General features: G+C 42.5%; 1 pseudogene; it reads right to left on the bottom strand.

Moving 5' to 3' along the window:
• Positions 1 to 2,015: 2,015 nt before the first annotated feature.
• On the bottom strand, positions 2,016 to 78,876 carry LOC132650921 (grainyhead-like protein 2 homolog; annotated as a pseudogene).
• Positions 78,877 to 123,706: the final 44,830 nt, after the last annotated feature.

Genomic DNA, 123,706 nt, shown 5'->3' with positions numbered 1-123,706 from the left:
TGGGAGCCTGTCAGATCACTACAGATCTGTCTCCCTGGAATCCTGAGCCACCCTAAGGTCTGCCATTCATGTTTGGAGCTAACCCCAAGTGCTGTAGCATGGGAAGCGCATAGAGCATATATTTCCAACACTGAGTTTGTCTGCCTTAGATCAGAGCCCTGCTAGTACCCTAGAGGGTCCCCAAGCTGCTGGTTCAGCAAGTGATGTGGGGTGGAGCAGAGGACTAAGCAGAGCCGAGCCCAGGATACAAACCTTTGGCAACACCGAGGGATTCGGAGCCCAGTGGGCTCTCAGAAAGGTGCCCCTGCTATTCTTTGGATCCTCTTGGTCATAGCACCTACTCTCCAGCCCATTCCTCTGCAGCTTTGGGTAGCTAGGCTAGAGTCAGCCTCGGCTGCCCGGGCTCTCAGGGGAAGGTGGGGCAAGAAGGCAGGAGCTGGAGAACAGAGCCTCCAGGTAAGACATCAAAGTGCTTCATAGACAAATTTGGACCTTTCCATGGAAGCTGCCCCATTATCCAGGCTTTGGGGTGGGATGTGCCTGACTATGCCAACTAGTGCTCAGCCCACAGTGTAACAAAAAAATCCCCAAGCTACCAACCTGTCCTCTCAATGAGAACTGAGGCCCACCATGGGGCATGCTGTTCAGGAAAGCCGTTTTCTCTTGCCCTCCCAAGGGCCAGGAGAGGAGGAAACAGCCTTAGCTCTCCAGTGTGCCTCTCAAAGCCAGTCTCAGAAGTGCCAGAAATCCCACGCTTTCCACAGCCAGGGTGGACAGCCTCACCTCTTCCCATCTTCAGAAGCCAGAGGAAGCAATGTCTGCTGGTCACAGCCCAGCCGAGCTGCTGGCTCGCTTCGAAAAGCTGCAGCTGGGTTTGCAAAGGGGCCACTTGAGATGAAGGACATGCTTGTAAACTATGAGGCACTACTGTGTCCATCCCCATGTAAGCTAAGCAGTTCTTCAGCAGGCCCCAGGGATAGGACCCCAGTGCAAACCCTTGCGGAAACTTTGCATAAGCTTCAAGGTGTCTCACTCCAGTGCTAAAGAAGGCGCTGACAGCATGATCTTTCCTGAACAGCTCAAAGGACACTCTTAGACAACAGATCACCATGAGACAAAATGTGATGGCCTCAAGGGAGAGTCATGTCTGAGGGGAGAGGGCTCCATTTGGGGAAACAAGTCCTCAGCATGGCTCAGTGGAGAGTCCATCTTGGCATTCACCAGTCACATGATACCTTAAAGGCCTCTTTCCTAGCCTCCTCTCAGATAGAGCAGAATGCTCTGAGTCTCCAGGTATGTCCCCTCCAGGGCAACGGCAGTAAACATGCCCACACACCACAGGTAAAATATATTATTGCAATATTATGTACAAATTATGTACATGGCTGTCAGTCATACTTTGTGCTCCTTATTACTGACATGGTAGCGGAATGTCTTCCTGAACAAGGCCCAGTGGCTATTTGCTGAGATTCCCTGGAGGTATTTAAGCAAAATGACCTTCCTCAGAGCAACCTGAAGGTTCCAGGCCAGAAAATGGGTGTCCTCTTTACCCCACCCATGATGACTGTGCCAAGAAGCAGCTCATCTTGTCTATCCACTCAAGAAATGTGGAGAGGTAAGAAAAAAGGCATCCCAGTTCCCCAGGCTCTTCGAGATGAATGGACTAGCTGTGTTTCCCTTGAAGGGGGAACTCTGGAGGTCTCAGGTGGAGCTATCAGTAACTTGTAGAGTCCTGGAGGGCCTGGACTCCAGGCTCTTGGGGAAAAAATGGACAATAAATAAGGGCCTGACAGGCTTAAAGAACTTAGCCGAGGGATACAGGCTTCAGCTCCAAGCAAGTAGAAGAGTTGACTGTTGGTCTGTTGGTGGGCCTTGGGCCCTGCCCCCTTCCAAGCAGTCTTGTAACAGTCACTTGAGATGGGTGAGATGGGTCTCCAGGTTGTAGGGAAGCGAGCCCACCTCTCCCAGGAAGGAGTGCACCGGAAGCTCCTGTCAAGGGGACTTGGGCCCAGCGCTCAGATCTCCATAAGTGTGATCTTGAAGCCTTCCACCATGCTCTCCATGTTGAGGATGAAGGTGTCCTCATCTGAATAGTGTTCAATGATGTTGTCATCCATGTTCACCAGGATGCTGCCGAAATTGGGTGAGATGGGGTGGGGTAAGAAACAAAGCCAGTGAACAGAGGGCTTTATGCAAGAGCAGCTTTCAAGCTACTGACTAATCACATTCTTAGGCCCCTCTGTATTTTCATTACAAACCTCAACTGCCCTTGGCTGAACACACATGTACAGTAAAAGTTACATATGACTCTACAGCAACTATAAAGGCAAGTTTTATCAGCAGCGTTTTGCAAGTAAGAAACAACTCAGGAGGGGAGGGGCAAGATGGCGGCGCTGGGAGGACTCTCATTCTGAGCAGCAGCACAGCAGGATCAGCACAGTGAACAGCAATCAGAACTCTCGGCCATAAAACACAGTCATTGTGTTTCCCAGGTGAGAGGATACCCCACGGTGGGGGATTCAATCAGCTTTTAACTCACCCGGCTAAACCGCGGAAGAGATCCCGGTTCCGCCAGACGCTTGGCTGCCGGCCGCCAGCCCCAGCCCCAGCCCAGAGCCACAAGCCAGTGTCTCTGGTCACGGTCCCAGACTGAACCTTGGGCACCACACTATCAGAGACTGGAATTTTCAGTCGAGAGATAACCCCAGGGTACAGGAAACGATTGGGGCCGGCCTTAGGTCACCCAGACATCCCCTGGAAAAGACTCGGGCGGGTTCCACGGGCACCCCAGGAGCCAGCCCGGAGCCAGAGCCGGGGACCCAGGTTCCGGCACAGAGCCCTGCCTGCCTGCGTGCCTGATTCGCCGCCAGAGATAGAAACGGCGGGTCTGATCTCAGAGCACTCAGCTCACCCCCAACCTGAAAAGGTCCCCGGAAAATTACCCAGCTTAGGGAGCCACTCAGACTCCCAAAAGCCACAAAGGCAGACACAGGCAGTTTCTGCGCACCAGACAGCTGGCAGAGACTGAGCCGCCATCACACAGCTGTGCTCCAGGCACAGGCAAATTTCTGTGGCCAGCCAGCTGGCGGACACTGAGCAGTGTGCACCAGGGCAAAAAAAGACACTAGGAGTCGGTGTCTCCAGAGAATCCACGGGGAAGGAAGGAAACTGTACTGATCTAAATCACCCAATCCTTCCCTAGAAAAAGTCTAGCAGTCTAGTGGGGCCGAGGCGCCAGCACTCAGCTGTGCTCCAGACACAAGCACAAACAGTTGAGGCGCGCCTGATGTCCAACTGGGTCACAGCAGCTGATCATTAAATTTGCAACAAGAAACCCAGAAACAGGGCAGCTGCCCCCAGGACTTCCCTGGGTAAGAGGAGAACCCTCTTGACTAACAAAGACCACAGTTACCACTCAGGTCTATATCCCTGAGGTGAGCAACTCCTGAAAAAACACCAGCCATCCAGGGACTATACCCAAAAAGCTGAGAAGACATCCTTCAGGAAAATCCAGCTTTCTGCAAAGGGGATTCTCTCCACCACAGGATCCCCAGGAACCACCAGAAAATAACCCCAAACTCCTAAGATAACACAATGGGTAGAGGCCAGCGTAAAAGCTCAAGCAACAAAAGACAGAGCAATATGGCATCTCCAGAACCCAGTTACCCAGGGGCAAGTAGCCCTGGACACCCCACCATAACTGAAATCCAAGAAGATGACCTAACAAGTATGCTCATGAAGATGATAACAGAGGAAACAAATAAGATTCGTAAAGACATAGAGGAAGATAAACTCAAACAGAATATTGCCATCCGTAAAGAAATAGAGGAAGCTGCAGCCAAACAGTTTATGGCCTTTAGAAAGGAAATGCTTAAAACACTGAATGAAATGAAAGAAACAGAGTTGAAGGAACTAAAAGAAAAACAGGAAAGTACAATCAGACAGGTGAAGGAAGTAAACAAAACAACTCAAGACCTGAAGATAGAATTGGAAAAATTAAAGAAAACACAAATGGAAGAAATAATGGAAAGGAAGAATCTAGGGAAGAAAACAGGAACTACAGAGGTAAGCATAACCAACAGACTGCAAGAGATGGAAGAAAGAATCTCAGGTGTAGAAGATACAATGGAAGAAATCGATGTATCTGTCAAAGAAAATGTTAAATCTGAAAAATTCCTGACACAGACCGTCCAAGAAATGCAAGACAATATGAAAAGACAAAACCTAAGAATAATAGGTATAGAGGAAAAAGAAGACTCCCTTCTCCAAGGCCCAGAAAATATTTTCAACAAAATCATTGAAGAAAATTTCCCCAAGCTAAAGGAGAGGCCAATTAGAATACATGAGGCCTACAGAACACCCAGCAAATTTGACCAGAAAAGAAAATCCTCCCGCCACATAATAATCAAAACAGTAAGTATACAGAACAAAGAAAAAATACTAAAAGCTGCAAGGGAAAAAGGCCAAGTAACATATAATGGCAAACCCATTAGAATCACACCTGACTTTTCAACAGAGACTATGAAAGCCAGAAGGGCCTGGACAGATATCATGCAGACCCTAAGAGAACACAGATGTCAGCCCAGGCTACTATACCCAGCAAAACTCTCAGTCCTCATAGATGGAGAAAACAAGATATTCAATGACAAAAACAAATTTCAACAATACCTACAAACAAATCCAGCATTACAGAAGACACTGGAAGGGAAAATACAACCCAAGAAAGCTAGCTACATTCAAGAAAACACAGGAAATAAATAACCTCACTTCAGCAAAACAAAAAGCAACCAAGCACACAACCTGATGAGCACAGCCAACATCAAAATCAAGAGATCTAACAACCACTGGTCATTAATCTCTCTCAACATCAATGGACTCAACTCTCCAATAAAAAGACACAGATTAACAGAATGGATACGTAAACAAAACCCAGCAATCTGTTGCATACAAGAAACACACCTAAGACACAAAGATAGACATTACCTGAGGGTAAAGGGTTGGAAGACGACTTTCCAAGCAAACGGACCCAAGAAGCAAGCAGGAGTAGCCATTCTAATATCTGATAAAATAGACTTTCAACCAAAATTAATCAAAAGAGATGGGGAAGGACACTTCATACTCATCAAGGGAAAATTCCACCAGGAAGACATCACAATCCTGAACATCTATGCCCCAAATACAAGGGCACCCACATTTGTGAAAGAAACATTGATAAAATTTAAAGCACATATAGATCCCCACACATTAATAGTGGGAGACTTCAACACGCCACTCTCAACAAAGGACAGGTCAACCAAACAGAAATTAAACAAAGAAACAATGTCTCTGACAGAGGTCATGAATCAAATGGACCTAACAGACATTTACAGAACTTTACACCCAAACACAAAAGAATTTACCTTCTTCTCAGCACCTCATGGAACCTTCTCCAAAATAGACCACATAGTGGGTCACAAAGCGAGCCTCAACAGATACAAGAAGATTGAAATAATCCCATGTATCTTGTCTGATCACCATGGAATAAAGCTGGACCTCAACAATAACAGAAATAACAAAAAGCCTACACACACATGGAAACTGAACAACTTGTTACTAAATGACAGCTGGGTCAGGGAAGAAATAAAGAAAGAAATTAAAGTCTTTCTAGAAATCAATGAAAATGAAGACACAACATACCCGAACTTGTGGGACACAATGAAAGCAGTGCTAAGAGGAAAGTTCATAGCACTAAGTGCCTTCAAGAAGAAATTCGAGACAGCTCATTCAAGCACCCTAATGGCTCAATTAAAAACCCTAGAAAAAGAAGAAGCAGACACACCAAGAAGGAGTAGACGGCTGGAAATAATCAAACTCAGGGCTGAAATCAATCAATTGGAAACAAATAAAACAATTCAAAGAATCAATGAAACCAAGAGCTGGTTCTTTGAGAAAATCAACAAGATAGACAAACCCTTAGCCAGGCTAACTAAAAGGCAGAGAGACACCACCCAAATCAACAAAATCAGAAATGAAAAGGGGGATATAACTACAGACACTGAGGAAATCCAAACAATCATTAGGACTTACTTCAAAAGTCTATATGCCACAAAATTTGAAAATCTAAATGAAATGGACAATTTTCTTGATCGATTTGACTTACCAAAGCTGAACCAGGACCAGGTAAATCAACTAAATAGACCTATATCCCCCAAAGAAATAGAAGCGGTCATCAAAAGTCTCCCATCCAAAAAAAGCCCAGGACCAGATGGCTTCAGCGCAGAATTCTACCAGACCTTCAAAGAAGAGCTAACACCAATTCTCTTCAAACTATTCCACAAAATAGAAACAGAAGGAATATTACCAAATTCATTCTATGAAGCCACAGTCACCTTGGTACCTAAACCTCACAAAGACTCAACAAAGAAAGAGAATTTCCGGCCAATCTCCCTTATGAACATTGATGCAAAAATACTTAATAAAATACTTGCAAACCGAATCCAAGAACACATCAAAGATATTATCCACTATGACCAAGTAGGCTTCATCCCAGGTATGCAGGGGTGGTTCAATATACGGAAATCCATCAATGTGATCCACCATATTAACAAACTGAAAGAAAAAAACCACATGATAATCTCCCTAGATGCTGAAAAAGCCTTTGACAAAATCCAACATCCATTCATGTTCAAAGTATTGGAGAGATCAGGGATACAAGGCACATATCTAAACATAGTAAAGGCGATATACAGCAAGCCTATAGCCAACATCAAACTGAACGGAGAGAAACTTAAAGCAATCCCACTGAAATCAGGGACAAGACAAGGCTGCCCACTCTCTCCATATCTCTTCAACATAGTGTTGGAAGTCCTTGCTAGAGCAATAAGACAGTTGAAGGAGATCAAGGGGATACAAATTGGAAAGGAAGAAGTCAAATTATCACTATTTGCAGATGATATGATAGTATACGTGAGTGACCCCAAAAACTCTACCAGGGAACTCCTACAGCTGATAAACACCTTCAGCAAAGTGGCAGGATACAAAATTAACTCAAAAAAATCAGTAGCCCTCCTGTATACAAAAGACAAAAGGGCTGAGAAAGAAATTAAGGAAACAACACCCTTCACAATAGCCACAAATGACATAAGGTACCTCGGAGTAACCCTAACCAAGGAAGTCAAAGACTTGTATGAAAAAAATTTCAAATCTCTGAAGAAAGAATTAGAAGAAGATATGAGAAGATGGAAAGATCTCCCATGCTCATGGCTTGGTAGGATTAACATAGTAAAAATGGCCATCTTACCAAAAGCAATCTACAGATTCAATGCAATGCCCATCAAATTACCAACACAATTCTTTACAGACCTGGAAAGGAAAATTCTCAATTTCATATGGAATAACAAGAAACCCAGAATTGCTAAAACAATCCTCTACAATAAAAGATCTTCTGGAGGTATCTCCATCCCTGATATTAAGTTGTACTATAGAGCAACAGTTTTAAAAACTGCATGGTACTGGCATAGAAACAGAATGGTGGATCAATGGAACCGAACAGAGGACCCAGAAATAAACCCACACACTTATGGACACCTGATCTTTGACAAAGACGCCAAAACCATACAATGGAAAAAAGATAGCATCTTCAACAAATGGTGCTGGTCTAACTGGATGTCTACATGTAGAAAAATGAAAATAGATCCATACTTGTCACCCTGCACAAAACTGAAATCCAAGTGGATCAAAGACCTCAACATAAAACCAGACACATTAAATCGGCTTGAAAAAAAAGTGGGAAATACCCTAGAACTCATTGGTACAGGGGGAAACTTCCTGAACAGAACACCAACAGCACAGGCTCTAAGAGCAACAACCAATAAATGGGACCTCATGAAACTGAAAAGCTTCTGTAAAGCAAAGGACACCGTCATCAAAACAAAGCGACCACCTACAGATTGGGAAAGAATCTTCACCAACCCTTTATCTGACAGAGGACTCATATCCAGTATATATAAAGAACTAAAGAAGCTGAAAAGCAGCAAGCCAAGTAATCCACTTAAAAAATGGGGAACAGAGCTAAACAGAGAATTCTCTGTAGAGGAATACCGAATGGCCGAGAAGCACTTAAAGAAATGCTCAACCTCATTAGCCATTAGGGAAATGCAAATCAAAACAACCCTGAGATTTCACCTTACACCCATGAGAATGGCCAAGATCAAAAACTCAAGTGACAACACATGCTGGAGAGGTTGTGGAGAAAGGGGAACCCTTCTCCACTGCTGGTGGGAATGTAAACTTGTACAACCACTCTGGAAATCAATCTGGCGCTTTCTCAGACAACTAGGAATAGCGCTTCCTCAAGATCCAGCCATACCACTACTGGGCATATATCCAAAAGAGGCTCAAGTACACAAAAAGGACATTTGCTCAACCATGTTTGTAGCAGCTTTATTTGTAATAGCCAGAAGCTGGAAACAACCCAGATGCCCCTCAATTGAAGAATGGATGCAGAAATTGTGGTACATCTACACAATGGAATATTACTCAGCAATGAAAAATAAGGAAATCATGAAATTTGCAGGTAAATGGTGGGATCTGGAAAGGATCATCCTGAGTGAGTTGTCTCAGAAGCAAAAAGACACACATGGTATATACTCACTCATATAGACATACAACATAGGACAAACCCACTAAAACCTGTGCATCTAAAGAAACTAAGCAAGAGAGAGGACCCTAACTAAAACGTCCAATCCCCATCCAGAAAGGCAAAGAGGATGGACATCAGAAGAAGAAGAAAACAGGAAACAACCTAGGAACCTACCACAGAGGGCCTCTGAAAGCCTCTGCCCTTCAGACTATCAAAGCAGATGCTGAGCCTGATGGGCAACTGTTGGGCAGAGTGAACGGAATTTTAGGTAAGAACTGGGAAATAGTAAGAGCTGGAGAGGACAGGGTCTCCACAAGGAGAGCAACAGAACAAGAAAATTTGAACATAGGGAACTTCCCAGAGACTCATACTCCAACCAAGGACTATTCATGGAGATAACCTAGAACCCCTGCACAGATGTAGCCCAGGGCAGTTCAGAATCCAATTGGGTTACATAGTAATGTGAAGAGGGACTGCCTCTGACATACTCTGATTGGCCTGCTCTTTGATCACCTCCCTCTGGGGGGGGGGGAGCAGCCTTACCAGGCCACAGTAGAGGACAATACAGCCACTTTTGATGTGAACTGACAGACTAAGATCAGAAAGGAGAGGAGAACCTCCCCTATTAGTGGACTTGGGGAGTGGCATGCAAGCAGAGGGAGGAGGGAGGGTGGGATTGGGATGGGAGGAGGGAGGGGCTTATGGGGGGATGCAGAATGAATAAAGTGTAATTGATGAAAAATTTAAGAAAAAAGGGAAAAAAAATAATTTAAGAACCTTAAATGACTTTCAAAATTGGAGGAAAACATGGAGTTAGTCAATTGGCATGGAGCATGTCTCGCCCCTGGGGGCAATGGTCTCCTGAACCTACTCAGACCTCGGACACCACCACTGCTAGTTCTAGAACTGATGCAGGATGTTCCAACGAGGGGTTAAGGCTTCTCATAATATTTCCTATAAGCCCACACCTGTTTGTCTATATCCCCCATTTTTATTCATTATTAGCCAGATAGAGCCAAGTAATTGTGGTAATGATACTTGCTTTTTTGCCCAATGCTGGAATGCTAGTAAAGTTAGGTATGCCCTGGTTACTCGCATGCCTCACTGGGTGCCTATGCCCATTGATGCCCCTCACGCTATGACTCTCTTCAGACAGAAAAGGGATCTTGGAACTACAGCCACCATTGTTACTACCATCTCATTGACGGCTGTTGGAGCTACCACCAGGGCATTAGCCATGAGTCATACTGGGCAGAAGGCTCAGACCCTGAATAATCATTTAGCCAATGTAGCTCATTCCTTAGTTGTACATAAAGGAATTAATGCTCAACTAAAAGGAAGCTAGATGGTGTTCAATCAGATTTGACCTCTTGCAGGAGCAAATTGATACCCTATGTCAAATCGCTCAACCTGGCTGTCAATGAAAGTATGCGGGACTTTGTGTCACTAGCATACAACATGAGAATTTCTCCTGCGCTGCAAATCTGTCTAAACAATTGTTGAGCTATATTTTAGGTAATTGGACTGGAGAATTCGATACTACGATGGAGCAGCTGAGAGTGGCCATTGTCACAGTAAATTCTACCGGAGTGGACGCAGGACTAGCCACAGGATTATCACCATGGATTGCTGCAGCCATGAATCATCTGAAGGAATGGGCGGGCATGGGAGTGTTAACAGGCCTTCTGGTGTTGGTCTCCTTGGTTTGCCTGTGGTATATATGCAAGATTAGAGTCTCACAACAGTGTGATGCAGCCATGATCATTCAGGCCTTTACAGCCATTGAAGCAGGACATTCTCCCCAAGCATGGTTGGATACCATAAAAAGCTAAAATGATACGCTCAGGATGCGAGGCTAAGCACTGCACTCAGGGTCAGCCGCTTTGGACCCAGAGAAGAGCATGTCTGATTGCATGCGGGTTGATGCCCCAGGTCCCGCCTCTGAGAAAAAGGTATCGGACGGGTCTGATGCTCTTTGGGTGGATGACACCTAAATGAACATCTGTACAAAGTCCCAATTTATTTCTAATATCAGAGATCAGACCTCTACTCTTGCCTGATGCGTCTAAAACAAAAAGGGGGAACTGTAGAGAGCTGCGGAATGCTGTGCCTTAAAGATGGAGCTGGTTTCTGCCTTCCACCTTCCCGATGGTGAGTGCTCTCTGTCACGAACAACTCCACATTTGGCTAAGGCTGAGGATCTGGCTTGCTTCTATGTATGTGGACCTATCTGCATTGCCCCCGTGGCACGCCTGGGTTGGCTACCCAGAGGCTATTTAAGCTGTGGGCTGGCTTTCCCCGGGGTCCGAGGATTGTTCAATGTTCCTGAATAAACTGCATTGAAAAAAAAAAAAAAAAAAAAAAAAAAAAAAAAAAAAAGAAACAACTCAGTAAGGTCAATGGCTCTCCAGCCAATGAACGCCTGAGCTGGGTCTAAAGCTGGCTTTGCCTCACCCCAAGCTACTTCACCTCTTCCTGGCTGCCTACTCCATGGCGGTTTGGTTTCAAGAAAACTAACTTCCAGAGTCTATATCTGTGATTTTTTTTAATATAAATTTTGTTTTTGTCTTATATTTGAGTGTTTTGCCTGAATGCATCTCTGTGTATGGTATGTGTGCATGGTACCCTCAGAGTTCTGAAGACCAATTTAATCCCCTGGACTAGAATTGCAGGTAGTTGTGAGATGCCATGTAGGTGCTGAGAATGAAACCAGGGTCCTGTGGAAGAGCCACACACGCTCTTAACCAGTAAAGTGTCCTTCCAGCACCTCTATCTGTGACTGAGAAGTGCCTGAGCCTGTCTCACTCTTGTTATCCAAAGAGATTTCCATTTGAGAAAGAATGACTCCCTGAATCACTTTATAGTGGTGTCATCAGGGATGCTGCCATACCTTCAGTTTGTTCTTTTACAGAATTAAAAGGCACCCACGCTTAGTGGGCTGATGTTGGGATAAAAGCCTTATGCATAGGCCTTCACAGGCCCAGTGCTGAAAGGCAGTGCTATCAGCAGTGTGTTTGTCCACACTGAAGCTCTCTAGCCAGCAAGACTTGAGGCTTCACTCAAAGTGGTATCCCCAGCCTACTGCACTGATCTTGGAAAGAACTGCAGCACACATTCACTGAGTGTCTAACAGGAGTTCAAGTTTGATGCTCAGTCAGCCAAAGACTCCAAAATCAGAAAGCCTGAGAACCCAGGTCACATTTTCTTTATGAAAAGGGTCCAGAAGAGTTTTATGGTACCTACTCCCAAAGAGGAAGCCTTAGAAAGGTCTTAAGAGGGGCAGAGGAGAGGGAAGCACTTGCTCCTTGAGGCCATTGAAGCGGCCCACCTCCCTGCAGGCATTGACTATGCTTTCTGTTTACTGAAAGTGAGACCTGGGGCAAATACTTAAGCAGGCCCTGGGCTTCATTCCTCCTCAGTGAGCCTGTGAGGAGGAAATGGATCAGGGAACCCAGAGGCTCCTCACCACCCAACCAGGAAGGACTAACTGTTCACTGTTCCTTACCATGTGGGCGAGCAGCCTGACGCCCATTTGAGATTTCATTAATGATTACCTTGAAATAATTTCCTTTAGCCTCAGCTAATTTTTGTCCGTACTGTGTCACTCAGAAGCCAATGTGAAGAGCTACATGTAGTTCTGCAACGTCATTTTCCCTGATGTCCCACCACCTCTAGACCACTCCCGCCCATGTGAGGCTGTCAGTAGATGAAAGCACCTCGGGTGACATGTTAGAAATGCACTGTGGGTCTCCCTGCCTGAACTGCTAGCATCGTGGGCCACGGATGTGACAACAGGTAAAGCTATATTAAAAATGTACCTTGCAGACAAGGCAGCTAGCTGAGTTCGCTTTTTTCTTACCCCTTTTTGCTCTTCTTATAAAGCTTTGTGATTTTCTCCACTGGCAGCCCTTACTTCTCAGACAGCTGAAACATGAATAACAGGAAAGTGGTCAGCAGAGAGCAGGGACACACTGGGAAGCACAACATTCCAGCTCAGACCTCACATCTGAGCACAGCACAGTCCCCTAAAGAGACACGTCAGGAAATCTCATGATGAACACTTTCCCTGCACTAACTGCTGAGACCATTCAGCCCAAGCCACTGGCTTTATAGATTAGCAAAATGAGGCGTAGAGAAGTGAATGGAGCCCCAATCCACGTTAGCAGCCAGAGTCACAGCTCACTAACTATGGCCCTGACTAGTTTCACCAAGTCATTATTTCCTCTGCCCTTAGAAGGAAGAGAAATGCAGCTCATGCTTCGCAGTGTGTCAGAGCCCATGTCTAGTGCCATCCCAATTTTGATTCTCCCTTTGGATAGATCTTAAATCAGTCAGCAAAACAATCTTGATAAAAGTGGCATTTCCGATCCCTTGGAAAAAAAAAACATCTACTCACAATGTTGGATTAAATAGGTAGCCATGCATCAAAACACATTTCAACTGAGCCACTTGCAGTGGCTCACCCCTGTGAGCCCAGCCCTGAGGTCAGCATGAGCGATGGAATGCTCTCTAGACCAACCTCAAGAGGTAGTGAGAGAAAAAGTTCAGGTGGATAAAAGATTTATATATGAAAGATGAGACCACTGAGACCATGAAAGCACAGGAAAAGATAAACATGAGTTCATTCTTCAGATAGCCATCATCCTAAGTACAGTTTTTCTGGGAGACATGACACCTGCAAAACAGGCCTGAATAGTAATAACTGTGGAATTCTGAAATATCAGTAGCTCAAACATACCACAAAGAAAAATAATATGCTGGGAAGCATTTTAAAATACAAACAATATATACAGAGCAAACTGCTTTGTTAAAAAGAACTCGATGGGGAACAGGGCAGAGAAGAAAGAAAAAAAAAACAGAAAAATTATATACAAGAAGAATATAATCAGGCAATAAGCATATGAAAACTGCACTGAACTTTTATTTAAAAATTTCAAATGAAAATAATGATAGGATAGTACTTTTAATTTAACTATCAAAAATGCAAATGAGCCAGGTGCCATGGCACACCCCTATAATCCCAGCACTCTGGAAGGCAGAGGCAGGTGGATCTGTGAGTTGGAGGCCAGCCTGGTCTACAAAGTGAGTCCAGGACAGAAATCCTGTCTTGGAAAACCAAACGGGGGGGGGGGGGGGAAGGAGGGGAATGAGAGATCCAGCAGGTTTAAACATTTTCTGCTTTTGGTTTACAGCTCTGATGGATCTGATGCCCTCTTTTGGCCTCCATATGTACCTGCATACACGGCAGACAAATGACACATTAAAAATAAATCTAAAAAATCTAAAACGAAACAAAACTGAAGTCATAATCTAATGTTGGTCAGAGCATGAGGAAACAGCAGTGTTCAGATTCTATATAAGGAATAGTGACCCCTCAGCCTCCTGGAAAAGAAGTTTGACAGAAGCATAGTTTTTAAAAGTGAATATGAGCCATTGACATCATGTCTAGTAATCGGACATACAGAAATACTCTCATGCTCAAACATGTTTGGAACATACCTGTTCATAACAGAGGAAAGTCATAACAAATATGCATTAAATATCTTGACATTTTCTTCACTTACACTTTAAAAATTGCTAGCATATTAGAGGGGAAAATAAGTGAAAATTTGTCAATATAATATAATCTTGTCTGAATTTTTCACGTTTACATATATTTAAATGTATATAAAATATTTAAATGACATAGCAATCTATTAATGATAGCTACATTGATAAATGGTCAGATTCAAGCTCCCTTTTACTTTGTATAATTCCACAGTGCTTATTTTTATGATTGTGTCATTTTTGTAAGTACAAAGTGGCAAGATGTATTCGAGAAAGATCTACTCCAAATATGTGCCATGCCCTCGCTAGTGGCTCACAGGTAAGGTTGGGACCCAGACTTAGGAAGTGCAGCACAGGCTAGAAAAGGGCTGCAGAACCCTAGGGGAGAGCTGAGATCCTGAGAAAAGTTTGTTCCAGAGAACCCTAGGTTCCTGCCTTTCCATCCCTACCACAGGGCAGAAAGACCTCTTCACCATATGTACACTCAGAAGCAAGACAGAGAGGCAGGGTGATAAAGACAGACTAGATAAGTATCCTCTTGCCTGCGTGGGGCACATCACTGGTGGTCCTGATGAGGTTTCCCCACAGCCACAATAAGGCCCAATGAACAAAAGTTAACAAAACAAAACAACACACTTGTTGGCCAGTGGGATGGCTCAGTGGGTAAAGGCCCTCACCACCAAGGCTGGCCAGGTGAGTTCAACTCCAGAAACACAAGGTGGAAGGCAAGAACCTTGACACTTGCAAGTTGTTTACTGACTTCCACATGAACATTCAAATAAATAGAAAAGGCAACATTTCTCACAAGAGCCTGGAGGCAGCAAAGAAAACAGGCCTTGTGTTAGAAGGGCCTGTTTGCAGAAAATGTAAACAAACAAATAGGCAGATAAAATGAAAAGCAGATGAGTAGCAGCTGGAGAGGCAAAAGCTAAGGGAAATGAATGGACACAGGAAGTCTCAAAAACACACACGCATGGTGGAAGACTTAATTCAGAATTGGAGAAATTTAGCAGATAAATTACAATGACACGGTTGATCTAGTTTATAAAATAGTAAATGCATATACACATACACATACTGAATTTCCCAAAGATACTCTGTCTTATAATGTGTAACAAAGACAATTGAACCATAATTCAATAAAATGAGAAATAAAAAGTTGAGAAGTTAATAAAAAATGTTAAGCCTCTCAGGAATACTTTACATTGCCTCTACTCTCTTCTCTCTTCCTCCCATTGAGGCCCCTACACTATTTGGCAAGCCCCTTGGTGTCCTATTTGCATATGCAAATAAAAGGAAGCCACTTCCATTTTAGACAGGTTGATAAGAGTGCTTTCCTAGTATACACAAGGCTAGGTTTGAGCCCCAAGACCACATAAACTGGGTGTGAAGGGTATCTGTACAATCTCAGCACTGCAGGTGGAGCATATGTTCAAGGTCAACCTCCCCTGCATAGCAAGTTTTGAAGGCAGCCTGGGACACATAAGACCCAGAAAGAGATGGAAGAAGGGAGAGGGAGGAGGGAGAGAGAGAGGAACCCAGTATGGTGAACTAGCTCTGTCTTTTGAGCTCTGAACTGAATTCAGTTCTTGCTGAAATGGCAAGGCTCTCAAGAGTGACCTCACTTCCTTACTCATTCCCTGGGGATCTAGAACCACTCAGTGAACAGAACTAGTTCTCAGAAACTCCTTGAGAGCAGCCTGCTTCCACATTATTTCCTGATTACTTCCTCAGCATAGCTGGCCAGAGCCACAGCAAGACGATGCACAGAACTCGGATAGGACAACATACATACACCCATACTTAAATTAGCCTCAAACCAGAACCTTTCTATGCCTTTCCCACACAGCAACTAGCTTGTTTTTTGGTGGTGGGGATCACGGATATTTTGTGGTGCATTAGTATTCGGCCTGCAGGGTGGAAAGCTGGCTCAGCGGCCAAGAGCACTTGTTCTTCTTGCAAAGGACTCAGGTTCTATTTCCACAAGGATGTTCACTACTTCCTCATCAGTAGGGACAGATGTGCACAGACATACACACAAAATAATGAATCTTTAAAAATTTCCATATGCATTTCACAGTATGGGCTGCACTCACCCACCCCACTGGGTGCTACTCATCTTATCCCTACATCATATCTGATGCACTATCCTACATCACAGACACTTTCTACCATCTTGGTGACTGCCTTTCATAATGCCATTGCTTTTCTTTGTAATTCTGTTTTATTTTAGATACTTAAAAGCACTCTCAAAGAGTCAATGGATTTGAAATTGCAAAAGGCATTCATGGCACAAAAAAGTAGGAAGCCTTGGATAGCATTCCTTTCTGTGCATAGTGCTTGCTGCATGTGTACATGTGCTGGGGGGAGGGAGAGGGGGAGGGGGAGGATGGAGTCCCCAGTATTTTCACCTAATTATTCTCACTCAGTTGCCTTCTAAGATTTGGCTTTGGTTAGTGTCACTTGCAATTTCTTTTTAATTTTCAAGTGAAAAAGTTTGCTTACTCAACAGCAGTAGTCTCATGTCTGTTCATTTGCCCTTTTCTAAAAGAAAAAGGAATCCATTCCTGGCTCCTCTTTTCAGTAATTAGGCTCTCCACTCTCCAAAGCATGTACTCGGCAAAGGGCTGATCAATCAACTGTCTATCCTGCCTCTTTCCCGGATGCTTATTATCGATTCTTGCTTTCCCTTTACTCTTTGTGTGACTGGCATTGTTTATTCTTCTTTTATGTAAACATATGGACATCTGCCTACCTAGACTTGAGTTGATGGAGAGCTTAGGGTGGTGCCACCATTTGGGGTAGAGCTAGGTAAAAGAGGCACCTATGTCTTCCAGCCTCATTTTCCCTATCTGTAAAATGGTGATGATGCTATTTCCATGCCATGTTCATAGGAGTATGACAATAATTAAAAGGAGCCTGTAGCACTCAGCATGGTGGGACATACTCTGCGAATAGCAAACATTTGCAACAAACATTGTGCCCAAGGCCTGAGGATATGCAACTGACAGCAAGAGACAAACCCCTCGGGACTGCATATTCTACTGGAGAAAAGAAGGAAGGAACACCCAACCAATATTAGGTATGCCAGGGGGTCTGGCTTCTTTCCTCTTGCAGTAGCAAAACATTCTGACCATCAGCAACTTGAGGACAAAGTTTATTTCCTCTTATACCTCAAATACCAGTCTGTTACTGAGAAGCTAAAAAACTCAAGCAGGAAGTAAAGCAGAAAGGCAGAAAGGAAAGCTGCTTACTGGTTTTCTGACTGGCTCTTGCTCAGCCGTCTAGAGACAGTGCTGACTCAGCAGGCTGGGTCTTCCCATATCATTCATCAGTCAAGACAATTTTTCACAGAAATGGCCAAAAGCCAGTCTGTCTCAGGCAATTCTTCAACTGAGGGTCCCTTGTCCTAGGTGACTCTAGGTCATGTCAAGTTGACAATAAAAACTGATCAAGACACCAGGTTGAAATAAAATAAAGCAGGTGGAGGCACACAGAGAAGAGGTGTTATTTATGTGAGTGGTCTGACAGGCCCCACGAGCTGGGGGTGAGCAGCCCCAACATCGTGATATGAAAGAAGAGCATCCTGTCAGAGGGGACAGCATGTGCAAGAGCCCTGAGGTCTGAGTGGCTTCACTGACCTCCAGAACAAGCTCCCAGGTTCCATGGTCAAAGTTCACTCTTCGTAAGGTTACTGTGTGGTGGTTTCAGGAACGGCCCCCCTAGACTAGTGTGTGTGAATGCTTGGCCCACAGGAAGTAGCACAGTTAGGAGGTATGATCTTTTGCTTGCTGCTGTGTATGCTTGTGGTAAGAGCCAGGCAAGCTCTGAAACAGTCTCAAGAAATAGCAAGCCCACACACATCAGTGGTTAAGTGGTTAAAGTGCCTGCCACACAGCATGGGGACCTGAGTCTGGATGTCCAAACTGCACGTTTAGCCAGATGCTGCAGTGCATACCTGTGATGGCCGAGCTCCCATGGACTTGCAGCAGGTGCTACAGCAGAGACTGAGCCTGGTTTGTAGATCACTACCAGCCCACTTGTGGACCCTGAAAAGGCTCTTCTTGACCACCTTTCCCACTTGTAACACTCCAGAAGCAAGCAGGTAGTTTGTGTTAAACGTTAAGGAAACTTTTTGTTCCAGAGTTGAAAGGAAGATGAAGCCAGAATTGCCTGAAGACTATGACTAAAGCCATGGAGGGAACCTGAATCTCAATCAGGGGGAAGCTGAAGTGACCTCAGTGTTGTCCTCTGACCTCCACACATGACACAGCCCATGCTCACTGATGAAAATACATGTGCACACACATACACACAAACACCAGTTTTTTTAAAGTGAGCATACCACCTTCTAGCTAACCGAGCTACTGCACCCATCATGTGGCCTGGCTCACAGGCTGTAGGACATCCATGTGGGCTACAGAAAGTCACCACCTCGGAACTGTTCATGAATCTGTCTGATATGGTACCTTCTGATTCAAATACCAGTTCACACCTGAAGGAAGGGTGGGAACACAGTTGTATTTTTTTTAGGTGACAGAGTCACATTTCATCACTGTCAATAATTATTTTCTTTTTTTAAAAAGTAAAAGACTACTTTAAAAACAAAACCAGAAAAAACGAGGGCACGTATGACATGAAAGAAGAAAAGAGACTGAAGGAGGTTGCCAGAGGTTGGGGACAAGAGGTGGGAAGACTGAGGGAGGAGAGTGTACTAAAACTCACTTCGTTCAAAAATGTTTTAATCTAATGTCTTGTATGCTAATGACAAAACTGCAATAAAATAAGTAAGAGGGAACATATATCCAAGTAACAGAGTCATGGCTGAAGACAGGAATACTGACCACTCCACTGTACTCTTGACACGTTTACATATGTGGATTCATTTCACACAAGCACATATCACCCATATTTATGCCACTAACAATACGGACATCTATACAGTCTGCCCTCGATAACTGCAGGCAGCACCCACAGGGTTAAGTGACTAAAGATCAAAAGTATTTTATAAAAGTTGTGCTTGTGCTGAATATGTATAGACATTTTTTGCCATTACTTCTTAAACAATGCTATTTACATAGCTTTTACATTCATCAGGTAGTGTAACTAGGGATGGTTTAAAGCAGATGGAGGATTGCCGAAGTTGCATAGGAATATGCTATTTTATATAAAACACATGGACTTGAGTACTCATGAAGTTTAGTATTATGGAAAGTTGTGAAACAAATTCTAGATATGGAGAGATGATGTATAAATTTATGTATTAATTTTATGCATACATATTACAATATATAGGAATACACATACATTACACATGCATATTATATACCCATGTACATATTTATTATAACATACAAACATGTACTGGTAAATGTGAGTATAATAAAATATCCTGGTTCTCGGCGGATCCACATTCCGGTCAGTGTTTTCCTACCTCACACAGAGACACAAATCAACTCAGGATAGAATTACATTAGCTGGAGAAATGGCTCAGTGGTTAAGAGCACTGCCTGTTCTTCCAGAGGACCTGAGTTCAATTCCCAACACCCACATGGCAGTTTACAACTGACTGTAATCCAGCTCCAAGTGACTTGACACACTTACACAGACATATATGCAGGCAAAACACCAATTCACATAAAACAAATAAATCATTTTTAAAAAGAGAACTACATCAGTAAGCTCTAGTGTTCTTCAAAAGACACCATCTCCATCACACGCTGATGGTCCCCTTCGACAGAGCCTGTGGTCTTGACACCCCTAAGGTCAATGAACTTGGTTTGTAGATCACTACCAGCCCACTTGTGGACCCTGAAAAGGCTCTTCTTGACCACCTTTCCCACTTGTAACACTCCAGAAGCAAGCAGGTAGTTTGTGTTAAACGTTAAGGAAACTTTTTGTTCCAGAGTTGAAAGGAAGATGAAGCCAGAATTGCCTGAAGACTATGACTAAAGCCATGGAGGGAACCTGAAGTTCCCAAGGCTTGCAGCTCTCTCTATCCATTCCCCTGCCTCACCCCCATTTACCATCTACCAAAACAACACAGGAGTTGAAGGGAGGCTGAAAAGTTAGAAAAGTTGCTGTTGAGTAGGTGAAGTGACCTTTTGTTCCACAGTGGTCCAGTATGAACACATCTTCAGGGTACTTATGAAAGTAGACAGAGGTTACAGAAGGAAAAAAAGACATCAAGGACCAAAGCAGGATCCCAGAATAGCACAGCAGTTCAAACCTGTTCTAGATCTGTGGCATCCATCCCTCAGGCTGTTCTAGGAGTTGGTTAAATATGGATTCCTACAAGGCCTCGTGGTATATGCTTACAGTCCCATAATCCCTGTGCTCAGAAAGGTGAGGCAAGAATCCAGGTCAGCCTGAATCTTCAGCAACATTGCCTCTTCAGCAGGAAGGACTAAGAATGTGCATTGAAATAACCTCTAGATACTCCTATAAACACTTATTTTATCTGCTCTTAAAAACCAGACTAAGGTATGGAAGTGGACAATGATGTTCAGAGAAATCTGACTATTTTACATTATTTTGTAGACCATTTATCCATCCTTCAGCAATTTCAAGGTCATTAAAAAAAATCTTGGTTCATCCCTTCTAGGCCTTTTGCAGTATCTGTTCTTTCTAATCAGTTTAAAATTCAGAGCCCATGATGGTGGTGACACAGCCTTTAGTCCTGGCACTACCGGGGCAGAAGCAGGTGGATCTCTGAATTATATAGGCCAGCCTTGCTTATACAGTCAGTGAATTGCAGGTCAGCTGGGGCTACACAGTAAGACCCTGTCTCAAAACAAAACAAACAACAACAAAAATCATAGTTCATTAGAAGTTCCATAGTCTTTCTTGCATTTGCTTCTGGATTTGTTTCTGCTCTGAGTAGAATAGAAATCAATAGTCCCCACAAGTCACGACAAACAAAAAGCTGCCAAGCCTCCTCCTGCGCTTTCTGGAGAGTGACAGTGCTGCTCTGCTCAGAATGACCAGGGTCATGAAATGCCAGAGTGGGAGCAGTATGAAACCCACCGTGGCCACATTCTTCTAATTTTTTTCTGATTACTACTCAGAACTGTAGATAGACACTCACAATACATTCACAATATCACACAGCTGTTCTCTCAAGTTCCAAAACTTTCTCATCACTTCCACAGGAAATGCACTAGTGTAGATCTTCCTTCTGCTCCCCAACCCATGGCAAACTTGCCTGCTTTCTCTCTCCCAGAAGTCATTGATTCTGGACATTACTGATAAATTGAATCGTGTAATAGAGGACATTTTGTGTCTTCCTGCCAGTTTTACTCTGTATATACTCCTAAAGAATTGGAAACAGATGTCCAAACAGAAAGTAGCCCGTGAACATTCACAGCAGGGCATTCTCAGGAGCACCCCAAGAAGGAAAAGCACATGGACCTGTTAGCTGAATGAATGAAAAAAAAATGAAGTATGTTGTGTTCATACAGTGAATGATTACTCTGCCAGTAAAGAGAAGGAAGCGCTGGTTTGTAGCATGTTCTAGCATGGACACACACCAGGGAAAAGTACAAATGAAAGTGATCTCAGGCCACTGCGTTGTGTGGTCTACACATAGGAACTTCCTCACGTACTGCAGTGTTCAGCCATAAGCCCAAATATCCCATCCGATGCATTTCTCAGACCAGCAGCCCCCAGGAGAGGTGAGAGGCAGCGCTGGTCCCCATCACTGTCACAGCCTATTCCCTACTGCACAGCTGTCTCTGAAACTGCTCATACTGAGGCACAGTCAAAGCTGGGTGAACAGCGTGTGAAAAAAACACAGCTTTCCCTAGGTCGTGCTGCTAACCCTGGCCTAGGGCAGTGGAGAGAAGGGGAGAATCATCTCAAACCACTGCAGTTCTGCAGCAGATCTTTCCCCATAACCAACATGTCCTCTCTCCACTTTGGAATACGCTAGCCAAGCCAACAAGGCACCATGGAGCCACCTAAGTTCTGCCCAGGTGGCAGGGCAGGGACTCTGGAGGCTGAGGGGGCTGTGGCTTACCGCTTCCATCAGGCCCTTCACTGTGGGCGATCTCAGCATCAGGGCGTCGAACACGTCATCACTCTCCTTCCGCACGTACAAAAGCACTGCAAGAGAAGGGGACAGCCAGCGTGACTCCTGTCACATGGGAGTCTCAAGCTGACACCACCTGCTCTGCCAACAGGCCAATGACTACTGGGATGTACCAGCTCTGACACCTAGATCCACACTTTAGTTTCTCAAGAAAGGCACACAGTCTCCTCATGACTACTGTTCCCTGTGCTCATTCAGTGAATACCACTGAAGGCTCCTGGGTGCCATAGGCTGTATATACCAAGAGCTGAGGTTGAGGCAGAGAGCTAATAGACCCCATTCTCTGCCTTTAGGGAGTTTATGGTCCATTAGGAGAGACAGGCAGGTACCAGATGACCTAGACACCATTGTGAGAGTCATAAAGAAAGAGCCAAAAAGAGGATGCTTTCCAGACAGCTCCTACCATGGTGAGGTGAGGGAGAAGGCTAAGATACTCAAGTATCTCTGAGTTGTGAAGAGCATAGAAGCACCAAATCTAGAAAGGAATGACACCAGGAGAAGAGCAGGTCAGGCAGACATTCTCCTGCAAGGCTTGGAAGGGTACCAGGGTAGCACCTAGGACAGTCCAGGAAGAACTTAGGATGCAGAGAATCACAGATTTGGGTGCAAGTCCAGCTCAGCCCCTGCTGTGACCCTAATGACTTAATCTTTCCCTGTCTGGATAATCTGTGAAGTAGGACACTAGCATCCAGCACATAGGTGCCTGCTGCCAGTTCTGGGAAATAAGGTCCTTGTGGTAGGCTTCATCTAGGCCCAGCACACAGAGAGGCTCAGTCTTCAACCTACAGAAGCAACCAGGAAGTAGGTGTGGTCCCTGTGCCCTCCCGCGAGGGCATAGCTTTTCCTTTCACTTCTCTGTAAGAGCTCTGAACTGGGGAGTGTGCAGGCTAAGATGGGCAGGCACTGCCGATCTCAGCAATGTAAATGGACCTCGGGAGGCTAAGATGCACCTGTGGGGTCCCACAAACATGGTCACCCTTGCTTCTGCTTCCCCTGACCACTGAGTCCTCCTCCTGTGCCCACCACTCCAGCAATCATGCTGAAAGGTCAGCTCCCAGAAAACAAAAACAAACCAACCAACCAAACAAACAAACAAAAAACTGGCCACTGTCATTCAGGTGCAGTCCAGCATCCCAGAGGGCTACTCTTTTTATCCTCTGGCAGCAGCGTAACTTCTCACCCAAGGGAAGAAAAAGCTGAAACCCCTCATCTGTCCACACTAGGGAAAACTGCCCCAGGCAAAAACAATAACAGCAAAACACTGGTGAGCCTACATCTCAACTATCATCTTAAATCCACCTAGCTACCATCACCATCAGCAGAAAAACAAAGGCAGGACTGGGAAATGAAATCAGCCAAATCCAAACTCCATGTCTCCCCTCCCCCTCCATCCCAAAGGCTTTCTTAAAGCTGTGCATATAAAGGCCACATTGACAGGGGTTCTGCCCAAACTCCCTTCTGTGGCCTGTGAATGTTCAGGTAGATTGTGGTGACTGTGGTAACGGGAGGAGAGGCAGAGGAAGGAGAGAGGCAGACTTGGGCACTGGTGCCTTCTTTATCAAACATCAAAACAGAAGTGCCGAGTAAATATGCAGACTGACTGCATTTCCTACAAGTTTACAACTTTAGTCCCTTGAAGCAATCCTGCATCACTTCCATGTCAGTTAAGCTGCCTAGAACCCAAAGGCTATCAGAAAAGGAGGCAATGTGAACAGTGTGAGAAAAATACTTAGAATGCGGACCCTGGCTACATCCAGATAAGGAAGAGTAAACCCAAGAGGAAGACATACTGGCAGCTATTACTTGATGGAAATTCTGTAACTTCTTGAAGCTCTCAACAACAGAAAGAGAGGGAAAGAGCAACTTCCATCAGGATGACCCTAGAGAGCTTACATTCTATTAAAATTAGCACTACTAATAAATAGCCTCAGCTTAAACCATTGCTTTTCCTGTTGCTCAGGGGTGGCTGGTAAGAGCTCAGGTGCTTCATTTTGTTCTGTTTTGTTGAGCAGGTGGGGCAGTCTCAGCCTTCCCCTGTCAGGCTTGCTGACAGCTAGCCTAGAGGCCATACTGGGCTCCAGACCGTTAGAGGGCTTGCCCACAGAGCCAGTTTTCATTAGATTTATTCTGGGGTGTACCAATGGCAACAATCCTGCCAACCACAACAGGAACCAGCACTGAACATCCCAGACATCACACAGCCAAAGGCAGGCAGCCTCTTGTGGAGCCCCAAAATGACTCTGACCCAGTTACCCTGACAAGTGGCTGCAAAGGAAAAACAACCTGTAATGATGGCTTTGCTGTTAACTGTCACCATTCTTCTTGAGCGACTTCTGACAAGTAGGAGCTGCCACTAACCCTCAATACCCGAGCCAAGCACCTGCTCAGAGCAAGGGGCCCAGTGATGTCTCCATCCTTCTCCAAAGAGAAGCTCTTGGAGGTAGCGGGGAGGTGGTTCTTACCGCTGGTAGGTTACAGCGCCCTCTGTGTCTGAATTCAAAGTTTCAGAAGCCATACCTTAACTTTTACTTATAGGCCAATACAATTTGTAGTGGCAATTTTGGTGGCAGTTTCACAAGCTTTGAAAAATAGTTTATTGGACCAGCTACCAGGCTGTAAATATAATTCCACACACCAGTGTGACTCCTGGTTTCCCTATGACTCTGCCCTATTCCTAAGTAAAGTCAGGGAGGAAAAGACACCAAGGAATGGAGGTGAAAACAAGTGATGGTGAACTGGGAGCCACCATCTCATATGGGCGTGCCCAACCTGTTGTTGTTAATTGTTTCATCTATTGAATATCTCTGAATCACTGGTTCATGAGACGCACTCACAGAGCCAATGTCCTCTGAACTATGTATTTCCCTGCTGGAGGAGTTGGGAGCCACATAACCGTTCCTCCAAGGCCTGTAATGGAAAAGCCTGTAACCTCCCATATGAGGGAAACCCCACCAGGATTGGGAATGGTTCAGTCTCAGGGAGTGAGTTCTTGACAAGACACTCCCTAACCTTCACACCAGTGGCACACAGGAAGGAGAGATACCTCGCTTTACGTTTTCTTCTTTAATCTGCTTAGACGGTATCGGACCAAACTCCTCTTCCATGGGCCTGAACATCCGTTTAACAAGGACGCTGCTGCTGGAGAAGACAGGCAGAAATGGTTAAATACATCAGAGGGTACTGACCTGTCCTCCCCTGCAGGCTCTACACCACCATCCACACTGAGGGAGAAAGATGGAGCCACAAAAGGGAGGTTGCTGAGCCTGCCTCTCCTTTTCTGTTCAGAAGGTCAGGGCCACGGAAAAGCTGATGGCACCCAAGTTGCAGCAGCCTCTCACATCCACGGTGAGCTCCCGACAGGAGACAACACAGGCCACTTCAACAGACCTCTCTTGAAGACTGTCCTGGCTTCCTACAGTTCTCCCTTTCCTGGTTGCCACAGTGAAGGTTCAACCCACTCCACTGAGACCAGAACATTCTCTCTGGAGTCAGTTCTGCATTTGCTTTCAAAGTTCTTATGCTTTTCAGACAGACTAAGGGAATTAGAAGAGAAATCAGAAAAGTGGAGATTTTCAATTCTTTAGTCTCAGGCATAGATGCAGACTTGTAGAAAATGATCATTTCTCTGGAGACTAGCCCATGAGGCAGTGTCTAGCAATCACTTAGCAGAATGGTTAGGACAGGACTTCAGCAGTCAGACCACCTCGATGGATTTTAAATCCCTGCTTTGTAGTTTATTACTGTACAAATTTGGCATGTTGCTCAACTTCCCTGCTCCTCAGTCTCCTAAAAGGAGGCTGTTGACTTAGAAATGATAATATTTGAGGAACTAGAAGTATTAATTACACCAAATTGATCAGTATACACTATTTACACTGTCAAGTGATCGTACCACACCAGATAAATAAGTACAAATATTATGTGCAAATAAAAATTAATTACTTTAATACAATTTAAAAGGAGGCTGGGGAGGCGGTTCAGCAATAAAGGCTGTACACTGCTCTTGCAGAGGACCAGAGTTAGGTTCCTAGCACCATGGCAGGGGCCTAAGCTTTCTGTCCTCCAGCTCCGAGGGATCCAATGCATCTGACCTCCACTAACACCTGCACATGCGTGTACATACCCACATGCAATGCACACATGGTTTAAAAAATAATAAAAATGCTAAATTTACAGGAGGCTCTCTACAGGAGGCTCCCGGGAGAATTCCATGAGTGTCGGGGACTGAGGGGAAGCACCACCAAAGTGCTAGATGAAGACAATGAAGATGCCGATGATCACAGGCTGAGGGCAAGAACAGAGGAGACTAGATTTTCCACCCAGAGCAAACAGCTCACTACCTCCTGGTCTCACATAGGAGATGGACACAGTAATTAACCCCAGTCCTGCGGGTAACACAAAACTGTGACTCCTGCCTGAGTGAGCTTCCTGCCACCAGAGAGCCATTCAACACTTCTCAAGTCGGGTTGGTAGGGACCCAGCTTATAAAAGCACATGCACACTACCTGGGACAGTCTGAAAACATTCCTATCCATGTTGGAAGCGTATATCACTAAAACCAACGGTACTTAATTTACCTCCAAAGGGAGCATCAGCCAACTGAGTTTCTTAACACACATCTCCACCTTGCTCACTTACGTCCCGAGCACTCTGAGGCAGCTGGATAAGAACAATCTTAGCCCTTGTGTCCACAATGACAGAATGCTCAAATGTGTTATCAGCCTTCCACACTGTGATCCAGCTAATAGGAAAAAAGGCTATTCGCATGTGCCACCTTCAAGGGAACCATCTCATGAAAGAGCTACCCAAGAAGCATCTGAGATGCTTTTGAGGATAGCCTATCAAGAGCCATCTTATTTTATTTCCTCTATGTCAAACAGTAGAAACAGCTAAGGAAAAAACTATGACTCAGGTCTCACCTGAAGGCAGTAAAGAACTTTTAGGACACTGCTGCCTCTGCCTTGCCCTTGCTGCTTTGTCATAAAAGCAGGCATGATACTGTCTCCTCTTGGAACTGACCAAGAACTTAGAACTGTAATAGTAGTGACCATGAACTAGTGACCATGAACTTAGAACTAGAAGATTAAAAAAAAAATCCATACACATAGCAGCCAGGCACCATTAGGTTAATAACTGGTAAATTGCCTGAAATGTTATCAGATACCTTCTCGTGCTGTGTCAAGCTGCTTCACAAAGCAAAATTCATTTATATTTTTCCAGTTCAGTTGACTTTTGAGAACAACTTAATCCAAGCCACAGCAGGCTTTGTCATTAAAATAGTATCTCAGATAAACCACATTTCTCTTGGGAGGCCAAACACTTTCAAATCTATAAACCAAGTAGGAGTCAGTAAGTTTTCTATGTTATGAATCCAGTAGTTTCATTTATTTTTCAAAGCAAAACCAAACAAGGCAGCTATGACTTGCCCGCATTCTAATGAGAAGAATGCAGGCCGAAGGCCTTCTTGTGCCCAGCTCAGTGACACTATATAATCATTTGCAAAGGATCAGAGAGCAACAGAGCAGAGCTTTCCCTGACATCATCTCCATCACGAGGCCATCAGTTAGAAAAACCCAGGGCCAGCAGCACACTCAGCCATAGGCTTGTGGGGTTAATCACAAGGAAAACAAGACCCTTGGAAGCAACAAACAATATTAAGATTCATCCAAAAAATCCTGAGAAATGTTAGGTCTGATGCAAGAGCTACAAAGCTACCAGGACTTGTGGTGAAACTTCTGGAGAGCACAAGGCACAGACACGCTCTGCGGGGTATTCTCCAGCCTCTTTAACTACCGCAAACAGTGAAGCTAACTCAAAATCACAAGCTTGGCCTGATCCATCGTCCTGATGGCTGCTGTGACAATGCCACTGAAGTCAGTACCTCCTCAGGGCTAGATGAGCACACACGGTGTCCTCAGAGCTCAGAGATCTGTCTGCCCTGCCAGGAGAGCTCATGAGATGAAACAAGGTTAGGCCTTGGTAAAGACCAGAAAGCTTACACAATAGGATATGCCCAGCCCCCACCCCTGTGCCTTCCCCTCAGCCATGGGTCTAGAATTGAGGAAACAGGGCAATGGAGGCACATTGGTGAGTGCTGGGAATTATGGGTAAGCACTGGCTCAACCTGTGCTTCTATCATGTACCAGCTAGACAACTTTGAAGAAGTTTCCAAATTTCTCAAGGCCTTTTTCCTCACTGTTAATGGCAGATAATAGGAAATCTGGGAGATAACAGGAAATCTCCCAGATTTCCTATTATGAAAAGAATACACATAAAAGCATTCAGAACCTAGCCAAGGTATCCAGGGAGTGCTATTACTTTAACATATAGCAATAGCCAAGGACCCAGCATGCATTAACACAGAGGCACTAACCTGTCCACATTGCTCAATCAGAGATGTATGGAAGTACAGGACATGGCTGTCCTTGGAATGGATGACTACGCAACAACACAGGCAATTCTTATGGAGAGACCAGTGGAGTTACAGGTAGGTCACTGGCCACTTAGCTTGCAAAAGACAGGCTGATGGGTCTGCACAATCACTTCACACTCTCCTAAAGTTCCCCTTTATAACACTCCCTGTGAACTTTATCTCAGGAATACCACTAAGCAAAATGCCAAATGCTGGGGATGTAAGAGAGAGAGCCTTCTACAGCACCCTCAGTATAGACCTGAGGACATGGAGGTTAGGGACAGGAAGGCTGGATGAGGCTTCATGTGGATAAACAACAGTCCAGAGGGTGGACTTGGCTTCCTGAGCTCAAGCCAACATTCTTTTCATGACGCCATGCTGTCTCTTTATAAAATATGTGATTTAAAGATTAGAATTCATAGATCTAATCACTTGTTTGTTCCAACCAACTGAAATCTGATTATTTCTGTCCCAGGATAAAAAGAACAAACTACCCATTTCTGTTTTTGAAATGGGAGTTTTTATTTTCTAGACAGACTGGGCTAGCCAAAACGTTTGATCCTCCTGCCTCAGATCCCTGATTTCTGGGACTAAAGGCATGAGCCACTATGCTTGTCTTTCTAATCAATACTTAAAGGATTTACAACTGATTTTAGAGATTTGGTCCTGGACAAGTTCCAGTCCTAAGCAGCCTGAGGGTTATTTAATTTAATTCCTTTGAGAGTGTCTTCCTCTGAGACAGAAGGTGGCAAAGTTTGTCTGAAAAGGGCCCAGCAGCAAAGGTTTTTCAGATTCTTACTGTAACACTCAATTCTGCTGCTGTATCACCAAAGAAACCATAGAGAACACATGAAGGAACTAATACAGCTGTGTTCCAGAAAAACATTCCTTGCAGAGGCTCAGGTGTACTTCATATCACCGATCATGTAATGCCAGTCTTCACTGGAGGTTTTTAAACTATTGAAACTATCGTAGTCTGTAGACCATTCAAAATGGGTGATTGAGGCTGTGTGGCGTACACACCTTTAATCCCAGCACTCAGGAGGAAGATCTCTGTGAGCTCAAGGCCAGCCTGGCCTACATGCTGTGTTCCAGGCAGCTAGGGCTACAGACTGAGACCCTGCCCACCCCCACCACCACCAAAAGAAGATCTGGCCCTTGGTCTGTCACTTGAAAACTTCTGCTTCAGGAATAAAGCCAGCAATATCAGCTATACTTCCTTCACCAATTATGAAGTGTCTTACATAGGAATGGAAAAGTTTGACTATGGTTTGTAGGAAATTTATCTTGGGATGTTAGGTATACACAACTAATGCAAACAATAAGCATAAAATACGTATTAAGGAATGAATGTGGTTTTAGCCTGCTTTAAGAGAAAAATATAGCATTGAGCTTATAAGAGAGTTCCCAACATAATCTGCAATTCAGGAGGTTCTAAACACATGTATTCAGAAAACAAAAGCAAATAAAAACAAAACAAAACCAACTTAGTGGTCAGGCTGGAGAACTATGAGGTTAAAAGCACTGGCTGCTCTTCCAGAGGACCTGGGTTTAATTCCCAGCATCCATAGCACAGTTCATAATCACCTGTAACTCCAGTTCCAGGGATTCAATGCCATTTTCTGGCCTTCATGGGCAATAGGCATGTAACTGGTACACAAACCCACACAGAGGCAAAATGCTCTTTTTTTTTGCTGTTGTTGTATAAATTTAGTAGTCTCCCATGAGAGAAATTAAGATATTAAAAGATAAAATTATATTGTAACTAAGAACAGTTTCAGGAAAGAACAGAAGTTTGAATGTTGAGGGTGGAAAAGGCTTATCCAGAGAGCAGAGCAGGAGTGAATGGACAGAAGTTGAACACTGTTATCAGAGAGAACGTGCTATGATAATCTCAACTGTTAACCAATATGAAATGAGAGACCCTAAGAAGATTTGTAAAACACACTCTTGGGTATGTTTGTCAGGATGTTTCCAAAAAGAATTAATTAACCAGAGAAGATCATACTAAACATAGGCAGTGTCATTCAAGAGACTGGAAGCCTAAATGACATTCTCTAACTGGCAGAGGCCACAGAGGAACAGCTCTGGCGTCTGCCCCTGCCTCTGCCCTATGTTGTTCCAAAAGAATAAGCCAAAGTACAGTTTTCCTCCTTTAAACTCTAAAAGCTGAAACCACCCAGCTCTTAGAAATAATATAATGAGCTTCCTCATATGCAGAGAACATTCGTCACTGGCAATATTCAAATAGAAGGCAGCTAGCTCAACACCTACCCTGTGAGAATGTGCTACCAACGTTACTGTGTCCTAGAAGAGTCATCTCGTGACCTTAAAACAGCTCTTTCATACCTGCAAGCTTCTGAGTATATAAAATGAGTTAAGGAAAGAAACTACACTGAAGATTTAGCTGCCCCTAAACATTTATAGGTGGGCATATATTCTCTGCAAAGATGGGGCCAGAGAGACACATCTGGAAGATACAGAAGACAACTTCCTACCCCAAACCCACAGGGCAGTGAACAGGTTCTCAACCTACTCAGGCCCCATTCAACACCTTGAGTAAGGCTTCAGGAGCTGTTTGTGTCTCGGGCAGTTTTGAAAGCAGGAAAGGCTTTTACACTCTCAACCAGATCTTGTGCTGAGATGAAACGATGGGAAGCAAGAGCTATCAGAAAGATTTCAACAAACAGTGCACTAGAAGGGATGGGCCACATTTGCAAAATTACCATTTAGTCAAAGGCAGATCACAGGGAGAAAGGGAAGGTACAGAAGATGGGCTTGCAGGAAAAGGTGACCACCTGTTGCCCCTCTCTCCATTCTAGGTCACAGCACACGGGAAGGTCCCATCTCCTGCCCAGGGCGGCCCAGGCTGGGAAGGTGCATTGCCACCCCACAAACAAACATTATGTGCTTAGAATGAAGGACTGCTCTTACCCTTCTCGTTCGTCATCTGTGTTGTAATACACCTGTGGGGAAAACAAGAGGCTCATGTCAGACAGCATAAAACAGAAATCTGAATGAGTTGTCTGACTGTACAAACTATCTGTGAAGAGGAAAAAAGATACATTTGATTAGCAATGGTGTGTGTGTTAGATTTTATAAAGTAAATTCAGAAATGTGACTATTTCTAGCTTAAGCTGGTCTGATCTGATCAGGTTACTCTGGCTCTCTGCCAAATGCTGCTCCTGACAATAAGAAAATCTGTTGGTAAGATCTAAACACATTCTTTAGAAAGGCTGTGCTGGCTCCCGCGTGTTTGTTCATCAAAGCGGGCTTACCCTGGTTTCCCATCACCACAGAAATGTAAGGGTAAACTGTCAGCAAAGAAACTGGTGGACAAATATTTAACTGGGATGCCTATTTCACATATCAAATAGGGCCAGCATCCCTCAGGACTTGTGGCTCCTCTCAGCATACCTCACCCCAACCCCTCCTCTACACTCCTCTCTTGGCTGGACTTCCTGTTCCAACAGCATGTAACTCAGCCATTTTGGCTTTCTTTGCCTCTTGAACCTGGTGGCAGCTCTTGGCTTCTCTCTTACTTCTCTCTCCTCACCCGTTTAGTCAGCTGGCCGTGTTCAGCCTGGACTCCTCCCTCTGCCTGCTTTGTCCTTTACATATACAATAAAAATCTCCACACTTTAAGGGTAGCCACATCCTCCTCTTTTTATTTCAGTTTTTCATTCATTAACTCTCTTCATGCTCTAAAGGTCACGTGGCAAAAGGAAGATCTCCAAGGACAAGTGTCATTAGGAACGAGCAGTGGCAAGCACAATCAGAATTAGAGAAACTGAAGCATCCTGCAGACAGTGCCAGACAGTGGTGGCACATGCAGGCAACCATCTCTCTCTCACACACACAGCCTTGCTGGCTGTCTTTTCTGGACAAGATACAATATTCATATTCTTTCCTCTTATATATTGGTTCCTATGTAATAAGACAAGATAGAAATGTTAAAATGAATTTTAGTAGAAATGTACTCCATGCAAAAAGTATGAATATATTTATTATCATATTATATCATGAACCGAGAAACAAATAAACACACACACTCATGCATATGCACACATGCAACCCCCCCCCACACACCATGATCCTCTGGTTGTACAGCTGCCTTGTCACTATATAAAACATTCTCCAGAAAAAGGAGAAGCTGCAAGATTGAGAAATCAGGCTGATGTCAAGTCCCAGCACTTAGAATGCGAGGGGACTTGAGTTTGTCATAATGCTCCTATTTCTCAAAACAATCCTTTCAGCTAAGGATTCTGGATTCAAAAGAAAACAAAACGAGGCAAAATTAAAGTCCCAATTAGTATGGCCAAAACAAACTCGGGCTGATGCTAAGAAACATCTTCTCTTTCTTCTCCAGTTTTCATTTCTCCCTTGGGAGAAGTAACCTTAAAGAGTAAAGGAAATAACATCAGCATCACCTGAGAACTCTGGAAACCTTCCCTTATAGAGGACCGGTCTTCAGTTAGCACAGGAAAAACCGTGAGCAAGGTCCAGTTCAGCTCCGTCAGCACTGGAGTGCTAGACCCAGCACACCAGTACCCTACTTTTAGTTTTTATTGAACAAAATCATAATTAATTCTCCTGTGGATGCATAGTTTTCATCATGAAATTTCAGTGTCTGCATAATCTTCCACAAAACTAAGCTGTCATAATGATTTAATTATTGAATATTTATTTGATTTCCAATCCTTCATTTCATTTGTAGATATAACCATAGGACTTGGCTATTGTGTTTTTGAAGGAAGATCTAACACTCTTTTTCCTTCAGATGACTAATGATTTATCCACTCAATGAGAACTACTAATTTGCTAAGGAAAAAATTGTTGACAAGATCTTAATTTCTCTCCTCTGGGCAAATGTATGTATGAAATGTATGAAACAGTTTTACCTCTCACCACTAGGTGGCGATATGTGCACTGACGGAGTCTGCTTCACAGACACCACAACTTGAACAGGCAGATGAGGAGCTTTCTCCTGTCCTGTTGTCAACAATGTTCTAATAACAGCTCACACCTTTCTTTGCCTTAGCATGCCAGTCTTTCCTCCCAAGACAATGTTTTCTGTAAAAACCTACTTTTTGTGTTGCCATTCCCCTGCTGCTTGAGTTTATTTTTGTGGCCTGTTCTGCGTACACACCAGCACACCCTGAGGAGGGCAGTAGGAGGCTGTGAGCAAAAGTAGTACCTGTCCAGTCCTCTGCAGGTTGGCAAAGTGAACATCTGGTATGAAGAGCACGGGCTGCGAGTGCAGGTCAGGCATGGTTTTGAAGTACGTGATGTCACTTTTCTTCTGTAAAGGTATGGCAGCCAGCTTCCCGTCAGAGGCTGCACGAAACCACAACAACCACAGAACAGGGCTATGCACACATGAACACTGTCAGCCAAGTCCATGATCCTCCCCCAAAGCTTTCCCAGCAGCCTAGATTATGCTTCAAATGCCCTTCCCCAGGCCCAAATAAACAAAAAGAGCATGGGATTCTGGGAAGTACAATGAGGGTGGAAGGCTCCTCCACTTCCAGCTGTCCTGTGTGTACCGCGGAGGACTTCTGTTTGCTTTCCATATCAACGCTGCCCCTGTCTGCACTGTAGGGGCAAAGCAGGCCACACCTGGAGCCTTCGTACCTTCCCCTGTAGCCAGCTTCTTCTGTCTCTTCAAAGGACCCTGCTGGCTACCATCAGCATTGGGGAGGGGTTGACTTACAGTTGTTGCACTGGGTTTGGGAGGCCTGGCCCTTCCCTTTCTTCCTATTCTGCTTTCTCTCTTCATCTCGGATTTTTCTTTCTGCTCCCTGATGGGGAAAACAGAGACCAAGCAAGGTATGTTTTCAGAGCATAAAAGAATATTCTCATTTTCTTTCTCTCTCTCACACACAGCGTGAAGATGGGAAGAGGAAGCCAGGAAGCCTCCTGCCTCAGCGAAATGAGAACACTCACAGATCTTCATGCTACATTCTGACCTGTAAGGCCAGCTCATCGGATTGCTGCCTCTTCCTGTCTCATGCCTACTCCATGAACTTGGCTTTTGAATCCATGGGGAAAGAACAGGCTGAGTTCTCTGGCCCAGTGTCACCTGCTGGGTAGCTCAGTGCTATTAATAGAACAGCCTAAGCACTGGCCCATGGCGTCCGCTCCTAGGCACAGACAGCTTTCAGGCAAGTGCCACTTCCCAGGGCAAGTTTTCCTCTGCCTATGGTTATGAATTTTTTCAAAAAATCATCACAGGAAGAAATAAAGGGGGCGTTTTTGTAGCCACACAAAGATGTGGGATCACTCTGCACATGAAATTATCGTATTTCCCTGTATGCTTGGAGATGGTGCTCACTCTACCACGTAGGAGAAACATGCATTCACTCACTTCTGTGCTCCTGTTCTTTGTAATTTGACTTCTTATTAGCCAAATTCAAGGCCTTCTCCTGCTCCACTACCTGATCAGCTGCCCCTGGTGTCAGCATCATTTGCTGTTCATATTTCTTTTGGGCCATTTCTTAACCTATTTTCCTCTCCTGATCCCAGAAAGGCATCCAGCACAGCTTCCTCCATTCTGGCTTCAGCAGAATTCAAGTAGACCATGAATTCACAATGCCCTACACAGGTGACATTCACAGGACACCAAGCCAAACCTGCTTCCTAGGTCCATGTTAACAGTCTGTTTAGGAAACAGTGACACACACCACATAAAGCACCCAGTAACCTGCACCCTTCAGACAAACCAAATACACTTTTGGTCACACTGACTCTTACTGGTCTTACTGACTCAGAGCAGAAAGCCAGACAAGACTAGGATACAGTGGGGACTTGGGTTCAGCAAGAGCACCATGGCTTTGGAGGGAGTTCTTGAAGGATGGGCCACTGCTGTTTTCCATAGATGAGACTCAGACAATCACAATGCACCTTTCATACCAAAAACTACCAAAGAACTAGCAGTTCTTATGCTATTTTACATTAAATTTTGAGGTGTCATTGATACTTACAGGTCATGGAAATCCACAGCAAGAGGGACAACATAGAGAAATATAGATACACCGGCTACAAAAAAACTCATCAAAATAACCCAGATTTTTGTAGAGCCTTTGTGTTTAAACAAAGAGAAATCAATTCTAAATGCCCCCAATAACACCTTGCTCAAACCAACTTCAAGTTTGGAGTGGGAAATGGCAACATTTTTTCTTAGATGCATACAGAGCACTTTGCCATGTGTTGGAAGCTATGTGTAATTCAGTATTCCATACAAATATGTATTATCTACCCCTATAAATTATAGTTCACTCAAGACACATCCCAAATTATACAAATTATTTTTTCATTGTCAAATTTTGTGTTCTTTTTAAGTATTAGTGTCATGTGAAAAACACTCATCATGCTGAATATTGCCCTGGTTAGTTTGTTGTGTTTTTGTTTTGTTTTATTTGTTTGTTGATCAACTTGACACAAGCTAAGGTCATAGGAGAGAATCTCAACTGAGAAAATGCCTGTGGAGCATTTTCTTGATGGATGAGAAAAGGCCCAGCCTGCTGGCAGTGGTGTTGGCCGTGGCACAGGCTCCTGGATCTAAGAAAGCAAGCTGAGCAAGCCGGGGAGAGGGGGTGTGCAGGAGCAGGGCAAGTCAGTAAGCAGCTCTCCTCCATAACCACTGCCTCAGTTCCTGCCTCCAGGTTCCTGCTGTGAGCTCCTTCCCTGCCTTCACTCTGTGATGTGCCCTGGAAGAATAAGACGAAACAAGCCCACTCTCCCACCTGCTGCTTTTGGTCATGGGCTTTATCCCAGTGCTAGACGGCTAACTCAGACAGATAGTGCAATGACCTGAATGAGAACATTCTCCAGAGCCTGGTATGCAAACCCTTGGTCCCCAGTTGGTGGTGATGCCTGGGAAGGTGGCAGGCTCATTGGAGAAAGTGCATCACTGGGGGTGGGCTTAAGAGAGTTTAAAACCTCACTCCACTTTCTCTCTCTGCACTATGCCTGCATCTCATCTTCCTGCTCCTACTTTCATGCTCACTTTCACACTGCTATGCCTCACCTGCCATGATAAACTCAACCCTCTGGACCCATATGGCATTTTATCTTAGCACGAGAAAAGTAACCAATAAAAATGGGTACAGCCCAAGAAATTTTACTTTTAAAGAATGGTTTTATTTGTGCTATTTCTGAGAATAGCCAAGAAAGAATTGTTTAAGAATTATCTATATCATCCTCCTCTTCAGGAAAACAGCAAACAGCGGATGGTGCAGAATACCTCTGGTCCAGGCTTGGAAGGCCACAACAGCTTCTGCAGAGGACTTGGCAGTAGCCTTGGGGACTGAGGTTATAATAGATGCTGTGAGGCTTCTGGAGGTAAAGCCAAAGACAAGGAGTGGATCCCTGTCACCAAGCTGGGCCACCTGGTCAAGGACTTGAAAATCGAGTTCCTGGAGACAATTTACCTCTTCTCCCCACCCATTAAGGAATCCTAGACCATCAGCTTTTTCCTGAGAGCATCCCCAAAAGATGAGATTCTGAAGATCGTGCCAGGGTAGATGCTGCAATGAGGACCCAGTTCAAGGCTTTAGTTGCTATTGGGGACTAGAATAGTTATGTTGGCCCTGGTATTAAGTGGTCCAAGGATATAGCCAATCAAAACCCGAGGGGCTATCATCTTGGCCAAGCTTTCCACTCTTTCTGTATGGAAAGGCTAGTTGGGGAACAAGATTGGCAAGCCCCACATTGTTCCATGCAGAGTGACAGGAAGCTGTGGTTCCACACTGCTGAGTCCCCCCCAACCGAGAGGCACTAGCATCATCTCTGCTCCTGTGTCCAGAAAGCTGCTAAGTATGGCCAGTATTAATGACCGCCAACATCAGACAGGGCTGCACTGCCACCCTGGGCAACTCCATCAAGGCCACCTTTCATGCCATCTCCAAGTCCTACAGCTTCTTGATCCTGGAACCTCTGGGAAAGACTGTGTTCATCAAATAACCTCATCAGGAATTCATGGACCACCTTGAGAAAACCCTCACCAGAGTTCAGAGGACCTAGGCTCCAGCTGTGGCTACCACATATGGGGTTTTATACAAGATCATAAAATGAATTAAGCGTATTTTTGGAAAAAAATTATATATGTGCAGTATAGTTTTCAGGAACTAGAAACACATTATACACTCTTGGGGAACTGTCATTCTCATTTCTAAATAAAGCTGTGATTTCAGTAAGACCCAAAAAAGCACTACACATTCAGTACAGACAGATCTGCCTCCACCAAGATCTTGCATCACTTTATTTCCTAGGAGTACTTGTCGCCAAAACTTCCAGAAAACATTACTTCTACACTTAGGGAAGAAGTCCATTTCATTTAAGAGGGCAAATTTGATGCAGCTGATGCAATTACAGTTAACCCATCCGCAAGGTCCTAAGACTCTTCTTCATGTGAGTTTCTTGACATTCCCCACTCCTTAACACTGCAATATACAGAAACCTATGTCATCACTCACTGCTTGAAAAAAATGCCAATCCATCATGCTTCATTAGGGCATTTAAAACAGGAACTATTAGGAATGTGACCTTTCTTATTGGCAAAGCGTACACGAGAGTGATCCATTCTGGGTTTTCAATGTTTAAAATCATAGCCATACAAGTAAATGGTTTTTCCAACCACCTTTTCCTAGCCTAAGGCCCCGCCATGTGACTTCAACAACAAAGCTTTGGGGCAGGTAGGGAACGTACACATTCCCCTTCTCATCCTTTCTCACTGAAAGGAAAAATAACTGAATGAAAATAGGTTTGTTTTTTTTTTTCAATTGGCAAACAACTGGTATAATGAGCCCATTTTATCCCTTAAAGCCTCTTTTCCTCTAGGACATAGGCTCACAGCCACAGTGCAATACTCTCCTCCCTACAAGTTTGGGGTTTTGTGTGTGTGTTTGTTTAGTTTTGGGTTTTTTGAATGATCAGTAGTCACTCTCACATTCAGTGTATAAAGTTAGTTATTGATTCAAGGAGTCTGAACTGAGACAGATCTATGTCTGGACCCAGCTCCTCTGCTGCGTGAGTCCAGCCAAGTGCCTTTGACCCATGTGTATGTACTCACTGAGTGTTGCGTCAAATGGTCTCTGGGCTCTGGAGGCTACCTAACTGTCCCTCGGTTCTATAAGGGCTATACAGCTGTGCCTACAGTGCAATTCCAGTGGCTTTTATTATCTTCTCTTAACCATTTCCTCTCTGCTGTCACTTCTCTCGGCTCACAGGGATGCATTCATCCCTGTGCTATTTCATTGCTATAACAGGCAATTTAAAACAGACTGATGTAGCATTAAGAATGAAGGGTAGCATGGAATTAGCTACGGGCCTCTTTTCATTTCTCTTCTCCATCATCTAATCTGAAGTAGTCACCAGTGCATACCTATAAGCAGCCAGTGAGATTACACTGTCTTTGTTACCTCACTTGTTACCACACTTGTATGTGTGTTGTGTGCAAGTGTCCTTCAGTGTGTTCTGAGGCCAGAGAAGCATTTGGAATGTCCTCCTCTATTATGCCCTGACTTATTGCCTTGAGACAGGTCTCTTATTGAACCTAAAGTTTGCCATTTAAGCTACAGTGAGTGGCTGGACACCCACATGCCTCAGAAACAATCCCAATGTTACAGGAACATGCAATACACCCAGATTTTTATACTAGTGGTAAGGATTCAAATTTAGGGCCTTGTGCTTACATGAAAAGTACTCTTATCCACTGAGCCATTTCCCTGCAGTTTATTGAGCTTTTCAGTAGTCATCCTATGGCCACACTGATGGCTACATGTCTGCACTCTCCCCCATCACTCACCAATTTACAGATAACTGTGTGCCCTCCATCAGCATATCACCTGTGCTTTCACATTCCATGTCTAGAGTTTATTCTCTACTAGATTTACGGAGAAGCAATATTCACCAGAATTGGGATGTTATATTGTCGTTTAGGTTTTATTTGAAGTTTCTGTTTTTCTATATTCTTTACATTGGAGTTAATTGGGTCGAAAAAAAGTCCTTGGTTTACTTTATTCTATTCAGATAACTATTTTCTCCTGATATAGTATTACTGTTGAAATTTTTGATGATAAAAATATCCCTATTCACTTCTAATTATGTATTTTCCTTTAATTAAATGCCCAAAGAATAGTTTTCATCTTTTCAAAGTCTGATAGCTATGCTTTCTTTTTTTAACCCCCTGAGACAGAGTCTCACTGGCTGTCTTGGAACACACTACATAGACAAGGCTGGTCAAACTTACAGACACACACCTGCCTCTGCCTCCCTAGTGCTGGGTTAAAAGGTGTGTGCCACTCTGCCCATCTGATAGCTGTTGCTTCATATTGTTTTCCTGAGCCAGTTCCCCCAGCACGGTATAAACACTCTCCCATGGTTCTGATGTACCATTTTTGCATTTGTTGTATTCTGTTGCTTGGGAGTTTGTTGTTTTTTTTCTTGGTTTGTTCTTCTCAATGACCACCGTTCTACAAATATTCGGCCATCTCTAGCTCTTGTCTGTGGTATGTTCACTCCTCTCTTTCATAATTTCCTTCTATTCTGCGCTGTTTTCCCACCTGCACCTCCTTATGACCTGTCACTGGCCTAGCCGCTAGCTGCTTCTCGTACATTATGGAATACTTCTGCTTCTATTGCAAGTTCTTGCCTGACCTCAAGCATAGGTCTATTCTTCATATACATGGTTTTCAAGCTTCCTGTTAGCGAGATTCATTGGCTCACTTTGAGATATTGGGCTATTTTTCATCTGCTGGGTGGTAGTAGCTTCATGATGTTCATTCACTGTTCATAAGGAAGTTGGTCTGACCTTAATCTTGTTTTTAATGAAATGCGGTTTTTTTTTGGGGGGGGCTATTTTCTGAGTCACGTTGGGCAACATGAGAAGCTAGGACAGTTCTCCCCTGAGGCTTGTAACCTACAATCCCTCTTCTTAAATGTTCACACAGTAATACAAAGAAGCGCACTGTTATTGTTGCTTTAAGGTGTATTCATTTTATTTTGGGGAGTGTTTTGTTTGCATGTGTGTACATGCACCACATGAGTGCCTGGTGCCCACAGAGGCCAGAAGAGGGTACCAGATCCCTTGGAACTGGAGTTGCCAATGGCTGTAAAGCTGTCAGTTACTGGAAACTGAATCTGAGTCCTTTTCAAGAGCAGCAAGTGTTCTTTAGGACTGAGCCAGCCCCTAGTCTTTTGTTTTATAAGATGGCCTACTCTGTATATAAATACAGAGTATAGACTTTGAAAAGATGAAAACTATTCTTTGGGCATTTAATTAAAGGAAAATAAATAATTAGAAGTGAATAGGGATATTTTTATCATCAAAAATTTCAACAGTAATACTATATCAGGAGAAAATAAAGATATTTCTGTGTGCTTTCTATTGTTACAATAAAGACCACGGCAAAAGCAACCTGGAGAGCAAAGGGCTTACTTCTTCTTACAGGTGCAGGCCATCACTGAGGGAGAAAAACTCAAGGCAGGAACCTGGAGGCAGGAACAGAATCAGAGACCGTGAAGAAATGTCTCGTACTGGCTTGTTCTTCAAGATTTGCTCAGTTTGCTTTCTTATATACCCAGGATCTCCTGCCCAGGGCTAGCAAGCTAAGCCCTTAGTAAGCTAAGCCCTTCCACATCACCCATCAATCAAGAAAATGCTCCATAGACTTACACACATGCCAATCTGCTAGAGGAATTTTCTCGGTGGCCCTTCTCTTACGAGAAAACTCTCCAGCTGTGTGGCAAAAACTAACCAGGAGAGTGTCCCTTCCTATCTTAATTTTCTTTTGTGCTTTTCTTTCCTGGCCACCTGTTTGCCAATTCCAGCAGCTGATTTTACTCTTACCAGTTTTGCCCAGAACAGGGTTTTCCCCCTAGATCAGGGCTTTACATTGTAACTTCTCATGAAAAACAACATAGCAATATCAGTCCCTTTGCACACACCAGCCAGCTAGGGTCTTTAGAATTTTTTCCCCCAGCCCACCTCACACCCTGTCCTCAGAAGGCCCCTTGGTGCTTTCCAACGAGTGCCTTAGGCTCCGTTACTTGCCCTCACAGAGGCTGACCTCACACAGGCTGTCAAATGATCAGTACACGTGCTCACACCTGTGACCATCTCTTGTACCTGACCTTCAGGGTTGAAGCTTTCTTATTCTAACTATTCTGTTAAAGTTTATAGTAGCAATTATGGAGACGAAAGCACTGTGTGCTGTGTAAAAATGATGAACTTATTTTGTAGGCAAGGTTTCTAGTCCTGAAAGTTCTAGGTGAGGCCCCATGCAACTCAACAAATGGCCAAGATTGCAATGTGTGTTCTACAGTAGTGTCTACACCCAGCGGATATTCCAGATCTGTCATCTCAGCTGCACGCTCGGACCAAAGCACAGTATGCTACAAACTGAAGGTTCCCACACTTCACCCGCCATGTGCTGAAGCGAAGCCCTTAACGCTGGTGAGGTGATGAGGCTGATCCCTGATGTGACAGTGTCCCGTGAAAAGACACAGGAGAGCTCTTCTCTTTTTCTTCCATGTGAGCACAAGGAAATAACATGCCTACTGGCAGCCAGGAAGTCGCTCACAGGGACAGAACTCATAGCGCTGAGGTTTCCGTAGAGAGTACATTTCTATTGCTCACACCACCTAGCCTCAGGTATTTTGTTTTATCAGCCTGAGAGAACTAAGCCCCAGGGCAATGCCAGTCATTAAATTAATGGTAAAAATACTGAAAACAGCAAGAGCCAAGACAAAGGACAGTGGATGGATTGGTGACTCCCTAAATATCTAACAGGACTTGAGAATAAAAGACTGCCATGTCTCTGTGGTTGGCCGAGAACAGCGACAAGGGAGAAATGTCATTAAAAAGAACATCTAGCCATAACAGAACCTTTCTGACAAATTTGTCTTTACTCACCTTGTCACAGAAGACCTTGATCTGGTGGTACGCTCTGTGGACGGGTTTATTGCTGCGGTTATTGTAACTGTATGTGTCAATCTGAATCATCAAAGGAAGTCCTTTCACGCCCTTCTGGGAGGAGAAATCTGTACTCAAGCAATTCACTGTGATGAAAAGCTGAAGGAGGCAGCAAAAGAAGAAAATTCACAAACTGCCATGCAGAGGACCTTCAAAGAAGGAGGCAGGCAGGCATGTGAAGTGAAAATCCTACACAAACCTATAAGGACAACTGATAACTGTTCAATACTCTCCCATAGAATCCTGCCAGATGCACAAAACATTATATGGCTGTAAACTTCTTCTTTTTTTTTTTTTTTTTTTTTTTTTTTTTTCAATGCAGTTTATTCAGGAAGATTGAACAATCCTCGGACCCCGGGGAAAGCCAGCCCACAGCTTAAATAGCCTCTGGGTAGCCAACCCAGGCGTGCCACGGGGGCAATGCAGATAGGTCCACATACATGGAAGCAAGCCAGATCCTCAGCCTTAGCCAAATGTGGAGTTGTTCGTGACAGAGAGCACTCACCATCGGGAAGGTGGAAGGCGGAAACCAGCTCCATCTTTAAGGCATAGCATTCCGCAGCTCTCTACAGTTCCCCCTTTTTGTTTTAGACGCATCAGACAAGAGTAGAGGTCTGATCTCTGATATTAGAAATAAATTGGGACTTTGTACTGATGTTCATTTAGGTGTCATCCACCCAAAGAGCATCAGACCGTCCTATACCTTTTTCTCAGAGGCGGGACCTGGGGCATCAACCCGCATGCAATCAGACATGCTCTTCTCTGGGTCCAAAGCGGCTGACCCTGAGTGCAGTGCTTAGCCTCGCATCCTGAGCGTATCATTTTAGCTTTTTATGGTATCCAACCATGCTTGGGGAGAATGTCCTGCTTCAATGGCTGTAAAGGCCTGAATGATCATGGCTGCATCACACTGTTGTGAGACTCTAATCTTGCATATATACCACAGGCAAACCAAGGAGACCAACACCAGAAGGCCTGCTAACGCTCCCATGCCCGCCCATTCCTTCAGATGATTCATGGCTGCAGCAATCCATGTTGATAATCCTGTGGCTAGTCCTGCGTCCACTCCGGTAGAATTTACTGTGACAATGGCCACTCTCAGCTGCTCCATCATAGTATCGAATTCTCCAGTCCCAATTACCTAAAATATAGCTCGACAATTGTTTAGACAGATTTGCAGCGCAGGAAAAATTCTCATGTTGTATGCTAGTGACACAAAGTCCAGCATACTTTCATTGACAGCCAGGTTGAGCGATTTGCCATAGGGTATCAATTTGCTCCTGCAAGAGGTCAATCCTCTGATTGAACACCATCAAGCTTCCTTTTAGTTGAGCATTAATTCCTTTATGTACAACTAAGGCATGAGCTACATTGGCTAAATGATTATTCAGGGTCTGAGCAGTCTGCCCAGTATGACTCATGGCTAATGCCCTGGTGGTAGCTCCAACAGCCGTCAATGAGATGGTAGTAACAATGGTGGCTGTAGTTCCAAGATCCCTTTTCTGTCTGAAGAGAGTCATAGCGTGAGGGGCATCAATGGGCATAGGCACCCAGTGAGGCATGCGAGTAACCAGGGCATACCTAACTTTACTAGCATTCCAGCATTGGGCAAAAAAGCAAGTATCATTACCACAATTACTTGGCTCTATCTGGCTAATAATGAATAAAAATGGGGGATATAGACAAACAGGTGTGGGCTTATAGGAAATATTATGAGAAGCCCTAACCCCTCATTGGATCATCCTGCGTCAGTTCTAGAACTAGCAGTGGTGGTGTCCGAGGTCTGAGTAGGTTCAGGAGACCATTGCCCCCAGGGGCGAGACGTGCTCCATGCCAATTGACTAACTCCATGTTTTCCTCCAATTTTGAAAGTCATTTAAGGTTCTTAAATTACTTTTTTCCCTTTTTTCTTAAATTTTTCATCAATTACACTTTATTCATTCTGTATCCCCCCATAAGCCCCTCCCTCCTCTCCTCCCAATCCCACCCTCCCTCCTCCCTCTGCTTGCATGCCACTCCCCAAGTCCACTAATAGGGGAGGTTCTCCTCTCCTTTCTGATCTTAGTCTGTCAGTTCACATCAAAAGTGGCTGTATTGTCCTCTACTGTGGCCTGGTAAGGCTGCTCCCCCCCCCCCCAGAGGGAGGTGATCAAAGAGCAGGCCAATCAGATTATGTCAGAGGCAGTCCCTCTTCACATTACTATGTAACCCATTGGACTCTGGACTGCCCTGGGCTACATCTGTGCAGGGGTTCTAGGTTATCTCCATGAATAGTCCTTGGTTGGAGTATGAGTCTCTGGGAAGTTCCCTATGTTCAAATTTTCTTGTTCTTTTGCTCTCCTTGTGGAGACCCTGTCCTCTCCAGCTCTTACTATTTCCCAGTTCTTACCTTAAATTCCGTTCACTCTGCCCAACAGTTGCCCATCAGGCTCAGCATCTGCTTTGATAGTCTGAAGGGCAGAGGCTTTCAGAGGCCCTCTGTGGTAGGTTCCTAGGTTGTTTCCTGTTTTCTTCTTCTTCTGATGTCCATCCTCTTTGCCTTTCTGGATGGGGTTTGGACGTTTTAGTTAGGGTCCTCTCTCTTGCTTAGTTTCTTTAGATGCACAGGTTTTAGTGGGTTTGTCCTATGTTGTATGTCTATATGAGTGAGTATATACCATGTGTGTCTTTTTGCTTCTGAGACAACTCACTCAGGATGATCCTTTCCAGATCCCACCATTTATCTGCAAATTTCATGATTTCCTTATTTTTCATTGCTGAGTAATATTCCATTGTGTAGATGTACCACAATTTCTGCATCCATTCTTCAGTTGAGGGGCATCTGGGTTGTTTCCAGCTTCTGGCTATTACAAATAAAGCTGCTACAAACATGGTTGAGCAAATGTCCTTTTTGTGTACTTGAGCCTCTTTTGGATATATGCCCAATAGTGGTATGGCTGGATCTTGAGGAAGCGCTATTCCTAGTTGTCTGAGAAAGCGCCAGATTGATTTCCAGAGTGGTTGTACAAGTTTACATTCCCACCAGCAGTGGAGAAGGGTTCCCCTTTCTCCACAACCTCTCCAGCATGTGTTGTCACTTGAGTTTTTGATCTTGGCCATTCTCATGGGTGTAAGGTGAAATCTCAGGGTTGTTTTGATTTGCATTTCCCTAATGGCTAGTGAGGTTGAGCATTTCTTTAAGTGCTTCTCTGCCATTCGGTATTCCTCTACAGAGAATTCTCTGTTTAGCTCTGTTCCCCATTTTTTAAGTGGATTACTTGGTTTGCTGCTTTTCAGCTTCTTTAGTTCTTTATATATACTGGATATGAGTCCTCTGTCAGATAAAGGGTTGGTGAAGATTCTTTCCCAATCTGTAGGTGGTCGCTTTGTTTTGATGACGGTGTCCTTTGCTTTACAGAAGCTTTTCAGTTTCATGAGGTCCCATTTATTGGTTGTTGCTCTTAGAGCCTGTGCTGTTGGTGTTCTGTTCAGGAAGTTTCCCCCTGTACCAATGAGTTCTAGGGTATTTCCCACTTTTTTTTCAAGCCGATTTAATGTGTCTGGTTTTATGTTGAGGTCTTTGATCCACTTGGACTTCAGTTTTGTGCAGGGTGACAAGTATGGGTCTATTTTCATTTTTCTACATGTAGACATCCAGTTAGACCAGCACCATTTGTTGAAGATGCTATCTTTTTTCCATTGTATGGTTTTGGCGTCTTTGTCAAAGATCAGGTGTCCATAAGTGTGTGGGTTTATTTCTGGGTCCTCTGTTCGGTTCCATTGATCCACCATTCTGTTTCTATGCCAGTACCATGCAGTTTTTAAAACTGTTGCTCTATAGTACAACTTAAGATCAGGGATGGAGATACCTCCAGAAGATCTTTTATTGTAGAGGATTGTTTTAGCAATTCTGGGTTTCTTGTTATTCCATATGAAGTTGAGAATTTTCCTTTCCAGGTCTGTAAAGAATTGTGTTGGTAATTTGATGGGCATTGCATTGAATCTGTAGATTGCTTTTGGTAAGATGGCCATTTTTACTATGTTAATCCTACCAAGCCATGAGCATGGGAGATCTTTCCATCTTCTCATATCTTCTTCTAATTCTTTCTTCAGAGATTTGAAATTTTTTTCATACAAGTCTTTGACTTCCTTGGTTAGGGTTACTCCGAGGTACCTTATGTCATTTGTGGCTATTGTGAAGGGTGTTGTTTCCTTAATTTCTTTCTCAGCCCTTTTGTCTTTTGTATACAGGAGGGCTACTGATTTTTTTGAGTTAATTTTGTATCCTGCCACTTTCCTGAAGGTGTTTATCAGCTGTAGGAGTTCCCTGGTAGAGTTTTTGGGGTCACTCACGTATACTATCATATCATCTGCAAATAGTGATAATTTGACTTCTTCCTTTCCAATTTGTATCCCCTTGATCTCCTTCAACTGTCTTATTGCTCTAGCAAGGACTTCCAACACTATGTTGAAGAGATATGGAGAGAGTGGGCAGCCTTGTCTTGTCCCTGATTTCAGTGGGATTGCTTTAAGTTTCTCTCCATTCAGTTTGATGTTGGCTATAGGCTTGCTGTATATCGCCTTTACTATGTTTAGATATGTGCCTTGTATCCCTGATCTCTCCAATACTTTGAACATGAATGGATGTTGGATTTTGTCAAAGGCTTTTTCAGCATCTAGGGAGATTATCATGTGGTTTTTTTCTTTCAGTTTGTTAATATGGTGGATCACATTGATGGATTTCCGTATATTGAACCACCCCTGCATACCTGGGATGAAGCCTACTTGGTCATAGTGGATAATATCTTTGATGTGTTCTTGGATTCGGTTTGCAAGTATTTTATTAAGTATTTTTGCATCAATGTTCATAAGGGAGATTGGCCGGAAATTCTCTTTCTTTGTTGAGTCTTTGTGAGGTTTAGGTACCAAGGTGACTGTGGCTTCATAGAATGAATTTGGTAATATTCCTTCTGTTTCTATTTTGTGGAATAGTTTGAAGAGAATTGGTGTTAGCTCTTCTTTGAAGGTCTGGTAGAATTCTGCGCTGAAGCCATCTGGTCCTGGGCTTTTTTTGGATGGGAGACTTTTGATGACCGCTTCTATTTCTTTGGGGGATATAGGTCTATTTAGTTGATTTACCTGGTCCTGGTTCAGCTTTGGTAAGTCAAATCGATCAAGAAAATTGTCCATTTCATTTAGATTTTCAAATTTTGTGGCATATAGACTTTTGAAGTAAGTCCTAATGATTGTTTGGATTTCCTCAGTGTCTGTAGTTATATCCCCCTTTTCATTTCTGATTTTGTTGATTTGGGTGGTGTCTCTCTGCCTTTTAGTTAGCCTGGCTAAGGGTTTGTCGATCTTGTTGATTTTCTCAAAGAACCAGCTCTTGGTTTCATTGATTCTTTGAATTGTTTTATTTGTTTCCAATTGATTGATTTCAGCCCTGAGTTTGATTATTTCCAGCCGTCTACTCCTTCTTGGTGTGTCTGCTTCTTCTTTTTCTAGGGTTTTTAAGTGAGCCATTAGGGTGCTTGAATGAGCTGTCTCGAATTTCTTTTTGAAGGCACTTAGTGCTATGAACTTTCCTCTTAGCACTGCTTTCATTGTATCCCACAAGTTCGGGTATGTTGTGTCTTCATTTTCATTGATTTCTAGAAAGACTTTAATTTCTTTCTTTATTTCTTCCCTGACCCAGCTGTCATTTAGTAACAGGTTGTTCAGTTTCCATGTGTGTGTAGGCTTTTTGTTATTTCTGTTATTGTTGAGGTCCAGCTTTATTCCATGGTGATCAGACAAGATACATGGGATTATTTCAATCTTCTTGTATCTGTTGAGGCTTGCTTTGTGACCCACTATGTGGTCTATTTTGGAGAAGGTTCCATGAGGTGCTGAGAAGAAGGTAAATTCTTTTGTGTTTGGGTGTAAAGTTCTGTAAATGTCTGTTAGGTCCATTTGATTCATGACCTCTGTCAGAGACATTGTTTCTTTGTTTAATTTCTGTTTGGTTGACCTGTCCTTTGTTGAGAGTGGGCTGTTGAAGTCTCCCACTATTAATGTGTGTGGATCTATATGTGCTTTAAATTTTATCAATGTTTCTTTCACAAATGTGGGTGCCCTTGTATTTGGGGCATATATGTTCAGGATTGTGATGTCTTCCTGGTGGAATTTTCCCTTGATGAGTATGAAGTGTCCTTCCCCATCTCTTTTGATTAATTTTGGTTGAAAGTTTATTTTATCAGATATTAGAATGGCTACTCCTGCTTGCTTCTTGGGTCCGTTTGCTTGGAAAGTCGTCTTCCAACCCTTTACCCTCAGGTAATGTCTATCTTTGTGTCTTAGGTGTGTTTCTTGTATGCAACAGATTGCTGGGTTTTGTTTACGTATCCATTCTGTTAATCTGTGTCTTTTTATTGGAGAGTTGAGTCCATTGATGTTGAGAGAGATTAATGACCAGTGGCTGTTAGATCTCTTGGTTTTGATGTTGGCTGTGGTCATCAGGTTGTGTGCTTGGTTGCTTTTTGTTTTACTGAAGTGAGGTTATTTATTTCCTGTGTTTTCTTGAATGTAGCTAGCTTTCTTGGGTTGTATTTTCCCTTCCAGTGTCTTCTGTAATGCTGGATTTGTTTGTAGGTATTGTTGAAATTTGTTTTTGTCATTGAATATCTTGTTTTCTCCATCTATGAGGACTGAGAGTTTTGCTGGGTATAGTAGCCTGGGCTGACATCTGTGTTCTCTTAGGGTCTGCATGATATCTTTCCAGGCCCTTCTGGCTTTCATAGTCTCTGTTGAAAAGTCAGGTGTGATTCTAATGGGTTTGCCATTATATGTTACTTGGCCTTTTTCCCTTGCAGCTTTTAGTATTTTTTCTTTGTTCTGTATACTTACTGTTTTGATTATTATGTGGCGGGAGGATTTTCTTTTCTGGTCAAATTTGCTGGGTGTTCTGTAGGCCTCATGTATTCTAATTGGCCTCTCCTTTAGCTTGGGGAAATTTTCTTCAATGATTTTGTTGAAAATATTTTCTGGGCCTTGGAGAAGGGAGTCTTCTTTTTCCTCTATACCTATTATTCTTAGGTTTTGTCTTTTCATATTGTCTTGCATTTCTTGGACGGTCTGTGTCAGGAATTTTTCAGATTTAACATTTTCTTTGACAGATACATCGATTTCTTCCATTGTATCTTCTACACCTGAGATTCTTTCTTCCATCTCTTGTAGTCTGTTGGTTATGCTTACCTCTGTAGTTCCTGTTTTCTTCCCTAGATTCTTCCTTTCCATTATTTCTTCCATTTGTGTTTTCTTTAATTTTTCCAATTCTATCTTCAGGTCTTGAGTTGTTTTGTTTACTTCCTTCACCTGTCTGATTGTACTTTCCTGTTTTTCTTTTAGTTCCTTCAACTCTGTTTCTTTCATTTCATTCAGTGTTTTAAGCATTTCCTTTCTAAAGGCCATAAACTGTTTGGCTGCAGCTTCCTCTATTTCTTTACGGATGGCAATATTCTGTTTGAGTTTATCTTCCTCTATGTCTTTACGAATCTTATTTGTTTCCTCTGTTATCATCTTCATGAGCATAGTTGTTAGGTCATCTTCTTGGATTTCAGTTATGGTGGGGTGTCCAGGGCTACTTGCCCCTGGGTAACTGGGTTCTGGAGATGCCATATTGCTCTGTCTTTTGTTGCTTGAGCTTTTACGCTGGCCTCTACCCATTGTGTTATCTTAGGAGTTTGGGGTTATTTTCTGGTGGTTCCTGGGGATCCTGTGGTGGAGAGAATCCCCTTTGCAGAAAGCTGGATTTTCCTGAAGGATGTCTTCTCAGCTTTTTGGGTATAGTCCCTGGATGGCTGGTGTTTTTTCAGGAGTTGCTCACCTCAGGGATATAGACCTGAGTGGTAACTGTGGTCTTTGTTAGTCGAGAGGGTTCTCCTCTCACCCAGGGAAGTCCTGAGGGCAGCTGCCCTGTTTCTGGGTTTCTTGTTGCAAATTTAATGATCAGCTGCTGTGACCCAGTTGGACATCAGGCGCGCCTCAACTGTTTGTGCTTGTGTCTGGAGCACAGCTGAGTGCTGGCGCCTCGGCCCCACTAGACTACTAGACTTTTTCTAGGGAAGGATTGGGTGATTTAGATCAGTACAGTTTCCTTTCTTCCCCGTGGATTCTCTGGAGACAAGGACTCCTAGTGTCTTTTTTTGCCCTGTTGCACACTGCTCAGTGTCCGCCAGCTGGCTGGCCACAGAAATTTGCCTGTGCCTGGAGCACAGCTGTGTGATGGCAGCTCAGTCTCTGCCAGTTGTCTGGTGCGCAGAAACTGCCTGTGTCTGCCTTTGTGGCTTTTGGGAGTCTGAGTGGCTCCCTAAGCTGGGTAATTTTCCGGGGACCTCTTCAGGTTGGGGGTGAGCTGAGTGCTCTGAGATCAGACCCGCCGTTTCTATCTCCAGCGGCGAATCAGGCGCGCAGGCAGGCAGGGCTCTGTGCAGGAACCTGGGTCCCCGGCTCTGGCTCCGGGCTGGCTCCTGGGGTGCCCGTGGAACCCGCCCGAGTCTTTTCCAGGGGATGTCTGGGTGACCTAAGGCCGGTCCCAATCGTTTCCTGTACCCTGGGGTTATCTCTCGACTGAAAATTCCAGTCTCTGATAGTGTGGTGCCCAAGGTTCAGTCTGGGACCGTGACCAGAGACACTGGCTTGTGGCTCTGGGCTGGGGCTGGGGCTGGCGGCCGGCAGCCAAGCGTCTGGCGGAACCGGGATCTCTTCCGCCGTTTAGCCGGGTGAGTTAAAAGCTGATTGAATCCCCCACCGTGGGGTATCCTCTCACCTGGGAAACACAATGACTGTGTTTTATGGCCGAGAGTTCTGATTGCTGTTCACTGTGCTGATCCTGCTGTGCTGCTGCTCAGAATGAGAGTCCTCCTGGCGCCGCCATCTTGCCCCTCCTCCCGGCTGTAAACTTCTAAACAATTTGCTTTGATATTTGAACTTGAAATAGACAATTTAAATGACTGTCTAGAAAGAACATCACTATAAATGAGTTAACTATGTTATTTTCTTGGTATATTAAAATCGCCACTTCTGGGGCTACAGAAATGTGTCAGCAGTTAAGAGCACTTGTTACTCTTGCAGAGGACTAGGGTTTGATTTCCAGGACCCACACGGTGGTGCACAACTGTTGTAACTCCAGTTCCAGGGGATCTGACACCGTCTTCTGGCTTCTCTATGCTCCTGGATGCACGTGGCACACATACATACACTCAGGCACACCCACATACTAAATTAGTCAATTAATCTAAGAAGTTGACACTTCTAGTTATAACTTTCCCTAACCTCTGACCTGCAGGATAAAAAATAATAATAATGAGATAACTATTCTTTTTTAATAGAATAGCATTGAAACCCAGTTATGTTTTGTAAAACTTCATTCCTTGACTGTGGAGCGTGAGGTCTGTCTGGAATAATTTCTTATTATTTAATATGACCTGGCACCTAATACAATGCCTAGAAAAGAACTCACTAAGCATTAGATAACTGAACTTACAGGAATCCCACTAGATTGCAAGGCAAAAGCCCCGACTTCAGCCTCTGGTAGCATTAACCAGCTAAGGGGCCTCATACATGTCACTCAATACTTGCCATGTTCAATGGTCCCGTTAAAGTGCCTGCAAGCCCTCTCCCTGAAAAAGAAAATCTAAATGCTAACCTACTCCACGTTAGTGAAGAAGAGGAGCTGGCAAAGGCAAGAAACGAAACAGGAGGGATTAAATAACAGCATAAACCTCCTCCTGTTAACAGGAAGTGGTGGCACACACCTGTAATCCAGCAGTCAGGGAGCTGAGTCAGGAGGATCATGAGGACCAGTGCATCCTCGGAATTATAGCAAGATTCTGAACAAACTAAATCCTCATCTTATAACATGTGGCATCAGGAAATGCAATAGAAAAACTTTTAAAACCTTCAAGCTAAAAAACAAACAAACAAACAAAAAATATACAATAGAAATGACATGATGCCAACAGGACAGAAACTCTAATCAGTTTTTGAGAGTTCTATTTGATTAACAGAATAAAAAACAAGTTTCACTGTAAAGGATTGGTAAAGACAGAGGATGAGTGTAAATGAGCTAAAAATGACCCTGTTCTACATAATGGTGGGTCACAGCCAAAAGATGGCATTTTCATAGTTTGCATCTACAATTCCCCCAGAGATGAGTGCTGTTAGAGGCTATGAAAGCTTTAGGAAGTGGCCTGGCTGGGAACTCTGTCTCTGGGTCCTATGTTATATAGCCAGCCCCTGGCTCTTGGCATGCTCTCTGCCTTCTGGTCCACCTTGATCTGAACAGCCTCTGCCACACACTCCTACCATGATGCCTCCCACCCACAATGCACTGGGACCTTCTGAAACTCTGGGAAAAGAAAGAAAAACAAAACACCTTTCTTCCACTAAGCTGTTTCTAACAGGTGCTCTGGTCATTGTGACACAAACTAATATAGACACTATGTAATAGCGATTTTTATTGGAATGAGCAAAGAACACTGACAAGAACTAGGAGGAAGGGTAGCAGGGACAGGGGTGGACCGGGACATATATTATTATGTGTAACACAGTTTCAAAAGTGTTATCCCATCAAAAGTGGGCTTTTGATGGATGTCAAAACCTTTGTGCCTCTGTGAAAGTGCCTAGAGTTGCCCTGAAGGAAAATGAAGGCCACAGAGTTCTTCCTAGGTACAGGGCTGATCTGTTTGATACCCTGTAGACTTTTAGTAATTTACACCACCAGGCATCTAATTGTCAGTGCTTCACCTCTTCACACATCCTTTTACCTGTGAGCTCCTCCTTATGCCCATCAGGGGTGTCTAAGGACATTTGACAAGTTTCAATGATGTGCTAATTACAACAACTTTGCCAGCTGTGCCACTAGCTCCCACCTTTCTAGCCAAAACCCGAAAACAAATACTAAAGGTACTCTGTCTCACTGTACGTCTAGAGATCTAATGTGTGGGTACTCTGAGAGACATTGGATTTGTGTTAAAGAAATGTTTTCCCATCTGTTTGTCTTTGAGACAGGGTCCCCTTGGCAGCTCAAGGTCACCTGAAACTTGAAGCTCCCTCTTTAGCCCAGGCTAGTATTAAACTTGTGGTGATCCTCCTGATGAAGGCTCTCTAGAGCTGGAATTACAGGCATGGTGTACAATAAACTTTAGCGGCTTTGTACACAGACACAGGCATAGGTGCGTGCGCACAGGAAGGGAAAGAATAACTGTATAATACATAGTTTAATTTCCCTACTTTGCTCTTTATATACCCTGTAATATCATGTTATATATTATAAAAATAAAGAAAAGATACTTTTAAATATATACATTCATTTCACTCATTCATTCTTTTCATTCATTTATTCAGTCTATAAGTATCCATGGAAGCACACAGTGAAGCACACAATGCATTAAATGGTGTAGGATCTTAGAAAGAGACAGAAGCTAACAATTCGAGGAGAATGCAACCAGTGCTCAGCAATGACCATCATACAGTGGTCGAGTACAAGAGAGGTGTGAGCAGAGGTCCCGCAGAACAAAGTCCTCAGCCTGGAGGAAACTAGTGAAACATAAGCCACAGATACTCTAGATTTGAGCAGGGGCCTCACAGAATCTAAAGAAGCCTGGGGGCAGGGGGGTGAGATCCACTGAAGATGCAAATGCCTGAGTAATGAAGACTATGGCAGGCAGGATGCATCTTCCAAACTTCCAGGGTAGAAATATTCTGTCCATAACAGTCACAGTAACAGAAAATGCTACCTTGGAGAGTCCCTAAATGACAGAGAAATTTTATTTAACATTCACTTAAGCAGCAAATGTTTTCAAATATCTTAAGTTTCCTGAGGCTGCAGCAACACAAATATGCAAGCTCTGTGCCCTGCAACCACAGAAGGCAGGGGTGAGATGGGGTGAGAGATACGTGCTGGTGTCTTAAAGATTACAGTAGCAACGTGACCACTGATGTGATGGTCAGGAAGGAGGCATCCTTTTCTAGGCACACTTGACTTGTTCTATTGCTGCCAATGGGATGATCTAGGCCAGAATGCAGTTTTGTATCAGCAAACAAAATGCTCACTCTGCTGAATTAGTGGTTGTCCCTAATTCTGGCCCTGCATTTCACAAAGATCTCCCTGATGTAATCCACCATCACTCCAGACTCCATCTATAGGTCTGCCTAGTAGAAGAGAAGACAATGTTCCGGTGGATATTTCCTACATGACTGGCTTGCTAATTTGCATGTCATTCACTGAGGGTCAATGATAGCTAGGAAGAAAAGCTAATTATGGTCTGTCATCTCCAAGTCTGACCTAAGAGAGCTAGAGCAACAGATCATGACTATTTACAAGGACCACTTAAGTAGCCTAGTCATCTAGAGCCAATGAGATAACGGATGCTCACTGGCAATAAATAGACTCAGTCATCCTTGGAGAAGGCATAAAAGTCAATCACCCTTTACACAAGGTCCTTAAGAGCCAATAGAGTTCAACAGGGAGATATTTAGATTTAATGCTCTTAAAAGAGAAAGGTCTCCACAGAAGGCCCAGAGTGGCTCAGACTCAAGGCAGCCTGATCCCATAAAAGGTAAACCTCAGGAGCCTGCCTTCTGTGCTGGCATCTCTCGGGTCAGCCCAGCATGCAGGGTGCTGTGCTGGGCTCAGCAGCGCTTCCTTCTCCTGGCCACCTCCTGGAAAGCAGTTTCAGGGTCTGATGGCATCAATCACAGCCTGGCTGTGCCACACTCAAAATCCAAATGGTTGAACTTTAACGGAAGTGGGGGTGGGGCTGCACAGAAGGCTGTTAACTGAAACCTTGGCCGAGGAGCTGATAAGCATTTGCTTCTTTTGGCAAACCCAACCATGTCCCACAGCTCCACCAGCAGCAGGCAAACACAAGAGCAACTTTCCCCTAAGTTGACCTACAAAGAACCCAACGTAAATGTGTTGCAGAGCTGAAGACAAAGCATGATTTCACCCCCTGAATGTTCATCTAAATGTCAAGCACAGAAAGTTATTTCTAGCTTCAACAGGAGCTCAGGCTATGCAAAGAGCAGAAGGACCCGGTACACAGTTGACCTGTCCCTGAGTTACACACAATTGTGCGGCCTCTGCTTACATCCTTCCCAAACCTCAGGTGGATTCCTCTAATTCTAGAAGCACACTTTTCCTTCTTCAGGAAGACTAATTAAATCTTGTGCAGTCAGGCAAATAATAGACACCATTTCAATTTCCTCACATGTTCAGAGTGAAGCAGATAATTTTTTAGACACCTTCCCCAGAAAAAGCAGTCTAAAGCATGTGACTTTTTTAAAAATAAAATCACTTGTTACATGTGAGTGACAATTCCCCTTTTGTGGCTTCGAACATAAAAGTGACTTTGCTGAGGTCTCAACCCCAGCTGCACACCAGGCAAATAAGACAGTTTATTAAAATAAACACAGCAGGGAGCTTCAGAGCCAACCCATGATCTCATTATTTTTTTTTTTCAATGCAGTTTATTCAGGAACATTGAACAATCCTCGGACCCCGGGGAAAGCCAGCCCACAGCTTAAATAGCCTCTGGGTAGCCAACCCAGGCGTGCCATGGGGGCAATGCAGATAGGTCCACATACATGGAAGCAAGCCAGATCCTCGACCTTAGCCAAATGTGGAGTTGTTCGTGACAGAGAGCACTCACCATCGGGAAGGTGGAAGGCGGAAACCAGCTCCATCTTTAAGGCATAGCATTCCGCAGCTCTCTACAGTTCCCCCTTTTTGTTTTAGACGCATCAGGCAAGAGTAGAGGTCTGATCTCTGATATTAGAAATAAATTGGGACTTTGTACAGATGTTCATTTAGGTGTCATCCACCCAAAGAGCATCAGACCGTCCGATACCTTTTTCTCAGAGGCGGGACCTGGGGCATCAACCCGCATGCAATCAGACATGCTCTTCTCTGGGTCCGAAGCGGCTGACCCTGAGTACAGTGCTTAGCCTCGCATCCTGAGCGTATCATTTTAGCTTTTTATGGTATCCAACCATGCTTGGGGAGAATGTCCTGCTTCAATGGCTGTAAAGGCCTGAATGATCATGGCTGCATCACACTGTTGTGAGACTCTAATCTTGCATATATACCACAGGCAAACCAAGGAGACCAACACCAGAAGGCCTGCTAACACTCCCATGCCCGCCCATTCCTTCAGATGATTCATGGCTGCAGCAATCCATGTTGATAATCCTGTGGCTAGTCCTGCGTCCACTCCAGTAGAATTTACTGTGACAATGGCCACTCTCAGCTGCTCCATCGTAGTATCGAATTCTCCAGTCCAATTACCTAAAATATAGCTCGACAATTGTTTAGACAGATTTGCAGCGCAGGAAAAATTCTCATGTTGTATGCTAGTGACACAAAGTCCAGCATACTTTCATTGACAGCCAGGTTGAGCGATTTGCCATAGGGTATCAATTTGCTCCTGCAAGAGGTCAATCCTCTGATTGAACACCATCAAGCTTCCTTTTAGTTGAGCATTAATTCCTTTATGTACAACTAAGGCATGAGCTACATTGGCTAAATGAGTATTCAGGGTCTGAGCAGTCTGTCCAGTATGACTCATGGCTAATGCCCTGGTGGTAGCTCCAACAGCCGTCAATGAGATGGTAGTAACAATGGTGGCTGTAGTTCCAAGATCCCTTTTCTGTCTGAAGAGAGTCATAGCGTGAGGGGCATCAATGGGCATAGGCACCCCGTGAGGCATGTGAGTAACCAGGGCATACCTAACTTTCCTAGCATTCCAGCATTGGGCAAAAAAGCAAGTATGATTACCACAATTACTTGGCTCTATCTGGCTAATAATGAATAAAAATGGGGGATATAGACAAACAGGTGTGGGCTTATAGGAAATATTATGAGAAGCCTTAACCCCTCGTTGGAACATCCTGTGTCAGTTCTAGAACTAGCAGTGGTGGTGTCTGAGGTCTGAGTAGGTTCAGGAGACCATTGCCCCCAGGGGCGAGATGTACTCCATGCCAATTGACTAACTCCATGTTTTCCTCCAATTTTGAAAGTCATTTAAGGTTCTTAAATTATTTTTTCCCTTTTTTCTTAAATTTTTCATCAATTACACTTTATTCATTCTGCATCCCCCCATAAGCCCCTCCCTCCTCCCATTTCAATCCCACCCTCCCTCCTCCCTCTGCTTGCATGCCACTCCCCAAGTCCACTAATAGGGGAGGTTCTCCTCTCCTTTCTGATCTTAGTCTGTCAGTTCACATCAAAAGTGGCTGTATTGTCCTCTACTGTGGCCTGGTAAGGCTGCTCCCCCCCCAGAGGGAGGTGATCAAAGAGCAGGCCAATCAGATTATGTCAGAGGCAGTCCCTCTTCACATTACTATGTAACCCAATTGGACTCTGAACTGCCCTGGGCTACATCTGTGCAGGGGTTCTAGGTTATCTCCATGAATAGTCCTTGGTTGGAGTATGAGTCTCTGGGAAGTTCCCTGTGTTCAAATTTTCTTGTTCTGTTGCTCTCCTTGTGGAGACCCTGTCCTCTCCAGCTCTTACTATTTCCCAGTTCTTACCTAAAATTCCGTTCACTCTGCTCAACAGTTGCCCATCAGGCTCAGCATCTGCTTTGATAGTCCGAAGGGCAGAGGTTTTCAGAGGCCCTCTGTGGTAGGTTCCTAGGTTGTTTCCTGTTTTCTTCTTCTTCTGATGTCCATCCTCTTTGCCTTTCTGGATGGGGTTTGGACGTTTTAGTTAGGGTCCTCTCTCTTGCTTAGTTTCTTTAGATGCACAGGTTTTAGTGGGTTTGTCCTATGTTGTATGTCTATATGAGTGAGTATATACCATGTGTGTCTTTTTGCTTCTGAGACAACTCACTCAGGATGATCCTTTCCAGATCCCACCATTTACCTGCAAATTTCATAATTTCCTTATTTTTCATTGCTGAGTAATATTCCATTGTGTAGATGTACCACAATTTCTGCATCCATTCTTCAGTTGAGGGGCATCTGGGTTGTTTCCAGCTTCTGGCTATTACAAATAAAGCTGCTACAAACATGGTTGAGCAAGTGTCCTTTTTGTGTACTTGAGCCTCTTTTGGATATATGCCCAGTAGTGGTATGGCTGGATCTTGAGGAAGCGCTATTCCTAGTTGTCTGAGAAAGCGCCAGATTGATTTCCAGAGTGGTTGTACAAGTTTACATTCCCACCAGCAGTGGAGAAGGGTTCCCCTTTCTCCACAACCTCTCCAGCATGTGTTGTCACTTGAGTTTTTGATCTTGGCCATTCTCATGGGTGTAAGGTGAAATCTCAGGGTTGTTTTGATTTGCATTTCCCTAATGGCTAATGAGGTTGAGCATTTCTTTAAGTGCTTCTCTGCCATTCGGTATTCCTCTACAGAGAATTCTCTGTTTAGCTCTGTTCCCCATTTTTTAAGTGGATTACTTGGTTTGCTGCTTTTCAGCTTCTTTAGTTCTTTATATATACTGGATATGAGTCCTCTGTCAGATAAAGGGTTGGTGAAGATTCTTTCCCAATCTGTAGGTGGTCGCTTTGTTTTGATGACGGTGTCCTTTGCTTTACAGAAGCTTTTCAGTTTCATGAGGTCCCATTTATTGGTTGTTGCTCTTAGAGCCTGTGCTGTTGGTGTTCTGTTCAGGAAGTTTTCCCCTGTACCAATGAGTTCTAGGGTATTTCCCACTTTTTTTTCAAGCTGATTTAATGTGTCTGGTTTTATGTTGAGGTCTTTGATCCACTTGGACTTCAGTTTTGTGCAGGGTGACAAGTATGGATCTATTTTCATTTTTCTACATGTAGACATCCAGTTAGACCAGCACCATTTGTTGAAGATGCTATCTTTTTTCCATTGTATGGTTTTGGCGTCTTTGTCAAAGATCAGGTGTCCATAAGTGTGTGGGTTTATTTCTGGGTCCTCTGTTCGGTTCCATTGATCCCATGATCTCATTATTAATTTCCACTGTTTCTTGGGCTTTCCAATAGAAACAGTCAACCCTATCTTTAATTGATTTAATTTAGAAAGCAATTTAAGATTTAAAACTAAATCCTCACAACCATGATTCAGTGTCATGGATTTATTTGACTTCATACAAATTGAATTTTGTACTTGTACTATCTTTCTGGCTAAAGGCTATTTATATATTAATGTATTTCCTAATACTCAGGATCCTAAAGAACTCATCTAAAGAATCACACAGGTTTATTGCAATAACCACAGGTAGGGTGTGCACCCAGAAATAAGTTTAACACTAGAACCCATTCTCCCTTCATGAATATTATATAAATAAGTAAGTGTGTTGGTGCCAATTTCTCTCCTCTTTTTTCTTCTTCCTCCCTCTCCTCCCCCTCCTTCTTTCCCTTTCTCCCTCTCTCCTTCTCCCACCCCTCCTCCTTCTTCTCTCCCCTTCTCCTTCCTTAGGCAGGATCTCACTATGTGGCTCTAGCTGTCCTGGAACACACTAGATAGATAGTTCTCTGTCCTGAACTCAGAGATCCTCCTGCCTCTTCCTCTGCCTCTGCCTCTGCCTCCCAGGTGCTGGGATTAGTTCTTGGTTCTTATTAAAGACCTTTAGATAGTTTCCTTACATTTTGTCATTTTTCTTCCACATGAGTGCAGATGGAATGACAAATGAAACAGGCAAAAAAGTAAGAGTAAACTCTAGCCAAGCAAGAACATAATAAAATGTGAGCTATCGCTCACTTCACGCTGTGACTCACCCAGCAGTGACAAGCATCCTCCTGTGCTGGCAGTGTGCTCAGAGGTGAGGATAGCAAGGCAAGACCAGCCCCCACACCTGCTCTCAGGCCCCTTTGCTGTTTTGTTCAGGATTTCCTGAAGCCTCCGATTATACAGCACTTGTAGATATGATTACTGTATTTCTTTTTTTTGTTTGTTTTATCTTTCATTCTTACAATGTATTTTATTTTTTACACATGCTACAAGTGCGTCTGAATACACAGATGAACATTTGAGTTGCTCTCACATTCTACCCTGCCATGGTTTTTCTGTTTTTCCACCACCAGTGTGTTTTCTGTTGTTGTTTTCAGAGCACGTCAAATCTGGTCCATTTCAGGGCACTTTGGTCTGCTGTCTCTGCAGATCCACACTGGACGACTGGACGACTACCCCGCCCCCTTTGAGACTTCAGTTCAATACTAACTCTTCAGACACACAAGCCAGAGTTACTTTTCTCTCCTTCCCATCCAGAGGCATACTTGACTGCATTTCTCTTTTCTGTTTTCTTCATACACTGAAGAAGTATTTGAATTTAATGTGTTTAGTTACCTGTTCCATGAGGGCAAAAGCCCAAAAGGCCATTTCTCTGTCTCAGGTCAGCTTCATTCTGCCAGGCTTAGGTTCCTCATCAAGTATTTACTCAATGAGTTAAGAAACATAATTTTTTTCCAAATATGCATTTTTCCTTTATGCACAATCGTGCTTTCATAATAGTACCTAGAAGCTGAGACTGACAGAGTAGCTGAAGTTGTCAAGACCACACAGTGGGTCACTGCTGACCGGATATACCCTCTGAAGCTACCTGACAGCGCGTCTGCGTGCCCATTTACCTACCTAGTGACTGAGGTAGCAGTATAGCTACGATAAGACCAACAACATACTCAGCATGATTGTCTGTCTGTCCGTCCAGCAAACCACCTCCCTATCCACACATGCTCACACCCTTGGAAGGGCTACAGATGAGAAGCACAGAGGCTCTCTAACAGCAGGCCCTGCTCCCGGGACAAGAGCACTGCTCATGCCCAGTTCTAGTCAGTGTTGTGGAACAAGCATAATTAGTTGAACAATACAAACCATACTTGCTATGAGAACTTGCAAAGAAGTAAAGAGCTTAACTGGGAAGGCTCCCTGTAGGAATCAGGGGTGAGAACAAAGGCTGCAGGATGCGGAGATCCCTGGAATCAGCGCCGAAGCTGCCCTGGGGCCCGTGTGTCATGGGTCAAGTGGGACAAGTAGGTGTGGGCCACAGTACCCAGTAAGAGGCCCAGTGAGACCTGAGAAAAGCAGTGGGGCTCCGGAGTGGCAGGGTTCACACCCTTCCAGAGTAGGTGAAACATTAAAAATGTAAGACAAACCTGGGCCAGGCAGGCTGGTAGTGAAAGGGCACAGGGCTCCCCAGGGAGCCAGAGGCTTCGGCTACAGCCTCCAAAGCAAGTGGTAAGTGGTGTCACCTGCAGTGAGGGGGTTAGAAGATGCCAGCTTTCTCTACAGCTGAGAGCAGGGTGAAAGTCTTGAACAAAAACAGAGAGAGAGAGAACGAAAGAATGAAAAAAGAAAGAAAGAGAAGGGGAGAGGGAGGGAAGGAAGGAAGGAAGGAAGGAAGGAAGGAAGGAAGGAAGGAAGGAAGGAAGGAAGGAGCAGAAGGAAGCTCCTTCAGCCAGCCCTCCTTCTTGCAGACCCTGTCTTTTGAGAAGCTCTAATAATCCCCACTTTGGTGCTATGGTATTTAAATGAGGCCATACTTTTCAACCGGAAAGGAGCCATGCAAGCAAAAGTAAGGAGCTTCCCCAACCTCGCCACCCACCACACAGCCCACAGCCAACCTCCATGATGCTCATCTTTGTAACTGTTCTTCCTCAGAGCCAGAGCAGTCAAGCAGGCCACCCCTGTGCACTGCTCAGGTAGCTCTACTGCACCACAGGGGCCCCCAACCCTGCTCTTTCAGGGGGACACTACCCTATCCTGGCCAGATTTTTCCTCAGGGAGTTTGTAAAGCCAACCTCAGATGACTCCAGTTTATAAGCCTCAATGATTAAACAAACATTAAATCAAGGTAAATTTATTTTTAAAATATCAAATCGGCTGACTGGTGGTGCATGCCTTTAATCCCAGCACTGGGACGCAGAGGAAGGTGGGATTTTTAGTTCAAGGACATCCCAGTCTAAATAGTGAATTCCAAGACAGCCAGAACAACACAGAGAAACCCTGTCTCAAAAAATAAATCATTAAGTCTACTTCTCCACAGAACTTAGCAGGAGGGATGTCTAGGCCAGAGACTCCATTCATCTCCAATTTTCACTGTTCAGCTCTGCCACCCCATTGGATCTTACACAGCAGCATACTAGGATGAGGAGGGCCTTGGACACTGCCTAACAGTGACTGCTTCACACATTGACAAGCTCCCTGTTGTGGGAATTTAAGTGTAAATTCAGTCAAATTTTTGGTGGTTTTGCTTTCTTGTCCTCTCTTTCTCTCTATCACACCCTCTCTGGATAGGGCCTCATATATCCCTGGTATGTGTGTGGCTGGTGATCAAAACCTGGGCTTTGCACATACCAGGTGAGCAACCTAGCAACTTAGCCACATCCCCAGATCTAAAAACTTTGTAATGCTCCAATCCAATACAAAACTCAAAAGGCACCAAAAGCAAAACTGCAAACACTCTCCCGCCCTTGCTCCCCAGTCAAGTACCTCAGTGTACTATGCAAATGTGAGTTCTGTCCTATTCTCAAAGGGCAGAAGAGAACACATATTCCCAATTCTCACTTTTCCCACATAATGATGAAATCTGATAGCTGTGTCTCTTTAAAAATGCTTACATATAGCATGAGAAATCCCCCCCCAATTAGGCTGTTTCCAGCTTTTAGTTTATAACCAATGCCAGTGTGAATGTCTGTGTGGTTTTTGTATACAACTGTACACAGGAACATAAATTTGCTGCTTAAGTTGTTTTCTCCAGCTGAAAGTGGAGAAGAAAAAGCCATGCCTCAGTGGTTCCTGCCTGTGATACCAGTGCTGGGAGGTGGAGGCAAGAGTCTTGGAAGTTCACCTTAGTTCCAGGCCTGTCTTAGCTTCTCTGAGAGCAGGACCTGTGCCTGGCCAGGAATCCCATCTCTCAAAACTGGTATCTCATCTGCTGCCTCAAATACACCCTTGTCTCCCTGGCCATGAGAGTGGAGATGTCCCTTCACAGTCCTCCCAACATAGACCAGCACTATGGAAGGACTGTGCTCAGCCTAGACTTGCTTGGCTCTGTTGTGAATTTGCTGTGTTACTGAGGTAAGCTACTAACTTCAACTCACTCCTCAGATGAAAGCTGTCACCTGGTTAGAATCACGAATAATTGGATAATACGTATAAAGGCCTAGCAGGGTGCCTGATATATAGTAATTGCTGAATAAATATTAGTCATTGTGCACACAGGCACACACCATTATGTCATGAAATCCAAGTGTGTAATCCAATTCTCTGCACAACACAATAGTTTATAGCTGTGAAGTTCAGAGCTGTAAGTAGAATGCAGGGCAGAGACCATGGCTGCTCCACACTAACAAAAGATCAACTGATATCTTCGGTGAGATGCCATCCAAAGATTACTCCTTGTTCACAAGCATTAGCTCCAGTTTTCCTGTCAGCCCTTACCTTATAAAAGAGGAACAAAGGCAAGGCTTTGTTTAAGTTCAATACCACAGATTCCAGCAAATGTTTGTCTTTCCCTTTTAAAGCTCCCTCCGCCCACACCACGCCCCAGCAAACCCATAAAAACGCCATTTGCCCTGCTCGGCTGTGTGTAACTCAATCCTTCTGAGACCTCTCCCAGGAGCCTCTCCCAGTGCTCTCTTTACTTTTGAGACCATGGGATGCCCTATAATATTCTCTATCAGATAACCTGCTTAAAATCGGCCTAAGTTAAGCAAAATACTAACTTAGTCTAAGTGAATGGTAACTTCTGCACAAACGGCTTTATCTTTTAACTGCCATAGAAGCTCCCTAAGAAAAGGCATCAACTTCCTGTTGATGCTGTGGGGTAGGGAACCAGCAAAGTTATGAACCTTGCTCACCCGGAACTATGGCATCCTTTAGGCAGTCCATTCTCTCTCTCTGTGCATTCTGAAAACCAATGTTTGCACATCTTGTCCCCTCCTCTGGTGTCCAGGAGTTCAAGGAAGAGTTCAAGGGAGAGTCCATTTAGAAGCATGCCCTAGGAAGGTACACCATGACTACCAAATTTAGATTTTTGTAAATTACTTTTCAGATTTATGCATTTTATTCTATGAACAGAAGTGTTTTGCGTGTGTGTGCGTGGTGTGTGTATGTGGTGTGTGTGTGTATGTATGTATGTATGTATGTATACCATTTGCATGAGTTTAGAAGCATCAGACCCTTCAAAGCTGGAGTCACAGATGGTTGTGAGCCACCATGTGAGTGCTGGAAATAGAACTTGGGTCCTCTACAAGACTAGTGCTCTTAACCACTAAGTCATCTCCAGACTCAGAAGTTTAGCTTTCTAAGAGCCCTGTACTTGGCACAGAGCACCAATAAAGCAGGGTGTGATTGCACAAGCCTGTAATTCCAGCACTGGGCAATGGTGGCAGGATTATCAAGAGATCACAGCCAGCCTCTGCTACATGAAAGCTTGACTCAACAACAGCACCTGTTAGACATCTCAGATGAAAAAAGAAATACTGGAAAAGAGACAGCTAGATGAGGCTGGAAAAATGATTCAGCAATTAAGTGCATTCAGTGCTCTTCCAGAGGATCCAAACTTGGTTCCTAGCACCCATGTTTGTGAGAGACCAAAAGATAAGCAGCGATTGTTAACACTATGTAGAGTAGGCGCGGTATAGCAGTAAGTTCCCTGAGGGAAGAGCTACCTCGCTGCATTCTTTCCCACCTTCCCGGTTCCGGGTGGGTACGTGACTCGGCTCACAATCTGCCTTCCCGCCTTCCCTGTTCCGGGTACGTGACTCGACTCACAATCTGCCTTCCCGCCTTCCCTGTTCTGGGTACGTGACTTAACTACGGCTTTGTTCAAACCACCCAATCAGACCCCTGTAACTATGCTTCTCGCTTCTGTAACCGCGCCTCCTGCTCCCGAGCCCTATAAAAACCCGTCACCCCAACCTAGAGGCGCGCAAGTCCTCCGATAGGCTTGGTCACCCCGGGTACCCGTGTATCAAAATAAACCTCTTGCGGCTTGCATCCGAAGGCTGGTCTCGCTGTTCCTTGGGAAGCGGGGTCTCCCCGTCTAGATAGGCTCCTGGGAGTCTTTCATTTGGAGGTCCCACCGAGATCTGAGACCCCCGCCCAGGGACCACCGACCCAGCGTCAGGAGGTAAGACCTGCCGGCTTCTTGTTCTGTGAGTCTTGTGTCTCACAGAACGGTCTGTCTTTGTGTGAGTTCATTTCCAGGGGGTTCGAGTCCCCCTGTGGTCTGGACTTGGCCAGGTCATCTGTATCAGACGGAAACTAGAAGGAGCCGATGGGCTTGGACTTCTTTTCCGTGCCTCCTGGGAGACGTCTCAGGAGTGCCTGGTAGGGGAATCATTTGCTTCCCCGTCTGAAAGGTAACCCTTCTTGGGTTCCCTCCTGTCTGGAAACACGAGCCGAGTGGGACTCTTTGGGGCGACGCCCCTGAGAGAAGGCTACGTGCTTCATCTGGGAGACGGAGGAACCGGACCTCCGACAAGGTCTCCATCTGAATTTTTGTGTTCGCTTTGGCACCGATCTCGTACCGCGCGGTTTGTGTTGTCTTCTGTCTGCCTGATTTTTGTCATAAGTGTAGTGAGTGTTGTTTGTCTGTCTACCTTTTGTTTTCTGTTCTGAAAGGCCTCACGAAATTTGTTTAAAATGTGTGCCTATGCGCCTTATTAGATCCATAAGCGCATATTGTATAGGCTGCCACGTGGTCTAAAGTGTCTCAGTGTCTCGCCGCCATCTTGACTTCACCATGTGATTTTATAATGTAACCACCATCTTGGTATGGATAAAAAAAAAAAAGAAAAACCTTGGTCAAATAATTCTCATTTCCTTCTAGGTTAAAAGGATAGCTTATTTTAAATTGGTATTGGTTTTAAAAATTAAATTGCTTGCACTGGTAAATTCTGGTTTTAAAATCTGGTTTTAATTTTAAAGATTATGTTTATGCCTTGTGACTTCTACAAAAGGGGCACTTTGTTTTAATATTGCAAAAACGGGTTTTAAAAAATTGATTAAAGTTTATCAGACATTTGGGTATGACTATGACTGAGAAAATTGCAGTTTTTGAAATGTATCTTATGGAGAGCTGTTTGTTTGATAAGCTGCTTTGTTTATAAAAAAAAACATGTTTACACCCTGTTCTTTATCTTGAGACAAAGAAAAGGGGAAGTTTCACCAAGTTCCTTAAAGCTTGTTCTAAGTTCCTTAGAGTTTGGTTGTTACCTTTATGTTATCAGATGCAGGAAAGTTATTTTAAAAAAAAATTTGGCAGTTTCAGAACTCCTCTTTATAGTAATGTAACTTGCTTTTGCTTTGCCTATAAAAAGCAAATCGTACGTAGACTCTGGGCTTCGGCAGGATCATGTCAGAATGGAAAGGATTTTAGTGAGAGTTTTTATGTTGTCTAAAAAGCAAGAAAGAGAGCAAAAAAGTAAGCATGTCTGGTTAAGCCAGAAAAGAAAAGCTAGAAATCTAAATGTATATAGCATGTTGCAGAAGGTTAGTGGATGTGTTATAAAAAGCCAGAGAGTTAATATGATTTAAAGAAAAACTGTATTTTAAAATGTTATACTTCATTTAAAAGGCTGGTGATTCCTCATTACAAAATGTTTTTTTATGCTCTTTTAAGGAAAAAATTTTAGCTGATAGGTTTGGTATGGCTAAAATAATTACAGTTTAAAATTGTTCTGTTATGTAGTTGGTTCTAAAGCTTGTTCGATTACTGGGAACTTTTGGTTGTGGGGGATTATGGAAGCTCCGAAGTGTTTGCTGTATCATCAGCACCTAATGGCCATGTTTGGTATTGTCAGTCACAGCCTGTGCTAATGCTAGCACATGGCCAGCCGCCATGATGGTTCAGCAATGGAGAGCTCGTAAAGCTGTAGTTTGGCTGCCATGTTTGTTTAAGGATTCCAGCTCAGTTCGGTTACACGTGGCCAGCCGCCATGCTGGTCCGGAGATATGTTTAGTCATTAGTGCTAAATGCAAAGCTTTTTAATGTTCAATTTTAATGCAAGTGGTAGGAGCATCAAGATTAGCTAGCCTCTCTATAAACTGTATCCGAGTAAAAGGTTTGCTTTGATTTTAGTTCAGAAAGAACAGATTTAAAGTCATGCTAAATACTGCAGTTGAGCCTTACCTAGTCTCTTGTCTATTTGTCTTAAAATATATACTTCTAGGACATGCATCTCGAAAATATGCTAGAATTTGAGATCATAGCATTCTGTTTTATAGGACACAGTTTAGAGCAGATGATAAAAACAGAGTAACTCGGATATGCTGGCCCTCAAGCTTGTCAGAAATCTGAATTAGACATTTTAACATGTGTAAGCTTATTGTGACAGGAAGTCCCGCAATCCTGGCAGTAGGTCCCCCAAGGTCTCTGAGAAGATTTGGGCACAACGACAGATGAATGCTACTCTGGATTGTGGTATGCTAACCACTGGGCAATACTGCCTCAACTGGCCTACTGTTAGGGCCCAGCCAAAACTGTGGACACCTGGAGTCAATGTTTCACATTGCTAAGGGCGAGGTGAGGCCATTCTCTCGTTTCTTTCTCCACAGAAACAGTCTCTCATCTTATGTGCCTGGCAGAACTGCGTCTGTTCAGGATGCTGAAACACAGGAGCCAGGGACACTGCCTAGGTAATGGGCTAACTAGTCATCCCTGTCATTTTGATTGGCACGTGGATTGGTATTTATTTAGCTTATAATTTATCCTTCTCAGGTCTCTGAACACCTTGACGGCTATGCTAAGCTTACGGTAGCTTTGCAGCTAGAGAAAAGACAATTAGATCGACTGTTAGCTCATTGATCAACTCATTAGCTAGAACCACAGAGTACTAGATACCTTATTTAGAAAAAAAGACAGGTTTGCCTTGCTCACAGGACTCATGTCTTATGATAAATAAGTGGAGCTTATATAGAGTCTGAGAATATAGGAGTTTAGGTTGTAAAAATCTAGAGTGTTATTATTTAGTTTAAAAAAATGTTTCAGGGTTGATAAATTCAAAAGATTGGAGAGTCTAAGTAGTTTTTTTAAGATATAATTAAAGCAGATTAAAAATGGGAAATATTTTAAATTTCTCCCCCCTTTGCTACTGTTGTGCTTATGTTATAAAATTTTAAAAGTTCAGAGTGTTGACATTGATCAATAGAGTTCTGATAAGTTGATGGAGCAATAACTGCTTATTATTCAGTCACCAGGTTAAGATTTTAATTTCCTTTGTTGGCTTCTGAAGATAGACTAAAGGTGCTTCTTGTTATTTTAAAAACATCTGTTTAATGTGTGTATCTGACCCAAAAGTCATAGCTTTTAGTATGGTATTCTTAATATCTGCCATTTCTGGGGTAGATTTTGACACAGAAATATCCTAAACCTATTCCTTCTAGTTGCTTTGTTAAGGAAAGTCCAAGCATCCAGGGTTTAGCACTAAAAGCCAGTAATGTATTTCTGCCTAACTTTCCAGTGTAAACATAAAAGTAAAAGTGAAAACTAAAAGTATATGCTGAGTGTATAAGAATGGCCAAGCTTCATTCGTGACTAATTACAAACAGCTATGCCCACAAAAAAAAAATGTTACTGTGGACACACTTAGGTTGTGTATAAAGGTTATAAAACAAACAGCTAACTGATACTCATTCAGTGGGATGCAGTTTTACCTGTTACTCTCAAAATGTTTGATTTGCTGAGATGTTACTTTTCTGAGTATTTAAAATTATGTATATTTCCTTTTGTGTACTAAAATTTCATGTGAGTTTCAGGATGTGACCTGGATCTGGCATAGCTCAAAAGGATCGCAGATGAGATTTTCCCTGATCTTTCCCATTTAATAGACAAATTTTAACTTCTCTCTCCAGTCTGAATTTGTCTCAGCAGATCTTCACCTGTTTAACTCTGTCCGGGATCAGCTGTGGACTGCAAGCTGAGATCTGGACTTCCTGGAAACTGACATGATTGCTCCCTGCCTCTTCGGGTGGATCAATGAACCAGATGCTTGGGACTTCCCCATTGCCCAGCCTTTGACTGGCATTTCAGCCTTCCTAGCCCCTGATGCCTACGGTCCAACGGTCAGCTCGAAGAAGCTCCAGAAGACGGATCTACGCCCAAATTCCCCCTAGCAGGCTGAAATGCTAAGTCAAAAGGGGCTCCCTGGCATTAGCTATTGTCTTGGACATCTGCTTAGCTGAAATGGACACTAATATTGCAGCAACTGGGCTAAAAGCCTAGAGAGATCCTGTAATAGTTCTCCTTGGCTTACTACCCCTATATCCACCCTGAAGGGACCCCAGATCCCATTATAAAAAATAATCTATAAGATACAAGGGGTCATATCTGGAAGACCCAAGATTGGGTCTTCAAATGATCGTAGGAAAGGGGGAAATGAGAGACCAAAAGATAAGCAGCGATTGTTAACACTATGTAGAGTAGGTGCGGTATAGCAGTAAGTTCCCTGAGGGAAGAGCTACCTCGCTGCATTCTTTCCCACCTTCCCGGTTCCAGGTGGGTACGTGACTCGGCTCACAATCTGCCTTCCCGCCTTCCCTGTTCTGGGTACGTGACTTAACTACGGCTTTGTTCAAACCACCCAATCAGACCCCTGTAACTATGCTTCTCGCTTCTGTAACCGCGCCTCCTGCTCCCGAGCCCTATAAAAACCCGTCACCCCAACCGAGAGGCGCGCAAGTCCTCCGATAGGCTTGGTCACCCCGGGTACCCGTGTATCAAAATAAACCTCTTGCGGCTTGCATCCGAAGGCTGGTCTCGCTGTTCCTTGGGAAGCGGGGTCTCCCCGTCTAGATAGGCTCCTGGGAGTCTTTCATTTGGAAGTTTACAACTGCCTATAACTCCAGTTCAAGGGGAATCTGACAGCCTCTTTTGGCCTCTACGGGAAATGCATACAAACACACACACACCCAAATAAAAATTAAAATGAAAAAATGAAAGAGGAGGAGGAAGAAAAGAAATAGCAAACCTGAGACATGATAGGTACTGAGTTTAAGGATAGCTTTTAATTAGCATAATCTCACTCACCTAAAGTAACTATAAAGTTGTACAAGATTAAAAAATTCTGTTCTCCCCATTTCACTGCTTTCTTGTAGTGAAATGTCACTGCCATCACAGACCTGCTCTGTTAACAAGCTGTCTCTTAAACTCAGAGGGACTGTACTGTCCACTCCTGGCTCACATGCAGGGACTGGGTGGGGCTTGCTCACCACTAGCTGCACCTTGAGAGAGGAGCACCTGAAGGAAGAAACCAACACACAGGAGGAGAGACAAGGGAAGTTGCTCTACAGGACACAGGTCCTCAGATCTCTACACACTGACTCTGCCTACTTGCCCTATAGTACAGGTGCTGCTAGGCACTGCTTCCCATTGGCTTTTGTCTTCCTCAGAGACAGATTTACAGATGGATGGAGACCTCTTATCTTCAGTTGTCATCAGCCAGCCATCTCAACAACCACTCCTCAAAAAACAGCCTCAGCTTTAGATGACATCTTTTAAATATTAGAGCAAACTCAGATACTTAACATTAATTAGAAGTAGACTAGTAAGGAAGCAGGGCTCAGGGGAAATGTCAGCACGCCATGGCCACAATCACCTGATGGGTTTCTACAGGTACAAGCTTACAGACAACTTTTTATTCTAAATCCTCTCTCTCTCTCTCCATTCCTCCTCCTCCTCTCTCTCCTGTGGGGTGTGTGTGAAGGTCAGAACAACTTGCAGTGTGTTTGCTTATTTGATTGCTTAAGTTGCACATACCTTCATCTTCTCTGAAAATAATCTCCATCTTAGTTTTGTTTGTGTGTTAGATGCTGGGCCTCTTGCATGGTTTTGAACAAAAGGAAAAGAACAAAAAGTCTCTACTATTCATGACAGGAAAAAAATATAAAAGAAAAACACAAGCCCATAAATGTGAAAATAAATTTCAGGATACCAGAGAAAGAACTAGAGAGGTGAGTAGATAGAGAATAAATGTGTAAAGGTAGAAAGAACCCAGTTAAATACCTCAGAACTGCAGTCTTGGGAAATGCTGCTCTTTAGTATGTACAGAGTAGAAAGACCCACTAATGTTAGGCTATTCAGAGCACGCATGTGTGAGTGGGCACGTACACACACATTCAGCAGAGATTGTTGATGTCAAGTTAGTCTACACACATACAAGCACTCAGCTGAAGAGAGCAAAATATCTGAAGTAGTAGCTACGTCCATTCTGGTCAATGGTTTGGGCTTTTGTTATTGTTGGTGGTGGTAGTTCTTTTTGGTTTTTCAAGACAGGGTTTCTCTGTGTAGTCCTGGCTATCCTGAAACTCACTATGTGGACCAGGCTGGACTCAAACCACAGAGATCCACCTGGCCTCTGCCTCCTGAGTGATGGGATTAACAATGGTTTTTATGATACAAACAAGTAATGCTCCAGGGCATAAGGATAAAGAAAGCTCTGGGCTCTGAAGTGTTAAAACAGCACACCAGCTTTTCTGGGGGCCGGCTGCTGTGGGGCTGAGGATGTTAAACATGGGGCCTGTGGCCAAGCAGGAAGAGTCATTTAATCCGCTTTGCTGAGGAGGTGAAGCTGATGCCCATCTTCCCTCCTGGGCCCATGTAAGTTGCACTCTGCAATTATTGGAAAAGGAAAATTATAGCACTTTTTTTTTGGTCTCATTGTAATGGATGATTTGCTTCCATGAAGATGGGTAGGACAGGAGCCTGAGGGTAGCATCCACCCTTCCATCTACCTAATCTTGCAGGACTGGGATGCAAATTGGAAGTTGAGATGCAAAGAAATGTCCTCCATGACATCTCTTAGCCCTGTACATCCAGTTGCATCCTAAACATCTGTTGATACAGACGTGTTTCTGAAACTCTCTTCCTGAGACTGGAAGAACATTCACTGGTAATCTAATAATAAAGGGATGAGTGGGACACATCAAGTCCTTAAGTGCAGCTAGTGGAGGGTATTCAGGCAAACAGGACAGACAGCATCAAACAGGAAGCCTTGTTCTACCCTGACAGGCAGAGACGCTAAATCCAAAGGCAGCAAAGAATACCCTACTATGCCAGCTTAATATTACTGAATTATTTTAGGTTGCTTTTGTTTGTTTGTTTCAAGATGGGGTTTCACCATTTAGCCCTGGCTCTCCTGGAACTAGCTCTGTAAACCAGGATGTCCTCAAACTCATAAATACATCAGTCTGCCTCTACCTCCCCAGTACTGGGATTAAAGGCATGTACCACCACAGCCTGGCAGGTTTTTCTTTAAAACTTGTCAAAAGAAAGGCCAACAAGTTGTCTTAGTGGGCAAAAGTACTTGCCACACAAGCTTGGCAATCTGAGACCTGTTCCCACAACCTAGATAGGGAGTTAGGGATGCTGGTGTGTCTGTAATCCCACAGTCCTCCTGAGAGATGGGATGCAGAGACAGGAAGTTTATGTCCTCCTGCCTGGACTGTGGAGGGTGACAGAGACAAGAGACCCTGACTCAGAACAAGGTACAAAGAGAGATACAACTCTGGGAAAGTGTCCTCTAAGCTCTACATGCATGTCCTCACTCCTGTGCACCCAGGCTCACACAGAGAGACACATTAATAATAATAATAGACAGTAAACAAAAATTTTTCTAAAGAAAGATGTAATAGACTCGTCTTTAGTGGTGGTGAAGGAGAAATATTTTTTAATTCTTTATTAATTACACTTTATTTATTTTGTATCCTTCCTGTGGTTCCCTCCCTCCTCCCGTCCCAATCCCTCCCTTCCTCCCCCCTCTGCATGCATGCCCCTCCCCAAGTCCACTCTTAGGGGAGGTCTTCTTTTCCTTCCTTCTGATCCTATTCTATTAGGTCTCATCGGGAGTGACTGCATTGTCTTCTTCTGTGGCCTGGTAAGGCTGCTCCCCACTCAGGAGGAGATGATCAAAGAGCAGGCCAATCAGTTCATGTCAGAGACAGTCCCTGTTCCTATTACTATGGAACCCCACTTGGACACTGAACTGCCATGGGGTATTATCTGTGTAGGGGTCTTAGGTTATCTCCATGCATGGTCCTTGGTTGGAGTATATCTCAGGAAAGACCTCTGTGCTCAGATTTTTTGGTTATGTTGCTCTCCTTGTGGAGCTCCTGTCCTCTCCAGATCTTACTGTCTCCCACTTCCTTCATAAGATTCCCTGCACTCTGCCCAAAGGTTGGCAATAAGTCTCAGTATCTGCTTTGATAGTGTACAGGGCAGAGCCTTTCAGAGGTCTCTTTTTCTCCTTCTTCTGATGTTCATCCTCTTTGCTTTTCTGGATAGGGATTGCACTCATATAGACATATAATATAGGATAAACCTACTAAAATCTGTACACCTAAAGAAACTAATCAAGAGGGAGGACTTTTGCTATGCTCGATCCCTATTGAGAAATATTTTTACTGAATTAAGATTCTTCCAAAATATTGGCTGCAGAGGGATTTTTTTTTAAAGACTGGGGAAGGGGTGACCTCCCTCATCCTAGCATTTGCTAGAGTAGGAAGGCGCAAACACAAAACAAAGGGTGTAGTGTGCTGGTCTCCTAATATGGTAACAAGGCAAAGAGTGCAAGGAATTCTGCAGCACTCTAACGCTCACGCTGGTCTCCTGTATGGTCTCCATGACAGACATCCTAGCACTCAGGGACTAGGTTAACCTTGGAATCAGTATGGAAGAGAGAGCAACACTGAAGAGGCAGGGGGCATTTGAACTCTCCCTGGAAACCTGAGAAAGAGCTGCAGTTAGGGCTGCACCGTGTGGGTGATGTCACCGTCGCAGAGATGCTCTGAACCAGTACTCCAAGCTCACTACTCTTGAATGACTCAACAGTCTTGTGTGAAAAATCACCATCTTGGAGATTTGTGCTTGGCAAACCTGCTTTCTAGTACCAGTGTTTGACTTAAAACTTAAAATCGGAATGCCCTGCAGGTGAGAGTCATGTGAGAAAGTAAGGCTCAGAAGCTGTCCCATCATAACCCTCTGGGTGGGACCTCAGGCATCTGTGGAGTGTTTACCCTGACTCCCCACCATTCCACAGCTCGGCAAATAAAACTGAGGAAGGGGACATGAGATGCTGGAAGCCGGCAATGCCTGTAATACCAGCATTTGGAAGGCTGAGACAAGAGGATTGCTGTGAGTTCTGAGCCAGTCTGGGCCACACAGCTTAGCTTAAAAACCACCCCTGTCCCCAGAAAAAATAAACACAAATGCTGGAAACTCTGGTGCCAGGTCTAGGCCACAGCTGTACCTCACTGCAGGTGCCTTCTGCTGCACTGGCCAGGACCCATGCCCACCTGTGGGGACAGTGGGGACACTCAGAACTCCACCATCTACACACCAAGAACCTGAGACAATGCACAGTGCATGGTCCTCCAGACTGCACAGACCCCGAAGGGAACAGGTCCTGTCCAAGACTGTTTAGCCTGCTTGAGTCACCTACCAGAAAGCCACTGTGGCACAACCAGAAAAACCGGCTCTGAGAGGTGGAACCTTGCAGCCACTAGGCCTGAAGCAGGCAGCCAGCTTGGGACCATGGCCAGAGCCTGGGACCACCACAGAACTTGAGCACATTCCTGGCCAAATGTTGTTCCCATTACTAAAGGAAGCTAAATGACTCAGTGTTGGTGTCCTCTCCTTTCTCCTGCTTGCTCCAGAGGAAAGACAGATGCAGGGCTAAGAGGCAGGGCTGCGTAAGGTCCTCAGAAGCAGAGCACTTGCCTAGCACATGGGAAGTCCTGGGGTCAATTTTAAGGACCACACAGGAGTGTGCGCACACACAAACAATAAACACAACATTAGAAGAGGGGCTAAGGAGAAGGCCCAGTGGGTAAAGTACTTGGCACATACACATGAGAAACATTTTAAATCTCATTGTGTTGCTACCTCCCAACAGTGGAAGCTAGCAAAGACCTGAACCTCGGGTGGATGCCATAGTGCATAAAAATTCAAATGTATACCCAGGGCTGGGCAGAGAAAGTTCCAGAACAGAGTAGCACTAGGATAATGTCACTGATCATGAAAGCCACTTACAACCTTGAAAACTTAGGCCCAGTGCCTCTAGAATTCTTAATTATCAAAATAATTAAAAAACCTGCATCTAATAATAATAATAATAATAATAATAATAATAATAACAACAATAGTGATAACAACAACAATAGTGATGATGATGATAATGATGAAGCCTGGTATTATAGTTTAGGCCTATAATCCCACACCCCAGAAGGCAGCACAGGGAGACCCTATCTCCAAAAAAAATGCTACAAACAAACTAAAAACTATTTTTAAACATGGGTGAAAATGTTAAAATTTAGAATAATTCATAAATGCACAATATTAACACATGTGCTTTGTGGACCATTGGTCTGTGTTTTCTGGCCACCAAAAAAAAAATCCCAAACATCTTGTGATATAGACTGAGCTGCTGAGACCCCCTCCTGAAGCCTGCAGATATCTGTTGGGTATAAACGTAACAGCAACCCCCGAAAAGAAAACATTTTCTGTATGATATCACCAATCCTCCCTGTTTAGCTGACAGTCTTTCCCACAACTGCTATCCTAGTGTTTCTTTTGCAGTCTACTTACTATAAAATCAGTAATAACCATTTGTAACATTAAAAAGCTTACTTATCACTTAAAACAAAAGACATTCACTAAAAATAGGTATTAAGGAAATAAAACAAACACTGCTGCAGGAAGTATCATAAAATATTGCCCAAGACCATTTGCCAATGTGTACAGAAAACCAGTATGTGTGCCTAGAAGTATACCTGTGCACATATGTGCAAACTCACATACAGACAGGCACACATGTGCACACTCATGCACACAGACATACATGTATCCATCCATGCATACATAAAGTGAGCACTTGTATATGGCAAGTGAGTGGTGTAGAATGAACTGGCTGCAAGATCAGCTAGTGTAGCCCCAAATCAACTATTCCATCAGCTTCCATGGAACCTGTCTCTTGGGATGTCCACTTCTCTTTCAAAGGTCCCTACTGAAACAGCCCTTAACTCACTTGTCTCTACCATCCATTATAGCAGACTGTAATACTGAAAATACAGAGAGGACTGTGGTGCATGTTTAGAGCTAGCTTTAACACTCTAGGCCATCTTCTGTGGCAAAATCCCATTTTTCTTCTCAGTAACCATGAAGTGGATATGGCCTCCCCCTGGTCACACTGCTGATTGGTTACTGGATCCCTTGCTGGATCGATATCCCCCAAAGCCTAGTAAGATGCCTGTAGAGACATTTGTTTTGACTGCCAGAGATTCCAGCACATCCCAGTACTGTGCCCTAACACAAACCCCCTTTGTGCAATAGTCTAGCCTCAAAGAGAAACAGAAAGAGCAGGGGCCAGCACAGGCTAAAGAAAGATAGGCGGCAGGAGCCGTGGAATGGCGCAGACAACCTCAGTAAGCTGTGACAGTCTCAGGAGTGAGGAGAGAGTTGGAGAGGTCTCAGGCAACCAAGAGCACATGCTGTGTGCAGGCATGCTAGAGACACATTTTGCCTGAAGTTCTGTGTGAAGCATCTTGTAGTAGGGCCTGTTCCCTTCTCTGGAACATTCTCCAGGCTGCACTGCTGACTTGTCACTGAATGCCCATTTGGGTCAGCTTTCTTGGGCCTAAAGCCAGTTTCACCTACATTGTTTTATACATGAGTGGAATGAGACACTGAGCAATTCATTTTCTTCTGGAAAGCCTGCTTGCAAACTCCCAGCCAGTTTCCTCTCTCACCCAGCCTTCCCGCTGAGGACAATGAAGCATTGACAGCCTTGTTTACATTGACCTCCTCCTGAGATGAAAGACAAAGTCTTCTAACACTCTCCAGCCGGTACACAGGTACACAACTGAAGCAGAAAACAAGCTTAGGTTTTATCTGAAACATCCTTTAAGTGCAAAATGAGGCTGAAGAATAAGACACTGAGACCCAGAATGAGCTTTGGGGCCTTCAAAACAGACCTGTGAGCAAACAGGGCTATCTGTGGAAACACTTCCTTATCCAAACCAAGGTAGGGCAGGCATCTGTCCTTGATGCCTGTTTGTCAGAGACATTACTTACCCCTGAACGTCTCAGCTACACTTACACCCAAAGAAACAGAAGAGGGTCAGCCAACAAAGAAGTGTTTCAAAGTCATCGTGGTGAAGGTGATTGGAAGCCCTACTTCTGGAGCTCTGCTCCTTCACCTACTGAAGCTGTATGTCGCTCACTGTGAAGATACAAGCTTCCTGGTGGTGGCATAGAGAAGCTGGGGGGCTTACAAGACTCCAAGTGTTAGATGCAAGTTCTAGACTGGAACATGTGGCCTGAAGAACTGAGGAGGGGCAACATGGCGGCTCATCACATTTTTTCAGAGCAGAAGCTCACACCCCACAACAAAAGGAGAAAGGCATGAATCCTCTAAAAGGGAATATAGCAGCGCCCCAGTGCTTGGGAGGAAGAGGCAGTTGAATCTTTGTGAATTCAAGGCTGGCCTGGTCTACAAAGAGAGTTCCAGGAGAACCAAGGCTGTTACACAAAGAAACTCAGTCTTTAAAAACCAAAATAGACAGACAGATACATACATGCATACAGATACATAGATAGATACAGAGATGATAGATAAACAAATAACTAAATAAATAAATAAAATAAGAAAGGGACCACGCTCATTTTCTTCTTTTTGACTCAAGTTTCTAGGAAAACACTACACAGGGTTTTGAACAAGAGTCTTCATTCATTAAGAGTCATGGTAGGTTTCACTAACCTTTGCCTCTTCATTCACATCCCAGGTGAAGGAAACAGCATTGTACGCGATCTCTTCAATGTTTCCAATGGTGTTGAAGCTCTCCTTGTAGTCAGCTATGACAGTGAAAGAGAAAAAGGGCTTAGCAGGGTGGTAGCCAAGAGGAGAGGCACAGGCCTCTAATCCCTGCACTTGGGAGGTAAAGACAAGAGGATCTAGAGTTCCGGGTCATCCTTGTAACAGAGACCAGCCTTGGCCAGTACATGAGACCCTGGCTCAAAACACTCACACGCCACACACATACATATGCACCCATGCACGCACACATGATTGTACACTAAAGTAAGAGTCCCTCGATGACACATTATTTGTCAATGGTAAAGTTTTGAATTTGCCTATTTTGCAATGTGACAAGCTACATATTTCTGCTTACAGAATTCTACGGCTGAAAAAAAATTTACTCACGTCTTTTTATTAAGAGTAAATCTATGTGAACCATGTCTTTATCTGATTTGATTATTAGGTCTTTTTTTCTGTTCACCTTCCTACTTCCCACTTTTTTGACAGCCATCCCCCGCCTCCCCCATACACACACAGGGACAATTTTTAGAAGCAAAATATTCTGCCAGTCAGGCGATGTCACTAAAGGAACTGCAGTAGAGTGAAGGCTTTCCATGAGCAGTGATGGTGATAGAGATCAAACACACACTAAGCACACACTACACTGAGGCACCCCCATGCCAAAGAAGGACATTTCTAAAACTTATCTTAGTACTCCAGAGCGTTGCATTAATCTCACTCGGCTGTCATCACCTGACCACTTTGGGCTCTGTCCTATGGTCACTCCTTACACAATATGTTATCTATTCCCTTATAGTATGCGTCTATTCCCTCATACAGTATGTAGTGATTCCCTTACAGAGTAGGTATCTATTTCCTTATGGTATGTAGCTATTCCCTGTCATCCCATTAGACTCCCCATGGAGTCAATAGAGATCAGCATGGGTGCTGTGTACTGTTATGGGCATGTTGGGCTACACAGAAAAGCCCAATTTGCTTATCTCCAATGATGAAACTGGTACCTCAGCACTGCAGGAAGATTCCTTATTGCTGGGAGCAGAATGGTGCAGGAAAACCCACCTCATGCTCTCCAGACTCCCTGGGATAGGCTGGCTGGTCTAGCCTCAGGCTGAATTCTATTTCCCCCTCTTTCTCGGATCACCTCTGCTTTCTATGATCCCTGAGGAGTTCAAAGCAGTTTGCTGAATGCTGTGTCTTCATTTCATCTACCCTACATGCAAATATCTGCCCATATGCACCTAGCCAGCCTAGACTCTTCTTGTGGAGAGTGCTAACTTATTTCCTTTTCACTCACTCCAGTGGTCTTGCCTAGAGAAACCTCAAAGCAAGATAATGTTTCTTTTCTTTTTTGGCATTGTTTTGTTTCTCTGTGCCTTGAGACACAGTTCCACAAGTATAACCCAAGCTGGTTAAACTTGTCCTGAATGCTGAGATTACAGGTTTGAGCTGTCATATCCAACTCCAAACCTTTATATTTTAAACAAAGCACATAAACTTTTAGCATAAAAGTATGTATATTCAACATAGGAAAGTCAGAGACCATGAATAAATAAAAAAAATTAAGGACAACCACAGTCTACTAACCCACAATTAACTGCCTTTAAACTTTATCTATGTGCTCTTATCTCTCATCTAGCTCCTTTTCTCCAAACATGTAGATATTTTTATACCGTGATTAATAAACATCTTTTTCATTGCTATATTGTTTTGCTTGGCTCATCTCTGGTGTCTTCCATATGTAAAACCTTCTGTAAAATTATACGATTGTATCAGACCATGTGTCATGGCTTTATTCTTATTGGTCACTCAGCTGACAGCTGACAGTCTGCTGCCCTACCCCAGTGTTTCACTTCTTTGTACAGCTAAATTTCATTTAAATTTAATTATATTTTATTAAAGTAAATTCTCAGGGGCAGAAGTATAGCTTGCTGGTAGAGCAAGGGCTAGGAGAAGTTGGGTTCAACAGCTAGCATTAAAACAAAAGACATTTTAAAAAAGCATATTTCCAGAAATAAGTTTTTTTGTTTCTTACTTTGTTTTGTTCTGTTGAAACAAGGTCTCACTGTGTATTCCTGGCTAGCCTGGAACTCACAGAGATTGCCTGCTGCTACCTCTCAAGTGCTGAGGTTAGGGATCTGAGCCACTAGACCCAGCTATAATTTTAAGGCTGATTAATATTGCCACACTGGTCCAGGGAGGAACAATTTACACTTAGGGCAATTATGTCTTTTCTTCTCAGATTGTCTTTTTTCCAAACTAATATTCAAAACATTATTTTAATCTGAAATTCCTTGATTGCTAAAGGCGTTGAATAGTCATTCTTGTTCTCTGGCTATTTGCATTTCTTCTTATTATTTTTATTTTTGTAAGTTCATTCATTTATTTTGGCTTTTCTAATTTTATTCTTGATCCACTTTTCTCTTAGGGTAGTCATGATTTTAAAATAAATACTCAAAGGTAAATGAGGGGGAAAATCAAAAGAAAAGAACATTACCCCTTACAGTTTCTAAAAAGGCTTTATGTTTGGGACGATCATGAATGCACACCTGTGCTTTCTTCAGGCTTCCTCTATGAGAGAGAGAAGAAAGCCAAATTTAAATTTGAATTCCATGATTCTTCACTAATCCCTTGCAAGATAATCTTATAGCTGTTTGAGTGAAGAGCAGGTAAGATCAGCTGTGAAGAAGAAATGTCACATCTAGAAGTTAAGACAAGAAAGGTGCTTAGATGGACACTGTGGAGTCCTACATCACAAGGCTTCATTTTTCCAGTTTTAATTTCCCCCAAAAAGGGCTGAAAAAAAGAAAAAGAATTTCATACCACTTGTCATATAGAAACACACCAGAGTCTTCTAATATGGCACTCAACCAATAAATATGGCAACCAAAATGCTCATTCTGTGCCAGGAAATGTCCTCAGTAGGCCCCTAGTCTTATAGCTCTTGCAATATAGAAAATAGAACACAACTAAATACATAAACATAAACAAACAAGATAATTATTCTAAATCTGCCTGATTTTTCAAAGAAGTCTTGAATGTTCTTTTCTCTGTTTCTTACCCAACAAAAACAGAAAAATAGGATGAAGGCAGTTCTTATTAATTATGATAATTTACACTCAAAAGGACAATCACTAAATGCTCAGCTAGTAAGTCATGTTGAAATAAGTGGAATCACGGGGAGGAGTAATTCTAATGAAACTGATCCCATTGATGCCATGGTGCCAGCCATAAAGCCACATCTCCAGTCTGAGGTTATCATGTCCTGAACTTCCAAGTCAGGCCAAGTAGTATGGAAATACACAGCCACAGACATCATCCAGGGTGTGTCAGGATGCCCCAGAGCAGTATGGTAATTCATGGATTCTCGGGGTTTAAAGACTATCTGAGAAGCACATTTTCAAATGTTGGAGGCCAGCATAGGGCTTTGGTGAGACATAGGCCAGTGCCAGATATTCTCAGTCATGAGCATGGAGTGAAGCCAATACTACATTTCTGCCAACTCTCATGTGGGGCTGGTGGGGTTCCTACATTTGAGAAGTCTTGACTCTGTTGTAAAATGGAATGGATCTTTTGGGTACTTCTGGTTTTCACCACCATGATCTTAGAAAGCACATTAGTTGGTGGTGCACGCCTATAATCCCAGCACTCAGGGAGACAGAAGCAGGTGGATCTCTAGGCGATCAAGCCCAGCCTGGTCTACAAAGAGTCCAGGACAGCCAACGATACACAGAAAAACCCTGTTTGGGAAAAAGTAAAAAGAAAAAAATATATATACATTAGTCTTTATTTATGAGGTCCATGTAATGGTCTATTCTTCCCCACCAAAAAAAAAAAAACAAAAAACAAAAAAAAAACAAACTTTTTTTCTTGATGAACAGACACAAGGCTATACAATGGCGGAGGACTTATCTAACCAGGAACACTTAGACTCACTCCAAGAGGTCTATCCTTGTACCTAGAGTGGACTCAAAGATATTGTTTCTTTCTGATAAAACCACTCTCATCTCTTGGCAGTCAGACCCAAAGACTCCTGGAATGATAACTGTGGTCTAGTTAAGAACATACATGTTCATGCTGGACAGGCCTTGTGCCAATGATGAGGTCTGTTTTTGGAATAATTCCTGAGGTAGCAATCAGCATGTTTTCTCATAGGGAGAAGCCAAACTGTTTATGGAAGTCAAAAATTCTGATAACTAATTAACTATGATTTGAATTCAGTTCTGTCTGATACCAACAGCCGCATTTTTAACTGCAATTTCAAACATAAATCATCAGCAGATATTGAAGCACATACTTCAATGGCAACTGCTTTATGAGGTGCTGAGGGAATGTATGGTGAAGGAGGAAAGGAAACTGGGCATTTGGGGACTGTGGGAAGTTACTTACAAAGGAAGGCAGGAATAGGGTACTTTGGCAGGGAATGCTGAAATGTTTTCTTCAACAAGAAAATATTTTTAGAACTTGCTAGCATGAGAAGGCTGAGTGAGAAGGTCAAGCTAGCCCATCTAAGAAAACCAAAGGCACTGGTGCTGTGGAAAATGATGAGTATGCCCACATATTCGCTTTCTTTACTCATTTCTTGCAAGTTATATTTCTTTTTTTAATTTTTTTTATTTTTTTTTAATTTTTTTTATCAGTTACATTTTATTAACTCTGTATCCCAGCCGTGTCCCGATCCCTCATTCCCTTCCAGTCCCTCCCTCCCTCCCTCATCTCCACCGTGCCCCTTTCCAAGTCCACTGATAGGGGGGACCTCCTCCCCTGATCCTGTTTTATCAGGTATCTTCAGGACTGGCTGCAAAGCCCTCCTCTGTGGCCTAACAGGACTGCTCCTCCCTTTGTGGGTGGGGAGACCAAAGAGCCAGTCATTGAGTTCCTGTTAGAAATATTCCCTGTTCCCCTCACTTTGGGAAACCAATTGGTTACTGAGCTACCACAGGCTACATCTGAGCGGAGGTTCTAGGTTATATCCATACATGGTCCTTGGTTGAATGTCAGTCTCAGAAAAGACCCTGTGCCCAGATATATTTGGTCCTTGTGGAGCTCCTATCCTTTCCCCATCAGACTAACTCCCCTTCTTTCTTATGATTCCCTGTACTCTGCCAAAAGTTTGGTCATGAGTCTTTGCTTTGAAAACACTGCTAGTTAGAGTCTTTCAGATGCGCTCAGTAGACTCCTGTCATACGTTCAATGCACATCCCATCTGTCTTTCTAAACGAGGATTGATCATCTTATCCCATGTCCGCTCAATTGATTATCTTTTTTAGGTGTATAGATTTCATTATGTTTATCATATCTTATAGGTCTATATATGTGAGTATATCCCATGTTTGTCTTTCTCCTTCTGGGATATTTCACTCAGAATGATCTTTTCTAGATCCTACCATTTGCCTGCAAATTTCATGATTTCCTCCTTTTTGATTGCTGAGTAGTATTCCATTGTATAAAAATACCACAATTTCTGTACTCATTCCACCGTTGATGGACATCTGGGTTGTTTCCAGGTTCTGGCTGTTACAAATAGAGCTGCTATAAACATGGTTGAGCAAGTGTCCTTTTTGTGTACTTGAACAAACTTTGGGTATATACCTAGCAGTGGTATAGCTGGGTCTGGAGGAAGCACTATTCCTATTTGTCTTAGAAAGCGCCAGATAGCTTTCCAGAGTGGTTGTACAAGTTTACATTCCCACCAGCAGTGGAGGAGGGTTCCCCTTTCTCCACAACCTCTCCCGCATGTGTTATCGCTTGAGTTTTTAATCTTGGCCATTCTGATGGGTGTAAGGTGATATCTCAGGGTCATTTTGATTTGCATTTCCCTGATGGCTAATGAGGATGAGCATTTCTTTAAGTGTTTTTCTGCCATTCGATATTCCTCTGTGGAGAATTCTCTGTTTAGCTCTGTTCCCCATTTTTTAATTGGATTACTTGGATTGCTGCTTTTCAGCTTCTTTAGTTCTTTGTATATACTGGATATTAGTCCTCTGTCAGATAAAGGGTTAGTGAAGATTCTTTCCCAATCTGTAGGCAGTCGTTTTGTTTTGATGACGGTATCCTTTGCTTTACAGAAACTTTTCAGTTTCATGAGGTCCCATTTATTGATTGTTGCTCTTAGAGCCTGTGCTGTTGGTGTTCTGTTCAGGAAGTTGTCTCCTGTGCCAATGAGTTCTAGGCTGTTCCCCACTTTTTTTTCCAATTGACTGAGGGTATCTGGTTTTATGTTGAGGTCCTTGATCCACTTTGACTTTAGTTTTGTGCAGGGTGATAAATATGGATCTATTTTCATTTTTCTGCATGTAGACATCTAGTTGGTCCAGCACCATTTGTTGAAGATGCTGTCTTTTTTCCATTGAATGGATTTGGCTTCTTTGTCAAATATCGAGTATTCATAGGTGTGTGGATTTATTTCTGGGTCTTCTATGTGGTTCCATTGATCCTCCTTTCTGTTTCTATGCCAATACCATGCAGTTTTTATTACTGTTGCCCTGTAGTACAGCTTGAGATCAGGAATGGAGATACCTCCAGATGATCTGTTGTTGTACAGGATCGTTTTGGAGATTCTGGGTTTTTTGTTTCTCCATATGAAGCTGAGAATCTTTTTTTCGAGGTCTGTAAAGAATTGAATTGGTATTTTGATGGGAATTGCATTGAATCTGTAGATTGCTTTTGGCAGTATGGCCATTTTCACAATGTTAATCCTACCAATCCATGAGCACGGGAGATCTTTCCATCTTCTGATATCTTCTTCGATTTCTTTCTTCAGAGACTTGAAGTTTTTCTCAAACAGGTCTTTCACTTGCTTGGTTAGGGTCACACCAAGGTACTTTATGTTATTAGTGGCTATTGTGAAGGGTGTTGTTTCCCTAATTTCTTTCTCAGCCTTTTTGTCTTTGGTATATAGGAGGGCTTTTGATTTTTTGATTTGATTTTGTATCCTGCCACTTTGCTAAAGGTGTTTATCAGCTGAAGGAGTTCTCTGGTTGAATTTTTGGGGTCGCTCATGTATACTATCATATCATCTGCAAATAGTGACACTTTGACCTCTTCCTTTCTGATTTGTATCCCCTTGATCTCCTTTAGTTGTCTTATTGCTCTGGCTAGGACTTCAAGTACTATGTTGAAGAGATATGGAGACAATGGACAGCCTTGTCTTGTCCCTGATTTCAGTGGGATTGATTTAAGTTTCTCTCCATTGAGTTTGATGTTAGCTATAGGCTTGCTATATATTGCCTTTACTATGTTTAGGTATGTGCTTGTATCCCTGATCTCTCCAAGACTTTAAACATGAATGGGTGTTGGACTTTGTCAAATGCTTTTTCGGCATCTAAGGAGATGATCATGTGGTTTTTCTCCTTCAGTTTGTTTATGTAGTGGATTACATTGATGGATTTCCGTATGTTGAACCACCCTTGCATGCCTGGGATGAAGCCTACTTGATCATGGTGGATGATATCTTTGATGTGTTCTTGGATTCGGTTTGCAAGTATTTTATTGAGTATTTTTGCGTCAATGTTCATAAGAGAGATAGGCCTGAAGTTCTCTTTTTTTGTTGGGTCTTTGTGTGGTTTAGGTATTAAGGTGACTGTGGCTTCATAGAATGAGTTTGGTAGTGTTCCTTCTGTTTCTATTTTGTGGAATAGCTTGAGGAGAATTGGAGTTAGCACTTCTTTGAAAGTCTTGTAGAATTCTGCGCTGAAGGCATCTGGTCCAGGGCTTTCTTTGGAGGGGAGACTCTTAATGACTGCTTCGATTTCCTTGGGAGATATAGGGCTATTCAGTCTTTCTACCTGATCTTGACTTAGTTTTGGTAGATGGAATCTATCAAGAAAATTATCCATTTCATTTAGATTCTCAAATTTTGTGGCATATAGGCTTTTGTAGTATGACCTAATAATTGTTTGGATTTCCTCAATGTCTGTGGTTATGTCCCCCTTTTCATTTCTGATTTTGCTGATCTGGATAGTTTCTCTCTGCTTTTTAGTTAGTTTGGCTAAGGGTTTGTCTATCTTGTTGATTTTCTCAAAGAACCAGCTTTTTGTTTCATTGATTCTTTGGATAGTTTTATTTGTTTCTAGTTGATTGATTTCAGCCCTTAGTTTGATTATTTCCAGCCGTCTGCTCCTCTTGGGTGTATCTGCTTCTTTTTTTTCCAGGGTTTTCAGTTGGGCCATTAAATTTTTTGTATGTGATGTTACGAATTTCTTCTTGCAGGCACTTAGTGCTATAAATTTTCCTCTGAGCACTGCTTTCAATGTGTCCCATAAATTTGGGTATGTTGTGCCTTCCTTTTTATTGAATTCTAGGAAGTCTTTAATTTCTTTCTTTATTTCTTCCTTAATCCAGCTGTCATTGAGTAGTAAGTTGTTCAGTTTCCATGTGCATGTCGGCTTTTTGTTGTTTCTGTTGTTGTTGATGTCTAGCTTTAGTCCTTGGTGGTCAGATAGTATACAAGGGATTATTTCGATCCTTTTGTATCTGTTGAGGCTTGCTTTGTGACCCACTATATGGTCTATTTTGGAAAAGGTTCCATGCGGTGCTGAAAAGAAGGTGTACTCTTTTGAGTTTGGGTGAAACGATCTGTAGACGTCTATTAGGTCCATTTGATTTAGGGATTCTGTGAGTGCTTTTATTTCCCTATTTGGTGTCTGTCTAGTTGATCTGTCCCTTGGTGAGAGTGGAGTGTTGAAGTCTCCCACTATTAAGGTATTAGGATCAATGTATGATTTAAGCTTTAATAATGTTTCATTTATGAATGTCGGTGCTCTTGTATTTGGGGCATAGATATTCAAGATTGTGATGTCCTCTTGGTGGATTTTTCCTTTGATGAGAATATAGTGGCCCTCCTTATCTTTTTTGATTAACTTGGGTTGAAAGTCTATTTTAGTAGATATTAGGATGGCTACTCCAGCTTGTTTTCTGGAACCATTTGCTTGAAAAACAGTTTTCCAGCCCTTTACTCTGAGGTAGTGTTTGTCTTTGTTGCATAGGTGTGTTTCTTGGATGCAACAGAATGTTGGATCCTGTTTCCTTAACCATTCTGTTAGCCTGTGTCTTTTTATTGGTGAGTTGAGTCCATTGATATTGATAGATAATAGTGACCAATGCATGTTAGTTCCTTTTGTAATGGAGTCGATGATCTAACCCTGTTTCATTGCTTGTTTTCTTTTCATTTTTGTTGGGACATAATCTGTATGCCCTGTTTTCTTGGGTGAATTTGTTTTCATTGGATTGGAGTTTTCCTTCTAGTATCTTCTGTAGGGATGGTTTGCTGTGTAGATATTGTGTAAATTTAGTTTTGTCATGGAATATTTTGTTTTCTCCATCTATGTTGATTGAAAGCTTTGTAGGGTATAATAGTCTGGGTTGACATTTGTGATCTCTTAGAGTCTCCATGATACTTGCCCAGGCCCTTCTGGCTTTCATAGTTTCTGATGAGAAGTCCGGTGTGATTCTGATAGGTCTACTTTCATATGTTACTTGGCCTTTTTCCCTTGCTGCTTTTAATATCTTTTCTTTGTTCTCTAGATTTAGTGTTTTGACTATGATGTGACGTGGTGTGTTTCTTTTCTGGTCTAGTCTATTTGGAGTTCTGTAGGCCTCTTGTATATTTATGGACATCTCTTTCTTTAAGTTGGGAAAATTTTCTTCTATGATTTTCTTGAAAATATTTTCTGGTCCTTGGAGTCTGGAGTCTTCTTTTTCGTGAATTCCTATTATTCTTAGATTTTGTCTTTTCATAGCATCCTTGATTTCTTGGATATTTTGTGATTGGAACTTTTCTGATTTTACTTTTTCTTTGAGAGAAGTATCCATTTCTGCAAGTGTGTCTTCAGCTCCAGAGATTCTCTCTTCCATCTCTTGTATTCTGTTGGTGATGCTTACTTTTGTGGTTCCTGATCTTTTCTCCAAGTTCTCCAGCTCAAGGGTTTTCTCATTTTGTGTTTTCTTTATTGATTCTAATTCTGTTTTTATGCCTTGCACCATTTCTTTCATGTGTTTGAATTTGGATTCCTGACTCTCTACGATGGCCTCTATTTCTTTTTTCATTTCCTTCTTATATGCCACTAATTTTTCCTCTACTTGTGTATCTATTTGTTTGGCTATGTTTGCCTGTGTTTCTTTAAGGATATTGTCTATTTCTTCTTTCTTTGCCTCCAATTGATTGGTCATCTCTTTGAAAGACTTGTTCATTTCCTCCTTATGAGCCTCAAATAATTGGGCAAGCATGGCTTTAAAATCATTTTCCTGTGCTTCTGCTGAATTGGAGTATCCATCGATTTTGGGGTTTGCTGGTGAAGTCATGATGTCCTGATTTATGTTGGAAGTGTTCTTTCGCCTACCCCTGGCCATTGGCTTATCTGAAACCTTCCCTGTTTGTTTTTGGATTCTGAAGATCAGACTGGTGCTGTCTCTCTCTGGTGTCTGGAGAGTTCTTCAGGAAGCTGAGCACTCTCAGCGTGTGCTGAGGACTAGCTGTACCTGTGGGAGGAAAGTACGCAGGCGCAAACGGGGCAAATGCAAGCGTGTGTGCGCACGCGTGTGTGTGTCTGTGTGCGTAAGTGTGGGTGGATGAGTTTCTCGAGGGACTGAGTGATGGCTAATGTTGAACCCTTGAGTGTGTGGGAGGGGCTCTGCACTGTATATGTCGCAGGCACTAATGATGATCGCAGTGCAATTTCTGGCATTAATTGTCTTAACTCCTCAGTCAGGCCCACAGGGCAGGAACTTCAATGTCCCTAGTGCCCCTCTGTTTCCCAAAGTGGGTATGTGGGTGGGAGGGGGGGTTCGATGCCTGGCTTCTGATTTAGAAGGACCCAGGATCTGGGGAACTGCAGATTCTCAAGGGTGGTCTTACAGGCAGGTCTCTTGGCAGAGATTGTGGTATCCGGGGCTCTCTGCTCTCTGGTTTGGCCCTGCTTCTTTGATGTGTTCCGCCAGTTCTGTGCTGCTGTCACTGCCAGGTTCTGATGTCTTGCTGCAGCTGGAGATTTCAGGGTGGTCATTTCAGCAGGGATGGGGTAACCAGGCTCTCTGTTCTCTGGTTTGGCCCTGGTTAGTCTTAAACTGGAGGGCTGTGGTGCCCCACCAGTTCAGTGCTGCTCAGCCTCCACGTCCCGCTGTAACTCGAGACTGGGTTGCTAGTCCCAATGCTTTCTGGGAAGTTCTGGGATCTCTTCGTTGTGCTCTCCAAGCTTGGGAGGCCCAGTGCCTGGTGTGTCCAGGTTGTATGACGTTTCTGCCTGGTTTTGGTGAGTATATAGTGTATTCTCTGTCACTGTGGGATTGGGCGGGCCGTACCGTCAGTGATGGCAATCCTGCAGAGCTAGTATGGTGTCTAGCAGATTCGCGCCCTGGGAGGATGGTGCAGCCGCTGCACGAATCTGGGACTCCAGGGCACGTACTGCTGGCTTTTGTCTGCCGCTAAAGTGCTTGGGGCTCCGTCTCAGCAGCTGTATACCCAGGCAGTTAGGTCTGCGCTGAGAAAGATGAGTCTGCTGTGCCACTCTGCCGAGGAGGAAGGAGGTCTGGGGGAAGGGAGTGCCGCAAGAACAAAGGATTGTTTCTCTTCTTCCCCAAGCAAGTCTCCGGGTGACCAGAGGCCAAAGTTTTCACCTCCTGCGATGTTCCCTGGTGTTCAGAAAGTCTCGATGTGGTTTTCCTGGGTTGGGGGTCCTTCCATTCTCCAAATCAGAAGATCAGGTATCCCACCACTCAGAAAATGTGTGTACTAGTCGCCATCTTGGCTACCGCGTTTCTGTTCTTTCGATGAAAACTTGTTTCTGTGACCTACAGTGGGAGATAAAACTTTTCAGTTTTCCTGTAATCCTAATTGAGCGAGCAACACACATGTGATTCCGTTTAAAAGTAGTGCTTTGCTTTTCTGTTCTTTCGTTGGACACTTGTTCCTGTTAGGAACAAGTTAGGGTTAGGGTTAGGGTTAGGGTTACGGTTAAGATTAGGGTAGGGTTAGTGTTAGGGTTAGGGTTAGGGTTATATCACTTTTCAGTTTTCCTGTTATAATAATTGAACAGGCGACATGTATGTGAATTAATTTACAAAGTAGTGCTTTGCTTTTCTGTTCTTTCGTTCAAAACTTGTTCCTGTGCAGTACAGTGCGATATATCACATTTCAGTTTTCCTGTATTCCTAATTGAGCGAGGGACACACATGTGATTTAGTGTACAATGTAGTGCTTTGCGTTTATGTTCTTTCATTGGAAACTTTTTCCTGTTAGGATCAAGTTAGGGTTAGGGTTAGGGTTAGGGTTAGGGTTAGGGTTAGGGTAGGGTTAGGGTTAGGGTTAGGGTTAGGATTATATCACTTTTCAGTTTTCCTGTTATAATATTTAAAAAGGCGACACGTATGTTCATTAGTTTACAAAGTTGTGCTTTGCGTTTCTGTTCTTTTGTGGGAAACTTGTTCTGGGTAGGAACAATTTAGGGTTAGGGTAAGGGTTAGTGTTTGGTTATGGTTAGGGTAGGGTTAGGGTTAGGGTTAGGGTTAGGGTTTTGGGTTAGGGTTAGGGTTAGGGTAGAGTTAGGGTTAGGGTTATATCACTTTTCAGTTTTCCTGTTATAATAATTGAACAGGCGACACGTATGTGAATTAGTTTACAAAGTAGTGCTTTGCTTTTCTGTTCTTTCGTTGGAAACTTGTTCCTGTGCTGTACAGTGCGATATATCACTTTTCAGTTTTCCTTTATTCCTAATTGAGCGAGCAACACACATGTGATTTAGTTTACAAAGTAGTGCTTTATGTTTATGTTCTTTCGTTGGAAACTTTTTCCTGTTAGGAACAAGTTAGGGTTAGGGTTAGGGTTAGGGTTAGGGTTAGGGTTAGGGTTAGGGTTAGGGTTAGGGTTAGAGTAGGTTTAGGGTTAGGGTTAGGGTTAGGGTAATATCACTTTGCAGTTCACCTGTTATAATAATAGAACAGGCGACACGTATGTGAATTAGTTTACAAAGTTGTGTTTTGAGTTTCTGTTCTTTCGATGGAAACTTGTTCCTGTGCTGTACAGTGCGATATATCACTTTTCAGTTTTCCTTTATTCCTAATTGAGCGAGCACCACACATGTGATTTAGTTTACAAAGTAGTGCTTTGTGTTTATGTTCTTTCTTTGAAAAATTTTTCCTGTTAAGAACAAGTTAGCGCTCGAGGGGCAAGATGGCAGAGCCGGGAGGACTCTCATTCTGAGCAGCAGCACAGCAGGATCAGCACAGTGACCAGCAATCAGAACTCTCAGCCATAAAACACAGTCATTGTGTTTCCCAGGTGAGAGGATACCCCATGGTGGGGGATTCAATCAGCTTTTAACTCACCTGGCTAAACCGCGGAAGAGATCCCGGTTCCACCAGACGCTTGGCTGCTGGCCGCCAGCGCCAGCCCCATCCCAGAGCCACAAGCCAGTGTCTCTGGTCACAGTCCCAGACTGAACCCTGGGCACCACACTATCAGAGACTGGAATTTTCAGTCGAGAGATAACCCCAGGGTACAGGAAACGATTGAGACCAGCCTTAGGTCACCCAGACATCCCCTGGAAAAGACTCGGGCGGGCGGGTTCCACGGGCACCCCAGGAGCCAGCCCGGAGCCAGAGCCGGGAACCCAGGTTCCTGCACAGAGCCCTGCCTGCCTGCGCGCCTGATTCGCTGCCGGAGATAGAAACGGCGGGTCTGATCTCAGAGCACTCAGCTCACCCCCAACCTGAAAAGGTCCCCGAAAAATTACCCAGCTTAGGGAGCCACTCAGGTTCCCAAAAGCCGCAAAGGCAGACACAGGCAGTTTTTGCACACCAGACAGCTGGCAGAGACTGAGCCGCCATCACACAGCTGTGCTCCAGGCACAGGCAATTTCTGCGGCCAGCCAGCTGGCGGACACTGAGCAGTGTGCACCAGCGCAAAAAAAGACACTAGGAGTCCGTGTCTCCAGAGAATCCACGGGGAAGGAAGGAAACTGTACTGATCTAAATCACCCAATCCTTCCCTAGAAAAAGTCTAGCAGTCTAGTGGGGCCGAGGCGCCAGCACTCAGCTGTGCTCCAGACATAAGCACAAACAGTTGAGGCGCGCCTGATGTCCAACTGGGTCACAGCAGCTGATCATTAAATTTGCAACAAGAAACCCAGAAACAGGGCAGCTGCCCTCAGGACTTCCCTGGGTAAGAGGAGAACCCTCTTGACTAACAAAGACCACAGTTACCACTCAGGTCTATATCCCTGAGGTGAGCAACTCCTGAAAAAGCACCAGCCATCCAGGGACTATACCCAAAAAGCTGAGAAGACATCCTTCAGGAAAAACCAGCTTTCTGCAAAGGGGATTCTCTCCACCACAGGATCCCCAGGAACCACCAGAAAATAACCCCAAACACCTAAGATAACACAATGGGTAGAAGCCAGCATAAAAGCTCAAGCAACAAAAGACAGAGCAATATGGCATCTCCAGAACCCAGTTACCCAGGGGCAAGTAGCCCTGGACACCCCACCATAACTGAAATCCAAGAAGATGACCTAACAAGTATGCTCATGAAAATGATAACAGAGGAAACAAATAAGATTCGTAAAGACATAGAGGAAGATAAACTCAAACAGAATATTGCCATCCGTAAAGAAATAGAGGAAGCTGCAGCCAAACAGTTTATGGCCTTTAGAAAGGAAATGCTTAAAACACTGAATGAAATGATAGAAACAGAGTTGAAGGAACTAAAAGAAAAACAGGAAAGTACAATCAGACAGGTGAAGGAAGTAAACAAAACAACTCAAGACCTGAAGATAGAATTGGAAAAATTAAAGAAAACACAAATGGAAGAAATAAGGAAAGGAAGAATCTAGGGAAGAAAACAGGAACTACAGAGGTAAGCATAACCAACAGACTACAAGAGATGGAAGAAAGAATCTCAGGTGTAGAAGATACAATGGAAGAAATCGATGTATCTGTCAAAGAAAATGTTAAATCCGAAAAATTCCTGACACAGACCGTCCAAGAAATGCAAGACAATATGAAAAGACAAAACCTAAGAATAATAGGTATAGAGGAAAAAGAAGACTCACTTCTCCAAGGCCCAGAAAATATTTTCAACAAAATCATTGAAGAAAATTTCCCCAAGCTAAAGGAGAGGCCAATTAGAATACATGAGGCCTACAGAACACCCAACAAATTTGACCAGAAAAGAAAATCCTCCCGCCACATAATAATCAAAACCATAAGTATACAGAACAAAGAAAAAATACTAAAAGCTGCAAGGGAAAAAGGCCAAGTAACATATAATGGCAAACCCATTAGAATCACACCTGACTTTTCAACAGAGACTATGAAAGCCAGAAGGGCCTGGACTGATATCATGCAGACCCTAAGAGAACACAGATGTCAGCCCAGGCTACTATACCCAGCAAAACTCTCAGTCCTCATAAATGGAGAAAACAAGATATTCAATGACAAAAACAAATTTCAACAATATCTACAAACAAATCCAGCATTACAGAAGACACTGGAAGGGAAAATACAACCCAAGAAAGCTAGCTACATTCAAGAAAACACAGGAAATAAATAACCTCACTTCAGTAAAACAAAAAGCAACCAAGCACACAACATGATGACCACAGCCAACATCAAAATCAAGAGATCTAACAGCCACTGGTCATTAATCTCTCTCAACATCAATGGACTCAACTCTCCAATAAAAAGACACAGATTAACAGAATGGATACATAAACAAAACCCAGCAATCTGTTGCATACAAGAAACACACTTAAGACACAAAGATAGACATTACCTGAGGGTAAAGGGTTGGAAGACGACTTTCCAAGCAAACGGACCCAAGAAGCAAGCAGGAGTAGCCATTCTAATATCTGATAAAATAGACTTTCAACCAAAATTAATCAAAAGAGATGGAGAAGGACACTTCATACTCATCAAGGGAAAATTCCACCAGGAAGACATCACAATCCTGAACATCTATGCCCCAAATACAAGGGCACCCACATTTGTGAAAGAAACATTGATAAAATTTAAAGCACATATAGATCCACACACATTAATAGTGGGAGACTTCAACACCCCACTCTCAACAAAGGACAGGTCAACTAAACAGAAATTAAACAAAGAAACAATGTCTCTGACAGAGGTCATGAATCAAATGGACCTAACAGACATTTACAGAACTTTACACCCAAACACAAAAGAATTTACCTTCTTCTCAGCACCTCATGGAACCTTCTCCAAAATAGACCACATAGTGGGTCACAAAGCAAGCCTCAACAGATACAAGAAGATTGAAATAATCCCATGTATCTTGTCTGATCACCATGGAATGAAGCTGGACCTCAACAATAACAGAAATAACAAAAAGCCTACACACACATGGAAACTGAACAACTTGTTACTAAATGACAGCTGGGTCAGGGAAGAAATAAAGAAAGAAATTAAAGTCTTTCTAGAAATCAATGAAAATGAAGACACAACATACCTGAACTTGTGGGATACAATGAAAGCAGTGCTAAGAGGAAAGTTCATAGCACTAAGTGCCTTCAAGAAGAAATTTGAGACAGCTCATTCAAGCACCCTAATGGCTCACTTAAAAACCCTAGAAAAAGAAGAAGCAGACACACCAAGAAGGAGTAGACGGCTGGAAATAATCAAACTCAGGGCTGAAATCAATCAATTGGAAACAAATAAAACAATTCAAAGAATCAATGAAACCAAGAGGTGGTTCTTTGAGAAAATCAACAAGATCGACAAACCCTTAGCCAGGCTAACTAAAAGGCAGAGAGACACAACCCAAATCAACAAAATCAGAAATGAAAAGGGGGATATAACTACAGACACTGAGGAAATCCAAACAATCATTAGGACTTACTTCAAAAGTCTATATGCCACAAAATTTGAAAATCTAAATGAAATGGACAATTTTCTTGATCGATTTGACTTACCAAAGCTGAACCAGGACCAGGTAAATCAACTAAATAGACCTATATCCCCCAAAGAAATAGAAGCGGTCATCAAAAGTCTCCCATCCAAAAAAAGCCCAGGACCAGATGGCTTCAGCGCAGAATTCTACCAGACCTTCAAAGAAGAGCTAACACCAATTCTCTTCAAACTATTCCACAAAATAGAAACAGAAGGAATATTACCAAATTCATTCTATGAAGCCACAGTCACCTTGGTACCTAAACCTCACAAAGACTCAACAAAGAAAGAGAATTTCCGGCCAATCTCCCTTATGAACATTGATGCAAAAATACTTAATAAAATACTTGCAAACTGAATCCAAGAAAACATCAAAGATATTATCCACTATGACCAAGTAGGCTTCATCCCAGGTATGCAGGGGTGGTTCAATATACGGAAATCCATCAATGTGATCCACCATATTAACAAACTGAAAGAAAAAAAACCACATGATAATCTTCCTAGATGCTGAAAAAGCCTTCGACAAAATCCAACATCCATTCATGTTCAAAGTATTGGAGAGATCAGGGATACAAGGCACATATCTAAACATAGTAAAGGCGATATACAGCAAGCCTATAGCCAACATCAAACTGAATGGAGAGAAACTTAAAGCAATCCCCCTGAAATCAGGGACAAGACAAGGCTCCCCACTCTCTCCATATCTCTTCAACATAGTGCTGGAAGTCCTTGCTAGAGCAATAAGACAGTTGAAGGAGATCAAGGGGATACAAATTGGAAAGGAAGAAGTCAAATTATCACTATTTGCAGATGATATGATAGTATACGTGAGTGACCCCAAAAACTCTACCAGGGAACTCCTACAGCTGATAAACACCTTCAGCAAAGTGGCAGGATACAAAATTAACTCAAAAAAATTAGTAGCCCTCCTATATACAAAGGACAAAAGGGCTGAGAAAGAAATTAAGGAAACAACACCCTTCACAATAGCCACAAATGACATAAGGTACCTTGGAGTAACCCTAACCAAGGAAGTCAAACACTTGTATGGAAAAAATTTCAAATCTCTGAAGAAAGAATTAGAAGAAGATATGAGAAGATGGAAAGATCTCCCATGCTCATGGCTTGGTAGGATTAACATAGTAAAAATGGCCATCTTACCAAAAGCAATCTACAGATTCAATGCAATGCCCATCAAATTACCAACACAATTCTTTACAGACCTGGAAAGAAAAATTCTCAACTTCATATGGAATAACAAGAAACCCAGAATTGCTAAAACAATCCTCTACAATAAAAGATCTTCTGGAGGTATCTCCATCCCTGATCTTAAGTTGTACTATAGAGCAACAGTTTTAAAAACTGCATGGTACTGGCATAGAAACAGAATGGTGGATCAATGGAACCGAACAGAGGACCCAGAAATAAACCCACACACTTATGGACACCTGATCTTTGACAAAGATGCCAAAACCATACAATGGAAAAAAGATAGCATCTTCAACAAATGGTGCTGGTCTAACTGGATGTCTACATGTAGAAAAATGAAAATAGATCCATACTTATCACCCTGCACAAAACTGAAGTCCAAGTGGATCAAAGACCTCAACATAAAACCAGACACATTAAATCAGCTTGAAAAAAAAGTGGGAAATACCCTAGAACTCATTGGTACAGGGGAAAACTTCCTGAACAGAACACCAACAGCACAGGCTCTAAGAGCAACAACCAATAAATGGGACCTCATGAAACTGAAAAGCTTCTGTAAAGCAAAGGACACCGTCATCAAAACAAAGTGACCACCTACAGATTGGGAAAGAATCTTCACCAACCCTTTATCTGACAGAGGACTCATATCCAGTATATATAAAGAGCTAAAGAAGCTGAAAAGCAGCAAACCAAGTAATCCACTTAAAAAATGGGAAACAGAGCTAAACAGAGAATTCTCAGTAGAGGAATACCGAATGGCAGAGAAGCACTTAAAGAAATGCTCAACCTCACTAGCCATTAGGGAAATGCAAATCAAAACAACCCTGAGATTTCACCTTACACCCATGAGAATGGCCAAGATCAAAAACTCAAGTGACAACACATGCTGGAGAGGTCGTGGAGAAAGGGGAACCCTTCTCCACTGCTGGTGGGAATGTAAACTTGTACAACCACTCTGGAAATCAATCTGGCGCTTTCTCAGACAACTAGGAATAGTGCTTCCTCAAGATCCAGCCATACCACTACTGGGCATATATCCAAAAGAGGCTCAAGTACACAAAAAGGACATTTGCTCAACCATGTTTGTAGCAGCTTTATTTGTAATAGCCAGAAGCTGGAAACAACCCAGATGCCCCTCAACTGAAGAATGGATGCAGAAATTGTGGTACATCTACACAATGGAATATTACTCAGCAATGAAAAATAAGGAAATCATGAAATTTGCAGGTAAATGGTGGGATCTGGAAAGGATCATCCTGAGTGAGTTGTCCCAGAAGCAAAAAGACACACATGGTATATACTCACTCATATAGACATACAACATAGGACAAACCCACTAAAACCTGTGCATCTAAAGAAACTAAGCAAGAGAGAGGACCCTATCCTGTCAAATCCCCATCCAGAAAGGCAAAGAGGATGGACATCAGAAGAAGAAGAAAACAGGACACAACCTAGGAACCTACCACAGAGGGCCTCTGAAAGCCTCTGCGCTTCAGACTATCAAAGCAGATGCTGAGCCGGATGGGCAACTGTTGGGCAGGTGAATGGAATTTTAGGTAAGAACTGGGAAATAGTAAGAGCTGGAGAGGACAGGGTCTCCACAAGGAGCAACAGAACAAGAAAATTTGAACACAGGGAACTTCCCAGAGACTCATACTCCAACCAAGGACTATTCATGGAGAAAACCCAGAACCCCTGCACAGATGTAGCCCAGGGCAGTTCAGAGTCCAGTTGGGTTACATAGTAATGGGAAGAGGGACTGCCTCTGACATAATCTGATTGGCCTGCTCTTTGATCACCTCCCTCTGGGGGGGCGCAGCCTTACCAGGCCATAGTAGAGGACAATACAGCCACTTTTGATGTGAACTGACAGACTAAGATCAGAAAGGAGAGGAGAACCTCACCTATTAGTGGACTTGGGGAGTGGCATGCAAGCAGAGGGAGGATGGAGGGTGGGAGTGGGAGGGGAGAAGGGAGGGGCTTATGGGGGGATGCAGAATGAATAAAGTGTAATTGATGAAAATTTTAAAAAAAAAAGGGAAAAAATAATTTAAGAACCTTAAATGACTTTCAAAATTGGAGGAAAACATGGAGTTAGTCAATTGGCATGGAGCACGTCTCGCCCCTGGGGGCAATGGTCTCCTGAACCTACTCAGACCTCAGACACCACCACTGCTAGTTCTAGAACTGATGCAGGATGTTCCAACGAGGGGTTAAGGCTTCTCATAATATTTCCTATAAGCCCACACCTGTTTGTTTATATCCCCCATTTTTATTCATTATTAGCCAGATAGAGCCAAGTAATTGTGGTAATGATACTTGCTTTTTTGCCCAATGCTGGAATGCTAGTAAATTTAGGTATGCCCTGGTTACTCGCATGCCTCACTGGGTGCCTGTGCCCATTGATGCCCCTCATGCTATGACTCTCTTCAGACAGAAAAGGGATCTTGGAACTACAGCCACCATTGTTACTACCATCTCATTGGCGGCTGTTGGAGCTACCACCAGGGCATTAGCCATGAGTCATACTGGGCAGACTGCTCAGACCCTGAATAATCATTTACCCAATGTAGCTCATGCCTTAGTTGTACATAAAGGAATTAATGCTCAACTAAAAGGAAGCTTGATGGTGGTCAATCAGAGGATTGACCTCTTGCAGGAGCAAATTGATACCCTATGGCAAATCGCTCAACCTGGCTGTCAATGAAAGTATGCTGGACTTTGTGTCACTAGCATACAACATGAGAATTTTTCCTGCGCTGCAAATCTGTCTAAACAATTGTCGAGCTATATTTTAGGTAATTGGACTGGAGAATTCGATACTACGATGGAGCAGCTGAGAGTGGCCATTGTCACAGTAAATTCTACCGGAGTGGACGCAGGACTAGCCACAGGATTATCAACATGGATTGCTGCAGCCATGAATCATCTGAAGGAATGGGTGGGCATGGGAGCGTTAGCAGGCCTTCTGGTGTTGGTCTCCTTGGTTTGCCTGTGGTATATATGCAAGATTAGAGTCTCACAACAGTGTGATGCAGCCATGATCATTCAGGCCTTTACAGCCATTGAAACAGGACATTCTCCCCAAGCATGGTTGGATACCATAAAAAGCTAAAATGATACGCTCAGGATGCGAGGCTAAGCACTGCACTCAGGGTCAGCAGCTTTTGACCCAGAGAAGAGCATGTCTGATTGCATGCGGGCTGATGCCCAGGTCCCGCCTCTGAGAAAAAGGTATCGGAAGGGTATGATGCTCTTTGGGTGGATGACACCTAAATGAACATCAGTACAAAGTCCCAATTTATTTCTAATATCAGAGATCAGACCTCTACTCTTGCCTGATGCGTCTAAAACAAAAAGGGGGAACTGTAGAGAGCTGCGGAATGCTATGCCTTAAAGATGGAGCTGGTTTCCGCCTTCCACCTTCCCGATGGTGAGTGCTCTCTGTCACGAACAATTCCACATTTGGCTAAGGCTGAGGATCTGGCTTGCTTCCATGTATGTGGACCTATCTGCATTGCCCCCGTGGCACGCCTGGGTTGGCTAACCAGAGGCTATTTAAGCTGTGGGCTGGCTTTCCCCAGGGTCCGAGGATTGTTCAAGGTTCCTGAATAAACTGCATTGAAAAAAAAAAAGAACAAGTTAGAGTTAGGGTTAGGGTTAGGGTTAGGATAAGGGTTAGGGTTAGGGTAGGTTTAGGGTAGGGTTAGGGTTAGGGTTAGGGCTATGGATAGGGTTAGGGTTATATCAATTTTCAGTTTTCCTGTTATAATAATTGAACAGAAGACACATATGTGAATTAGTTTACAAAGTAGTGCTTTGCTCATCTGTTCTTTCGATGAAAACGGCTTTCTTTGCTGTACAGTTCAACGTATATCACTTTTCAATTTTCCTGTATTCATAATTGAGCGAGCGACACACATGTATTTTAGTTTCAAAAGTAGTGCTTTGCTTTTCTGTTCTTTTCGTTGGAAACTTGTTCCTGTTAGGAATAAGTTAGGGTTAGGGTTAGCGTTAGGGTTAGGGTTAGGGTAGGGTTAGGGTTAGGGTTAAGGTTGTATCACTTTTCAGTTTTCCTGTTATAATAATTGAACAGGCGACACGTATGTGAATTAGTTTACAAAGTAGTGCTTTGCTTTTCTTTTCTTTCGTTGGAAACTTCTTCCTGTGCTGTACAGTGCGATATATCACTTTTCAGTTTTCTTGTTTTCCTAATTGAGCAAGGACACACATGTCATTCTGTTTACAAAGTAGTGCTTTGCTTTTCTGTTCTTTCATTGGAAACTTGTTCCTGTGCTGTACATTGCAATATATCACTTTTCAGTTTTCCTGTATTCCTAAATGAGGAAGCGACACACATGAGATTTAGTTTACAAAGTAGTGCTTTGCTTTTCTGTTCTTTCGTTGGAAACTTGTTCCTGTGCTGTACAGTGCGATATATCACTTTTCAGTTTTCCTGTATTCCTAATTGAGGGAGCGACACACATTTGATTTAGTTTACAATGTAGTGTTTTGCGTTTATGTTCTTTTGTTGGAAACTTGTTCCTGTTAGGTACAAGTTAGGGTTAGGGTTAGGGTTAGGGTTAGGGTTAGGGTTAGGATAAGGGTTAGGGTAGGTTAGGGTTAGCGTTAGGGTTAGGGTTAGGGTTAGGGTAATGTCACTTTTCAGTTTTCCTGTTATAATAATTGAACAGGCCACACGTACATGAATTAGTTTACAAAGTAGTGCTTTGCTTATCTGTTCTTTCGATGAAAACTTTTTTCTTTGCCTTACAGTTCGATATATATCACTTTTCAGTATTCCTGTAGTCCTAAATGAGCGAGCAACACACATGTGATTTAGTTTACAAAGTAGTGCTTTGCGTTTATGTTCTTTTGTTGGAAACTTGTTTCTGTTAGGAACTAGTTAGGGTTAGGGTTAGGGCTAGGGTTAGGGTTAGGGTAGGGTTAGTGTTAGGGTTAGGGTTAGGGTTAGGGTTAGGGTTAGTGGTTTAGGGTTAGGGTTAGGGTTATTTCACTTTTCAGTTTTCCTGTTATAATAATTGAACAGGCGACACGTATGTGAATTTGTTTATAAAATAGTGCTTTGCTTATCTGTTCTTTCGATGAAAACTTCTTTCTTTTCCATACAGTTCGATATATAGCACTTTTCAGTTTTCCTGTATTCCTAATTGAGCGAGCGACACACATGTGATTTAGTTTACAAAGTTGTGCTTTGCTTTTCTGTTCTTTCATTGGAAACTTGTTCCTGTGCTGTAGAGTATGATATATAACTTTTCAGTTTTCCTGTATTCCTGATTGAGCGAGCGACACACGTTATTTAGTTTACAAAGTAGTGCTTTGCTTTTGTGTTCTTTCATTAGAAACTTGTTCCTATGTTGTACAGTGCTATATATCACATTTCCGTTTTCCTGCTATAATAATTGAACAGGTGACACGTATGTGCATTAATTTCAAAGTTATCCTTTGCGTATCTGTTCTTTTGATGGAAACTTGTTTCTGTGCCATACAGTGGGAGATAACATTTTTGAGTTTTCCTGTATTCCTAATTGAGCGAGCGACACACATGTGATTCCGTTTACGGAGTAGTGCTTTGCTTTTCTGTTCTTTCATTGGAAACTTGTTCCTGTGCTGTACAGTGCGATACATCACTTTTCAGTTTTCCTGCATTCCTAATTGAGCGAGCGACACACGTCATTTAGTTTACACAGTAGTGAATTGCATTTCTGTTCTTTCGTTGGAAACTTGTTCCTGTGCTGTACAGTGCTATATATCACTTTTCAGTTTTCCTGTATTCCTATTTGAGCGCGCGACACACATGTGATTTAGTTTACAAAGTAGTGCTTTGCTTTTCTGTTCTTTCATTGGAAACTTGTTCCTGTTAGGAAAAAGTTAGGGTTAGGGTTAGGGCTAGGGTTAGGGTTAGTGTTATGGTAGGGTTATGGTTATGCTTAGGGTTAGGGTTAGGGTTAGTGGGTAAGGGTTAGGGTTATATCACTTTGCAGTTCTCCTGTTATAATAATAGAACAGGCGACATGTATGTGAATTAGTTTACAAAGTTATGCTTTGTGTTTCTGTTATTTCGAGGAAAACTTGTTTCTTTGCCGTACAATTCAATATATCACTTTTCAGTTTTCCTGTATTCCTAATTGAGTAAGCGACACACATGTGATTTAGTTTACAAATTAGTGCTTAGCGTTTATGTTCTTTTGCTGAAAACTTTTTCTTGTTAGAAACAAGTTAGTGTTAGTGTTAGGGTTAGGGTTAGGGTTAGTGTTAGAGTTAGGGTTAGTGAGATAGGTTTAGGGTTAAGGTTAGGGTTATATCACTTTTCAGTTTTCCTGTTATAATAATTGAACAGGCGACACGTATGTGAATTAGTTTACAAAGTAGTGCTTTGCGTTTCTGATCTTTCGATGGAAATTTGTGTCTGTGTCGTACTGTCGGAGATAACACTTTTCAGTTTTCCTGTATTCCTAATTGAGCGAGCGACACACATGTGATTCCGTTTACAAAGTAGTCCTATGCTTTTCTGTTCTTTCATTGGAAACTTGTTCCTGTGCAGTACAGTGTGATATATCACTTTTCAGTTTCCCTGTATTCCTAATTGAGCGAGCGACACACATGTGATTTAGTTTACAAAGTAGTGCTTTGCATTTATATTCTTTCGTTGGAAACATTTTCCTGTTAGGAACAAGTTAGGGTTAGGGTTAGGGTTAGGGTTAGGGCTAGGGTTAGGGTTAGGGTAGGGTTAGGGCTAGGGTTAGGGTTAGGGTAGGGTTAGGGCTAGGGTTAGGGTTAGGGTTAGGGTTATGATTAGGGTTAGGGTTAGTGGTTTAGGGTTAGGGTTAGGGTTATTTCACTTTTCAGTTTTCCTGTTATAATAATTGAACAGGCGACACATATGTGAATTTGTTTATAAAGTAGTGCTTTGCTTATCTGTTCTTTCGATGAAAACTTCTTTCTTTGCCATACAGTTCGATATATATTACTTTTCAGTTTTCCTGTATTCCTAATTGAGCGAGCGACACACATGTGATTTAGTTTACAAAGTTGTGCTTTGCTTTTCTGTTCTTTCATTGGAAACTTGTTCCTGTGCTGTAGAGTATGATATATAACTTTTCAGTTTTCCTGTATTCCTGATTGAGCGAGCGACACACGTTATTTAGTTTACAAAGTAGTGCTTTGCTTTTGTGTTCTTTCATTAGAAACTTGTTCCTATGTTGTACAGTGCTATATATCACATTTCCGTTTTCCTGCTATAATAATTGAACAGGCGACACGTATGTGCATTAATTTCAAAGTTATCCTTTGCGTATCTGTTCTTTTGATGGAAACTTTTTTCTGTGCCATACAGTGGGAGATAACATTTTTGAGTTTTCCTGTATTCCTAATTGAGCGAGCGACACACATGTGATTCCGTTTACGGAGTAGTGCTTTGCTTTTCTGTTCTTTCATTGGAAACTTGTTCCTGTGCTGTAGAGTGCGATACATCACTTTTCAGTTTTCCTGTATTCCTAATTGAGTGAGCGCACACGTGATTTAGTTTACAAAGTAGTGCTTTCCTTTTATGTTCTTTCGTTGGAAACTTGTTCGTGTGCTGAAACGTGCGATATATCACTTTTCAGTTTTCCTATATTCCTAATTGAGCGAGCGACACACATGTGATTTAGGGTTAGGGTTAGGGTAGTGTAGGGTTAGGGTTAGGGTTAGGGTTAGGGTTAGGGTTAGGGTTAGGGTTAGGGTTAGGGTAGGGTTAGGGTTAGGGTTAGGGTCAGGGTTAGTGTGATAGGGTTAGGGTTAGGGTTAGGGTTAGGGTTATATCACTTTGCAGTTCACCTGTTATAATAATAGAACAGGCTACACATATGTGAATTATTTTACAAAGTTGTGTTTTGAGTTTCTGTTTTTTGGATGGAAACTTGTTTCTGTGCCGAACAGTGCGATATATCACTTTTCAGTTTTCCTGTTATAATAATTAAATGGGCCACAAATATGTGAATTAGTTAACAAAGTTATGCTATGCGTTTCTGTTCTTTTGATGGAAAATTGTTTTTGTGCCTTACAGTGCGATATATCACTGTTCAGTTTTCCTGTATTCCTAATTGAGCGACACACATGTGATTCTGTTTACAAAGTAGTGCTTTGCTTTTCTGTTCTTTCATTGGAAACTTGTACCTATGCTGTACAGTGCGATATATCACTTTTCAGTTTTCCTGCATTCCTAATTGTGCGAGCGACACACATGTCATTTAGTTTACACAGTAGTGATTTGCGTTTCTGTTCTTCTGTTGGAAACTTATTTCTGTGCTGTACAGTGTGATATATCACTTTTCAGTTTTCCTGTTATAATAATTGAACGGGCAACACGTATGTGAATTAGTTAACAAAGTTATGCTATGCGATTCTGTTCTTTCGATGGAAATTTGTGTCTGTGCCGTACAGTGGGAGATAACACTTTTCAGTTTTCTTGTATTCCTAATTGAGCGAGCGACACACATATGATTCCGTTTACAAAGTAGTGCTTTGCTTTTCTGTTCTTTCGTTGGAAACTTGTTCCTGTGCTGTACAGTGCTATATATCACTTTTCAGTTTTCTTGTATTCCTATTCGAGCGTGCGACACACATGTGATTTAGTTTACAAAGTAGTGCTTTGCTTTTCTGTTCTTTCATTGGAAACTTGTTCCTGTTAGGAAAAAGTTAGGGTTAGGGTTAGGGCTAGGGTTACGGTTAGTGTTATGGTAGGGTTATTGTTATGCTTATGGTTAGGGTTAGGGTTAGTGGGTAAGGGTTAGGGTTAGGGTTAGGGTTATATCACTTTGCAGTTCTCCTGTTATAATAATAGAACAGGCGACATGTATTTGAATTAGTTTACAAAGTTGTGCTTTGTGTTTCTGTTATTTCGATGAAAACTTGTTTTTTTGCCGTACAATTCGATATATATCACTTTTCAGTTTTCCTGTATTCCTAATTGAGTAAGCAACACACATGTGATTTAGTTTACACAGTAGTGCTTGCTTTTCTGTTCTTTCATTGGAAACTTCTTCCTGTGCAGTACAGTGCGATATATCACTTTTCAGTTTCCTGTATTCCTAATTGCGCGAACGACAAACATGTGATTTAGTTTACAAAGTAGTGCTTTGCCTTTATGTTCTTTCGTTGGAAACTTTTCCTGTTAGGAACAAGTTAGGGTTGGGGTTAGGTTTAGGGTTAGGGTAGGGGTAGGGTTAGGGTTAGGGTTAGGGTTAGGGTTAGGTTTATATCACTTTGCAGTTTACCTGTTATAATAATAGAACAGACGACACGTATGTGAATTAGTTTACAAAGTTGTGTTTTGAGTTTCTGTTCTCTCGATGGAAACTTGTTTCTGTGCCTTACACTGCGATATATTACTTTTCAGTTTTCCTGTATTCCTAATTGCCCGATGGAAATTTCGATATATTACAGTGCGATATATTACTTTTCAGTTTTCCTGTATTCCTAATTGCCCGATGGAAATTTCGATATATTACAGTGCGATATATTACTTTTCAGTTTTCCTGTATTCCTAATTGACCGATGGAAATTTCGATGGAAATTTGTGTCTGTGCAGTACAGTGGGAGATAACACATTACAGTTTTCCTGTATTCCTAATTGAGCGAGTGACACACATGTGATTCCTTTTAAAAGTATTGCTTTGCTTTTCTGTTCTTTCATTGGAAACTTGTTTCTGTCCCGTACAGTGCGATATATCACATTTCAGTTTTCCTGTATTCCTAATTGAGTGAGCGACACACATGTGATTTAGTTCACAAAGTCGTGCTTTGTGTTTATGTTCTTTCATTGGAAACTTTTTCCTGTTAGGAACAAGTTAGGGTTAGGGTTAGGGTTAGGGTAGGGTTAGGGTTAGGGTTAGGTTTAGGGTTAAGGTTAGAGTTATATCACTTTCCAGTTTACCTGTTATAATAATAGAACAGGCGACACGTATGTGAATTAGTTTACAAAGTTGTATTTTGAGTTTCTGTTCTTTCGATGGAAATTTGTGTCTGTGCCGTACAGTGGGAGATAACACTTTTTAGTTTTCCTGTATTCCTAATTGAGCGAGCGACACACATGTGATTCCGTTTACAAAGTAGTGATTTGCTTTTCTGTTCTTTCGTTGGAAACTTGTTCCTGTGCTGTACAGTGCGATATATCACTTTTCAGTTTTCCTTTATTCCTAATTTTGCAAGGGACACACATGTGATTTAGTTTACAAAGTAGTGCTTTGCGTTTATGTTCTTTTGTTGGAAACTTGTGCCTATTAGGAACAAGTTAGGGTTAGGGTTAGGGTTATGGTTATGGTTATGGTTAGGGTTAGGGTTAGGGTAGGGTTAGGGTTAGGGTTAGGTTTAGGGTTAGGATTTGGATTAGAGTTATTTTACTTTTCAGTTTTTCTGTTATAATAATTGAACAGGCAACACATATGTGAATTAGTTTACAAATTAGTGCTTTGCTTATCTGTTCTTTCCATGAAAACTTCTTTCTTTGCCGTACATTTCGATATATATATCACTTTTCAGTTTTCCTGTATCCTTAATTGAGCTAGCGACACACATGTGATTCCGTTTACAAAGTAGTGATTTGCTTTTCTGTTCTTTCGTTGGAAACTTGTTCCTGTGCAGTACAGGGCGATATATCACATTTCGGTTTTCCTGTATTCCTAATTAGGCGAGCGACACACATGTGATTTAGTTTACAAAGTAGTGCTTTGCGTTTATGTTCTTTCGTTGGAAACTTTTTCCTGTTAGGAACAAGTTAGGGTTAGGTTTAGGGATAGGGTTAGGGTTAGGGTTAAGGTTAGGGTTAGGCTTAGGGTTATGGTTATATCACTTTGCAGTTTACCTGTTATAATAATAGAACAGGCAACACTTATGTGAATTAATTTACAAAGTTGTGTTTTGAGTTTGTGTTCTTTCGATGGAAACTTGTTTCTGTGCCATACAGTGCGATATATCACTTTTCAGTTTTCCTGTATTCCTAATTGAGCGAGCGACACACATGTGATTTAGTTTACAAAGTAATGATTTGCATTTCTGCTCTTCTGTTGGAAATTTGTTTCTGTGCTGTACAGTGTGATATATCACATTTCAGTTTTCCTGTTAAAATAATTGAACGGGCGACACGTATGTGAATTAGTTTACAAAGTTGTGCTTTGTGCTTCTGTTCTTTTGATGGAAATTTGTGTCTGTGCCGTACAGTGGGAGATAACACTTTTCAGTTTTCCTGTATTCCTAATTGAGCGAGCGACACACATGTGATTCCGGTTACAAAGTATTGCTTTGCGTTTATGTTCTTTTGTTGGAAACTTTTTCCTCTTCGGAACAAGTTAGGCTTAGGGTTACGGTTAGGGTTAGGGTTAGGGTTAGGGATAGGGTTAGGGTTAGGGTTAGGGTACGGTTAGTGTTAGTGTTAAGGTCAGGGTTAGGGTTAGGGTTAGGGTTATATCACTTTTCAGTTTTCCTGTTATAATAATTGAACGGGCAACAAATATATGAATTAGTTTACAAAGTTATGGTTTGCGTTTATGTTCTTTCGATGGAAACTTGTTTCTGTGCCGTACAGTGCGATATATCACTTTTCAGTTTTCCTGTATTCCTAATTGAGCGAGCGACACACTTGTGATTCTGTTTACAAAGTAGTGCTTTGCTTTTCTGTTCTTTCGTTGGAGACCTGTTCCTGTGCTGTACAGTGCGATATATCACTTTTCAGTTTTCCTTTATTCCTAATCGTGCGAGAAACACATGTGATTTAGTTTACAAAGTAGTGCTTTGCATTTATGTTCTTTTGTTGGAAACTTAGGAAAAAGTTAGGGTTAGGTTTAGGGTTAGGGTTAGGGTTAGGGTTAGGGTTAGGGTTAGGGTTAGGGTTAGGGCTAGGGTAGGGTTAAGGTTAGTGTTACGTTTAGGGTTAGGATTAGGGTTAGGGTTATTTCACTTTTCAGTTTTCCTGTTATAATAATTGAAAAGGCGACACCTATGTGAAGTAGTTTACAAAGTAGTGCTTTGCTTATCTGTTCTTTCCATGAAAACTTCTTTCTTTGCCATACAGTTCGATATATATCACTTTTCAGTTTTCCTGTATTCCTAATTGAGCGAGCCACACACATGTGATTCCGTTTACAAAGTAGTGCTTTGCTTATCTGTTCTTTCCATGAAAACTTCTTTCTTTGCCGTACAGTTCGATATGTGTCACTTTTCAGTTTTTCTGTATTCCTAATTGAGGGAGTGACACACATGTGATTCAGTTTACAAAGTAGTGCTTGTCATTTACGTTCTTTCGTTGGAAACTTGTTCCTGTTAGGAACAAGTTAGGGTTAGCGTTAGGGTTAGGTTTAGGTTAGGGCTGGGTAAGGGATAGGGTTAGGGTTAGGGTTAGGGTTAGGGGTTAGGGTTAGGGTTAGGGTTAGGGTAGGGTTAGGGATAGGGTTAGTGTTAGGGTTATGGTTATATCACTTTGCAGTTTACCTGTTATAATAATAGAACAGGCGACACTTATGTGAATTAGTTTACAAAGTTGTGCTTTGCGTTTATGTTCTCTTGTTGGAAACTTTTTCCTCTTAGGAACAAGTTAGGGTTAGGGTTAGAGTTAGGTTTAGGGTTAAGGTTAGGGTTAGGGTTAGGGTACGGTTAGTGTTAGTGTTAAGGTTAAGGTTAGGGTTAGGGTTACCGTTATATCACTTTTCAGTTTTCCTGTTATAATAATTGAACGGGCAACAAATATATGAATTAGTTTACAAAGTTATGCTTTGCGTTTATGTTCTTTCGATGGAAACTTTTTTCTGTGCCGTACAGTGCGATATATCACTTTTCAGTTTTCCTGTTATAATACTTGAACGGGCGACACGTATTTGAATTAGTTTACAAAGTTGTCCTTTGAGTTTCTGTTCTTTCGATGGAAATTTGTGTCTGTGCTGTACAGTGGGAGATAACACTTTTCAGTTTTCCTGTATTCCGAATTGAGCGAGCGAAACACATGTGAATCCATTTACAAAGTAGTGCTTTGCTTCTCTGTTCTTTCGTTGGAAATTTGTTCCTGTGCTGTACAGTGCGATATACCACTTTTCAGTTTTCCTTTATTCTTAATCGTGCGAGCGACACAAATGTGATTTAGTTTACAAAGTAGTGCTTTGCGTTTATGTTCTTTCGTTGGAAACTTTTTCCTGTTAGGAACAAGTTAGGGTTAGTGTTAGGGTTAGGGTTAGGGTTAGGGTAGGGTTAGGGTTTGGGTTAGGGTTAGGGTTAGGGTTAGGGTTGGGGTTAGGGTTATAACACTTTGCAGTTTACCTGTTATAATAATAGAACAGGCGACACTTATGGGAATTAGTTTACAAAGTTGTGTTTTGAGTTTCTGTTCTTTCGATGGAAACTTGTTTCTGTGCCGTACAGTGCGATATATCACTTTTCAGTTTTACTGTATTCGTAACTGAGCAAACGACACACATGTGATTTAGTTTACAAAGTAATGATTTGCATTTCTGCTCTTCTGTTGGAAACTTGTTTCTGTGATGTACACTGTGATATATCACTTTTCAGTTTTCCTGTTATAATAATTGTACGGGCGACACGTATGTGAATTAGTTTACAAAGTTGTGCTTTGCGTTTCTGTTCTTTCGATGGAAATTTGTTTCTGTGCATTACAGTGCGGTATATCACATTTCAGTTTTCTTGTTATAATAATTGAACGGGCAACAAATATGTGAATTAGTTTACAAAGTTATTCTTTGCTTTTCTGTTCTTTAATTCGAAACTTGTTCCTGTGCAATACAGTGCGATATATCACATTATAGTTTTCCTGTATTCCTTTTTTTTTTTTGTATTTTTTTTTTATCAGTTACATTTTATTAACTCTGTATCTCAGCCGTGTCCCGATCCCTCATTCCCTCCCAGTCCCTCCCTCCCTCCCTCCCTCATCTCCACCGTGCCCCTTTCCAAGTCCACTGATGGGGGGGACCTCCTCCCCATTCATCTGATCCTGTTTTATCAGGTATCTTCAGGACTGGCTGCAAAGCCCTCCTCCTGTATTCCTAATTGAGCGAGCAAAACACATGTGATTCCGTTTACAATGTAGTGCTTTGCTTTTCTGTTCTTTCGTTGGAAACTCGTTCCTGTGCTGTACAGCGATATATCACTTTTCAGTTTTCCTTTATTCCTAATTGTGCGAGAGACACACATGTGATTTAGTTTACAAAGTAGTGCTTTGCGTTTATGTTCTTTTGTTGTAAACTTGTTCCTGTTAGGAAGGAGTTAGGGTTAGGTTTAGGGTTAGTGTTAGGGTTAGGGTTAGTGTTAGGGTTAGGGTTAGGGTAGGGTTAGGGTTAGGGTTAGGTTTAGGGTTAGGATTAGGGTTAGGGTTATTTTACTTTTCAGTTTTCCTGTTATAATAATTGAACAGGCGACACGTATGTTAATTAGTTTAAAAAGTAGTGCTTTGCTTATCTGTTCTTTCCAGGAAAACTTCTTTCTTTGCCGTACAGTTCGATATATATCACTTTTCAGTTTTCCTGTATTCCTAATTGAGCGAGGGACACACATGTGATTCCGTTTCCAAAGTAGTGCTTTGCTTTTCTGTTCTTTCATTGGAAACTTGTTCCTGTGCAATACAGTGCTGTATATCACATTTCAGTTTTCCTGTATTCCTAATTGATCGTATGACACACATGTGATTCCATTTACAAAGTAGTGCTTTGCTTTTCTGTTCTTTTGTTGGAAACTTGTTCCTGTGCTGTACAGTGCGATATATCACTTTTCAGTTTTGCTTTATTCCTAATTGTGGGAGCGACACAAATGTGATTTAGTTTACAAAGTAGTGCTTTGCGTTTATGTTCTTTTGTTGGAAACACGTGCCTCTTAGGAACAAGTTAGGGTTAGGGTAGGGTTAGGGATAGGGTTAGTGTTAGGGTTATGGTTATATCACTTTGCAGTTTACCTGTTATAATAATAGAACAGGCGACACTTATGTGAATTAGTTTACAAAGTTGTGCTTTGCGTTTATGTTCTTTTGTTGGAAACTTTTTCCTCTTAGGAACAAGTTAGGGTTAGGGTTAGAGTTAGGTTTAGGGTTAAGGTTAGGGTTAGGGTTAGGGTACGGTAAGTGTTAGTGTTAAGGTTAGGGTTAGGGTTAGGGTTACCATTATATCACTTTTCAGTTTTCCTGTTATAATAATTGAACGGGCAACAAATATATGAATTAGTTTACAAAGTTATGCTTTGCGTTTATGTTCTTTCGATGGAAACTTTTTTCTGTGCCGTACAGTGCGATATATCACTTTTCAGTATTCCTGTTATAATACTTGAACGGGCGACACGTATTTGAATTAGTTTACAAAGTTGTCCTTTGAGTTTCTGTTCTTTCGATGGAAATTTGTGTTTGTGCTGTACAGTGGGAGATAACACTTTTCAGTTTTCCTGTATTCCTAATTGAGCGAGCGAAACACATGTGAATCCATTTACAAAGTAGTGCTTTGCTTCTCTGTTCTTTCGTTGGAAATTTGTTCCTGTGCTGTACAGTGCGATATACCACTTTTCAGTTTTCCTTTATTCCTAATCGTGCGTGCGACACAAATGTGATTTAGTTTACAAAGTAGTGCTTTGCGTTTATTTTTTTTTTGTTGGAAACTTAGGAACAAGTTATGGTTAGGGTTAGGGTTAGGGTTAGGGTTAGGGTTAGGGTAGGGTTAGGGTTAGGGTTAGGTTTAGGGTTATGATTAGGGTTAGGCTTATTTCACTTTTTAGTTTTCCTGTTATAATAATTGAACAGGCGACACATATGTGAATTATTTACAAAGTAGTGCTTTGCTTATCTGTTCTTTCCATGAAAACTTCTTTCTTTGCCGTACAGTTCGATATATATCACTTTTCAGTTTTCCTGTATTCTTAATTGAGCGAGCGACACACATGTGATTCTGTTTACAAAGTAGTGCTTTGCTTTTCTGTTCTTTCTTTGGAAACTTTTTCCTGTTAGGAACAAGTAATGGTTAGGGTTAGGCTTAGGGTTAGAGTCGGGTTAGTGTTAGGTTTAGGGTTAGGGTTAGGGTTAGGGTTATATCACTTTTCAGTTTTCCTGTTATAATAATTGAACGGGCAACAAATATGTGAATTAGTTTACAAAGTTATGCTTTGCGTTTCTGTTCTTTCATTGGAAACTTGTTTCTGTGCCGTACAGTGCGATATATCACTTTTCAGTTTTCCTGTATTCCTAATTGAGCGAGCGACACACATGTGATTTAGTTTACAAAATATTGATTTGCGTTTCTCTTCTTCTGTTGGAAACTTGTTTCTGTCCTGTACAGTGTGATATATCACTTTTTAGTTTTCCTGTTATAATAATTGAATGGGCGACACGTATTTGAATTAGTTTACAAAGTTGTTCTTTGCGTTTCTGTTCTTTCGATGGAAATTTGTGTCTGTGCCATACAGAAGGAGATAACAATTTTCAGTTTTCCTGTATTCCTAATTGAGCGAGTGACAAACATGTGATTCCGTTTACAAAGTAGTGATTTGCTTTTCTGTTCTTTCGTTGGAAACTTGTTCCTGTGCTGTACAGTGCGATATATCACTTTTCAGTTTTCCTTCATTCCCAATCGTGTGAGCGAAACACATGTGATTTAGTTTACAAAGTAGTGCTTTGCGTTTATGTTCTTTTGTTGGAAACTTGTGCCTTTTAGGAACAAGTCAGTGTTAGAGTTAGGGTTAGGGTTAGGGTTAGGTTAGGGTTAGGGTTAGGGTTAGGGTTAGGTTTAGGGTTAGGGTAGGGTTAGTGTTAGGGTTAGGGTTAGGGTCAGGGTTAGGGTTAGGGTTATATCACTTTTCAGTTTTCCTGTTATAATAATTGAACAGGCAACAAACATGTGAATTAGTTTACAAAGTTATGCTTTGCGTTTCTGTTCTTTCGATGGAAACTTTTTTCTGTGCCATACAGTGCGATATATCACTTTTCAGTTTTCCTGTATTCCTAATTGAGCGAGCGACACACATGCGATTTATTTCACAAAGTAGTGCTTTGCGTTTCTGTTCTTTCGATGGAAACTTGTTTCTGTGCCATACAGTGCGACATATAACATTTCCGTTTTCCTGTATTCCTAATTGAGCGAGCGACACACATGCGATTTAGTTCACAAAGTAGTGCTTTGCGTTTATGTTCTTTCGTTGGAAACTAGTTCCTGTTATGAAGAACTTAGGCTTAAGGTTAGGGCTAGGGTTAGGGTTATATCAGTTTTCAGTTTCCTTGTTATAATAATTGAACGGGCAACAAACATGTGAATTAGTTTACAAAGTTACGCATTGCGTTTCTGTTCTTTCGATGGAAACTTGTTTCTGTGCCGTACAGTGCGATATATCACTTTTCAGTTTTCCTGTATTCCTAATTGAGCGAGCGACACACATGTGACTTAGTTTACAAAGTAGTGATTTGCGTTTCTGTTTTTCTGTTGGAAACTTGTTTCTGTGCTGTACAGTGTGATATATCACATTTCAGTTTTCCTGTTATAATAATTGAACGGGCGACACGTATTTGAATTAGTTTACAAAGTTGTCCTTTTCGTTTCTGTTCTTTCGATGGACATTTGTGTCTGTGCCGTACAGTGGGAGATAACACTTTTCAGTTTTCCTGTATTCCTAATTGAGCGAGCGACACACTTGTGATTCCGTTTACAAAGAAGTGCTTTGCTTTTCTGTTCTTTCATTGGAAACTAGTTCCTGTGCAATAAAGTGCGATATATCACTTTTCAGTTTTCCTGTATTCCTATTTGAGTGAGCGACACACATGTGATTCCGTTTACAAAGTAATGCTTTCCTTTTCTATTCTTTCGTTGGAAACTTGTTCCTCTGCTGTACAGTGTGATATATCACTTTTCAGATTTCCTTTATTCCTAATCGTGCGAGCGACACACATGTGATTTAGTTTACAAAGTAGTGCTTTGCGTTTATGTTCTTTTGTTGGATATTTGTTCCTGTTAGGAACAATTTAGGGTTAGTGTTAGGGTTAAGGTTAGGGTTAGGGTTAGGGTTAAGGTAGGGTTAGGGTTAGGGTTAGGTTTAGGGTTAGGATTAGGGTTAGGGTTATTTCACTTTTCAGTTTTCCTGTGATAATAATTGAACAGGCAACACGTATGTGAAGTAGTTTACAAAGTAGTGCTTTGCTTATCTGTTCGTTCCATGAAAACTTCTTTCTTTGCCATACAGTTCGATATATATCAGTTTTCAGTTTTCCTGTATTCCTAATGGAGCGAGCGACAACATGTGATTCCGTTTAGAAAGTAGTGTTTTGCTTTTCTGTTCTTTCATTGGAAACATGTTCTTGTGCAGTACAGGGCGATATATCACTTTTTAGTTTTCCTGTATTCCTAATTGAGCGAGCAACACACATGTGATTCAGTTTACAAAGTAGTGCTTTGTGTTTATGTTCTTTTGTTGGAAACTTGTTCCTGTTAGGACGAAGTTAGGGTTAGGGTTAGCGCTAGGTATAAGGTTAGGGTAGAGTTAGGGTTAGGGTTAGGGTTAGGGTTAGTGGTTTAGGGTTAGGGTTAGGGTTAGGGTTACATTTAGGGTTAGGGTTAGGGTAGGGTTAGGGTTAGGGTTAGGGGTAGGTTAGAGTTAGGGTTAGGGTTAGGGTTAGGTTTAGGGTTATATCACTTTTCAGTTTTACTGTTATAATAATTAACGGGAAACAAACTTGTGAATTAGTTTACAAAGTTATGCTTTGCGTTTCTGTTCTTTTGAAGGAAACTAGTTTCTGTGCTGTACAGTGCGATATATCACTTTTCAGTTTTCCTGTATTCCTAACTGAGCGAGCGACACACATGTGATTCCGTTTACAAAGTAGTGCTTTGCTTTTCTGTTCTTTCATTGGAAACTTGTTCCTGTGTTGTACAGTGCGATATATCACTTTTCAGTTTTCCTGTATTCTTAATTGAGCGAGTGACACACATGTACAAAGTAGTGCTTTTCTTTTACGTTCTTTCGTTGGAAACTAGTTCCTGTTAGGAACAAGTTAGGGTTAGGGTTAGGGTTAGGGTTAGGGTTAGGGTTAGGGTTAGGTTAGGGCTGGGTAAGGGATAGGGTTAGGGTTAGGGTTAGGATTAGGGTTAGGTGTTAGGGTTAGGGTTAGGGTTAGGTTTAGGGACTTAGGGTTAGGGTTAGGGTTAGGGTTATATCACTTTTCAGTTTTCCTGTTATAATAATTGAACAGGCGACACAAATGTGAATTAGTTTACAAAGTTGTGCTTTGCGTTTCTGTTCTTTCAATGGAAACTTATTTCTGTGCCGTACAGTGCGAGATAACACTTTTCAGTTTTCCTGTATTCCTAATTGAGCGAGCAACACACATGTGATTTAGTTTACAAAGTAGTGCTTTGCATTTATGTTCTTTCGTTGGAAACTTGTTCCTTTTAAGAACAAGTTAGGGTTAGGGTTGGTGCCAGGGTTAGAGTTAGAGTAGGGTTAGGGTTAGGGTCAGGGTTAGGGTTAGTGGATTAGGGTTAGGGTTAGGGTTAGGGTTAGGGTTAGGGTTAGGGTAGGGTTAGGGTTAGGGTTAGGGTTAGGGTTAGGTTAGGGTTAGGGTTAGGGTTAGGGTTATATCACTTTTCAGTTTTCCTGTATTCCTAATTGAGCGAGCGACACACATGTGATGCCGTTTAAAAAGAAGTGCTTTGCTTTTCTGTCCTTTTTTGGAAACTTGTTCCTGTGCTGTACAGTGCGATAAATCACTTTTCAGTTTTCCTTTATTCCTAATTGTGTGAGCGACACACATGTGATTTAGTTCACAAAGTAGTGCTTTGGGTTATGTTCTTTTGTTGGAAACTCGTGCCTGTTAGGAACATGTTAGGGTTAGGGTTAGTGTTTGGGTTAAGGTTAGGGTTAGCGGTAAGGTTAGGGTTGGGTTAGGGATAGGTTTAAGGTTATGATTAGGGTTATGATTATTTCACTTTTTAGGTTTCCTTTTATAATAATTGAACAGGTGACACGTATGTGAATTAGTTTACAAAGTAGTGCTTTGCTTATCTGTTCTTTCCATGAATACTTTTTCTTTGCTGTACAGTTCTATATATATCACTTTTCAGTTCTCCTGAATTCCTAATTGAGCGAGCGACACACATGTGATTCCGTTTACAGAGTAGTGCTTTGTTTTCTGTTCTTTCATTGGAAACTTGTTCCTGTGCAGTACAGGGCGATATATCACATTTCTGTTTTACTGTATTCCTAATTATGCGAGTCACACACATATGATTTAGTTTATAAAGTAGTGCTTTGCGTTTATGTTCTTTCGTTGGAAACTTGTTCCTGTTAGGAACAAGTTAGGGTGAGGGTTAGGGTTAGGGTTAGGTTAGGGCTGGGTAAGGGATAGGGTTAGCATTAGGGTTAGGGTTAGGGTTAGGGTTAGTGTTAGGGTTAGGGTTAGGGTTTAGGGTTAGGGTTAGGGTTAGGGTTAGGGTTAGGTTAGGGCTGGGTAAGGGATAGGGTTAGAGTTAGGTTTAGTGTTAGGGTTAGGGTTAGGGTTAGGGTTACGGTTAGGGGTTAGGGTTAGGGTAAGGGTTAGGGGCTTAGGGTTATGGTTAGGGTTAGGGCCATAGGGTTAGGGTTAGGTTTAGGGTTATATCACTTTTCCGTTTTCCTGTTATAATAATTGAACAGGCGACACATATGTGAATTAGTTTACAAAGTTGTGCTTTGCTTTTCTGTTCTTTCGTTGGAAACTTGTTTCTGTGGTGTATAGTACGTTATATCACATTTCAGTTTTCCTATTATAATAATTGAACAGGAGACACATCTGTGAATTAGTTTACAAAGTTGTGCTTTGCTTTTCTGTTCTTTCGTTGGAAACTTGTCCCTGTGCTGTACAGTGCATTATATCACTTTTCATTTTTCCTGTTATAATAATTGAACAGGCGACACGTATGTCATCTAGTTTACAAAGTTGTGCTTTGCGTTTCTGTTCTTTCTTTGGAAACTTGTTTCTGTGCCATACAGTGCGAGATAACACATTTCGGTTTTCTTGTATTCGTAATGGAGCGAGGGACACACATGTGATTTATTATACAAATTAGTGCTTTTCTTTTTTGTTCTTTCATTTGAAACTTGTTCCTGTGCTGTACAGTGTGATATATCACTTTTCAGTTTTCCTGTTATAATAATCGAACAGGCGACACCTGTGTGAATTAGTTTACAAAGTTGTGCTTTGCGTTTCTGTTCTTTCGATGGAAACTTGTTCCTGTGCTGTACAGTGCGATATATCACTTTTCAGTTTTCCTGTTATAATAATTGAACAGGCGACATGTATGTCATTTAGTTTACAATGTTGTGCTTTGCGTTTCTGTTCTTTCTTTGGAAACTTGTTTCTCTGCCATACACTGCGAGATAACACTTTTCGGTTTCCCTGTATTCATAATTGAGCGAGCGACACACATGTGATTTAGTTTCCAAAGTAGTGCTTTGGGTTTCTGTTCTTTGGTTGGAAACTTGTTACTGTGCTGTACAGTGTGATATATCACTTTTCAGTTTTCCTGTTGTAATAATTGAACGGGCCACATGTGTGTATGTGATTTAGTTTACAATGTTGTGCTTCGCGTTTCTGTTCTTTCGATAGAAACATGTTTCTGTGCCGTAAAGTGCGAGATAACACTTTTCGGTTTGCTTGTATTCCTTATTTAGCGAGTGACACACATGTGATTCAGTTTACAAAGTAGTGGTTTTCATTTAAGTTCTTTCGTTTGAAACTTGTTCCTGTTAGGAACAAGTTAGGGTTAGGGTTAGGGTTAGGGTTAGGGTTAGGTTAGGGCTGGGTAAGGGATAGGGTTAGGTTTAGGGTTAGGGTTAGGGTTAGGTTTACGGTTATGGGTTAGGGGTAGGAGTAGGGTTAGGGTTAGGGTTAGGGGCTTAGGGTTAGGGTTAGGGTTTGGGTTTTATCACTTTTCAGTTTTCCTGTTATAATAATTGAACAGGCGACACATATGTGAATTAGTTTACAAAGTTGTGCTTTGTGATTCTGTTCTTTCCATGGAAACTTGTTTCTGTGCTGTAAAGTGCGAGATAACACTTTTCAGTTTTCCTGTATTCCTAATTGAGCGAGCAACACACAGGTGATTCCGTTTAAAAGTCGTGCTTTGCTTTTCTCTTCTTTCATTGGAAACTTGTTCTTGTGCTGTACACTGAGATATATCAATTTTCAGTTTTCCTGTATTCCTAATGGAGCGAGCGACACACATGTGATTTAATTTACAAATTAGTGATTTTCTTTTTTGTTCTTTCATTTGAAACTTGTTCCGGTGCTGTACAATATGATATATCACTTTTCAGTTTTCCTGTTATAATAATTGAACAGGCGACATGTATGTGAATTAGTTTACAAAGTTGTGCTTTGCCTTTCTGTTCTTTCAGTGGAAACTTGTTTCTGTGCCTTACAGTGCGAGATAACACTTTTCAGTTTTCCTGTATTCCTAATTGAGCGAGCGACACACAGGTGATTCCGTTTAAAAGTAGTGCTTTGCTCTTCTGTTCTTTCATTTGAAACTTGTTCCTGTGCTGTACAGTGTGATATATCACTTTTCAGTTTTCCTGTTGTAATAATTGAACAGGCGACACGTATGTGAATTAGTTTACAAAGTTGTGCTTTGCGTTTCTGTGCTTTCGTTGGAAACTTGTCCCTGTGCTGTTCAGTGCGTTATATCACTTTTCAATTTTCCTGTTATAATAATTGAACAGGCGACACGTATGTCATCTAGTTTACAAAGTTGTGCTTTGCGTTTCTGTTCTTTCTTTGGAAACTTGTTTCTGTGCCATACAGTGCGAGATTACACATTTCGGTTTTCCTGTATTCGTAATGGAGCGAAGGACACACATGTGATTTATTATACAAAGTAGTTCTTTTCTTTTTTGTTCTTTCATTTGAAACTTGTTCCGGTGCTGTACAATGTGATATATCACTTTTCAGTTTTCCTGTTATAATAATTGAACAGGCTTCACGTATGTCATCTAGTTTACAAAGTTGTGCTTTGCGTTGTTGTTCTTTCTTTGGAAATTTGTTTCTGTGCCATACAGTGCGAGATAACACTTTTCGGTTTCCCTTTATTCCTAATTGTGTGAGCGACACACATGTGATTTAGTTTCCAAAGAAGTGCTTTGGGTTTCTGTTCTTCTTGGAAACTTGTTTCTGTGCTGTACAGTGTGATATATCACTTTTCAGTTTTCCTGTTGTAATAATTGAACGGGCGACACGTATGTGATTTAGTTTACAAAGTTGTGCTTTGAGTTTCTGTTGTTTCGATGGAAACTTGTTTCTGTGCCGTACAGTGCGAGATAACACTTTTCGGTTTGCTTGTATTCCTTATTGAGCGAGTGACACACATGTGATTCAGTTTACAAAGTAGTGCTTTTCATTTACGTTCTTTCGTTGGAAACTTGTTCCTGTTAGGAACAAGTTAGGGTTAGTGTTAGGGTTAGGGTAGGGTTAGGGTTAGGTTTAGGGTTATGGGTTAGGGTTAGGGTTAGGGTTAGGGTTAGTGTTAGGGTTAGGGGCTTAGGGTTAGGGTTAGGGTTAGGGTTATATCACTTTTCAGTTTTCCTGTTATAATAATTGAACAGGCGACACATTTGTGAATTAGTTTACAAAGTTGTGCTTTGCGATTCTGTTCTTTCAATGGAAACATGTTTCTGTGCCGTAAAGTGCGAGATAACACTTTTCAGTTTTCCTGTATTCCTAATTGAGCGAGCAACACACAGGTGATTCCGTTTAAAAGTAGTGCTTTGCTTTTCTCTTCTTTCGTTGAAAACTTGTTCTTGTGCTGTACACTGAGATATATCACTTTTCGGTTTTCCTGTATTCCTAATTGTGCGAGCGACACACATGTGATTTAGTGTACAAAGTAGTGCTTTGGATTTCTGTTCTTTGGTTGGAAACTTGTTTCTGTGCTGTACAGTGTGATATATCACTTTTCAGTTTTCCTGTTGTAATAATTGAACGGGTGACACGTATGTGATTTAGTTTACAAAGTTGTGCTTTTCTTTTCTTTTTTTTTTTTTTTCAATGCCGTTTATTCAGGAACATTGAACAATCCTCGGACCCCGGGGAAAGCCAGCCCACAGCTTAAATAGCCTCTGGGTAGCCAACCCAGGCGTACCACGGGGGCAATGCAGATAGGTCCACATACATGGAAGCAAGCCAGATCCTCGGCCTTAGCCAAATGTGGAGTTGTTCGTGACAGAGAGCACTCACCATCGGGAAGGTGGAAGGCGGAAACCAGCTCCATCTTTAAGGCATAGCATTCCGCAGCTCTCTAAAGTTTCCCCTTTTTGTTTTAGACGCATCAGGCAAGAGTAGAGGTCTGATCTCTGATATTAGAAATAAATTGGGACTTTGTACAGATGTTCATTTAAGTGTCATCCACCCAAAGAGCATCAGACCGTCCGATACCTTTTTCTCAGAGGCGGGACCTGGGGCATCAACCCGCATGCAATCAGACATGCTCTTCTCTGGGTCCAAAGCGGCTGACCCTGAGTGCAGTGCTTAGCCTCGCATCCTGAGCGTATCATTTTAGCTTTTTATGGTATCCAACCATGCTTGGGGAGACTGTCCTGCTTCAATGGCTGTAAAGGCCTGAATGATCATGGCTGCATCACACTGTTGTGAGACTCTAATCTTGCATATATACCACAGGCAAACCAAGGAGACCAACACCAGAAGGCCTGCTAACACTCCCATGCCCGCCCATTCCTTCAGATGATTCATGGCTGCAGCAATCCATGTTGATAATCCTGTGGCTAGTCCTGCGTCCACTCCGGTAGAATTTACTGTGACAATGGCCACTCTCAGCTGCTCCATCGTAGTATCGAATTCTCCAGTCCAATTACCTAAAATATAGCTCGACAATTGTTTAGACAGATTTGCAGCACAGGAAAAATTCTCATGTTGTATGCTAGTGACACAAAGTCCAGCATACTTTCATTGACAGCCAGGTTGAGCGATTTGCCATAGGGTATCAATTTGCTCCTGCAAGAGGTCAATCCTCTGATTGAACACCATCAAGCTTCCTTTTAGTTGAGCATTAATTCCTTTATGTACAACTAAGGCATGAGCTACATTGGCTAAATGATTATTCAGGGTTTGAGCAGTCTGCCCAGTATGACTCATGGCTAATGCCCTGGTGGTAGCTCCAACAGCCGTCAATGAGATGGTAGTAACAATGGTGGCTGTAGTTCCAAGATCCCTTTTCTGTCTGAAGAGAGTCATAGCGTGAGGGGCATCAATGGGCATAGGCACCCAGTGAGGCATGCGAGTAACCAGGGCATACCTAAATTTACTAGCATTCCAACATTGGGCAAAAAAGCAAGTATCATTACCACAATTACTTGGCTCTATCTGGCTAATAATGAATAAAAATGGGGGATATAGACAAGAATCAATGAAACCAAGAGCTGGTTCTTTGAGAAAATCAACAAGATCGACAAACCCTTAGCCAGGCTAACTAAAAGGCAGAGACACACCACCCAAATCAACAAAATCAGAAATGAAAAGGGGGATATAACTACAGACACTGAGGAAATCCAAACAATCATTAGGACTTACTTCAAAAGTCTATATGCCACAAAATTTGAAAATCTAAATGAAATGGACAATTTTCTTGATCGATTTGACTTACCAAAGCTGAACCAGGACCAGGTAAATCAACTAAATAGACCTATATCCCCCAAAGAAATAGAAGCGGTCATCAAAAGTCTCCCATCCAAAAAAAGCCCAGGACCAGATGGCTTCAGCGCAGAATTCTACCAGATCTTCAAAGAAGAGCTAACACCAATTCTCTTCAAACTATTCCACAAAATAGAAACAGAAGGAATATTACCAAATTCATTCTATGAAGCCACAGTCACCTTGGTACCTAAACCTCACAAAGACTCAACAAAGAAAGAGAATTTCCGGCCAATCTCCCTTATGAACATTGATGCAAAAATACTTAATAAAATACTTGCAAACCGAATCCAAGAACACATCAAAGATATTATCCACTATGACCAAGTAGGCTTCATCCCAGGTATGCAGGGGTGGTTCAATATACGGAAATCCATCAATGTGATCCACCATATTAACAAACTGAAAGAAAAAAACCACATGATAATCTCCCTAGATGCTGAAAAAGCCTTTGACAAAATCCAACATCCATTCATGTTCAAAGTACTGGAGAGATCAGGGATACAAGGCACATATCTAAACATAGTAAAGGCGATATACAGCAAGCCTATAGCCAACATCAAACTGAATGGAGAGAAACTTGAAGCAATCCCACTGAAATCAGGGACAAGACAAGGCTGCCCACTCTCTCCATATCTCTTCAACATAGTGTTGGAAGTCCTTGCTAGAGCAATAAGACAGTTGAAGGAGATCAAGGGGATACAAATTGGAAAGGAAGAAGTCAAATTATCACTATTTGCAGATGATATGATAGTATACGTGAGTGACCCCAAAAACTCTACCAGGGAACTCCTACAGCTGATAAACACCTTCAGCAAAGTGGCAGGACACAAAATTAACTCAAAAAAATCAGTAGCCCTCCTGTATACAAAAGACAAAAGGGCTGAGAAAGAAATTAAGGAAACAACACCCTTCACAATAGCCACAAATGACATAAGGTACCTCGGAGTAACCCTAACCAAGGAAGTCAAAGACTTGTATGCTTTGCTTTTCTGTTCTTTCGATGGAAACTTGTTTCTGTGCCGTACAGTGCCAGATAACACTTTTCGGTTTTCCTGTATTCTTTCTTAATTGAGCGAGTGACACGCATGTGATTCACTTTACAAAGTAGTGCTTTTCATTTACGTTCTTTCGTTGGAAACTTGTTCCTGTTAGGAACAAGTTAGGGTTAGGGTTAGGGTTAGGGTTAGGGTTAGGGTTAGGATTAGGGTTAGGTTAGGGCTAGGTAAGGGATAGGGTTAGGGTTAGGGTTAGGTTTAGGTTAGGGGTGGGTACGGGATAGGGTTAGGGTTAGGGTTAGTGTTAGGGGTTAGTGTTAGGGTTAGGGTTAGGGTTAGGGGTTAGGGTTAGGGTTAGGGTTAGGGTTAGGGTTAGGGACTTAGGGTTAGGGTTAGGGTTAGGGTTATATCAATTTTCAGTTTTCCTGTTATAATAATTGAACAGGCGACACATATGTGAATTAGTTTACAAAGTTGTGCTTTGTGTATCTGTTCTTTCAACGGAAACTTTTTCCTGT

This window comes from Meriones unguiculatus, assembly GCF_030254825.1.
Source record: "Meriones unguiculatus strain TT.TT164.6M chromosome 13 unlocalized genomic scaffold, Bangor_MerUng_6.1 Chr13_unordered_Scaffold_34, whole genome shotgun sequence".
NCBI lineage: Eukaryota > Metazoa > Chordata > Mammalia > Rodentia > Muridae > Meriones > Meriones unguiculatus.
Note: the sequence above shows the minus strand (reverse complement) of the source record. Positions and strands in the feature narration are given on the sequence as shown.